General features: G+C 36.3%; 5 protein-coding genes across 11 annotated transcripts; 3 read left to right on the forward strand and 2 right to left on the reverse strand.

The window, feature by feature from the left end:
• Nucleotides 1-14086: 14086 nt before the first annotated feature.
• Nucleotides 14087-14948, forward strand: LOC132546128 (uncharacterized). Its single transcript, XM_060209825.1, has one exon. The coding sequence runs from the start codon at nucleotides 14087-14089 to the stop codon at nucleotides 14876-14878; it is 792 nt and encodes a 263-aa protein (XP_060065808.1). The 3' UTR covers nucleotides 14879-14948.
• An 11991-nt stretch (nucleotides 14949-26939) lies between these two features.
• On the reverse strand, nucleotides 26940-48659 carry LOC132546038 (E3 ubiquitin-protein ligase COP1-like). The gene is made up of 22 exons (XM_060209734.1): nucleotides 48477-48659; nucleotides 47069-47128; nucleotides 45363-45460; nucleotides 43590-43654; nucleotides 42846-42962; nucleotides 42416-42484; nucleotides 41973-42032; nucleotides 40921-40962; nucleotides 39714-39800; nucleotides 38888-38996; nucleotides 37853-37988; nucleotides 37200-37260; nucleotides 36796-36878; nucleotides 36147-36255; nucleotides 35474-35555; nucleotides 34841-34957; nucleotides 34041-34158; nucleotides 33626-33750; nucleotides 33141-33229; nucleotides 32838-32897; nucleotides 32566-32610; nucleotides 26940-31903 (listed from the first exon to the last, which is right to left on the reverse strand). The coding sequence occupies exons 1-22, from the start codon at nucleotides 48581-48583 to the stop codon at nucleotides 31886-31888; spliced, it is 1857 nt and encodes a 618-aa protein (XP_060065717.1). The 5' UTR covers nucleotides 48584-48659; the 3' UTR covers nucleotides 26940-31885.
• A 394-nt stretch (nucleotides 48660-49053) lies between these two features.
• On the forward strand, nucleotides 49054-51582 carry LOC132546061 (DNA repair protein XRCC2-like). The gene is made up of 2 exons (XM_060209758.1): nucleotides 49054-49086; nucleotides 50737-51582. The coding sequence occupies exons 1-2, from the start codon at nucleotides 49054-49056 to the stop codon at nucleotides 51580-51582; spliced, it is 879 nt and encodes a 292-aa protein (XP_060065741.1).
• A 2825-nt stretch (nucleotides 51583-54407) lies between these two features.
• On the reverse strand, nucleotides 54408-65396 carry LOC132546035 (rab9 effector protein with kelch motifs-like). The gene is made up of 4 exons (XM_060209730.1): nucleotides 65311-65396; nucleotides 61800-63149; nucleotides 61050-61349; nucleotides 54408-60700 (listed from the first exon to the last, which is right to left on the reverse strand). The coding sequence occupies exons 2-4, from the start codon at nucleotides 62620-62622 to the stop codon at nucleotides 60429-60431; spliced, it is 1395 nt and encodes a 464-aa protein (XP_060065713.1). The 5' UTR covers nucleotides 62623-63149; nucleotides 65311-65396; the 3' UTR covers nucleotides 54408-60428.
• Nucleotides 65397-65649: 253 nt separating this feature from the next.
• On the forward strand, nucleotides 65650-120884 carry LOC132546010 (protein vav-like). 7 transcript variants are annotated; one of them, XM_060209703.1, is made up of 31 exons: nucleotides 65650-65859; nucleotides 69275-69391; nucleotides 69664-69719; nucleotides 72603-72701; nucleotides 73442-73541; nucleotides 77759-77860; nucleotides 78083-78151; nucleotides 78527-78751; nucleotides 79327-79422; nucleotides 79692-79763; nucleotides 80848-80921; nucleotides 81762-81780; nucleotides 81952-82043; nucleotides 82533-82578; nucleotides 83727-83747; nucleotides 94629-94727; nucleotides 95525-95634; nucleotides 96823-96912; nucleotides 97988-98019; nucleotides 99133-99183; nucleotides 100575-100589; nucleotides 101755-101781; nucleotides 102213-102236; nucleotides 104340-104464; nucleotides 104779-104835; nucleotides 106749-106882; nucleotides 108532-108654; nucleotides 110740-110830; nucleotides 115705-115813; nucleotides 117028-117182; nucleotides 117877-120884. In XM_060209703.1, exons 1-31 carry the CDS (start codon nucleotides 65650-65652, stop codon nucleotides 117922-117924), a joined length of 2688 nt encoding a protein of 895 aa, XP_060065686.1. In that variant the 3' UTR covers nucleotides 117925-120884. The 7 variants fall into 7 exon arrangements, with proteins under 7 accessions (XP_060065686.1, XP_060065688.1, XP_060065683.1 ...); XM_060209705.1 differs by lacking the exons at nucleotides 73442-73541; nucleotides 106749-106882 and adding exons at nucleotides 76601-76718; nucleotides 105007-105056; XM_060209700.1 differs by lacking the exon at nucleotides 73442-73541 and adding an exon at nucleotides 76601-76718.
• Nucleotides 120885-121896: the final 1012 nt, after the last annotated feature.

Here is a 121896-nt window from a genome sequence, read left to right on the forward strand (position 1 = left end):
AGCGCGTGATAAAGTATATTTATGAGCATACCTCTGTCAATCATAGTTAGGTAATTGTCATATCAAGATAGTTCATGGCATATATTTAATTCACTAAACGTGTATGTCATTTATTGTACTATGTTTTGTTTAGCCTACATCTAATTTTGTATCTTTGGTTTGTGCGAAGTACACTTGAAAAAAATAGAAGTTAAGACACAACCAGAAGAAGATTAGAGTGTGACGTTTCGAAGACTACACGGTCGTCGTATAGTTTGAAACATTGTGAAAAGATTGTCACAGACGAACAAGACAAGACGCAAGAGCAAAATTACATTCATAGCGCCATGAAAACATGAGGATACCCTGATTGGGCAACCCAATAGACTAACAATATATCAAAGGTCTGTCAGAAACCATTAAGAGGATTTACCGAAACATCCTAGGATAAAACACCTAAAAGAGATCGTCACAGAAAACGTATACAAAATCGGATGCAAGAACTGCGACGTATCATATATCGGAGAAAGAGGCAGGCGATTAAGAGTTCGACTTAATGAACACCAGAAAGACGCGAAATCTCAAGAAGGCAAAAATGCACTAGATCAGAGCGAAAACAATCTCGGTCCCAGATCAATAAAATTGCACTAGCAGAACACTCCACACACCAAATTCATATCATTGACTTGGAAAATTACAAAACAGTCGACAGGGAAAGCAACCTTTTCGGGCGGTTGGGTAAAGAAGCCATCTAGATACGTCGCAACGGGCTAGTACTTAACAGGGACGAGAGAGGCACAAACACTCGCATATATATGAGCATGTGTTAAACAAAACGCAGCCAAATTAACTACAGTACATTGTTACCATGTGATCTATTTTTGTTCTATAGTCTGTTTACTATCTCGTCACACTATTTTCAACCTTAGTGTACTTAGGATTATAGTACAGCCGAAAAAGTTGGTCGATTCCTTACCATCTCGTACACGACGTACGTCGGTGCTAATACGCCCTACAGTTGTCATTTGTTTTATGAATTGGCCGTGGGTTCATCGAAACGTCACACTCTAATCTTCTACTGGTTGTGTTCTAAGAACTTCCGTTCTATTGACATTACCAACCTGAAGAAAATGTTCCAAAATAAACGTGAAATAGTATTGAAGATATGTTCAGTGTGTCAAAGTGTGTGTAAAGTGTGTTATAATGTGTAAAGTGTGTCAGAGTGTGTGTAAAGTGTGTCAGAGTTAGAATAAAGTGTGTCAGAGTGTGTGTAAAGTGTGTCAGAGTTAGAATAAAGTGTGTCAGAGTGTGAATAAAGTGTGTCAGAGTGTGTGTAAAGTGTGTCAGAGTATATAAAGTGTGTCAGAGTGTGAATAAAGTTGGTCAGAGTGTGTAAAGTGTGTCAGAGTGTGAATAAAGTGTGTCAGAGTGTGTGTAAAGTGTGTCAGAGTGTATTTAAACTTGTTAGAGTGTGAATAAAGTGTGTCAGAGTGTGAATAAAGTGTGTTTGAGTGTGTGTAAAGTGTGTTAGAGTGTGTGTAAAGTGTGTCAGAGTATGTAAAGTGTGTCAGAGTGTGAATAAAGTGTGTCAGAGTGTGTGTAAAGTGTGTCAGAGTGTATTTAAACTTGTTAGAGTGTGAATAAAGTGTGTCAAAGTGTGTGTAAATGTGTCAGAGTATGTAAAGTGTGTCAGAGTGTGTAAACTGTATCAGAGTGTGTATAATGTATGAAAGAGTGGGTATATAAAGTGGCATAGCGTGTAAAAAGCGTGTCAGACTGTGTGGAAAGTGTGTCAAATCGTGTGTAAAGTGTCCCAGAGGGTGTATAACGTGCGTCAGAGCTTCGTGTGCAAAGTGTTTATAATGTGTATCAGAGCATGGGAGACTTGTTCATCATTTTTTGTAGGTTCACACAACACACTGTTCGCTGTGTGAACTTAACTCTGTGTGCTACATAAAAAACCAAGGTCGGACCGCCAATCCCGAAAGTATATAAAGGGTATTTTTATATTTCCTGCGTTTTAACTGTCAAGCTATGATATAACGATTACAATAACGTTTTTAAAAACTCATGGGCTATATTTTGTGACGTCGTTGTTGACGCTGTGATTCGGTTAATAGTGTTAAAAAGTAGTAAAACAAATAAATTATTTATTTTAGATAAATCACAGCAAACAAAGAATGGTATTTTGTGTCACCTATCAACAAAAAGTCTAAACATAACTTAAATAGAAGTACATTGTCAAATATTGGATTTCAGGTTTTTTTCTTTGTAGATTTGACCTCATGAAATCAAATGAAATTTTAACTTTTTTGCTGTTTTTTCGTTATCATTCTGTACATGTTAATCAAAGAGGAAGTTTCCTGGGAAAAAAATAGTCCACAAAAAGTTTTTCACGAGAAATAATCATTATAATTAGCGAAAATGAATATTTCCTGTTGAACAGATTTTGACACTTATAGCAAAAACACACACAAAAAGAAGTGTAGTTGCATATATTATTTTTTATGTTGTTGCCTAAAGGAGAACTACTTTTTTCCTGTTTTCGGGTGTTTCTCGTTGTAATTATTTTGTCTGAGAGAATTAACATTTGATATTTTGTTAACGAGTGTAATTGCAACTGTCATGTCTATTTGAAAGCTCACCATCATATTTCTAATCTTTCTCTAGTATTTTTGGTTTTCGGTTAAAAACTGTGACAACTTCTATAGACGATCAGATCGCAAAACTATCAACGTGTTCTGTATTTCTAACACCAGTTATACGATTCAATATCGAAACACATAAACAAATTTCCGAATAAATGTGACAGCACCACCTCGTGTTTAACAGCGATCTACGTCTAAATCAAATCACACACCACTTAATACCACAGTCACTTTCAGACAACTGCCACAATGTTGTACAAACTATAAGGACACTGAATACTTTATAATGCTAGAAGTTATGTCGAAGCCCTTTACATGGGGTGTAATTTAGTGTTGAATCCACTAAATTGTGATATCACTCAATCTTTATGAATTGGTGATGTCATTTATTCATTATAGTAATGTCGACAATCACATTGTAGATATCACCACAATGGGTACCACAATGGACACGTGATATCACCACAATGGGTACGTGATATCACCACAATGGGTACGTGATATCACCACAATGGAAAGGTGATATCACCACAATGGACACGTGATATCACCACAATGGGTACGTGATATCACCACAATGGAAACGTGATATCACCACAATGGACACGTGATATCACCACAATGGGTACGTGATATCACCACAATGGGTACGTGATATCACCACAATGGAAAGGTGATATCGACAATTTTATTTGTGATATCACCTTATCGTGTTTGTGGTATCACTTGACTGGAATAAAAAGTAAAACGGCGCCCCATCATACACAAGCTTCCTTGTTATGTGAAATGTTTCAACGACTAGCCCATCGTTTAATGTTGTTCCGACAGACGACCAGTAAACCTTGATCGTTTAGGTGTTCGGCCATACTTGGTTTGAAATATTCCTATCATAAATCTTACCCGTATCAATAGACATGATTGTGTGTCACCCGATCTAAGATTGTGTAACCATAGTAACAAATTAATGCCGTTTTCACATAGTTAGTTTTTGTTAGCATTTTTCAGGTTTATGGCCAATGAACGATTATTTTTTTCTGGGAATGTCAACAGTTGCAGAGACCAAGTGACAGCATTAAAGATTTATATATATATCCTTACCTGCTTCACACTATGACGCTGTGAATGAGGACACGTGTCAAGTCGCATTTGTGTAGAGAAGTGTTATTGATTCTGGTGTCGACTGTTACAGTGTTTCAATCAGCTGCACTATAAACTGATTAATTTGACACATTTTTTAACGTGTAGCGATGCTCACTAATCATTGTAATATGGTTTGGTGTTGAACTTGTACCCGACGAGATCCAAAACGTACGGGGATTGACGAGATCACGACACACTATACTAATTATGCTTAAAGTCAACAGTATTTCTTCCTATAAAAAAAAACAGGTCAATGAACTGATTTGGCGTTATGTACAGACTTAAATAGGAAAGGTCAATGGATGACCTTATGCCTTCGAAGGTTCCTATCGTTGTTTTTAATGTCTGTTACATGATATATTAATGTCTATGTTATTGTCGAATCACAGACATAAATATAAGATGTCCTATAATAAGGGTTAAAAATCACGACATGAACCTTCAAAGGCATGTATTATAGGATTATATAACTGAACCGTTACTTAACTAACAAAATGTATCCACCTTACCGCAATTATATATGTGTGTTATCGTTAGCTACAGATATAGGAGGTGTACTCCCTTAAGTACAAATGTAGGTGTTTTTTCGTCAGTTAAATAATTGTGAGTAGATATAGGCTGGTTTTCGTCAGTTACAGATGTAAAAGGTGCACTTTTCTTAAGTACAGATGTAGGTGTTTTTTCGTCAGTTAAATAATTGTGAGTAGAGACAGGCTGGTTTTCGTCAGCTACAGATATGGAGGTATTTTCATCAGCAACATATACGTGTGTGTTTCACTTCAGGTAGAAATATGTATTAAAGCTCATTTAAAAATGGTAGAAAATAGATTACGTTTTACTAAAACAATGAGATGGAGGGCAGTTCAACTAGCAGGTTTATGATATCCATAGAAGCAGTTAATGTTTTCCTTCACTCTACCCCTTGTGGCCATTGGTTTCAGGGAAGAGTTTTATTGCTTTGTCAGGCGGCAAGAACGGGTCATTTAGTGCAATGACCAATATAGCCAGTCTCGAGTTTGGCTTACATCAGCAATACCAGCTTTGCCTTCTTGGCATGAATTTGAACGTGGATTCTAGCATAGGTCTAATCTTAAGTTACATTAAATATAAATTCATATTGTATATCATTTACTACATACAAGTCATCAATGAATGACCTCCCTCAGTTATCCATTTCACACCCGCACCCTGTAAGATATGTCTAGTACAATTAGGACATCGGTCAGGATAGTATTCTGATAGGGTCTGGCTACAACAGAGTCTCTGCCTGTAGCGCCATGGTGTCGCCTTCCCGCCACACCGTGCCGAATGCTGTTCCGGTCAAGAATTATTTAATAGAGAAATAAACCACTTTCGATCTATTGATTTTAAAGAGAAATTAGTATAAAAATGTTATAAGAAGCGATGGACACTAAACCAGCAATCAACCACACCTGTTCTGAACAGTAGTGGATTACCCTGAAAGTATCAATACTCGACAATGTTTTAGAAGGAGTATTGTCTCAAATTACATTTTGATGTTTAACTTACTGCACACGTGTTGTTTTTGCTGCAGCTGTTGCTGTTGTTGCTGCTGCTCTGTTGTTGTTGTTGTTGTTGTGGTTGTTGTTGTTGTTGTTGCTGCTGCTATTGTTGTTGTTGTTGTTGTTGTTGTTGTTGTTGTTGTTGTTGTTAATGGTGGTGGTGGTGGTGGTGGTGGTGGTGGTGATATTGAAATAAGTGGTAATATAATTGTTTATGTTACCCGTATTGCTAATGTTTAAAATACAACAGGTTTCTTCTTAATTTTGTTAATGTTATTGGAGCACGTGCGTTAATTGTCAGAATGAAGATTAATGTTGATGACTCTAGATCGACTATTACTTTACATTGGAACCCTGTCGGGTCCCCTATTTCTCCTCCTCCTTTCCTTCTACCTACTTGGATCGTCGCCCATTCGTTTTGTGAATGAACAGTTACTAGTATATCAAACAGACACAAGAAGTGATTACATACCACGCTGACCTTTACGTCCAGAGGCAGGGGGGAAATATCGGTAGAAGTGGCGATGGCTTGGGAAATGAGGTTCACAAGAGGGAAATGCATTCATGATGATTACTGAAGAGGGGTTCACCACAGGGTACGTGGTTATAGTAAGATAAGATGTTCAACCCATGGAGGTGTGGTTATAATAAAATAGGAAGAGGTTCACCACGTGGAGACATATGTTCATGACAATTGAGGAGGGGTTCATCATATGGAGACGTGTTCATAAGAAGAAAGGGAGCGGTACACCACGTGGAGACGTGTTCATGAAAACTGGGGAGGGATTCATCACAGGGAGGCGTCTTAATGACAACTGGGGAGGGATTCATCACAAGGAGGCGTCTAAATGACAATTGGGGAGGGATTCATCACAAGGAGGCATGTCAGTGACAACTGGGTAGGGATTCATCACAGGGAGGCGTGTTAATGACAACTAGGGAGGGATTCATCACAAGGAGGCATGTCAGTGACAACTGGGTAGGGATTCATCACAGGGAGGCGTGTTAATGACAACTAGGGAGGGATTCACTGCAGGGAGGCGTTTTTATGACAACTAGGGAGTGATTCATCACAGGGAGATGTGTTAATGACAACTGGGGGAGGGATTCATCACAGGAAGATGTGTTAATGACAACTGGGGAGGGATTCGTCACAGGGAGGCGTGTAAATGACAACTAGGGAGGGATTCATCACAGGAAGGCGTGTCAATGACAACTGGGGAGGGATCCATCACAAGGAGGCATGTCAATGACAACTGGGTAGGGATTCATCACAGGGAGGCGTGTTAATGACAACTAGGGAGGGATTCACTGCAGGGAGGCGTTTTTATGACAACTAGGGAGTGATTCATCACAGGGAGATGTGTTAATGACAACTGGTGGAGGGATTCATCACAGGAAGATGTGTTAATGACAACTAGGGAGGGATTCGTCACAGGGAGGCGTGTAAATGACAACTAGGGAGGGATTCGTCACAGGGAGGCGTGTAAATGACAACTAGGGAGGGATTCATCACAGGAAGGCGTGTCAATGACAACTGGGGAGGGATCCATCACAGAGAGGCGTGTTAATGACAACTGGCGAGGGATCCATCACAGGGAGGCGTGTTAATGACAACTGGGGAGGGATTCATCACAGGAAGGCGTGTCAATGACAACTGGGTAGGGATTCATCACAGAGAGGCGTGTTAATGACAACTGGCGAGGGATCCATCACAGGGAGGCGTGTCAATGACAACTGGGGAGGGATCCATCACAAGGAGGCATGTCAATGACAACTGGGTAGGGATTCATCACAGGGAGGCGTGTTAATGACAACTAGGGAGGGATTCACTACAGGGAGGCGTTTTTATGACAACTAGGGAGTGATTCATCACAGGGAGATGTGTTAATGACAACTGGTGGAGGGATTCATCACAGGAAGATGTGTTAATGACAACTAGGGAGGGATTCGTCACAGGGAGGCGTGTAAATGACAACTAGGGAGGGATTCGTCACAGGGAGGCGTGTAAATGACAACTAGGGAGGGATTCATCACAGGAAGGCGTGTCAATGACAACTGGGGAGGGATCCATCACAGAGAGGCGTGTTAATGACAACTGGCGAGGGATCCATCACAGGGAGGCGTGTTAATTACAACTGGGGGAGGGATTCATCACAAGGAGGCGTGTAAATGACAACTGGGGGAGGGATTCATCACAGGAAGATGTGTTAATGACAACTGGGGAGGGATTCATCTCAGAGAGGCGTGTTAATGACAACTGGAGAGGCATTCATCACAGGGAGATGTGTTAATGACAACTGGGGAGGGATTCATCTCAGAGAGGCGTGTTAATGACAACTGAAGAGGCATTCATCACAGGGAGATGTGTTAATGACAACTGGGGGAGGGATCCATCACAGAGAGGCGTGTTAATGACAACTGGGGAGGGATTCATCACAGGGAGGCGTGTAAATGACAACTAGGGAGGGATTCATCACAGGAAGGCGTGTCAATGACAACTGGGGAGGGATCCATCACAGAGAGGCGTGTAAATGACAACTGGCGAGGGATCCATCACAGGGAGGCGTGTTAATTACAACTGGGGGAGGGATTCATCACAAGGAGGCGTGTAAATGACAACTGGGGGAGGGATTCATCACAGGAAGATGTGTTAATGACAACTGGGGAGGGATTCATCTCAGAGAGGCGTGTTAATGACAACTGGAGAGGCATTCATCACAGGGAGATGTGTTAATGACAACTGGGGAGGGATTCATCTCAGAGAGGCGTGTTAATGACAACTGAAGAGGCATTCATCACAGGGAGATGTGTTAATGACAACTGGGGAGGGATTCATCACAAGGAGGCGTGTAAATGACAACTAGGGAGGGATTCATCACAGGAAGGCGTGACAATGACAACTGGGGAGGGATCCATCACAGAGAGGCGTGTTAATGAAAACTGGGGAGGGATCCATCACAGGGAGGCGTGATAATTACAACTGGGGGAGGGATTCATCACAAGGAGGCGTGTCAATGACAACTGGGGAGGGATTCATCACAGGGAGGCGTGTTATTAAGAAGAAAAGTATCTACCTGGACTCTCACGAAATAAATACGTATATCATGGGAGTTCTCTGAACAAGCAAAAGAAAAAGAAAATCGATATGCATTAATATGAATATCGATCTATATGGCTCTCGATTCAACATTACATTTTAAAATCAAGTAACGATTTTGATGTCGATCTGGTACAATTTTGGCAATATTCGACCGCATCACTGCCAGGAAGCATGTCAGACCGCGGTAATTAAATCAAACATGTTTTGATGACTATTCAGGTGAAACAATCGGGGAAAATCGAAACAGAAGATATTTCTGTAGTGATGATAACTGAAAGTCATTTTGATGATCTATGGCAAAACTCTTTTCACTGCGTAAGTTGTAGAATTGATGGGTCGATCGTAAACTATACGCCATCTAGGTGATTTTCAGTTCCAAAGTGTATTCAATTCCACTTTATCATTGCCTAAAGTATTCCCAGCCTATTTGACCTTATAAACAACTGGAAATTCTCAGATTTTACATCGTGGGTAGTTGGGTTTTTTTTTTTTTTTTACAAACCTTGTGAAAATTCACGGTAAATGGCGTCACACGTCACTCCTTACATTCTGTGTGTGACATTTTGTGTCCTTGTGACCTTTAAAACTATATATATAGTGTTAATTAGCCGTTTCTTAGATCTTACCTCAGAATCACGTGTTATCTAACTCTAACAAAAAACACAATTCACATAAAACTTCGTGCTGCCATTGAGGTGCCCTCATTTACAATATCGATCTAAATCTTGTAATCCACTTTAAGCATGTTTTAGATATGGTTTTTAATTCCATTCATAGAAAACCAATCTAGCACCAAAGACATATCAATCTATTACCTTCGTGTTGAACTGCTTTCAGACTACACGGAAATGAGATTTTTACGTTATTTCCCCATTTCCTCACTAACACGGCAAACTTAACGATAACATGCGCCATTTTCTTGACTAATTCCCAATGAGAGGTCACGTGACCACTTCCCGCCATTATCGGTTCGATGATTGGGCGACAGTTAATTTAAAGATGACTATCTAAACGTAATGACCGACGAATGATTAAGTCCTCTCGTCGCTATTGATCAACTGATATCAGAAAGTTTTCACATGTAAGGTCATTTCCGGTTCTGATTCCTGTCTGGAAAGTTAATCGCGACCAACATGGCAGTAAACATTTCACTTCATCGTTAATCTATCTGTGGACTGACATAACCATATACACCATTGCATCATCGAGTGCAAGAATGCTAAGGTCAGAAGAGCAAACGGATATGTTTAGAGCCGCTGTGTACATGATAGAACAAAAGAAAGCTACATATCATTGTTATATGGTGGGACATGATACATGACATTGCTTCATGATAGTATTTCAAGGACATAGGTACCAACAGACATATCTAATTTTCAAAATCTCAGAAAACAATGGTCATGTTTCCAAGGTAACGGTATCTAAGACTGTTAAATAAACATTGTAACAAAAAAAGTATAAGTGATTATTTTCCACGGCGCTTTCTGGAATTTCCTCACGATGTCGCGTCATCAATTGTTCAACCCTACATATACGACCAGTCATATTATATTATATATATATATAATCAGCCAATATCCCTACACATCACCACACCCATGTACTACACATCACCACACCCATGTACTACATATCACCACACCCATGTACTACACATCACCACACCCATGTACTACACATCACCACACCCATGTACTACACATCACCACACCCATGTACTACACATCACCACACCCATGTACTACACATCACCACACCCATGTACTACACATCACCACACCCATGTACTACACATCACCACACCCATGTACTACACATCACCACACCCATGTACTAGATATCACCACATCCATGTACTAGATATCACCACATCCATGTACTACACATCACCACACCCATGTAATACACATCACCACACCCATGTTCTACACATCACCACACCCATGTACTACACATCACCACACCCATATACTACACATCACCACACCCATGTACTAGACATCACCACACCCATGTACTAGACATCACCACACCCATGTACTAGACATCACCACACCTATGCACTAGACATCACCACACCCATGTACTACTCACTACACATCACCACACCCATGTACTAGACATCACCACACCCATGTACTACCCACTACACATCACCACACCCATGTACTACCCACTACACATCACCACACCCATGTACTACACATCACCACACCCATGTACTACACATCACCACACCCATGTACTACACATCACCACACCCATGTACTACACATCACCACACCCATGTACTACCCACTACACATCACCACACCCATGTACTACCCACTACACATCACCACACCCATGTGCTACCCACTACACATCACCACACCCATGTACTAGACATCACCACACCCATGTACTAGACATCACCACACCCATGTACTACCCACTACACACCACCCCAACCATATACTACAAACAACACACCACCCCAACCATGTAATACCCACTACACACCACCCCAATCATATACTACACACCACACCACCCCAACCATATACTTCACACCACACTACACATCACCACACCATATACTACACACACACACTACACCCCAACCATATACTACACACCACACCACCCCAATCATATACTACACACCACACCAACCCAACCATATACTACACACTACACACCACCCCAACCATATACTACACACTACACACCACCCCAACCATATACTACACACCACACCACCCCAACCATATACTACACACCACACCACCCCAACCATATACTACACACTACACACCACCCCAACCATATACTACACACTACACACCACCCCAACCATATACTACACACCACACCACCCCAACCATATACTACACACTACACACCACCCCAACCATATACTACACACCACACCACCCCACACCATATACTACACACACACCACCCCAACCATATACTACACACTACACACCACCCCAACCATATACTACACACTACACACCACCCCAACCATATACATGTACACACACCACACCACCCCAACCATATACTACACACCACACCACCCCAACCATATACTACACACTACACACCACCCCAACCATATACTACACACTACACACCACCCCAACCATATACTACACACCACACCACCCCAATCATATACTACACACCACACCAACCCAACCATATACTACACACTACACACCACCCCAACCATATACTACACACTACACACCACCCCAACCATATACTACACACTACACACCACCCCAACCATATACTACACACCACACCACCCCAACCATATACTACACACCACACCACCCCAACCATATACTACACACTACACACCACCTCAACCATATACTACACACTACACCACCCCAACCATATACTACACACTACACACCACCCCAACCATATACTACACACTACACACCACCCCAACCATATACTACACACCACACCACCCCAACCATATACTACACACTACATACCACCCCAACCATATACTACCCACTACATATTACTCCAACCATATACTACCAACAGTTTATCACCCGAACCATATATTACCCACTACACACCACCCCAACCATATACTACCCACTACACATTACCCCAACCACATACTACCAACAACATACCACCTAACCCATATACTACACACCACCCCAACCATATACTACAAACAACACACCACCCCAACCATGTACTACACACCACCCCAACCATGTACTTCCAACAACACACCACCCCAACCATATACTACACACTACACACCACCCCAACCATATACTACAAACAACACACCACCCCAACCATGTACTACACACCACCCCAACCATGTACTTCCAACAACACACCACCCCAACCATATACTACCCACTACACACCACCCCAACCATATACTACCCACAACACACCACCCCAACCATATACTACACACCACACCACCCCAACCATATACTACCAACAGTTTATCACCCCAACCATATACTACCAACAGTTTATCACCCCAACCATATACTACCCACTACACACCAACCCAACCATATACTACCCACTACACACCACCCCAACCATATACTACCCACAACACACCACCCCAACCATATACTACCCACAACACATCACCCAACCATATACTACCAACAACGCACCACCCCAACCATTTACTACACACCATCACACCCATATTTTACTCACTACAAAACACTATACCCATGATACCTCTACACAGCACACATTTTTTCCATCACTAAAAACGAGTTACCTCTCTCCTACATTAACGATGCTGGTAGTTGTAGAGTGAATAGTGTAAACGAGAATTACATGCTAATAAGACGATTATACGTCCGACATATTAATGGCCTGTTGGGAATCATGGCAGTCCCCGTTATGCAACTGTTCCCACTGGTTCTCTACAGCCTTTGTCTGCCTTCTCGTTCTCTCGACTTTCTGTTGTTCGGGGACAATTAAGTCATTTGTTATATGTGTTACTTCCTTGTCACTTCCTTTGATGTCTAAAACTGCAAAACGGTCAAAATATATCCGGACAGGAATCAATTTATGATAGAGTCGAACATTCCACGATGTATTGAGTGTTTGTAGAATACTGATTCCAAGATATCGGGTCCTCGCCATTCTGATTACTTGTAATATTAGTCACCATCAAAGGGAACGCCAACAAAACGATTTTAGTGACATTCATAACCAATCAATCGGCCGAGGCCTGGTGCTGGGCCGTTTATTTATTGTATAAACAAGTGTATATTGTGAACCTAGAAAAAGTACAACATATTTAGAAATTTGTCGGATTCACAGAGATTTTTTTTCGTCGGAGATCACCGATCCCAGAGTATAATAGGCTTAGTAGAAATGAGACTACCTGATGAAATACCAACATGATCCCTGCATGATTTCATTTCGCGACAAGAACATTTCCAGACGGGGAAATCGGGCCCGCATCAACCTGCATTTGCTCTATTTCCGTGACATCATAAATCCGCTGTATCCAGAAAGCCCGGGGCTTTGTGAATATATAAGTAAATCTGTCTTAGACTTTATAACTTACCTGTGACTTACCAAGGCCAATCACTTCCGACAAGATATCGGTACTAGAGGTATGACGTCACACCGTGGTGGTAATCAGCAATGGCGTCATAGTATTACCGCACGTGCGTGAAACAAATTCTTAAAGACACGATACTCGTCCAGTAGAAAATAACTACGGCTATTCTCCTCGAGTTTTTATTCATAGATTCGATTTGAACATGGAAAAATCATTCAGGCTATTTCATCAATGTCGTTTGTTGACATACATGTTTGACAGGAAGTTGTGCGCCAATCCTTTTCATGCCATCGTTCAGTATTTTCGTCCTCCTTGATTAGACAAAGACATATCGATTTTTGTTTTCTCACCAAAAACGTTCAATGGCTAGGTGAGATCTTTTTTATCTTTTATGGCTGCATGATCAGTTTATATTCAAGTTTATACCGTATTGTCACATTTTAAAAAAATAAGAAAAGAAAGACTAAAAAGAACGTTTTAGTACACTGCCCACGTCTGATTCCTATCTATGTTTCATATAAATAGTCACTGGCCTTATATTTGTATCGGTAACTGTGAAATCTTAGCACTTTTCTATGAAACTGTTTCATTGCTCGTTTTTTTTTCGGTGTTTTAGATGTTGCGAACCATCGGAGTCGTTGTGTTGGTCTCCGTCGTTGCCTGCGTCACAGCAGAAAAAGAAGTATCCATTCCTGTCAGTGACACGTCAGAGGGCACGCGATGTGATAAAGACCTGGATGTAGCTGGTATCTGTTTCCGGTGCTCACGACTTCCGGAGGAAATCGCTGTGCAACTAACGACATGTTGTATGGAGGATAAAGCGTATGACGTGTGTGAGCGATGTGTGGGTAACACGGACGCTTGCCTTATGGATGCATATAGCATCACGGGATCGGACAATAGTGAAGATATACCAAACGATGTTAGCACAGAAATGGGCGACGTTGAATATCCCGGCGTAGCTAAGAGATTTGGAACGACATTCATGGGTTCATCAAGATATGGATATCCACGCAAACGGTACGGGATGCTGTTCCTTGGCGGCAGGCGGAACAAGGGTGGCTACAGGTACGGCTACCGAGGTAAACGGTACGGCACACTCAACATGGGAAGTGGTAAAGGCCTGCGGTATCGATATGGAAGCGCCATTAAGCGCGAAGACGACAGTGCCGAAGACTCAATGGACAAACGCTACGGAACACTGAACCTGGGAAGCGGGCGCGGACTAAAATACAGGTACGGTCGCTACGGCAAGCGATCAGATGATTACCAGGACGAAAACGAACCATTTTTTGGCGATGAGGGAGCAGAACAGGTTGAAAAAAGATATGGTACATTATTCATGTCAAGGAATGGCGGACGAAAGCGTTACGGGTCCTTGTTCATGGGGAAGTCCAAGAACTGGTAACACTCTAAGTAATGTATCGATAATTGCATAATTGTATCTGCGTGAACAGTACCATGTTAGAAACAAGGGTGTATATTGCAATTTAATTTTTGAAATATTTGTGTACAGTTGTCATATAAATCTGGAAGGAAATATTTTATTAATGATTTCTATAGGTTGTTGTTCTGAGCATTTGCTCTCGATAAAGCTCACCTTTCACAATTCAATTCAATTTATTTTCTATTCATGGTCACCCCTAGCTCTGGACAGTAACTGACAAGAACGTGTCTACCTGTGGTATTGTTTGTTGTATATCATTTACTGGATAATGGCGCTGTCAGTGATACAACTGTAAAACTAACCCAGTCGAAACTATATGCCGGCCGACGTAAATGGTCACTTAATGTAAAAATATAAATTAGGCAGCATCACCAACGTTGAAAATTTCACCCCATGACAAGCTTGAAGAAATGAACGAGAGTGTATCAAAGCGTTCTGATCATCTGTCCAAATAAAGGAAATTCAAATTCAAAACTACGTCATTTAACAAAAGTTTACTTGATTGAATGCTTGATTAAATTTTAATTTGTGTATATAGGTGGTTTGTTTGTGTCCTTGTTTACAGTCAGTATCCTCACAATCTCCGTAAACTTCCCTTCAATCCTATATAAATGACGTAACTTGTTGGATGAGTCATACATGATATGGAATTTTGCCTGATGACATACGCCAAAATGATTGCTCCGAGAAGAAGTATAGTTCCAAACTTTAACAAGTATGACAGCGATTTTATGAATTTTCGTTAATAACCTGGTTCATTACAACATATACAATCGTTTATTTCAACAGTTATTTTTATTGTTCAATGTAATGAGTTGGTAATTTCAGAAAGTGATTCTATCGAATTAATGCACGTGCTGAGATGAACGCCGCTCTCTTGGCTGCCTTAATTGTTAGTTTCCGACCAATGCTGGATTTCTAGGAAAGATTTTACATCAGCTTTGCTTGTCGGGCGTACTATTCTCTTTGAAATAAAATACAACTAGAACTTAGAATAATATAGAATTATAATGAGTATAAATATAACGTATCTATGCATAACCATCAAGGACACGACATATCAAGTTTTACCTACAAGGCCACAACGCAACAAACAAGGACAGTTTGACACCAAGTTGCAAAGATTTTAATAGCGTGATGATATCGATTTCCCTATCGTGAGTTTTCGATTTCTAAAGAATGCTATCGATACCTCTTCTAACCTGTGCTGACGAAAGCTTTGGGTCTTACCAGATCTTACAACATAGGGTTTCGAGAGCTGCAGGGGGCGTTTGGTATCACTTACATTCGGAAATATGGTTAGAAGTATACGATGATCGTAAATACATTTGATGACCTCGCTGTTATAAACTTTATATGGGAACATGGCATTATTTACTTGCATTGACCAAAATTTACCTGTTGGGTCGTCGATGAAGCCCAAGATGCTTACTTTCCCGGGACATCTGCCTTTTACTTTTTCAGGCGTTTCCATGTAAATTTTTCATTTGTTCATATTTTCTCTTATTTGATCTTTCTGAGTTGCTTAAATTGACATTTCCTCTTGTTCAGTTACGAACGACCATGTCAAAATTTTAAATTCTACTTCCAAACTTAAAAAGAAAACACCACCTATCAATGGTATCGATCATACTTTCCACTTACCGTTAAGTCCCTGTTAGTGGACTTCAGATCCCGAAGTTTGCTACAGTCCCTTTTTGCTGCAGTTTAATTCATTAGAACAGTGCTACAGAATATACACCATTTTGAAATAAGTATAAATATCACCAAAATTACTGAGGTATACAAATTCCTTATCTTTATTTTTCATGAATATTAGTTTCCTGTCATCGCTGACGCGTCCAAAAGAAGCGAAACAGCTGTACCATTGTTTGGCTACTGCACCTAACTCAAAATTTGTATAGAAAGGTTAAATTCACTTGTATGTATTTTGTACAATCCTTGTATTATCAGCGTGAGATAAATAGACCCTCTATCATGAAAATTCGTTTTCTAAAATCAACTCCCAACACAGCCGTGTAAACATTTAGCGTTAGCATGCGACACGATACATTTACCACAGATAATGTTGTTTACATACGACACAAAGGAACGATACATTTACCACAGATAATGTTGTTTACATACGACACAAAGGAACGATACATTTACCACAGATAATGTTGTTTACATACGACAAAAAGGAGCGGACACAAAGGAACGATACATTTACCACAGATAATTTTGTTTACATACGACACAAAAGAACGATACATTTACCACAGATAATGTTGTTTACATACGACACAAAGGAACGATACATTTACCACAGATAATGTTGTTTACATACGACAAAAAGGAGCGGACACAAAGGAACGATACATTTACCACAGATAATGTTGTTTACATACGACACAAAGGAACGACACATTTACCACAGATAATGTTGTTTACATACAACACAAAGGAACGATACATTTACCACAGATAATGTTGTTTACATACGACAAAAAGGAACGATACATTTACCACAGATACTGTTGTTTACATACGACACAAAGGAACGATACATTTACCACAGCTAATGTTGTTTACATACGACACAAAGGAACGATACATTTACCACAGCTAATGTTGTTTACATACGACACAAAGGAACGATACATTTACCACAGATAATGTTGTTTACATACGACACAAAGGAACGATACATTTACCACAGATAATGTTGTTTACATACAACACAAAGAAACGACACATTTACCACAGATAATGTTGTTTACATACGACACAAAGGAACGACACATTTACCACAGATAATGTTGTTTACATACGACACTAAATACACACAATAAAAGATACTTAATTTTTTATTTAATTTTTTCACTCTCAAAAGTTTGATCGGCTGGGAAATAACTACAACGTGAACTACATTTGTTGATAAAAAAATGATGTAAGCGACCCCATAACACTCGGAGGAAGAATTATTTCTACTAGGGGAATCCTTATCGTGCCTCAGTGTAACAGCGAACCTGCTAGAGACAAAAATCAACTGAAAACGCGATCCGCATCTGGAGCGACAAATGAAAAATATCTTCGACATCACGATGCACATGCAGTAATGAATTACGACATGCTAGCGGTAGACTGTGTCACGTTAAATATGGATTGTTATACATTACATCGTGTGTATGTGATATGTTGTCATTTGATATGTGACAAAACATTCAGATTTCCGGACGATAAAAAGGTAAAGAGTTTCGACTGGTGAGCTGAAATAATCACGAGTGAAGGTGCATTTTTCAATCGGTTAAATGTTCAAGTGGCGTCCTTCACATATTAAATTTTAAAATGGACAGCGGTATCCTTTCACATGTTAAATGTGCATGTATTACACTCCCGTCCTTTCACGTGTTAAATGTGCATGTGTTACGCTGACGTCTTTCACATGTTAAATTATTGCGCGTGCCCTTTTTTTCGTGTGGAATGTTCGCATGGTGTTGGAATCATTTTTGTTCACGCGATACGGTGACGTGGAGCATCATTTCCTGTGACGTAGGCGACCTTTATGTGTTTGAATACTACCGGCGTTTGACAGTGATACCATTTTCAGATTGTGACGGTGATGTCTTTGATGGTTTAGAATGTTGGTGCGTTGTCCGATATGTGCAGTTATTATCTCCAGTGAGAGAGTAATCGTGTATTGGACGGAAAGCCTCGACAGTAACACAGCACAATTAGTTGTCATAAAGTTCGGTTTGATTGTAACCTGCAGGAATGAACCCGCTGTGTATTTTATAGCTGTAGTTAGTTGGATCAGATTGGCAAGCCTCATGATTTCGCGATAGATTAAACGCTTTTATTGTTGTTTTTATTTCGTTCTTGCGTTCTCGAATTGTTGTTTACAAAAACAATTTGAAAGGCCGTGTCGATCTTTAAAACCAACATGTCTATAGCCCATCGTTTCCCTAGTTGTCAGAATTTCACACGCTGTATTTATTTAGCGTGACAATGACATGTAAAAAACCCAACAAAACACTCGATATTAAAATGATGTCTGTCTGTTTGTCTTTACCCAAATTGAAATCACTCTACCGCGATGATAACAAATAACACACACAATGCACAAACAACCTTTCTTCAATTGCGACGCTGGCTTCCCTTGAGATGGAGTGGAAACTGCAAATACAAAACGAATATAAAACAAAAAACGACCGACTGAATCAGAATATGAAAAGTACAATGTGATGAAAAAGCATTGTTTTCCTGTCACAGAATAGCGTTATTTCAAAAGCTACAATGTTGATTTACGATATGATATAAAGTTTTATTGATTTTTAACCTAAAAAGATCGGCAGACACAGAGTTCGTGTAAAACCAGATGGTGTGTCCATCATTTCTCAAACACCGGAAATAAAAAGTGAGATGTAAAACGGGAGCCGGAAAAACGAAAAAACAACTTGGAGCCTACATTCATAGAAACTTTGAGAAATATCCATTCTTTCTTTTCAAGAAATAGCAATAACAAATTTCCAGAGTCAATACCAAGATGGTCGCCTGTCTGCCATATTTTTCAAGTCTGTCCGAATACCAAGAGCACACAGACCAAAGGGAACATTCATATGAAATTTGGGAAAGATCCATCAAGAACTCGTGATAGCAAATTTTGAAAGTGAAAATTCAAGATGACCACATGTCAGCCATTTTGTTCTTTTGATAAGAAAAAAGAAACAACTAGGGACCAATGGGCAAAGTGATAACAAATAATAATTGTTTAAAGCCAAGATTGCCACCTGTTGGCAAATAACTGGCTTTTCACAACCAATGACCAAGGCAAACTTGCGTATGAAATAGGAGAATGATCCACCAGACACTTTCCACGAAATATTGATAACAATCTATGACAGTCAAAAATCAAGATGGCTGCCTGTTAACCATCTTGTTTTTCCAATTATCCCAAAATGAATTATGCAAAAATAAGGACCAAGACAAATCAATGTATGGAATCTGAGAAGGTTTCATCAAACACTTCTCTAGAAATAGCGACAAGAAGAAATGAAATAGTACCAGCCCTGTTTACATGATACCAACAAAAACGATTTCTGAAAGGAGGAAACGATGTAAGATCTCCTTTTTATATAAAACGAAAAATAAGTTAACTCCAGATTTTTTAAATACTGTCCTACCGCATGCTGATACACCCATTACGAGACCAATTCGATTGTTTAATTCCCAACTATAGACCTTCCAGTACAAACTTTTCTACCTTCAACTCTTCGTGCTTGGAATGAACTGGACATTTCAGTTAGAATATTACCCACATTAAAGAGCTTTAAACACAACATGTCTTGCAATCAGTACCAGCCCCCTGTATATTTTAATTTTGGAGATCGGAAACTAAATGTAATTCATAATAAGACAGAAATGTAGTTCTTTGAAATATGATTTATTTTGGTCAAATTTTATAGAAGAGTATAACTGTGGTCATCCCTTTGAGAATGCTTATCACTTCTTTTTCAATTGTACAAGCTTTGGTCATCAGAGGCGAATATCATTTCAAACCCTAAATACAATGGATACCAATATAGATTATACGCTCGCTATCCTTCTTTGTGGACAGTGTAACTTTTCCGTAGACCTTAACGTGGGAATATTTAGAAACGTACATTTGTTCATCAAAAGCGGCGATAGATTTTCATTTTTATTTTTTTTTTAATAATTGTTAATGCAGATTTTTACCTCTAGGAATAAAGAGAACAATCTTAAAACCAAACTTGAAGGAAACATATTTCGTGTTTCCTCTTTCTTGCTTTTTGCTATTATGTTTGTCTTATATCATTTGTGGAGAGGACTAAAATAATGTTGTAATAACTTGTGCACAGTACGATTGCTTGTTTCTTTGCAATAAAAATGTTTAAATCATAACAATTTTAGCAAATACAAAAAAAAAAAAAAAAAAACAACAATTCTAGTGTAATCATTCTGTTAGCGAAACCTAAGGCGTCATCGACACATCAGTGAAAGGTTCGTAACAATGCTCCTTGATTTGCCTGTAGATGGAATCACAAAAAGGAAAGAAAGCACTTATTGTAATCATATTGAAAAGATATTGGAAATGATTGCTATAATGTGTAAGTTTGTATGCAATGTTATCGAAATCATATTGAAAGGATCCAGTGCAAGTAATTTTAGAGTAGAGTACGGCAAAACACCAGGTCCCTGCGAAACACTACATTTTAAATAATTTTTTCTTGATATTCTGTATGGTAAAATATATTATAAAATTTTAAAAATTTTATTCAATAAACTAAGGTTTAAGATTTCTACAGATGCCATAGGCAGTCAACAGTGGGTGAAGAGATCAACTGGAAAACACTCGATGTAGTATATGGCGCTCGGTTTGAATTCACACAGCGGGTCTAGCATTCAGTCAATGATAAGACCAACGAAAGAAAGTCTTCTCTTAAAAACGGCCCATTATCTGTATGGTCAAGCGTAAAATTGGGACCATCATACCTCGGGGTACTCTATTATGTCTGTGCCTTGTCCTATATTCCTGTATACTGAACTCCCCAACATACATAGTGAAGTAGTATTAGTTTTAGTATTATAGCTATGACATTCTTAACGGCCTGTCAACACATAAAGGTCATTAACGCCATCAACCGGTAAAACACACACCGTTCCAAAAAGGAAATAACATCAAACAAACTAAAAGGTAAAAGATGAATGCTAAAAAATTCAAATGGTTATATTATCGTAAAAGATTAAAATTGTAAGTTATAGTCTATAATATAGACCAACACTCTTTCAGATAACCTAGAATTTTATTCATCTCAAAAGTTTCAAAAAGGGTCTTTAGACTTGTAATGTTACGATAAAAAAATTCTCCAGAAGACAGAAGGTCAATGCAGTTAAATAAAAAATGTTTAACAGTGAATGGCTCATCACATCCTATGCACCGAGGGTTATCTTCAACATATATGAATGCGTAAGGTATATATGGCCAATCCGAAACGGGCCAGGACAACTTCGTCGCATAGTGAAGCAGACACATTGAAAGGTAATCAGGTTGACGTACGAGTGCTGACACGAGCGGTAAGTACCGTAATTAGTATGTCGTACAATCAATCAAATAATCAAATCTTTTATTCCTCATATTTGAGATTTACAAAAGAAAAATTAGACCAAAAAAAAGGGTTTTTACATTTGATCCGTCATTTTAGCGTGATGAGTCCGCACAGTTATCTTCTTAGTAAACACTTTACTTTCATGGCACATAATTATCAGACGTCCCTGTTATTGTGTATTTCATTTTGATAAAAATGTGTGAGCTGCACGTCTTACGAATTTAGCTCTCTCCATAAGAAATTGATGGTATTCTTCAACGTTTTCTAACATGTCTCTTGGAATAGGTTTTCCAAGAATTGTCCTGAGGAAATCCTCGTGCATGAGGTTATCTAAAGAGAGAAATAATGGTATACCATATTTGTCTATTATCAATGTCATATATACATCACGAATGTCCGCTGTATCCCGACAAACAGTTACATAATATAAAATAGGATCTATATAGGGCGTATTACATAGTCCACACTGCTCTTCTGACCACTTAGGGGAACACGTGACCATCTTACAGGCAAACTTGATTATTGAGAGATCTTTTGAAGTTTTTGGTATTTTCCACATTACACATGGAGTCGTATATGCGTTGTGTATGTCTCTATATCGCAGAAAATCTGGATCTTGTTCTAGTCTTTGGTTGAGGAGAGCGTCCTCAGTTTTCATTATTGCATTATTAACAACCCTTTACTATTTGAGTTTTGACGGAAAACTGTAGTTTCTTGTGTAATCTCGAAGAAACTGTTGCAAGTTATATTTGCACAGAATGGCCTATATGTCAGTTATATATCCTAGTTGGTTGGTCACTGGGCTTTGTAAGAACTGGTATAGCCGTCGAAGAAATATCCGTTTTGATAGAGTGTTGGACTGTGGATGTATTAAGGTAGACAGGAAGTTTAGTTTCCTTTTCGTACAGACACACGTGTGATGTATAGGGTATACAGGTAGCTTCGTTGTGAGGTACAATGTCTACTTAGTAGGATTTCTTTGTTATACACGTTGCCCTGGCTTCCTGAAAGCAGTGTTCGTTGACACCACTAATTTACACCCAGAGACGAAGCCGGGTTTGATTGAGACAAGGCGGTCGCCAAAGCGAAACGTTGAAATCTCGCCAAAGCAATATTATAAGGGAGATACTTCAATTTTCCGATACGAAATACTTCAGAAAGTGTAACGAAATGACGAAAAGTTAAAAATTGTGAGCTATTTTTTGTTTTTGTTTTTGTCAATCTTTTTGCTTTGGCGCCTCGTCAACTCTTGTTCGTCTCTTTTTGTGGAAACATCCACCAACCGGGGATTTGGAGAGCTTCCGCACACAGACGAAGTCGGTCCTGGGTATGGTGATGTACCAGGATTGAAGCTGATATCAACTGACACTGTTTGTCTGGGCCACTTATATATGTCAATATACTTAAAATTACGATATTACATGTCAGTTGTGAATTGTCCCCGGACTGATAGTTTTCATTGTAACCGGGGGCTTGATAATAACGACATTTTAAAATAACGGTATCGGTAATTCAAGTCAATCCTGACAGAACAAAAGTTATTGTACAATATCAATTAGTTATGGTTCAATCAATACCAATAATTGAGATGTTATTAGTAGGCGTAATCGTGTCTTTGTTTGTAAAATACCTGTAAAAATAGACGGTATGTTGGATGTCAACCTCCTATAAAACCTCTGATGTATTACGGAAATGAAAAATCGCGTTGTTTTTGTAGGGAAAATCAGCACAGGCTTCGATCATATCAGATTATTACATAATGCATAATATCACAATGAATTGTTTAAAAAATACGTATTTCTCAGCTGAAATGTCAGAATTTGCTCTGACTGATGAAACAATGTGTTTGAAATAAGCATGTGGTATTAAGACACAGTTAGGGCCGTAGAAAGATCTCAAAACATCGTCGGTGTCCGTGCGCTATAAGAAAAGTGAAACAAAAATTATTTTAGAAGAGTACGGTAAAGTTTTCTTACCTCGTTTAGAAGCGCTTCAACTTGCACCCTCCGGTGCTCACTTTTGAGCAACCTTGGGGAAGGGGTTCTGCTTGGTCAGATCAAAGGTAGCTTTGCTGGATGTGGTGTGATGAAGATGGCGTGAAATATTGGCCCATTATATTAACCATCCTTGATGATCCCGGATGTGACCGAGATTGAGAGTGAAAGTGATGGTTAAGACTGAATGCGATTTTGTGCTGATACTGAGCGTGATGGATGACGGACAAAAGATAACGAAGATTTAAGTGCGAGTGTGACAGACTGACTGTGATAGTGACTAGTGACTGAGCGTGTCAAAGAGTATGTGTGATGGTGATAGAGATTAGGTGTAACAGAGATTGGTTGTGATGGAGGATGGGTAAGACAGATACTGTTTGTGGTGGTAATTAGGTGTGACAGAGATTGGTTGTGGGTGTGACTGGGTATGACAGAGATTGGTTTTGGTGGCGTTCGGTGTGATAAGACTGATTGTGGTGGTGATTTGGTGTGACAGGCTTTTTGTGGTAGTGATTGGATGTGACAAGACTGGTTGTGGTGGTGATTGGGTGTGACAGACTGGTTGTGATAGACTGACTGTGGTGGTGATTGGGTGTGACAAGAGTGGTTATGGTGGTGATTGGGTGTGACATGACTGGTTGTGATAGGCTGGTTGTGCTGGTGACTGGGTGTGACAGAGATTTGTTGTGGTGGTGATTGGATGTGACAGAGACTTATGTGATGGTTATTGGGTATAAGAGACAGGTTATGATGTCAAATCAGTGCGAGAGACTGATAAAACTTTGTCGAGTCTAAGGCTTACATAGCTGATGTCACTGCATTATAATGAAGGTGAATTATCAATTATTATACCATTTTGAAGTCAAGGTCTATCCATGACTTTAAAAGACAATAAGACATTATCTTTATTTCTTTTTCTTTATTACATATTTCTTTTCCTCAAAATCGTTTACTGAAGACATTAACTGCCTTCTTTATAAAAAGATTCCATTGTATTCAGTGCTTGAAAGCTGTAATATTGGAGTGACTATTCAGCACTGGATGTCTGTGAGGACCATTAAGTAATGCCCACCATCCCGTGATAATCACATAAACATCATTTTGTAAACTTTCTGGTTCAAATCAAAATTACAAGACAAGTGTCATACCTGTACATAAAGTATACTATTTTTAAAAATTAAAGAATTCAAACTTTAATATTGTCGATTATAAGAGTTGAGTGTTCCCACCACCCGATTCCCAACATCAGAAAAGTCTCTGAGTAAATGTCGTGGTATCACAACCCGATTGATACATAGACAACAGTGTCCAACCTTTAACAGAAGATGTATAAAGTGACTGATTCCAATGAATATTGATAACTGACCTCGTCTGTACCCTACAGTGGCCTTCTTGCTGTTAACCTTATTCTAAGATTTGTTTTTCAGTCACAATAGAAAAGCACTATTTCAGGTGAACAAATTCATCAGGAGGCAGTACTGGCAAAACTTACATAACAAATAACAATATGGAAGACAGTTCACTGACACCTAACATCTAGGACCCTACATAAGGTACCCAACATCTAGGACCCTACATAAGGTACCCAACATCTGGTACCCTACTAAATGTACCTAACATCTGGTACCCTTCTTAATGTACCCAACATCTGGTACCCCTTCTTAATGTACCCAACATCCGGTACCCTTCTTAATGTACCCACCATCTGGTACCACATTTTAAGCACCCAACATCAGGTATCAGGTACCAACATCTGGTACCCCTTCTTAATATACCAAACATCTTGTACCACGCTTTAGGCACCCAACATCAGGTATCAGGTACCCAACATCTGGTATCAGGGTACACAATAACAGGTACCCAACATCTGGTGTCAGGGTACACAACATCAGGTACCCAACATCAGGTATCAGGGTACACAATAACAGGTACCCAACATCTGGTATCAGGGTACACAATAACAGGTACCCAACATCAGGTATCAGGGTACACAATAACAGGTACCCAACATCAGGTATCAGGGTACACAATAACAGGTACCCAACATCTGGTATCAGGGTACACAATAACAGGTACCCAACATCAGGTATTAGGGTACACAACATCAGGTACCCAACATCAGGTATCAGGGTACCAACATCAGGTACCCAGCATCAGGTATCAGGGTACCAAACATCAGGTATCAGGGTACACAACATCAGGTACCCAACATCAGGTATCAGGGTTTACAACATCAGGTACCCAACATCAGGTATCAGGGTTTACAACATCAGGTACCCAACATCAGGTATCAGGGTACACAACATCAGGTACCCAACATCAGGTATCAGGGTACACAACATCAGGTACCCAACATCAGGTATCAGGGTACACAACATCAGGTACCCAACATCAGGTATCAGGGTACACAACATCTGGTACCCAACATCTGGTATCAGAGTACACAACATCAGGTACCCAACATCAGGTATCAGGGTACCCAACATCAGGTACCCAGCATCAGGTATCAGGGTACCCAACATCAGGTATCAGGGTACACAACATCAGGTACCCAACATCAGGTATCAGGGTTTACAACATCAGGTACCCAACATCAGGTATCAGGGTTTACAACATCAGGTACCCAACATCAGGTATCAGGGTACACAACATCAGGTATCAGGGTACACAACATCAGGTACCCAACATCAGGTATCAGGGTACCCAACATCAGGTACCCAGCATCAGGTATCAGGGTACCCAACATCAGGTATCAGGGTACACAACATCAGGTACCCAACATCAGGTATCAGGGTACACAACATCTGTTACCCAACATCTGGTATCAGAGTACACAACATCAGGTAACCAACATCAGGTATCAGGGTTTACAACATCAGGTACCCAACATCTGGTATCAGGGTACACAATAACAGGTACCCAGCATCAGGTATCAGGGTTTACAACATCTGGTACCCAACATCAGGTATCAGGGTTTACAACATCAGGTACCCAACATCAGGTATCAGGGTACCCAACATCAGGTACCCAGCATCAGGTATCAGGGTTTACAACATCTGGTACCCAACATCAGGTATCAGGGTTTACAACATCTGGTACCCAACATCTGGCACCCAACATGGTAAGTGTTATACATTGTGAAATATGTATTATTTGGTAATTAATATATTTCTCTGATATTGACTTGTTCTTTTATTACTTGACCATGAAAACAAACAATATCACAGAAGTTGAAATAGAGAAAGGATAACTTACAAATATGTTCACATATAAACACCAGGTTTCATAGAAATTTGGTGTTGTTAAGGAAAAAAGTTCCCACAGTTAAACTGTATAGTCTAGCTTAAATACAGAAAAATCTGATTTTCACTCAAGAAAAATCTGCCAGAATAGGTATCTCTGTAAGGACTCCTAAATAAAAATATAGGAATATATCACACAAATAAGACTAACTATGTTGTAATAATGATCCATCCTCACTTAAACACACCAAAACACACAGGCGAATATCACATCTCATAACCAATACACTAACACCAGACGCTGGTACACTCTAACACCAGACACTGGTACACACTAACACCAGACGCTGGTACACTCTAACACCAGACACTGGTACACTCCAACACCAGACACTGGTACACTCTAACACCAGACACTGGTACACTCTAACACCAGACACTGGTACACACTAACACCAGACACTGGTACACTCTAACACCAGACACTGGTACACTCCAACACCAGACACTGGTACACTCTAACACCAGACACTGGTACACACTAACACCAGACGCTGGTACACTCTAACACCAGACACTGGTACACTCCAACACCAGACACTGGTCCACACTAACACCAGACACTGGTACACACTAACACCAGACAATGTTACACTCTTACGCATGACACTGGTACCATTCTCAACACACAACACTGGTATCCTCCATTACATGACGCTGGTATCCTCCATCACATGACACTGGTACCCTCCATCACATGACAATGGTACCCTTCATCACATGATACTGGTACCCTCCATCACATGACACTGGTACCTTCCCAACACATGACACTGGTACCTTCCCAACATATGACACTGGTATCCTCCATTACATGATGCTGGTATCCTCCATCACATGACAATGGTACCCTTCATCACATGACACTAGTACCCTTCCAACACATGACACTGGTACCCTCCATCACATGACACTGGTACCCTCCATCACATGACACAGGTACCATCCCAACACATGACAATGGCACCCTCCGTCACCTGACACTGGTACCTTCCCAACACATGACACAGGTACCCTCCATCACATGATACCAGTATTCTTCAACACATAATACTAGTGTCCTCCAACACATGACACTGGTACCCTCCATCACATGACACTGGTATCTTCACAACACATGACACAGGTACCTACATCACATGACACTAGTATTCTCCAACACATAACACTAGTACCCTCTATCTCATGACATTAGTGTCCCCCAAAACACATGACAAGTATTCTCCAACATATAATACTAGTGTCCTCCAACACAATACACTGTCACTTTCTAACATTAACGATTTAACACACATAGCATAAGCACTCTCCAACACATGTTCACTGGTACCTTCTAACACCTAGCACTTTTACATACAAATACACGACGCATTTTACAAACTTGATGAACAATTCATAAGTAGAAACATAAATGCAACTTCATTTCATTTCAATAAACATGAGTTGGTGTAAATACCATTCCAAAACCTGTGTAGTTTTCTAGCTACTACTGCCTCCACTGACCTTTTTAGACTCTTTATAAACACATAATATGATATACTGAAACAAGAAATCACTGGCTTGTAACAATGTACAATAATTTTCTGTACTAACTACATCAGGTATAACAAAATATAAACTCAATTAGGAACAGTAACACAGTTGGTATATCAAACTACCTCGAGAGACATTATCACGGTCTCCTACATCACTTGGAGATCAGAACACGGGTGGTCTAATAGTACAACATTCCAGTAGATGCTGGGATCACAGATACACAACTCTCCAGCTTCATTCCATACACTCATCAGCCTTTGAAATCAGAATTGTTGTATGTTTGCCAATGTTATTAACAAATATCACTGCAGGGACAGTGAATACTGATTGACATTGGCACAAACAACTGAATTAAGAGTTTAAAGAACTGTCTACTTTTGTGTTAATCATGCCCTATATAGTCTTATTCAATTAAAATGAGGTTTTCATATGGTGAAGAGTGTTAAAATGTTAACTGTTTTCCTCATTACAACATAGATCAGTTATATGTCAATAAACAGACAGATTTCTTGGAGAGAGCTTTAGAAAATGCAACATTTAAACATACATCTGTTGTGACCTCCTATCTAAATAAACGTTTTGATATTACAAAATGGTTGTGTAAATTTCTTACATAAATATCAGCAAGTATTCAACTGTAAACCAACATTCTTTTGTGGCAACCCTTGCGATTTCAGCAATACCAGATTGCTATGATTTACATTCATGAATTCTGAACCACTATGATAATTGTAAATTTGAAGGGCGCAAACCCTGTTTGGAGCCCCATGTATGGTTGTTAATTTTGCCATGACATTTAAGCTTGCCCACGGATAGGTGAAGGACATGGATCACTTAATGACTTTTCATAGACTGGAGCAACTTTTTGACACTTCAGGAATAAAAAAATTTGGTACAATACCCCTATAAATCAACCAGTCTCATTAGCTTTAAAATTAATTCGGTGTCACAAGCTTGTTTCATTACCAATGAGAAGGTTGATCACAGTCACCTTAAAGTGTGTACGGCTTCATATACAGGTGACCCAGGCAATGAATTAAAATCTTTACTAAATTAATTCTTGACCATGAAATAACAGATTTACCAAATGTGCTAAGAATTTTAGCTACATATTATTCAGAACAGGAGGATTCAGAATAAATTGTACATTAAGTTAAAAAAATTTTTTTATCATTAATCAACAAGATTGAACCATGAAAATATTAATTTTATTTTCCATGTTAATTCACTATCATTAAGTTTTGTAATTTTGCTTCTCAACTGAAAAGTCATGAAAATGAAATGCATGTGAAAGAACGTTGGATGCATGTGAAAGAATGTTGGTCTACAGTAAAATATTGTGACCATATGATACATCAAACCATATCAAAAGTCACCTCTGTATAAAACACATCTTTTTCAATGTCTGGTCACAAGTGGTTCTGAAATATGAATTGATGTAAAAATTAAAAATTTCTATTGAGAAAAAAGAAACTACTCACATATGAAAGGTTTTAATTTGTTAACCTTAAAAACTTATAAAGAGTGTCACGTAGCTAAACTCTCAATACCACAGACACTTACTATGCTCTTCTCGTCAACAGGTTTTCATCAATTTGTATGCTTTATAAACTCTTAACTAATATACAATATATATAGGGTTATTTCATAAAATAAACCAGTAACACGTCCCTCCCCAAAACCACTTTCACCTTAAAGTATATAACGTATCACTTCTGCATAAATGATTAATAAATGTATTCATCTCACAAACACAACATACTATATCACACACCTTACATTCTGTGTAGTACAGTACTACTTTCAGGTGAATTTTAACTTGTCATGTCAACACTTAAATTTGGCAATATTATAACAATAAAAAAGTACCATTAAATGTCTTTATAAAGCACAGACTTTTTCTGGTTGTCTACCCGCTGTCAGACTGAATATTAATTACGTGATTTGTCTACCCACAGATAAATTGTTTACTCCTCCAGTTCTCCTTGTTATCACAGACGTAAGTATCCAACATTTGGTTGTCAATGATGCTGTCCTTTCAGGATTGACAATTCTTTGTTAATCCTGTTTTTTCACTTACTGAATAAATCAGTCTAGATATTATTAGGTTTGCCTTGGTAGAAATGATTCCAATGTACAACATCTAGTTTGTTTTAGTCCTATTTCTTTTAAAAACTAACTTCAATATACAACATCTTGGTGTCATTCCTATGCTTTCCACGTACAACATCTGGCTGTCATCAAACATGTCAATCCTACAACTGCCCTCAGTATACCAGTACACATCTAGATGTCTTGAATCCTGCCCTTCCAGAAACTACAACTAGTTCCAATCAATCTTGTTACTGTTACAGCTGAATACAGTGTTCACAACTAGTTGTCACTAATCCTATCCTTCCAGAATACAACATTTCGTTGTCACCAGTCCTCTCCTTCCAGCAAACAACATTTAGCTGTCAGCAATCCTCTCCTTCCAGCAAACAACATTTAGCTGTCAGCAATCCTCTCCTTCCAGCAAACAACATTAAGTTGTCATCAGTCCTCTCCTTCCAGGATACAACATTTAGTTGTCATCAGTCCTCTCCTTCCAGCAAACAACATTTAGTTGTCAGCAATCCTCTCCCTTAAGCATACATCTAGTTGTCATTAATCCTGTCCTTCCAACATCTAGTTGTCATTAATTTTGTCCTTCCAACATCTAGTTGTCACTAATCCTGTTCTTCCAGCATACAACATCTAGTTGTCATCAGTCCTCTCCTTCCAGCATACAACATTAAGTTGTCACTAATCCCCTCCTTTCAGCATACAACATTTAGCTGTCACTTATCCTTTCCTTTCAGCATACAAGATCTATTTGCCACCAAGCCTACCCTTCCGACATACAATATTTAGTTGTCACTAATACTGTCCTTTCAGCATACAATATTTAGTTACGTCCAATCATACCCTTGCTTCTGTTGGGACACTAGATCCAGTTAACACTATCTTGAATTGTTGATTGTCCCACATAAACTATGACAGCATTTGTCACACTAATTCTAGCACCTGAAAAATAAAAGATCAATTGAATACTATTATATCAACATATAAATAATGTTAATAAGGGTTTTAAGCAGAAGAAGTGATTTATAGGAAAATTTAAGAAAGTCTGGCGACAACAGACAGCGCAAAATAGAATTAGGTCATATTAACCCTTCAGGTCAGATGACCTAAAAATACATTTTGCTTGAAAAGACAATAATTGCCTTTGAACTTAGGAGAGGTATACATAATTATACAACTATGAATTTTTAATTTCATGATACGAAAAAATTCCTCTATCTAGGGTGCTAATAAGAGAAACAAAAAAAAGTCAAAATCACTTTTACACAAATGAGCAGTATTTTTCAGATTAATAACTATTTCCAAATATCGGTTTCACTTAATTGCATCATTGACTAAGTTTAAGAGCATAAATCTTCTTTACAGATTACTTAACCTTGATTCTAACAATACTTATTTCATCATTGGTAATTTTTTAAACTGGAAAATATGTCTAAGGTATATAACTGTTTCTATATTTATAGAAAATAGTTGAATTTTCATAAAAAAAGAGGCTTAACCTTGCAAATACTTCTTTAATGTGTACTGAGTATTGCTTGAAGTTAGGATAATTTTTTATAAGTCAAGTCTCTAAACCTGTAAACCTGGTTTATCTTGTGACTTACTTTAACTGTTCCCTGACTGTTGGCTGCTACTATCACATTGGAGCCCTGAAAATAGAAAAGTATATATCAGCTATGGGATACCTAGACAAAAACATGTTAGGTGTGATATCACCAAAGTTTGATATAAACAAGGGAAATAACTCATTTCTTTTACAATTAGAAAGATGACAATAGAAATCAAATAGCAGTCCAGACAATGGATGGTCATGTTTTAGAGGGAACACTGTGCACATTCTCACGTTATATAAAGGTGATAAAAAAGGATAACTTACTGGTCGCCAGGCAACAGCACTAACAAACTCATTGATCTCCTCTTCTTTCTTATCCTTCTCCTGCAAAAGATACAAATGAACACTAATGAGTGATAACAAACTAATATGTAGGTTAACAAGTGCCCTAATCAAGTGACAATTAATGTTTTATAACCTTCAATCATAGAACAGATTATAAATTAACTTTGATTCATTTTACTTATTGTTTGAATCCACAGACAAATTTGGTAGTGTTGTAGTTGGTAAAGCTGTTACTTCAGAGGGTGTGAATTACCTAAGTACTGCAGACTGTGTCAAACTTACCAAAGCACTGCGGACTGTGTCAAACTTAAATGTGAGCAGCTGTTTAGACAGGCCTTTATAATACACATAGAGGGAATTATTCTCGCTTCCTAAAAGAAGAAAATACAAAACTACATTAAATCTGCTCTGTACTTAATGTTTTGATTCTAGTGACATATAGTGTTACATTGTCCTATCCTGTGCTATCCCAAAATCCCTTTCATCACTCTATTAACTTCATTTCTGTCTTCATGTCCTATAGACATTTTCTCTTTATTTTTTCTCCAAAGCTTCTATTTAGATGGTTAGACAGATGATCAGATGAACAGAGAGAGATATGGATGGGTGAACGGACAGGACAAGTTCTGCATGTCATTTTGTGAACATAGTAATATGGCAGATTACTTGAATTTCCTGGATAGTCCAATTTGTACCATCATGCAATCAATACTTAGCCAGGACTGAATATGAACTTTTGAAAAGATGTCCAATCAAAGTAAACCTACCACAAGCAACATAATCTCCATCAGTAGCCAAGCCCACAAAGTTTTTCTCATTAATGTGCCCCTTAAAGGTCTGTAAATTAGTAGGCTTCTTGATATTCCATAGTTTTAGTTGACTGTCTGTGGATCTGAAAATAGGATAAAACAGAACAACTCTATATAAAAATACATCTTTTATAGAAGTTCTCTATCTATGTTACGATGAGTTGACAATATCAAGATCAACATATCGTATGTGAAGACAACTTATTGTTTGGGAGACGAACCTGTGAGGACTTCCAATGTAAATGCTGAAGAAATAAGCTTTACATCTAAAAAACAAGCTGCTTCTAACTGTGCTAATTATATCATATCTATACAAAATATTCACTGGTAGCTGGGTTTGACAATCTATAAAAGTAAATGTGGTCACACTTACGCTGATACTATTTCTTTGGTGTTTAAAAATTTTGTATAGGACACAGCCTTTCTGTGACCTTTGAAGATCATCACAGCTTGTTTAGTGTTCCGAAGGTCGTAGTAGTGTACACAATGATCTGGAAAGAGAAAAACATTCCTCGCATATATATTGTACACAAAGAGAATTTGAAGGTTATGTTTCACAGGAGACCATGACAAGCCGTTGATTGACATAACCTAGGTTTTACACATAGATGAAGTTAGTGTACATAAGAACAGCCCCAGTAATGTTCACTTTCTTATCAATATCACACCGTTTTTATTTTAATCAACTCACTATACTTTCTGGATGTAAAGGTGTTTAATAATATCTTCACAAATTTAGTTAAATTTATTACTGCTTTATGTCCTGTTAACAGCCAGGGTCATATAAGGACATGCCAGGTTTGGGTGATTTAGGAAAGCTGGAGTTCCCAGAGAAAACTTAATGACCTGCGACCAGTACATTGCGACTGCCCCATACAGGCCTCCATACCCACCACACAAAGTGGAGAGCTTGTGATGAAGATGGTCAGAAGCCTTAACCACTCAACCACCTTGTCCCTCTATTCATTAACCATATCCTACCTTTACAAAACTACATCTCTATCTAAAGAAAATAACACTGATTTTTACCACACGATATCTGTTGTTACATATCTTTGTTTTGAAGGTTGAGGTTTTGCAGATGAACAAAATATAAGACCTAAATATGACAGGAAGATATGTGAACTTAAAATACATCAATTGGGTTTACTACAATTACTAAAAAGGTCATACCTGCAGAACCAAAAGCCAAATGGTAGCGACTCTCAGGGTTGAACTTGACACAGCACACATTAGCTTTTGCCTCTAAACTTGCTATAGAGTGTTCAGCACTGGTGGACCACAACTTCACTGTGAACAGAAAAAAAACACCATGTGTCAATTATAGAACTTCTTAACATCATTTCAATCAAGCATTACTCTAATAAAATAAATATGACAATGATGAAGAAATTACTGATAAATACTCTCATAGTATCAATTCTGAGTTTTATACAAATTATACTGGTTAAATTTGTTTTCCCTGTGTAATGCTTTGTCAGCACAGCCAAACTCACCAATAACAAAGTTCTACTGCTGGCCTTGAAGTTTTCAATATCATACTTTATAGAGTATCCTTGTGCAACATACATGTTACCTGGAGTCATCCTTGTTATATAATCACCAAAATGTAACCTTGACCTTTGACTCTGAAAATCAAAAGGAGTCTTCTACTAATGAAGAGAATATTATCCAGTTTGACTCCCTCTGCTTTATGTGATATGTTCTCAACAGACGGACTGGCACATAGAGAGCATCGATGCTATGTCCAATCAGAACTCTTGAGTAAAGGCAAACATTTTTTTAATATTCTGAATCACATCTAACCTTTGGCGTCATCTGATCCAGACGCTAGTAGCTTAGGATCCATTCTGTTGAAATCAACACTCCAGCAACGTTTTTCATGTTCCTATAAAATAAGAAAGAGATTATTTCAAGGTAGGTGCTACAATGATATTATGATAGAATGCTTTACACAGTCTAAATATCTGAAGACTGCATACTTAATCAATAACCACATCTAATCACCAGAAAGATGATGTAATTGATATTAAATCTGACAATACTGTTATCTGTAAGTCATAAACATTTATGTACCTTTGTCTATGACACTGCTACAAAGCTAATTATTCAGTAAAGAATCACTTCACTATAATGTCCTATATCCTGTATACAATGACCATCCTTCATATATTTCTAGCTTTCCTTGTCACTTGAAAACTCCTTTTTTCCGTCTTCAAACTGTATTTTAGAAGTAGCCTTATTAAAATGTGTTTATAATGTGTATATTTTCAGTAGTTACCTGAAACATTACTCTAGTATTGTGATAAACGGAGATTTTGTTCCCTATTACATCAAATGTGGACATGTCAATTTACTAATGTGATAATCTATAACATTTGGATGAGGTGCTAAAATCTCACCACAGTAAATTAAGTACTACTGTACACAGTACAGGTCAATAATCCCCTACAGCCATAGTGATTTGATTGCACCTTACCTGGAAGATCTTGGACTTTTGGCCCGAGAAAGCATCCCACAAGGTAATGGTGCCCTCATAGTCAGAACTGGCCAGCATGTTCTTGTGATACGCGCTCCAAGTTACACAGCTGTAAAGTATCATGAGAACAACACCATCATACATGTATGTAGGTCTGATTAAATCAATCCTAACAACTCTTGTCAATGGAGATTACACTAACCACTACTGAATTTTTCAAACATTAAGCCCAGATCTGTTATTACCTAAGCCTTCCCACATCTATTCAGGAGAAATACAAACACTTGTTATAAAAATGCTCTGTGATAAACTCATATCCTTACTTTCAGCTAAAGATTATGTGATGGTACTTTGAGTTCATTGCTCGCAAAAGTGTGTAGATACTGAAGGGGATTATGTTGAAAAATAATGCAATATGTCCCCAAAAGACAAACCTTTAAATATAAGACTCACAACTTATCCATCAGCCCTCATACATATAGACTTTACCTGATTTTGGAGTTGGGATATGTAGACGTTACCTGATTTTGGAGTTGGGATATGTAGACGTTACCTGATTTTGGAGTTGGGATATGTAGACGTTACCTGATTTTGGAGTTGGGATATGTAGACGTTACCTGATTTTGGAGTTGGGATATGGAGACATTACCTGATTTTGGAGTTGCACACCATCTCATTGACTGGGTAGTGAATGTCCACCACATCCTTTATAACATTGCAGTATTCAAACACCTGTAAATAAACAGATTTATCTCCTGAAGGTAATAAGTGTCTGGGAATTTAATACTATCCATTACAATAAACTACAATATAACTTTATAGCTCTTCTGCAAGAACTATGAATGCTTTACTCTAACACAGCCCTACAGGAGGGTATATTGTTCAACAAGTTAACAAGGTATCGCAAACACAAAATGTAATTCATGTTGCCTTCAATAAGAATCACATAGAGGCAAAGCATGTGCTCTATTCAATAACCGTAACTTTACAAGGTTCTAATATTTTTACCTATCGTAACATTTCGATAGGTATAGAGAAATTAATTTTTCTTACCTTAATACGCTTTGTAACACCTGCTATAGCAAAATAATCACAGTCTCGGTCAAACTCAATACTGAAACAAAAATAGATGTATTCATAACTGTAGGAATCCATAAAATGAATGTATCTAAAGCGCTGCAATAACTGATAGATAGAAATTATAGTTTTCTTCACTCAAACAAATATCTATCATTCCATCTTAAAAACACCTAAACCAAACGATAACAAATCTTCAGAGCTTCAGATTCGCGAATATTTACTAAACACTACAGTGACAGAATTTTACAAATAATTCCCAGTTTTATTGACTTTGACAAGTCATCCCTTGGAAAAGCAAGCACAATTGAAGAAAATACACTTACTTCAATTACTAATTATGACAATGCACATGCGAACACACCATATATATCATGAGGAAAAAGTATATAAGAATTTTTCTTCCAAGCCATCATCATGATTTTCCTGCAATATGTTGTAACCAATTCGCAGTCACTGATGTACAAGATGTTACTATCAATAAAAGTGTCACTGGATACTAAACTGTAAGACATGTTGTTATCAATTTTAAAGTGTACCAGGATAACATACTGTAAGACTTGTTGCTATTAACATAATTGTCCCTGGATACTATACTGTAAGACGTGTTGCTATGAATTAAAGTGTACCTGGATACTATACTGGAGCCACTATAGAAGTCACTGGCATAGCTGAGAGTGGCCAGTGGTCTGAATGAGCTAAATCTGGTGAACTTTGAAAGACTTTCTGTAAACTCTCCTAGTCCATCTTTATTCTCTCCACCAGCTAGTAAAAGGAACAGAATGTTTAACAATGACCATCATAAAGGTGAGTATTTTCACAATACAAGATTACAAGGTAAAAACAAGATAAACAAGAGATCCCAGGGGATCATTGTGCCCAACTTTGTAGGACATTTACGGTTTTTTGATCAGTTGGATCCTTTCTCTCTTTGAAATTGATTCATCCAGAACTTCTTGAGAGAGAGAGCATAATCAATTTGAACTGTTATAAACCGAGACCTACCATCTGTTTTGTTATTCTTATCATACCGGACAGACAACGATTAATAAGAGGAATTTACATATGAAATTTAAGAAAGATCCATTTGGTACTTCTCCAGAAATAAGGATAACAATCATCAACTTTCAAATCCAATACGCGTGCCTGTTCTCCATGTTGATTTTTTTGTCAGTCTGAAAATTCATCAAGCACAACTTAGGCCTTTGAGAGTTCATATCTAAGATTTGATAAAGATCTATTTTTCCCCCTGATCAATCTGAAAATTGAACAAACCAAGCCAGAAAATGAGGGGGATCCGCAATTGAAATTTGAGAAAGATTCTTCAACTTTTTCTTCAAGAAAAGTGATAACAAACACCAAGTTCGGAAATCCAATACAGCCACTTGTCAAATATTGCATTTTTTTCTTCTGTCCTAAAATTTGAACAGGCACAACAAAAGATATAAGGAAATCTACCTTGAAATTGTAGAACGACCCATTCAGTACTTTCAGTTTCAAGAAATAGGTATATCAAACTTCATCATTCAAAATTTAATATGACTGCCTGTCGACCACTTTGCTGCAACAATCAGTCCCAAAATTAAAGATGCACAACCAGAGACAAAGGGGAGTCTACATATGAAATGTTGACTTTTTTAGGGTCCCTGATGTTGTAAACTTACTAAGTATTTCTCTCTGTCTCACAGAGAAGTAGCACTGCTCCAGATCATCAAAGTGTTGACTGACCTTCTTCTTCCTCGCTGCCATCGTTGTACTTAACCACTTGCCAGCCTGTAGGTGAAACAGTTTTGAATGAGTTTGTCATTATGTTTGAGGTTACATTTTTATGTTAAAACCATACCATGTCATTTGATCAGATAAACATCATGTCAATAGCTCCCAGTATACACTACAGCAGGACTTCTAGTCCCATTGACCAAAAATTAAAAAAAAAAATAATGAAAACTAATTTTGTTTGTCATCTTAATTCACAAGCGTTTGTTGTAATCTTTCCAAACTTGTACAACAGAGTGAGATACAACAATGAGGAATGGAGAAAATTTCTCACTTTGTACTGCCATTAAAATCTTCTTGACTTTCTACATCAGAGTGAGACACAATGACGAGTGAAGAGAAGTTTTTACTGCCAATAAAACTCTATTGACTTTCTACAACAGAGTAAGATACTGAACACAGAGTGGAGAATATTACTCATGTTTTTCCAGCCATAAAAACTTTTGACTCTCTACATAAGACAGAGATATGATAATGTGTGGAGACAATTACTCATGTTTTTACTACTATTAAAACCTTCTTCACTTTCTACACCAGCACCAGTCAGATACAACAATGAAGAATGGAGACAATCATGTTATCGCTGCCATTAAAATCTTTCTACATCAGAGTGAGGTACAATAAGGACAAGTGAAGAGAATTACTCAAGTTTCTGCTACCATTAAAATCTTTGACTTATAGGTACGACAAGGAGGAGTAGAGAGAACTACTCACGTTTTTGCTGCCGTTAAAACCTTCTTGACTGCCCATATCAGAGTTAGAGGATATGGAGGGATCAAAACCATTAGGCACCAGATGGTCCTGTAAAAATAAACAAAGAAACGTAAAACTTTATTTGTCTTCTGGTCCATTATAATAACAAGACAATAATTCAAAGTACACTTTTATTATATGTACTGATCAGGATAATTTGATCATATCACTCCGAATAAACTTTATACAGACCCGTACGTGTTTGCTGTTCCATCTTAGACACAAACACTATGGAAGTGCAATGGTAATGCTACACTAAAGATATGCAAAAGTTACAGTAGTAAGATAGAAATGGTATCAAGTGTTATGGATAATGCCTTAAATCAAGGGGAAAGTAATCTGATTTTAATAGAATTGGAATGTGTTTTGATTTTAGAAGATTATTCGGTCATGTAGAATATAATAATTAGAGTCCACACATTCGGCTATTCTTATGATACAATACAAATTTGATTTGTAGTTGAGTTTACATGTAAGAGATGGTCTACTACAGATTTCATGTCAACAGGTGAACATTATGTCTTAACGGATGTGACACACAGCTGACAGGTGTATATATATATATATATATATAGTTGTTGCTATTGCTATTTTGGAAATAGACCAATTACATCAAATATAAGTCATTTTATAGATTTATTACTAAAATATGTTTCTGATATTTGAGTAGGAGCCTGTAGATGCAAGTACTTATGGAAATGCTACTGAAATGATACTGAAACACTGCAAGAATGGTATGGTAGTATGATGTAAATGCTAAGGAAATACTGCTGGAATGCTACGGAGACGTTATATTCAAATTCGAACAGAAACGTATATGGATCTGTAAATGGGTATCAGAGCAAAACAGACTTAAAACTGATAGTGTGAGTAAATTTAATCTATGTGGTTGAGAGTGGAAGCAGTATTGCTCCAGAAAAACTTCTGTTTACAGGTGGTGCAATGGACATACTGTAATTCCAATGTACTTTCTAATAATCTCAACCATCTAAGACAGAGATGTTAAGCAGTCTTCAATTGTAGACACAGCCTTGATACAGTTAGGATTATATTATAACTGCATTGATCTGAATTTAATCAAACTACATTTCTAACAACAAAATTGACAGAAAACAAGAATTTTTCACTTTTATGACAAAATGATATGGAGAGTAATACAAATACTTACAGGAGTAAACGGATATTTCCTTCTGTGTTCTGAGATCATCATCTGTTGAAACAATCAATACATACTCTGAACAATAACAGACTATCACACTCATCTGATTATAAATACTGTATATAGTATTAGGTCCACAAAATTTTGAGGTAAGAAAACGTTCAATTTGTCAAGTGTAAGGATGTAGCAAGTTTAGAACTTCAAGAACATGTTTCAGATAATTTCTTCAGGTTGGCAATGATATCACTAATGAATTTTTTTTAATCACATCCACTTAGAAAATTTTGCATTTTGATGACTACATTGTCACCTTCAAATGACAAATGACCGGTGTAGTGTACAAAATGGTTATAAATGAACAGGACTTTTCAGCTTTAGTATAACCTATATATACCAAGATGGAAAGTAGTGTGAGGGGTTTGCGATAAGATTATAGTGAAAACAGATCAAATTAGTGACCCTTAATATGTGCAATAAGTACAATAGTCAAATTTCATATATATTGATTGAACTTTCTATTCAGCAGAGCATTTTGATTAAGGTTACTTGTTAATCTGTTGGCAAAATGCTGATCCTGGAAATTCTCAATAGTGACATATATTTGCTATTAGTGAAAATTACAGAACAAGCTACAAATTATCCAACATCTAAAACATTGAAGTCCCCACTATAAAAAACATTAGTCCACACTATAAAAAGCATTAGTTCCCACTATAAAAAACATTGAAGTCCCCACTATAAAAAACATTAGTCCACACTATAAAAAGCATTAGTTCCCACTATAAAAAACATTGAAGTCCCCACTATAAAAAACATTAGTCCCCACTATAAAAAACATTGAATTCCCCACTATCAAATGCATTAAAGTCATAGCATAATCCAAATTAAATGTTAAAGAAGCCCCTCAAAAATAACTCACATTAACCTTTCACATATCAAGAGAAAAAAAAACATATGTTGATTTAGGTCAGCATCAGTTAAGTTTAGGAATAAAACCTGGTATTTCATCCCCTCCCTCCAGTCCCAATACTTGCTTTCACTGGTCAAGGGAGATCACTCACCTCCACTTTTTTTGTATCTTCGTCAATAACTGCAAGTTCTCTAGTTAACTGGTCTATTTGCTGAAAACAAATTCATACAGAATAATAAAATTGTCTACAAAAAATTTAAATAAGTTCTTCACTTCTGTCCATTTTCTTAGCTAAAATAACATCAAAAGATTTACAGTGGGCACTTCCACAAACCAACCATGTAGTGGACATCAACATTTAGCTGGTTTAGGTAGGCAAAGGGATCAGTTTAGATAATGAAAAAGATCAGCCTGGATCCGAATATAATTTGCTACGAATATGATGTTATTTTGCACATTTCATTTATCAACTATCTATGCAGTGCAAGTTTTGTACATTGAATAAGTCAAAGTTATAGAATGCAGAAAATACCCTTGACATTACCCAACTTCATATAATCATTCCAAGGTTGAGAACTTATATGATGCACTTACCTCCTGTTTCTTTAAACGAATTTGTTGTAAAAATTCTTTCAGAATAAGATTTTGTGCCAGCGTACCATCCTGTAAGTAAATGTACACACTTTTCAACAGGCTTTAAAATGTTTTCTGTCTTGATTGTGAATGCGCTGTCTATAGAAGTAATCCATTGAAGGTATGTTTAGCTAAATTTTACTTTCAGAGATAAAAAAACCAACTAGGCATTTGAAGCTTCGTCTTTCTGATCTAAATCTACACTTCCTGACGATGCCCCACACCAAATAATTCAAACCTTGTTATCCATTTTTAGAACTAAAACACTTTGGTCAATGAACCCCTGCTGACTCTCAGCTACCCTTAATGATCAATTCCCTCTAGATGACGTTAATGTTTAGCCATTCTGCAAAAGCTGCTTGAAGATAATGAAAATATTACAAGTACTTACTGCTTCTAACAGCTGTTTTTTGTGGTGTAATAATGACAGCAGCTGATTGACATGAGGAAGGTCAAGGCTGTCTTCCGTTACAAGGTCACAGAGGTCAGAGCCACCTCCTGGTGAGTTCTGTAGGAAAAAAAAATTGTTTTTTAGCTGCAACATTACTGAGGGTACAAAACCTACCACCATTAGGCTGTTATGTCTAAATAAATGTGTACACAATGTACATTAATAAAGTTAACTACAACAAAAAGACAATAGTACTCTATTCATGACGTGATTGTTGTGTAAATCAGTGAATATATCAATGTAATGTATTGTGTAATAGGGTATGAAATAACGGTATATCGCCTATTTTGATGTCACAATGGAGACAAGAGGTAAACACCAAAGTCCTGATGACTTTCATATGTTGTAATACTTCAAAATATGTATGTTCACTTCATTTCAGCAGCAGGAAGATTTTTCTATATACCAAATAAATCAGTTTGATGACATTAATCTCTATATTAAACAATGATTTTCAACAGCTGCTTCCACTACTTCACATACATGGAAGTGTAATAATTACAATGATGTGATAATCGGTGCTTCACCACAATAGAAGCTCAATTGTTACTTAAAGGCAAAAACCTTATCATGAATACCTTGTGGTGAACTCTGCTATAAAGACATATTCCAAACATTTAAAATACAGAAATTATACACCTGGTTTATGTACTTTCAGGTGTATATTGACATCAGAGTACAAACCTGTTGGTCAATTTTCATCTTCTTTTCATCCTGTCTTCCTCTGTGTTTCAGCACCAGTTCATTTACTGTAGGCATACAAACAAGAATTAATGGAACAAAAAACATCATACAATAAACATCACTTTAAAACAAAAAAAAAAAGGCACATGTAGGGCACTGACCTAATATATAAAGAAAGTTTTGTAAAGTTCAGTTAAACAGTTATGAAGTAAAAACCCGGAAAAGCTCTCAGAAAGATTCATGGATGAATGGATGTACAGAGCCCAAACTAATATCCATCGCAAATGTGTTTCGTGGAGGGGGGGGGGGGGGGGGGGGGGGGGGGGGGGAATAACTAATTCTATATGGTAATTACATCTACATGTACTTACACAAAAACCTATAGATTTTTGGGGAACAAAATCTGATTGTACAAGTTTCTTGTTTGTTTGCTAGGTTTTTTTTTTTTGCCTTCTGTCTCCTTGCAGTAGCTGATAGCTACCTCATAGCTCATGGGTACCTCAATGAACAACATACAGGAGGCCCATTTCTTGTCATTAGACCAATTAGGACAGTGACTTGTCAAAGGAAACCAACCAAATTTGTCCACTTCTCAGCTTCCAGATTATATCATAATAAATGAAAAACATGTACATGCAAAAACATACCTATTTCATACTCTCAATTAGAAACTTTTACCTACCTTCTGAACCATCAGCCATGTCTGTGACATTGGAAATATCTCAATTGAATAATGTTGTGTACAAGTCACAATAGGGCTGGTTATAGAGACAAGAAGTGTGGTAAATACCAATAACGTAATTTTGAATGTAACCGGATATTTTAAATTCCATATCTAATATACACATTAACGCAAAGTTCGTCCCTGAACATGATGTTATCCACTGAACATTGTTGTTTTCTTATGAATCTGATCTTAATAACATTCTCTTTTAACAAAATAATCAGTCGTTCAACAGCACATTTATTACATCAGAAAACCTTTCACCTTTATTTTAATGACATGGACAGCGACAGACAATTGAAGTCTGGGAAATGTTTGACATTTACAGTAGAATTAGATAGTTTTAATGACACTGCATTAGGTATATATATCCCAACACTATTTTATTTCTCAATGTAGAATTCATAATCACACCAAATATATAAACAAGAGCTGTGTAGGGCCTCCACCGCTTGTCAACTATGCAATGACGCAAGTCTAGTAAAGCTGTGAATTATCATTACATTAGGTCAATGCATGTCTATTAGTTCTGGCAGTATAATTGATTTATATACTGTTGAAAGCTCTTGGTAATCTTTTCATACTATAGTCCATGGCCATATGAAAAGGACATATATAGGAAACTACTGGAATCAAGTATACTTACGGTAAATCTTGTAAAGAATGTGAAATTTTTAACATACATGACCTCCATGACATTAAAAGTCATTTAAGGTCTCATTTCACACATAACTGATAGCACTTTAAACTAAAAACTTTTTAAGGTCACTTTTGCGTAAGAGACTGAAATGGTTGGAAAGGTTGAACCAGCAAGAAAAATGCCATGTACAGATTGGGACCAAGGCTTGACAGCGTAATATAATGGTTGTGCAGTTTGAGGGATCCAGTCGTACCTTTTGGAAACTTACTGAATATTTGGAGTTTTTAGAGTTTCAGCATAAATTTCTCAAGTCATTAGGTTTATTTGGGAGTCATTTGTAAATTTTTTTTGAAAACGTTGATGTTAAAGTAAAGTCACTCCCAAGAGAGCTAAAAATAGATTTACTTACCAGTGAAATTTGGAAAAAGCTGCTGAACACTATCGATGACAAAGTTACATTTTGGACATCTATTACTCTGTTCTAGGCTTTGCTTGATACACTTGTAGCTAAGACATGAAAAAAATGGATTCATTGATAGTGAATACGGATACAATCATTCACAACATCTGCATATCATGGAGTTATTTAAATACTTTCATTATTTATGTATTTAAATACACTAGGATGTAGCTCAATCTGTAAATCAGCATTGTTACTGATGCATAAAATACCAACAAGTTACAATTGATATAAATCGTAGATTTATCATATGAAATGTAAGGCTTGTAGAAAGAGTTAGATAATCAACATCTACATATACATACATCCAGCTAGAATATAAAGCAAACTATATCTGGGCTTTACATTATTTTAATTAAGAATGTTAATGTTACAATGATCGATGAACCATGAAGTTCTGGAATAATTGTATGCAGAATGAGTAACTGAATAAGGCTGTTAAAAGAATGAATAGATAAGAGGATAATATATCATTAGGCTGAACATATCACTCCATCATCTCTGGTGTCAAAAGAAACAATTGCAGCTCTGGAACAGTATTCAGTAAAAAGCTTTTAAGATACAAAACACAGTGGTTTGCAATATCATCAAAACCATAGCTTTGTTTTTTGTTGGTTTTGTTGTCCAGTAAACAGGCAAATGTCAATTTGATGCAGGGTAGCTGAGGACTGCCTCTCTGATGCCTGTCATATTTACCAACCATACTATCCAGGACTATTATGGTAATGAGTTTAAATACTCAAGGATATAAACATGATACAGGATGATCTGTGATCTCAGTTTCTAACAAATGCATACTGGGGTACCATCTCAGATCTTCCACATACTGTCCAGAGTAAGGATCAATTCATACATCTCAGATCTTCCACATACTGTCCAGAGTAAGGATCAATTCATACATCTCAGATCTTCCACATACTGTCCAGAGTAAGGATCAATCCATACACCTCAGATCTTCCAGTTACTACCCTGGCTATGGATTGAATCATACAGCTCCGATCTTCCACAAACTGCCCACGATAAGAGTCAAAACATACACTTAAGATCTGCCATATACCATCCAGTATTAAGATCAAACCTCACCTCAGATCTTGCACATACACCTAGGGTATCCACTCACCTCTAGTCTTCCACATATCATCTAGGGTAATGATCAAAACATACACTTCTGACCTACCACATACCACATAGGGTAATGATTGAACAATTTACCTCAGGTCTTCTACAAACACAGGGTAAAGATCAAACCATAAACATCAGATCTGCCATATACCATATAGGATCTAACCACACACCTTTGATCTTCCATATATCATCTAGGGTAAAGATCAAACCATACACCTCAGATCTACAAACGCACAGGGTAAGGATTGAACCACAAATTTACAGATCTGCCATATACCATCCAGTGTAAGGATCAACCACATACCTTCGATCTTTCACATATACCCAGTGTATCCATACACCTCTAATCTTCCACATACCATCCAGTGTAAGGATCAACCACACACCTTAGATCTTTCACAAACATCTCGGGTAAGGATCTGCATTGGCTATCATAGTACACTATACAGACAAGATCAAAATCATGAGCTGTTTTGGCTCGATTTTCTTTGGGATTTTATTTAAAGAATAGATAACTAAAAATAACTTACCAGAATGTGTGCCCACATTTTGTCATATGAGCCTCTTCTAACAGATCAAAACAAATTGGACTGAAAGAAAACATATTATCAGAATGAGTAATCATACAATGCTTCATGTAATTGACAACATACACAATATACATTACAGAACCAAAGACCTGACTTGTGGTATGTCAATTTTATGGATATGTTTTTACTGACAGATATTTTATACCAGTGCAGTTAAATCAAGAAGGCATATAAATATAAATATCTGGTACATTCACTGTGTATTGATGAAATTTTAAGGAATCTTTCGAATAGCACTTGTACTTATAATGTAATGGGAAGCTGATCTTAATGCAAAACTTCGAAGTCGAGCTTTTTAGCATATGTATATCACTTAATTTTATAGTTGCTGGAGCATAAAATTATAAATATGTTTTGTAAATGATGGATGTGTTCGTGTGTTGCCAATGGGAAAGTAACACAATAAGCACTTTTTTTCTTGTCTTTTCTTGCAGGAAAGACAATAAACAGAACATTTTCCCTGGTAATATTTACAAATCAATGTAACTGTCCTTCATCAAAGCTCACAATCAGTGTGTTTGACCATTGTTCAGTTTAAAATGTCATGCAAATAAACTTTGGTATCAAAATGAATAAAGCACCATATATATTGTATCTGTATATAGAGGGGGCAGACGATCTGGACCTAAAGAGGTAAATTTAAGTATAAGTTAGCTTCTGGGTCTGCAGACCTACCATAAATCCAGTAAAACTATCCATATAAGGCCATGGAAAGGGCCTTTTAAATGTGTTGGCTCGGGGAGGAGTGCTCCGCAAGAAAATAAAATCCTAAATGTCCGGAAATACTTTCTCAGTACTGGTACAAATGCAATGTACCATATACAGTACTCAGCAAGAGAAACACAACATGTCAGATAGTTCAACCTGAATATAAAACTAACCTGACTGTTTACTACACAAAAACCAAACGCCCTGGGTGAAAGCAAATCAACTGGCCTGTGCTAACAGGCCAGCTGCAGTGGCTAAATCTGCTTCTGTTCAGAATGCATGCAGCACTACATCAAAATTGTCGCAGAAGCCAATCACAACTATATACATGTTTCTATTGTCAGGTTGTTGACAATGTGTAACTGCATGTCACATGGGGAATTATCCTTCAAGCATTAGAACTCCATCAACAATGATGCTTAATGTGCTCTATTGCTGAAGCCCTGGCCATAAAATATGTCCAGTTATTGGCGTGTCAAAATGTATTATGCTCAATGAAACTGAAACTAGAGTTTGCTAAGACAAACAGACGATGCTTGCTGAAAACATGATTAATAGTCGATCAAATTGCCAAGCGGGATGCATAAGATACTGCCATTCTCTTATGTCAAACCAATGCAAATCATTAGAAAAAACGCACCAAACATAATCGTTGTCTTTGTCTTCGTATGAACCACTTATTCCACTGTACACTGGTGGTTGCTGTCGTTTTCTTCTCCGACCAGTTTGAGGTGTTCTTGCAGCCATTGTCAATCAATGGAAATGCCTGTCATTCTTGAAATGTGCACAATGTTTTGGCAAATACAATATGTATATATGTGCGCCAGAGCTTTAAAACTGCGTATTGCAACAATTATACAAAGCAAAATGCATCAATAACTATATTCCACAAAGCTGACTGTACGCATTAGTAGCAGTAAAAAAAAAAAAAAAAACGCTTGCAATCTTTTCATATCCAGAGGAAATGTTTACCGTGTGAACCCTCTTCCTGCACGCATGCGCAACAGTTTTGGCGAATTTTCATGTCATTGATAAAAAATAAATTACCATCACGAGAGAAGACGTATATCTATGAAATAATTCAGCAAGTCTGTTAACTAAAAATAACTGGAAAAGATCGATGAATAAAATAGTGAAAGTTAATTGTAATTATAAATTCGCTTCTCTAGTCTTTGTTATTATTTTGCAATATCATTAGTGGCGCTTAAACTTAAAAGATGAGAATGAGTTGCTCTGAAACGGGAGCACAGGTTAGTATTAAACTTTTGTATAACAACCTCCCTTTTTTTAACTAATATGAAGTTCACTTCCTTTATACGCAGAAAAGGGTTCATATTTACTGTGACAGTTGAAGAAAAATCAGCATGTCGAAGATGCATCCGTTACCTACTACTGCCTAAACCGAAGCCGAGACGTCCATGAATGGAGTAATATCGGCATAAAAAACAAATCGGTTCGTAAACACAGGGACATGATGGTTCATTCACTAAATAGATATAATGTAACTTAGACCGTCATTCACCTCAGTACTTTTCATGGACAGTTTTGCACAGTTCGGTATTCAAAGTGACACTTCTTAGCACCGAAGTGACCAAGTGTCGCAAGATAAGTAAAGGGTGTCGAGGTGACCAAGTGCAAAAGAAGCGGAATTATGTTGGGAACGTAATAATAAAAAATGAGTTCCTAGTATACAACATCGTCGAGTTTGTTGAGCATGTCATAATGACCGTGTCAAATCCTTCAATATCACTGTCAGATGAATATACATGTTGACTATGTTTATCATAGATTAATAGTACAAGCCAGAATTGGAAATCAAGGACTCGATAGAGTCTTCTATATCAGCTGTTTTTTTTCCTATAACGAAACAAACATGGACAGCTTTCCACCGAGCAGTGTGATAAGTGTGATGATTTTAATTTCCTTCATTGTTAATTTTTCATTGCTGGATAGCAACCTTCCTTCATTTCCAACTTAAAGTTGTACTTAATTCGATATTCAAGAGCCTGTTCCCACTATCACAATTTTCATGCAAGTTGTTGACAACTGACAAACTGGCAGCTAAGTGTTCTCAAGGGATGCAGTGGACCAGTGAGCTTATGCCATGACTAACTGTACATAATCTGGAAACTTTTTACTAAAATTTACTACTAATCATGAATGTCTGAACAGATTTTGACCAAATTGGTCTGATTCCCCAAGTTTGTATCAATACAAACCCACAGAGGCCAGAGGGGCAAGGCCAAGTAAGTGACATTTAGCAAGTTCTAAAATCCTACTCCTGTATGAATGGATGGATATTGCCCAAATTTGGTCTAAAGCATTCTTGGGTGAAGGGGAATCAATTTTGTTCAGAGGTTAGGGCCGGCCCCCTATAACAAGTTTAAAATTGTGTCCATTTCAAAGGAGTTCTTAATTGCAATTAGTACTATGTACAATTCATTCCCTTTTGGTATTAAGTAAATATAACATTTACTAAAAGATGAGAAAAGATCAATTTTACAGAGAAACGAAAAAGAGTATCAAATTATGGGCACCATGACCCATCTGGGATCCACACTTTCTTAGCATTGCAAGATGAAACCCTGTGCTGGATCTCACTTGAACACAGACATAAACTTGCATCTGCCATTCTATTTGATGATAAATGGTTTAATTGCATATACAGTATACATGTATGTGTATATGAAATGGAAACATGAAGTTCAAATTCTTATATCATACACTACAACACAAATTTCAGATCCCACACAGTTGTACAATTATCACTCCTTCTTCTTAGAACCTTGAAGAATCAACATCTTTTAACATTAATTCAAATCTCTTTAAAACCACCAAATATTAAGTGTCACACAGTATGTTATTGAACTTAGATAACTTTTTAAATTTTTGCATTTCAGCTGCTTGCTCGTCTTGGAAATCGACCAAATATTTCAAATGTGGATCCAACGTTGTTTCCTTCAGGGCTAAAAGGGAAAGATGTGCTGGAGATTTATGGAAGTGAAGGGTGTGGTAAAACAGAAATGCTTCTTCATATAGCCTGCTCCTTAATCCTTCCAAAGACATGGAGAGGTTGGAACTTTGGTGGATGTGGAGCAAGTGTGGTGTTTTTTGATACAGACTATAAGTTTTCAATACTTCGTCTTGTTACTTTATTGGAAAAAAAGATATTAGCTTTTCTTAACCAGAATGAACAAGTGACTACTACTGAAAATTTGTGTGCAAGCTTCACTCCAAACACAGGAGATGTGGAAATTCTCATAAAAGATTCTCTGAAACGTTTGATTGTTCTTCAGTGTAAAAGCAGCATGCAGCTTCTTGCTACTCTGCATAGTCTTGAAACAAAAATTAGTACTAATCCTGATATTTGTGTGATCATGATTGACAGCATTTCAGCATTTTATTGGCTGGACAGATGTGCTGGAGGTGAAAGTGTGACAGCTCAAGAACATGTCATGAACCTCATTGTTGACATTCTCACACACCTTGTCAATGATTATAATTTAGTTCTTTTTGCAACAAAGTCTGCATATTTCAAACGAAAACTGAAAGAATCGGAGAAGGGAGATGAAAGCGGCACAGCTGATATGGACCATTTTGAATTTCTCTCTCGTAATTGGTCTCGATTTGTTAAACACAGACTTGTGCTGATGAGAGATTTTAGTAATGTAATACAGTTTAGTGTGAATTGTTCATCCTGGCAGAAAAAGTTTACTATTGCAGAAAATGGAATATCATTTAAATAAATGTCATAAAGTCCTTTAATGATTGATTGCATATGACATTTCTTTTGTGTTTTCTTTTCGATTAAAAAAGTCTTTCTGATACCAGGATCTTTTAACCTCATCTTTCATGTGGGGTCTGTTTGTCTGTTAATCAGTTTGTCAACCTCCAATCAATTCTTTTTATAGCTCATATAAAGCATATTATATGAATAAATAGAGAATGTTGGTAGCCAAATAGTTTTATTGCCATATCCAACATGAATTATTTTTTTGCAAATGTAACATTATTATAATTTGGGCAAAAAAGTCCAATCGATTACCATCCTGTACATTGTGCACTGTACACCTTAGTGTACTCACGCTTCACTAGTTATTTGTTTAGCCACTAAAATGTGATGCACAAATGTTGTTCTAACTGGTTGTGGTATATTAGAATCGGTTCACAACTCATTTCTTCAAGTTTCAACTTGCCCGTCAGAAAGGCAAATGTGTCCTCCAATTGCAACTTTTCCCTTGCAACAACTTCTTAATAACAGAAAGGTCCAAGGTATAGGACTAATATTGGGTCTGTAACATGTTGGGATCAAGGTCTACCAAGCTACTTCAACTGTATTACTTTGATCTTCTTTCAAGTGGTATGCCTTGAAAACCTAATAATGACTGATGTACATGAGCAAGTGGACTAATGGGATAAAGGGCTACCAAGTTTTTTTTGAAATGAATGATGATGACAACCTCTAATGGTCATAGGGGTCAACAAGCAATAGGCTTGAGTCACTTGTGTAGGACCATGCTTGGGGAATTGGCTTTCAAGTTTGCAGATATGAGTGATTCAGGTCCTTTTGACCTCTTGCTACCCCTTTGCTCAAGACCTCTCTGATGAGTTTTAAGTATAAAATCTTGTATACTGTGGGGTATGTCTTGATATTGGAAGACTTACAAAAAAGTGGCCATGGAAGCTATCTTCAATGTGGCAACACAATTTTCTTGTGATGGAAAATAGCAGTAAAAGAAGGGGTTTTTTTAGACAGCAGCTTTATTAGATATCACATTGGTCCCAATATTGTTACAGACCAATGAGTAATATGTCCTTCTCAACATTTTGAGCTCAGAAGATAAAGTGTCGCAAGAACAGATGAACAATTACCTGGTGTAAGAGACAGTAAGTCATGGGTCCTAGTTGTGGATGCCTAGTTACGATCTTAATTAAATGTAGGATTTGCTATTCGAAGATTATTCACTATTTCCTGAAGCTTCAAGGATTTTTCTAAAAAAACTTAGGGATATGTTCAGTTTATAAGGGTTCTAGATGAAGACACATTATTACAAACCTGATCAATTGTTAAGGTGACCATCTGTCATCACAGCCATTTTGGGTTTCTGACATGAATTTTGTTATGGCTATTTCCAAAGAACATAAAGGGATGGAACTTTCTGGACATGTTCAGAACATGTCCTGTTTTAACTTCATTGAATCAGATTGTTATTGCTCAGGAGTTAAAATTTTTACTATTTTTGAGGATGAAATAAATCTTTGAAAAATATATACCTTAAATTCAAAATCAGATAAGTAAAGAAAATTAACTTCATTTTCATTACATCCAACTTCATATGTTTGTTCTCAGTCCCTTGTTGTGCCTGTTCAGTTTTGGAAATGATCAGCAAAACGAAATGGTTGACCACATTGGATTTTGAAAGGTGAAATTTGCTGTAGCTATTTCATCAGTGTGGACTGTAGCTATTTCATCAGTGTGGGCTGTAGCTATTTCATCAGTGTGGACTAGCTATTTCATCAGTGTGGACTGTAGCTATTTCATCAGTGTGGGCTGTAGCTATTTCATCAGTGTGGGCTATAGCTATTTCATCAGTGTGGGCTATAGCTATTTCATCAGTGTGGGCTGTAGCTATTTCATCAGTGTGGGCTATAGCTATTTCATCAGTGTGGACTGTAACTATTTCATCAGTGTGGGCTGTAGCTATTTCATCAGTGTGGGCTGTAGCTATTTCATCAGTGTGGACTGTAGCTATTTCATCAGTGTGGGCTATAGCTATTTCATCAGTGTGGACTGTAGCTATTTCATCAGTGTGGGCTATAGCTATTTCATCAGTGTGGACTGTAGCTATTTCATCAGTGTGGGCTATAGCTATTTCACCAGTGTGGGCTATAGCTATTTCATCATTGTGGGCTGTAGCTATTTCATCAGTGTGGGCTATGGCTATTTCATCAGTGTGGACTGTAGCTATTTCATCAGTTTGGCTATGGCTATTTCATCAGTGTGGGTTGTAGCTATTTCATCAGTGTGGGTTGTAGCTATTTCATCAGTGTGGACTGTAGCTATTTCATCAGTGTGGGCTGTAGCTATTTCATCGGGTGGATCTTTCTAAAACTTTGTATGTACATGTAGAGACCCCTCCGTCCTTGTTTTGTATGATCAATTTAGGGACTGATAAGAAGAGAATGTCCGCCAGACACTCATCTTCGGATTTCAACAATTAAAGTGTGTTATTGTTATTTCTTAAGAAGTTCTGGACTGACCATTCATATATTCATGTGGGTCACCAATGGTCAATTCCAAGTAAATACAGATCACACATTATTACGTGCGAAGAACCCACTGTGGTCAGTTGTTATAAACAACAGAGAAAAAAACATTTTAATGGTTTGATGTCATTTGTCGCAGCACAACATTATTTATTTGTACATATCATCTGTAGCTGTTCATACCTAGTCTTATGTACATGTGTATTACCTTCACATCAATTTATAAACTGAAGTAACACGGTACTGAAATTACTGTTGACCATTTCATATATGAAGAACAGAAATTAAAAATCCACAAACAAAATGTGCTTTCATATACTTTATTTCTTCAACAAGTGATACACTAATTGCTGCCCACATAGTATATGACATTCATTTCCTATTATAAACCAAAAGGTTTGGACTAAAGCTCCCTATTACATAAGCATTACAGTCGCAAGCAAAGACTTCAGAATCCAACAAATTGGCAAATCAGCTTTCATGCTTTGAGAATGCAACTTATAGTGTTTAAATGGGTTTTTTTCTGCCATTAAGTGATATTCTATTTGGGAGCCTATAGTGTTTCAATCAACCAGTCAGCAATATTTAATCCAATTTTTCCTTGGGAACGATGGACTTTTCAAAGCAATGTCTCAAAAACAGGAGGATGTATATGAAAAATATTCATTATACTTTGACATCAATGAGCTATGAAGCTGATCCAGACAGAATATCTCATTGGTATAAATTTATTGGCACAAATATTTTTAGACATAAAGAGTGATCCTCTGTCAACCTACATCCAAGACATTTTCAAGTTTGGTTCACACTCTTGGGGGGAAAAAATTAATATAACCGATACATAATGTTAATCTCAAAAACTGTAAAAAAAAAAAAAACAATGTTAACATAACGCCATTTCACTTGAAACCCTCAATATTCAAAAATAGAGATTCCTGCTAATTTTTAGCATTTTCTCACTTCACAGGTATCCAGATTATTGTTTTTTTTCCAATAGCAAAGAAAATGATAAACAATATAACCAAACATTTTCAGAGTGTCATGTTCATGGGGGACGAATCCAGCAAATCTTGTTCATAGACCCAGCCTCTTATAATATGTTCTCATAAAAGTAAGTATCAGCTGTCATTTGATTAATGTTCAGGGAACCAATCGTTTTGGTTATGCACAGATGTAATATGTCGAGGTAAAATCTGGAACACTTTCATTTTAAGTACATGTATTAATGAACAGGAAAACCTTTGCAAATTCAAAATCTATCAGGCAGGAATTTCAAGCCGACAAATTCAGTTAACCTGTTTTACCATATGCTTGATATGTCCCAAATAATTTACTGTAAAATGATTTATAAAAACATTGTAAATTAGCAAGAACCAATATTCATAGCATTATAATAATAATGAATGTATATCTTCCTAGATTCTTAGGTAGTTACACAGTGGTTTGCACCTCTAAAAAGCTCTGGTGCTATTTGTGAAATGAAAAGTAACAGGTCTCCAATACGCTAATACCCAGTTCTAGTGTGCGTTGGCAGCACTTTTAAGTACACTGTAACACTTGAGAATCAAAGCATTATGTTAAATAAAGAAAAATTATAGTACACCCATGACTAACAGCTATATGAATGACACATTTAAGAATATAACGTTTTCACTACCCGCTAAACAACACACAAATTTATGTTTTTCCTGCTAAATTTTGGTATATCATTTCAGCAGTGAATCCCCTCCAATTGTTTACATGCTCGCCATAGTGAAATTCAAATCTAAGTTAATTAATATAGCTTTTTGTCAGTATATCCATAGTCCTTCGTGAAACTTTCCATTAAAGATATTAATGCTATATGAATTGGATGTTTAAACAAACCACGTTTACTTCAGAGAACTAAAAACCCTTTAAGAGGTATTATGAGCATTGCTTATTAGAGAAGTCTGTACATATTAAATAAGGCAGGATGTTTACAATAACGACATTACATCAAGCATCTAACTGTTAAGGTTACATTTAATATCAATTTTCTGCAACGGCAAGCTTTTCACTAACAATACTCTGTACTTGTAACACGTCTTTACTCACTTTTGTATAAAAGGTTTTTTTCGCTTGTGTCAAATTTTCATTAAGAAGTGCGTGGTGAATATTGCACTGCAAATTTTCAAATGAGAAACTGTTACATTATATACTTTTAGTTTCTGTTTCTTAAGTTTCGTGATATAACTGACTGCAAAATAAACCTGTTATGTATAACATGACATTATATACTTTTAGTTTCTGTTTCTTAAGTTTCGTGATATAACTGACTGCAAAATAAACCTGTTATGCATAACATGACAATAATCTCATGCTTAATTGTATCAATTATAATCTGTTATTGCTGACTCAGAGGTGTTCTTGGTTACGGAACTCTATAATAGATTACTAATTTCAGATTTATTTTACATGACATGTATATGTTAGAAGGTCGACAGCTGGTATGTTGTTGTAACAAAAAGAATTCTAGAATACAAGAGTTGGCACATAATAATATATCTATAATAGATAACTAATTTCCGATTTATTATACATGACATGTATATGTTAGAAGGTCCACAGCTGGTATGTTGTAACAAAAAGAATTCTAGAAAACAAGACTTGGCACATAATCCTATATCATTTCCAGATAAAGTTATGAAATCTAACAGTATCTCAAGAGATTTTATATGGTACAAACAATTCATATTAAAGTAGCTTACTGACAAAACACACAAAATCTATATAAAAATTAATCATATAAAAGGAACATTATGATAAAGTATTTTTTAAATGTCTCTCATTTTTCAAAATTCTTCATTAACAAATGTGGAACAGGTCCTTATGAAAAAATATGGTTGGACTTTGCTGACATATCATTAAAAAAGCCATTTTTACAGTCTACATCACTGCTGACCATGTAAAATGCTTTTGCCATTGTTTACAACTGTGTCTGTCATGTTTTGAACTTTGTTGTGGAAAGGCATTATGTTAGGATGTTCCCTTACAAAAGTGATTCCGGATAACAATGTCTACTATAGATAGTTATATTTTTGTTAAAGACAGCTAAGGCAAGGAATTTCAACATCTATTATTGACAAATCTGACACCGGAAATCAAGTTTCTTATAAACATTCAGACACGGGATATCACGTTTCTTATAAACCATTCTGACACCGGATATCAAGTTTCTTATAGACCATTCAGACACCGGATATCAAGTTTCTTATATACCATTCTGACACCAGATATCAAGTTTCTTATATACCATTCTGACACCAGATATCAAGTTTCTTATAAACCATTCTGACACCGGATATCGAGTTTCTTATATACCATTCTGACACCAGATATCAAGTTTCTTATAAACCATTCTGACACCAGATATCAAGTTTCTTATAAACCATTCTGACACCAGATATCAAGTTTCTTATAAACCATTCTGACACTGGATATCAAGTTTCTTATATACCATTCTGACACCGGATGTAACTGTTTGTTGTAGACATTTAAGACACTAGATATCATTATTTGTTATAGACAGTTAAGACACCATGTATCAGTATTTATTATAAACAGTTAAGACACTGGATATCAAGTTTCTTAGAGGCAATTCAGACACCAGATATCAATGTTTGTTCTGGACAATTCAGATACAAGATATCAAAGTCTGCTTCAGACTGTTAAGGAACCAGACATCACTGTTATAGACAATTAAGATACAAGATATCAAAGTCTGCTTCAGACTGTTAAGGAACCAGACATCACTGTTATAGACTGTCAAGACACAAGGTATCGATGTAAGCTCTAAATCCATTCGGACACCAGAGATCAATTTCTCTTCTAAGAAGTAACACAGAATGAAGCAGGAGTCAGTGAACTCACCAGATAATAATATTTGGATTATGAAGACTGGAGTGAGACAGTACAGTACAGTTATAACAACCAATACCCTGTTGGTTCCAAACTAAATTTCAGTATTCAGTGATATGTGGCAATGGAGTATAAAGATTGGTAAATCATGTCACATTTTACATCTTCAGTTTTGAAACACAGAAAAGTGATATCAAAACTTTCCTTATGTTTTATAAATTATAAAGATATGATTTCAGCCGATTCAAGTTTTGTCTGAAAAAAAATCCCTGACAGCAAGAAATATGTTATTCCACAAATGAAGGAGGAGAGATATTTCTGGTGTAAACTTGTAGCACTGGTATACATGTATCAAACAAAGACACTAACACATGTAGGTAACTGGTTTTGGCAAATGAGAGATAGCAAAAACGAAAAAGAATACAATATTATACACATTCTGACTGACAGACAGGTTTCCGTCTCCGTGACTCCTCCCATGTACGGGTAATGTCTCACCGACGAACATCATTGTTCTGGCAATGTGAGGGGGCAACCTACATCCCCCTCAGTTATACACAATTTACAATAAGATCTCTTTAATAAGGGTTTAGGAATGACAGATTCTATCAAGTATGGCAACAGATCACATAGTTGTAACAAATTCAAAGATCATCACCTTCCAGGTCTACAGTGGACTGTATTAAAGGAGACATATTTGAGATCTCTGTATTCAATAAACTGGCAAAGTCTTACAGACTATTTCTTCAAATATTAAATTTAAAACTTCAAAAGTACTAAATTGTATAAATATAATATCTATCATACATTCATTTATATATGTTATGTACAATGTTTTGATCTAAAGGCATTTGTTTATTAAGTATCAAATTTTATGATAAGTGCATTAAAATCTGAACATTAATTTAGAATAATTGTTTTTTGATTTTTGCATTAAATGTTTGAATAAAACCTAGACTGTATGTCATGACTTTTAACAGATTGAAATCATATCAACTTAACAAACAACCCTTTATACATGGAGCAATTAGACAATAATTATGCAAAAAATATGTTACAAAATACTTATCTCAAATTTCTTGGTAGGTATAAAATGATATGATTAAATCGGTTTTTAAATACTTTGTCTTGTAATTTCCACAGTCATCACTGTCAACCACCTACCAGTTTGAATATCATTGTAACAGGATCTACCAACCGATGGTTGAAAGGCCCCTCAGAATTATCATATCAAATCAATTTGAAATTTTTTTTTTCTAAAACCCTTGAGCAATTAAAAAAAAGGGGGGATATGATATAACCTGACAAACATTGTAACAAAATGTCACACTACTGAAAAGCATATCTATCACATGTGATATTTCTTATACATCAAAGTTTTAACGAAGCTATAAAGTTTATAGTTGGGTGGTTTTGTGATTTTGATTAAGTGTCTATTGTTACCTACCGCCGTGTACATTATATAAAATCATAATAAGTTAATATGCAATTGATTACTAACAATTAAAAGTTGATGTGCAGCTGCATCTTGAATATGGATTCCAGATGGGTTTTGAGAAATGCAAACAATTAAAAAAATCAAAATTTACAAAATTATAATCAACTCCTAAACATGGAAAGATAAAAGTTTAAACAAATCCATTTTCTCAAAGCAACAGATCTTATCATTGATGAAGTCTTATAAAGGAATCCTTCTGGTATTGTGACTACATACATATATCATTTGAACACATTCCCTTATTCATAACAAAAATGATATTAAGTGTCATGTTTGAGCTTGTATAAATATGGTGCAGAAATAATAAACAATAACTATTAAGCAGTTAAATATTCGGTCTCTGTATAGTTGTTACATTCGCAAGTGTAAAATTTCACAATTTTCTGTCTGAAACTTATTTGCCGTGGATTAATTCTGCTGATTTTCTGGACACCTGGCATAAAATTCTGATTGTCACTTACTTTCAATAACTTGGATTACCTATACATAACATGATAACTTACATACCTGGTAAGTGATTTGTTTCAGTAAAGTTTCATTGCATTTCAATAGCTGAGTTGTTGTATTCTGAATGTTTTTAATAATTATCTGTGCTCCAACTTACACCACACAAATCTAAAGTGGTACGCAAACTGTCACAGGACAAAGAAATGTGAAAAAAAACATTCTCCCTTTTAAACTGTATTGCAGCATATGTGCATGTGTATAATTTGGTCTGCGGCAGTATCACTTCATATGGCTGAGTGACTCATGATTCTTATATCATATGGCCATCATCTGAAATATTTCATAGGGTGTTAAATTTAGAAAGTTTAATGAATTCACGAATTTAGCAATATTAAAACTCACGAATATTAGCAACTATACAGATTCTTGCACGAGACATTGATTTACCTCTTAGCACATCTAAACACAGAGCAAACTTCAATGCTCACACTATTGTTGACACTATGGTATAACATAAAGAAGGGCATCATCAAATATCTCACCCTCAGTGTCCATGCCTCCATGTATGAGACAGAACTTCATGGTCATAGTGTTAGAGGGCATATTAACATTAGTGGCACTAGTAGCACCTTCTGGCCTGGGTGTTTCCTCTTCTTCTTCCTCATCCCTGTCGGACAACTGGTCCCGAGGATCAGCTGGTCCCTCAGCACCTTGTAGATCCGGCAATAGGTCAGGTAGATTCTGGGTTCCCTCTGTACCTTGGCTGGAACTCTCTGTTGATGACAAAATACATACATTGCTTTTTGCAGAACTTGTTTTATAACACATGTGCCTGGTATTCTAAGTGTTGTAACTTCTTGTCAAAGAAAGTGAAAGAAAAGCATTTCTTTGTTTATAATACATGAGAACAAATTTATAAACAAATGACTTCAGTACCAGGTAATTTTTCACTTTTAAGTTTTAGAATGTATATAAAATTTGTCTGCTATATATTTGTTGCACACTTTTTCTATTTTTTATTTTGAACAATTAATGAACGCATCATCATTGTCAAGGTTTGGTATTGAGGAGAACACACATCAAGTTAAGATACATATTTGATGTTGTAATATCCAAATTTACCAGAGCTGGTGTCGTGTCTGCTATCTCTAGAACTAGCACTGCCTGGTTTTAAATCTCGTAGAGAGAAACTATCACGAGAACTGGCACTTCCAGGTTTGACACTACTGCCCCGGGAACTGGCACTGCCCGGCTTGAGCTCACGATCTAGAACCTCTTGGGCATCCAGTGTAGCTCCAATGATGTCATCTTCTTCGGCTGTGTCGGGAAAAGCACGCTCCAGTTCAAGGTAACACATACCAAAGTCTAGTCTACAGGCAGGTGGGGGGCCCTGCAGCTCAATCTTCGTCCACACCATAGACACTGTAGAATATAACCGAGGATAAGCAACTGTGGACACTGGGGCAATCATTTCAATTTCATAATGTTACTGATTGGATACAACACCAAAGGGATTTCAAATAACCAAGGCCTTTATCAGTTCTCTTCTGATATGTTCATTCTTCTTAAATCAATATAACATTTACTATTCACACATAAATACCTGAAATATTATCTCATGAAAAGAAACTAGTTATAAAAACGTACATATTTTGGATTTCAAAAATTCTTCATCAATTTGAAAAAACAAAATTGTAGAAGATAACTATGCACCTGTAGTTAAGGAATTAAAACAACATTTATGTAAAAGTACTCTTTATTTTTTTGTTGCACAAAGCATACCTGGCCTCATAGATAGTTTTGATTGATTTCAATAGATTTGCTAAACGAGAAGGAAAGATAAGCAAGAAGATTTACTAATACAAAACTTACCTGTATCCAGTTTGTGAAGGTCATCAAGGGCTCCTTCCCTATTCATTCCACCAAAAATATATAGGTCGGTTTGGTAGGCCATACCTGAATGAGCTGCTCGGGCTGAAGGAAACATTTTCTTCTTCCTAGCATTGGACCAGCACCTTTTATTAAGGTCGAGTATATGAAGATCATCATAAAAAGAAGCCCCAGCCATACCTCCATGTATAAACAAGCGTTTTCCAATTCCTACCATCACATGACCATGACGGGGTTTGGGTGAATCTCCTTGTACATGAAGAATGGACCAAGAGCCAGTTTTTGAATCAAAACAGTGGACTTGTCTGTCGCCTACTGGGTCAGGGCCACTGTGGCCTCCACTATACACGATGAACCAATCTCCTACCACTGCTGTTGTGTGGAATGTCCGAGGCGTTGGTGGTTTTCCTGTAATGACTGGGGTAGACCAGGAATTTGAGGATGTATCCAACACCTGTATATCGTTCATGTTTCCAGTTGGATCTGCTCCACCAAACACATATATTTTATCTGGGGAACTTGCAGGTATAAAGGCAGCATGCTCATATCTGGCTCGGAATCCTGGGTAGTCCACAATATCCCATTGCATGGTGTTAAGATCTAAGTAGAAGGTATCGCAAAAAGCACCACTGGGATTAGCCCCACCAATGACATACAGCCTACCATTGTCACCAGGCTTTGATCCCTTAACAAAACAACAAGTATGGCCAACACGGATTGAAGGGCTGTCTCCAAAGGTAGATAATACATACCATAGCCCTGTATTGGGCATGGTGTCAGAATCAAGCATTGGGTGTAGCTCCATGGTAAGTTATGAATATTACAGCTTATATAAAATAGCTTGATATGAAATATGATAGTGTAGCTTGGTTTGTGATATGCCACAAGTATAACATAAGCAATTAAAATAAGTTCAGGTGATTATATAAAGGTAAGCAAAAACAAAAATGTGGAACAGAATGGTGCGTGATATTATTGATATAAAAGGAATGTAATGTTAGGTCCAAGGAAAGCAGGTAATGGATGTGGCTAAACTATGCTACAAACACTGGACTGGACATGACTGGAATCCATTTTCATGTGGTTAATGCCTTCCTGTCGAGCCACCACACCTCTGTTACCATAGTTACCAAATTCCACATGGTTACTAGGGTCACCCTCCACGGACAGTGGGCGTTTTGTACTGGTGGCAAAGTTCAGATCTTTTTTCTTACGTTGCTGCTGCTGAAATATCATTAGCGATGTGTCCTCGTACCTTTGGTGGATAAAGTAGGACGATTCAAAGTAGTTGGGCGTTTTATTCATTGATGCTTCTGGTCTTCACTCCATCATCTGAAGAATAAAAAGCAAAACTGATTACTGTCACTTGCACCAATTAAGCGACACTAAAGACTGTGTGATTTCTACTTTACAAGATAAGCAATTTCTGCAAGTATATAAATAAAGCTTATCTACAATAACCCAGCACATAGGTAAGAATACATCAGCATAAATGTCTATGTAGTACATATTGTGTTCATCTGGGTATATTTATTGCTTAGAAATTTTCATATCTATTACTGAATTTTTTTCATTAGTATCCCTTCTGTTATAAACAATCCTTATACTTTGATTCATCCGATTGCACACTTGCCAACATATTGAAATTTTCATGGGCAAAATTTTACATGCTCAAAAATAAAGGCATATAAAAAGTGTGTGCATATATCCTCCAGTGAAGAAATAACCAGGGTTTTCCATAATTTTGTTAGTAGTAGGCTGTGTAGTGGAAGTAGGAGGCTGGCAAAGCCAGCCGACCCGAGTCACAACTAGGCGGGGTAGGAGTGGCCTGCCGTGTACGTGTAAGGAACATTATTACGGAACTGGATTGGTGTAGGCGGCCAAATGATCAAAGTAACCACTCAAATTGGCTGGCGACCGACTCTTATGGAAAACCCTGAATAACACTTGTAAATGCCAGCTTCATTCAAACATCACATCTTAGATAATAAAAAAAGTTTTGCAAATAACAAAATTAGAGGCCCAAAACCTGAGACTCCTTCCTAAATAGGAACGGTTGTATGAGCTGAGATAGATCTCTTTGCCAAGATATTTAATATGTACTTAAAAATAGTACTTATTATGGCCATCTTGCAAAAACTTTGGAAAGTTCTACAATCATTATAATCAAGTATCAATGTTGCTTTTTATTACGAAAGGATAGCACAGAGCAATCTTCAAACATCTGGTTTCACTAATATGTATGTCTTATAACTTTGTGAAGGAACCAAGAAAACTTAACATTTCTGCTAAATGCCTCAACCAGGAATTGAACCAGAGTCTCCACTATGATAATCAACTGGCTCTACCAACTGAGCCAAGGAAGCATGCTCTATCAGCTGAGTGACAGAGACCATATTTAACACTATATAAAAGCCACATTGACTCATTCCTTTTACATTGCTCTCGCTTCTTTTTGGGTCTTTTTTTAGATTTCCTAAATCTCATCCCAAGACTATAAATACCACTTTGAATGTGAATACTGACATTAAACTTCCTTTTTAGAGAGAGAATATTTTTTTCTGTTTTCAAGGTGATAATGCATGGTTCTTCCAACTGAGCCAAAGAAGCATGATCCGTCAGCAGAGTGCCACACTAACTTGATCCTTCTAATATAATCCTAGGAATATAAATTATGTACATGTAAAATTTGGCACTACTTATGTATCAGCAGAGCAATTCCTAAACATCTGATAATTAGTTATAAAAGTTAAAAAAAAGTCATTTTCTGTCTACTTTGGAGTTGTTTGAACTTCAATACTGCAATTGGAACTTGAGCAGATAGTTCCTTCAATGCTTGTTGATTCTTGACTCTGAATGATTGAGCAGATGTTGCTTTATCTGGGAGCCGTATCATACACTCAGACTCACGTTACAGATGTTTTTAGTTTAGTAATTCAGAATTATCTCCTCTATAATTTGTTTTCATTTCCTATAATAACAAAGTAGATTGGACAGCACAACATTCAACGTTGTTGATGCTGTTTATAATTGTGTTCTATCAGCTATAATTGTGTGTAGCGGATATAGTTAAATGATGTCAGATTGTTACTGCAACGTTAATAAGACCAGTCAATTAGATGCAAGCAATATTAATACAGCAAGTTGTTATCTCAATGTATTCTATCAACTGGCAAGCTTTTTTTTTAATCATTATTTCAAATATTCTATACATCACATGAGCCGTCAACTGTTGTCATTTTAGGAAACATTTACCGAGTTAACAATAATATATTTCGGTTACAATTACTTCCTGTACTGATGGTAATACATGGCGTTATTAAAACACCTGGTACAATCAACATCGCAACTACATAACGCTTACATTATACCAATCACCAGACTTAGTGCAAGTGCAGACAAGGCCTACTCGGTCTACTTATTTTCGTCAACTGCCGCAACATTTGCAGCAAATTCCGATATTGAAAAATCAAATCATAGCAGACATATTTACCAAAAAAGCTGCAATTTGGCAATGATCAAGTGAACGACACAAAAATATGCAGTTCTTAATATCACATCCAAGAAGGAAGTCTTGACCATAGAAACCCATGCGACATACCGCGCTCGAAGTAAAGCTAGTTTTATCATTTATCGTTTTTATTTTCGTATTTAGGTTACATCCCATTTTGGCAACTTTTAATGAGATTTCACCCTTCCAACAATACGCACCAAACTTTCGCCACCATATTTTAATTATAACAAATATTAGTTTTAATTATTACGATATTTCAAATGACGTTATGTCGTTGATCATCACGATGCGGGACTGCAAGCTGTAATAGTCTTCAAAATGGCGTCGGAGGAATGGCAGCAGTGTGCGAACTGGCTAGTTCGTTGTAAAATATTGCCAGAGGATCACCGTGCAACACTTCCGGATGCTGAAATATTTGATCTAGCACAAGCTTTGAGAGACGGTGTTTTAATATGTCATTTACTTAACAACTTATCGACTGCGTGTGTGGACGTCAAGGATTTCAGCCCTCGTCCGCAACTTTCCCAGGTCAGTTTCATTCATTGGTGACGATCGAAAAACAGGATGGAATTGTCATCTTTGCAACTGGTCATATTTAATGTACATACTTGCAAAATTATGAAGTAATTACAATCAAAGGCATGACTTGATTGGAACTTCACAGTTATGTAAAAGTGTCAATGTAACACGAATACTTTTGTTTATATTTCACTTCCTAGTTTCACGTCCGGAAGCGATGGACTACCCTATCACTTAATTTAATAGAAGTAGGAACAACTCGAGCTACCATACGAAACTGTATATATGACGATTATTAGGTACGATCCGACACGGATAAACGTAATATTTTCATAGGGTTATATTTGCAGACAGATAATAAATACAGAAAACTTAAGATTATGAATATTTTTAGACAAGGATGTAGAAATGATAAATATTATTATGATGAAAAAAAAACAAGTCACGATTACTCACAGATGATATTTATGTATCAACAAGATATTAAATGGAGAATATTTTTAATAATTTGGTAGTTAGCTTTTGGAACAAGCTCAAAGAGGAAGCTAGATCCTAATATCAAGAACAAGCGAACACTTAACCTGTGTGCACCTCTTCAAACAATCAAGTAATGAAATACTATTAGACATACTGCTACAAGCCTGGTCTGTCAATGTTAAACCCATGAAATACAACTTACAAATTTAATGTACCTTACTATTTAGTATAAATGTGTGTCATGGATTAGGTTACTGGTGCACATACTGGTAAAATTAAGTTGAAAGATATATTCATTTTAGTGACATATGTCAGAAATCAGTTGAGTTCTGTAAGAAATATATCAAAATAATTTTATGAAATGGATAAATGCGTTTTATCCACAAAAAAGAGAGAGAAAAAATTTAGGAAGCATCTGTTAGACTTTGCTACCACTTTAGAGGAAACCTTGCTACCTCCATATGAAACAAATATAATGCTACAACATATTAAACTTGTCAACTGATCCTCATCTTTTTGGCCACAACACAGCCTTCTCAGTTAGTAAAAAATACTGGAACCACAAAATTTCATTCATTTTTTTACAAAACTGTCTCCAAAGCTATATGGATAAATAATCGTGATCCAATTTTTTTTTTCTGTAAATTCAAGACAAGGCCTTTTTATCTCATTTTGAGAAGGAAACTGGTCATTCAGGAATGAAGCTTAAATTGATTAAACTTTATATTTTGTGAATTTGTCCACACTATGAAATAAATCCATTTTGGAATGAGGTTCGTATCTGGCCACACAGAGTCCCCAAAATAAGGCCTGGATCCCATATAAAAACTGATTTCTACCTAAAGTTGTCCTGCTCTGTATAAGCAGGGTTTATCATATAGTATATATAATATAATTTTGATCATCCTTCTTTTGAACATTTCTTACCATGTTGTCAGTGGTTTATTTAGAAGCAAGGGAACACTATATCTACTCTTTGTGGAAAAAGAACTCTTGGTCTATTTTGAAAAATGGAGATATTTCAGACAGCCCTTTTGGTCAGAATTCAAAAGAAGAATAGGTAAACACATGACATACATGAAAGTTACATGATTGAAATATGACAAAGTTCAAGTTAGATTGATACTTCTCTTTCATGGTAGCATGACTTGAAAATATGAAATATATGAATTAACTCTGTTTTTTAGAAATTTTACTTATTTTGGGGAAATTTCCCCATGTTTTCAGTATATTTTCTTGATAGAGAATATGTTCTAATTTCTTCATTAATATATTTATCTTAAAAAACTTAAAAAAACATTTCAGTCACTAATGGATTTTGATTCGATTTGTCCTTAAGCATTGCAGATGAATACAGTCGATGCTGTATACTAAATCCTTTACTCATTTTTGAATGATTGTGAAGCTTCAATGCAATTGTATTCCACAAGTTTCCGTATAAAGGTAAAGATCACTTAACTGTTAAAGGTGTGAGAAGCTGCTGGTGGGGATGTTGTTAGCCTTGCTCACATTTTTTACCATCCATCCCTCAATTGTCTGGATTTGGTTTCTGCACCATAACTTTAGAATGCCTCAATAGAATTATATAATATTTTTAATGAATGTAGAAATATAAGAATTCTTTGCCAAGTTCGATTTTTGCATATTTCTGTATATTTATACCAGAGCTATGACCCTTTCTTGACTTGGGAAACAGTGAAAAAAATTGTTTCTGTGCTCTAACTTTAGAATGCCTCAGTCGAATTAAATAATATTTGCATGTATGTTGAAAGGAAAGGTCAAACTTTGTATCTACTCACAGACCAGACATTTTGTTAGGAGATATGAACATAAACATTCATACATCTTTTCATGAACTATTCAGACAGAGTTTACCAGATTATACACAAAAAATAAAATCACCAACGTACATCAGTGTATCAGCATTAGACCAAGTAATCTGTAAAATAGGCTATCTAATATCTGAAATGAAAGTCTTCCCTACATAATATTATCAAGTGAAAATGTGTACATGGTATCTTGCAGATCAGTAAATTTCCTCATAATCAAGCATTTGTTCTCCATATGCATTGTGTACTCTGATAAAATTATCATAATAAAGTTCCTCCTTGCAATCCTTGAAAATCAGGTTTTAATGCATTATTTCAAAATGGTTTTCTACAACTAATTGTATTTTTTTAATGTTACTAATAAAAATCTCCCATCAAGTTTTAATTAGCACTAATTTCAAGATTTTTCACTACAGGTTGAATTTATTTTGATAGAGTTATGCCCCTTGCACTTAGAAAATTTCAAGCAGTTTATAACTTATTATTATCACAATAAGACATTTTGAATTGAAATTTGGTATATAAATGTTTTATGGGAAAACACAGGTCAATTTCTTAGTTAGGTTGGATTAGAAAATATTTAAAACAGTTAGACTTAGAAAATTTCAAACAGTTCACATTTTCAATTTTGTGCCTGCGGGGGCATTCATGTCACTTCATCTTGCTTATTGAAATAATTATATGTGCTTCAGCATCACTTGGTGTGTTGATTAAAGAGATTATAATAAATTGAAATGACGAAAGGGGAGACAACAACATTATCGTGGTTTAAGCCTTTACAATGTGACAACACTACTTTTGTGGAGGTTTCATATCAGTTTAGAAAGTTCTTGTACAGTTAATTTGATTCAACACAATGCATCACTTAATGCATTTGATTTAATCATTCAAAATATTGTGTGGCAAGGAAACACAACATTTGCTATGTTGACTTGTTAATCATTCAATATTATTACATTGTACAGCTAGTTGCAGGCAGATACCATGTTCATGTTATAACCACAGTACGTAGCTCATTATATTGAAGGAATTAAGATATAGATTGCATTTTGATAAATATATGCAGTAGCCCTTTTAAGATAGATTTTACAAATTATTCCTTGTTTTTCTCCCTACAGTTTTTATGCCTGAAGAACATACGAACCTTCCTACAGACATGTAAGAGAGTGTTTGGTCTGCGGGATGCAGACCTGTTTGAACCACCAGATCTCTTTGATGTCAAAGACTTCCGAAAGGTAATATGATAATGAGATACAGGTTTATATCTTCTTCGGATTATTGGATTTAATTTACATTATTGTGTCTAACGCCTTTGATAAACTTTGGAATAATGTTGAGATGAGTTCAGATTCAAAGAACACAGAACGTGATCTTAACTTTATTAAAGTATATACAAATTGTGATTTTTTTTTATTTATCAGAGTATACATATTGTGTGGCCCTAGATAGGGTAATTCTCCTTTAAGTTTTAATGTGTAGCTACAGTTCGTGTTACAATGTTTTTCAGGTTTTGATGACACTTTCTCACTTGTCAAAAACAGAAATTGCACAAAGCCGGTATAGGTGAGTTCTATTTCTGTCACATCACAATAGTTAAGTTAAAAAATATAATACCTGATCACGGGAGGGACTTATATTCGACACTGTAATAAAAATATTGCAAGGGAGAGACACAGTGTTACTAATATGATGATGGAGGGAGACAGTAGTATAAATATGGCTAGAGAGGGACACAGTAATACAGATATGTTGAGGGACGGACACAGCAATACAAAATAGCAAGGGACAGACACAGTGGTACAAATATGGTGATAGAGGGACACAGCACAAACATGGTTAGGAGGGACACAATAGTACAAACATGGTTAGGGGGACACAGTGGTACAAATATGGTGAGGGGGGACACAGTAGTACAAACATGGTTAGGATGGACACAATAGTACAAACATGGTTATGGGGACACAGTGGTACAAATATGATGATGAAGGGACACAGTAGTACAAACATGGTGAAGGGTAACACAGTAGTCCAAATATGGTGAGAGGGGGACACAGTAGTACAAACATGGTGAGGGGTAACACAGTAGTCCAAATATGGTGAGGGGGGGACACAATAGTACAAACATGGTGAAGGGGGACATAGTGGGACAAACAAATATGATGATGAAGGGACACAATAGTACAAACATGGTGAAGGGTAACACAGTAGTCCAAATATGGTGAGGGGGGACACAGTAGTACAAACATGGTGAGGGGTAACACAGTAGTCCAAATATGGTGAGGGGGGGGGGACACAATAGTACAAACATGGTGAAGGGGAACACAGTGGTCCAAATATGGTGAGGGGGGGGACACAGTAGTACAAACATGGTGAGGGGTAACACAGTAGTCCAAATATGGTGAGGGGTAACACAGTAGTCCAAATATGGTGAGGGAGAGACAGAAGCACAAATAAAGTGAGTGAGGGACACAGCAGTACGAATATGGTGAGGGGTAACACAGTAGTCCAAATATGGTGAGGGAGAGACAGAAGCACAAATAAAGTGAGTGAGGGACACAGCAGTACAAATATGGTGAGGGGTAACACAGTAGTCCAAATATGGTGAGGGAGAGACAGAAGCACAAATAAAGTGAGTGAGGGACACGGCAATACAAATATGGTGAGGGAGAGACAGAAGCACAAATAAAGTAAGTGAGGGACACAGCAGTACAAATATGGTGAGGGGTAACACAGTAGTCCAAATATGGTGAGGGAGAGACAGAAGCACAAATAAAGTGAGTGAGGGACACAGCAGTACAAATATGGTTGGGGAGGAACACAGTGGTACTCTGAACACAGTGCTACTGTGAACACAGTGTTACAAATTATGATTTGACCTTGCCATTGTAGCTGTTTAATTTATCAACACAAGCAATACGAAATGTATGTAAGTGTTTTTCAGTAGATAATAATATGACCAGAATCAAATTCAATGGAGAATTTTCTATAATTACGAGCTGATTAAGAAAAAAAATAATTCTTTTACTCTTGTTACATAAATATATAAAGGAAATTTGCTGTAGAGATTTCTCTGAAGTTTTTCATGACAGTAACTGTGAATATGTACATGCAATAATGCACATATATAGGAATTGTAATTATTTGTAAAGGTGAGAATTGATAGCAGAAATTTGAAATAGGTATTAATTTATAAATGAAAGCCAAAGGCAAAAATCTGAATGGACAACATTTTGTCATGAAAAATTGAAAAGTTAAAACTTGAATTTCCCATGACTTAGCTTACTATCTGTCTTTTTTATATTCAGCTACATGTTTCCATGCAATAATAAAGATTTTTTTCTAAATAAATCAATACACTTTCAAAGAGGAAGAACTTTGAGGACAGTGGTAATAAAAGTACAGCTATACTTCAGTAACAAAATGTAGGGACTTAATTTATTACAGAGTGCTAGACTGAGTTTGTAGTAGTAATATGACAGGATGTACTTGGATGTGTCAGGAAAGGATCAAAGTGTTGTTTCTATATACAAGCAGACAATTCACTTACTTGTAATGTGTATCAAAATCAGTATTTAGAAAGAAGCAGGATGTTAATGATCAAGCAATGAAAGCAATGTATAAGACATGTTTATGGTTATAATGATCTGCTGTGTAATAAACAAAACCCATAACTCTACAAATTGGACATGTACATATACTTCCAATATTCACATCTGGAAGGGCTTACACACAGATCTATTGTTATCATGCCAGTCAAGTGAAAGAAATGCATACCAGTTATTTTCCTTTTGGTTATATCTAGAGATCAGGCTTTTTCATTTTTGTTTTTTCCCCTTTTTTCAGTTCTATAGAATTCTTGAAATAATTCATTTTTAAAGCTTGCATGGGTAGTGCTTTTCAAAGTTAGAAAATGTGGTCAGAGATACATACATACAAACATTTATCATAAAGAATAAATAAATTAATTAAGGAAGTTGAGGTTTATTTTCTTAGCTTATAATGTTTAACATTATATTTTTGTGAGACATGCCTCAGGCTATTTATATCCATAATTTGATCCTGCTCAGTGCAGATGTATTGGTTCTCTATTTATCTGTTTACTTCCTACAAATTTCCTTTGCAACTTCTTCTTCAGAACAAGTATACCAACCTTTCTGTTAATAAGCAGTAGCTAAAGAGTTTCATGATTAAAATGTGTTAAATTCAAACAGTATTTTTATAGAAATATAAAGCCAGGATTCATGACATTTATCATGTAGCTTGCTAAAGTTGACATTGATGCCATCAAATCCAGAAAATTTCAAAACTATCTTTCCTCCATTCTGATTGATTAATTTTTGTTTTCGAAACGAAAGGTTAAATGCAAAATATGTAAACATGTAAACGTTCATACACAGCTAGTAGCTCCATTGATTGAGCATGATGAGATTTCTGTATTCATTTTAGCGGTTTCCCACCAAATCACCGAACACATAGAGCACCTCCCCTTCCTGTGGAAGATGATGATGATGAAGATATCTACGGCAACCTTCCTCGAATGGCACTGTGAGTAGTTTGATAAAACCTAGGCTGATGTTTTGTATCCTGATGAGGAAAACATTTCGAGAGTGTACCAATAATTTTGTCAGTTCATATAGATGTTTGATATCAATATCAATACACCAGGTATCAGATTATTGATAATTACAGAATAATTATATTTCAGACCACCTTACCTACAATAACTCCTGGCACACAGTATATATAAGGGAATTTTTTGTTTTTCTGTAAAACTTATTTTGTTAGCTGTATATTTGTCTGAAGCAAGGGATGAATAATGATGGACTGTGCACATATCTAATATACCATGACTTATGATATACTTTTAATATGTAACCAGATCTCACACTCTGAATGTCCTGGGTTATTGATGGTAATGAAAAAATAGATAATGTACATACATTTACAATGAGGGTATGAAGTTATCATAATGAGTAAAAGTAAGCTGAAAGCACAGTATGCTCTTACATACGCAATAAAGTATAACTATATATAGAAATCCTTACCTCTGTGTATAACATGCTTTAGGGAATGATCGCACAAGTGGATAAGTTTTGTTATAATTACTAATGATTTACATGTGGTGTAGTGTTCCATTTGTTATAACTGAGATTAATTCCAAATGACGTTTGTTTCTGTTGTTGACAATGCTACGTAATACATTTCTGTAGTTTTGGTTTTTTCACACTTGCCTAACACACTGACCCCGTGTGTGACATACATGCTTCTTTCTCGTTCGATTCCAGTGACCATGACATGCCACATGACCTTGAGCACACTGATACGGGACAGGACGAGAAGATCTATGATGATCTATGCTCCATTAATCTTAATTCCGTTTCACAGGTATTGTCATGGTATTGTGACATCACAGTGCCACCTAGTGGAGATTTAGATAGGATGACATCTTGCATTACCTGGTCAATATTGAATGTTCTGCAGACGTTTGCTTGATGTTCACTTGTTGTTTTATTAAGAATTTTGTTTTTTAACAGTTTTTGTTTTGTGTTTTTGCATGTAGGATAAATGTTCTTGAAAATGGAAACTGCCATTGAATGGTTCATAAACTAAATGGATTTAATGGGTGCTTAAGTGTCTATCCTTTAAAGGAAAACAGTAATTATTCATTTTCTTTTTATATATGCAAAAACTTATCATAAAACTCATGGAATGTTGACAGTTAAGAACATATAACCCATGGAATGTTGACAGTTAAGAACATAAAACCCATGAAATGTTGACTGTTAGGAACATAAAACAGTTAAGAACATAAAACCCATGAAATGTTGACAGTTAGGAACATAAAATCCATGAAATGTTGACTGTTAGGAACATATAACCCATGGAATGTTGACAGTTAGGAACATATAACCTATGGAATGTTGACAGTTAGGAACATATAACCTATGGAATGTTGACAGTTAGGAACATAAAATCCATGAAATGTTGACTGTTAGGAACATATAACCCATGGAATGTTGACAGTTAGGAACATAAAATCCATGAAATGTTGACTGTTAGGAACATATAACCTATGGAATGTTGATGCTTAAGAACATAAAACCCATGGAATGTTGACAGTTAAGAACATAAAATCCATGAAATGTTGACAGTTAAGAACATAAAATCCATGAAATGTTGACAGTTAGGAACATAAAATCCATGGAATGTTGACAGTTAAGAACATAAAATCCATGAAATGTTGACTGTTAGGAACATATAACCCATGGAATGTTGACAGTTAAGAACATAAAACCCATGAAATGTTGACTGTTAGGAACATATAACCCATGGAATGTTGACAGTTAAGAACATAAAACCCATGAAATGTTGACGCTTAAGAACATAAAACCCATGAAATGGTGACAGTTAAGAACATAAAATCCATGAAATGTTGATGGTTTAGAACATAAACCCATGGAATTTTGAAGGCTAAGAACACAAAACCCATGAAATGTTGAAGGCTAAGCACATAAAACCCATGAAATGTTGACAGTTTAGAACATAAAGCCCATGAAATGTTGACAGTTAAGAAGATAAAACCCATGGAATGTTGACGGTTAAGAACATAAAACCCATGAAATGTTGACGGTTTAGAACATAAAGCCCATGAAATGTTGACGGTTTAGAACATAAAACCCATGGAATGTTGAAGGCTAAGAACACAAAACCCATGAAATGTTGAAGGCTAAGAACATAAAACCCATGAAATGTTGAAGGCTAAGCACATAAATCCCATGGAATGTTGAAGGCTAAGAACACAAAACCCAAGAAATGTTGAAGGCTAAGCACATAAAACCCATGAAATGTTGACAGTTAAGAAGATAAAACCCATGGAATGTTGACGGCTAAGAACATAAAACTCATTGAATGTTGACAGTTAAGAACATAAAATCCATGAAATATTGACTGTTAAGAACATAAATCCCATGAAATGTTGAAGGCTAAGCACATAAAACTCATTGAATGTTGATGGTTTAGAACATAAAACCCATGGAATGTTGACGGTTTAGAACATAAAACCCATGAAATGTTGACAGTTAAGAACATAAAGCCCATGGAATGTTGACGGCTAAGAACACAATTTTGAAGTTATGTTGCTTCCATATTCAAGACATTTGTCTGGATTGATTTAGTTTTGTATCATTGTGTTTAAGCATGAGTGTTGCATTATTTTGATGAAGCTTCACATCACACAATATACTGAAATGTTGTATATTGAATCAGTGAGTCTTTGTATGGTCCCCAATAATAACAAAAGCAACAGATTTTAGTACACAGACAACAGAAATCTTAGGCAAGGTAAAATTATACAGATGTGAAATATTGTTTCAGTCTCATTTGATCTAGAAAATCCTTTTTTCCACCTGTCACAAAAAACTTTATAAAGCCCATTATGAGAGATGTTTGATTGCAATTAAACATATTAAACTATCATACATACCATCAGCAAAATACTTTCTTAGTTTTGAAAAATATTAGTATTGATACATTTTATTCAACCTTCACTTCTCTCATGCTCATGCCCCCTCTCTCATCTCTGCCCTCCCTTCATCCACCTCTCAAGTGTCCGTGCCCCACCCTCTGATCTCTGCCCTCCCTTCATCCACCTCTCAAGTGTCCATGCCCCACCATCTCATCTCTGCCCTCCCTTCATCCACCTCTCAAGTGTCCATGCCCCACCCTCTGATCTCTGCCCTCCCTTCCTCCGCCTCTCAAGTGTCCATGCCCCACTCTCTGGTCTCAACCCATGCAAACTCCACCTCACCCATCCCTTGCCTCTCCTGTGGTCCCAACCTTTCCAACCTCCACATTTCCCACACTCTTCCCCACCTCTGTGAACCCAAAAATAACCTTTCCACCCTCCAACTTCCACCTGCATCCTCGTCCTACAAGTAGTCATGTTTCTTTCTTTACATATTTACATAAATCTTATGTCAGGGTTTTAAAATTTATTTGAGGCTTATAGTGCTAATTATGATATGGCTTGTAAAAGAAACAAAATTATTTTGGTTTGAACACGAAAGTTATTTACGTTTAGTTGATGTTTTCTGAGCAGACCTATTACACATACAATGCATATAAAAAAGAAACTCTTGATTTTGATAAAATAAGCATCTGACTTCCTTTCAGCTTGATGTCTCTATGTTCAGTATGGTGGAAAAACTTACTTTCAGCTTGTTGTTTCTCTGCGTTAATTTTAGTGGAAAAATTTACTTTCAGCTTGGTGTTTCTATGTTCAGTATGGTGGAAATGGAACTTGCTTCGTCAACAGATGCATGTTGAATCTGTTTATATATATATATATTGTGTCCCATTAGTGTGTGTAGTTTAGTCACTGGCGGTTCTTACCCTCTGTCTGCACCATGGTGTTTGCTTTTTGTTTTACATACCCTGTGCTACAGTGAAAATGATCTAGACGATAATGAAGAAATTTATGACAAAGTTTATCAAGATGACGATGAAGAAATTTATGAGGACTTGTGTGCTCGGAGACACAAAAGAGGCTCGCATCCTGTAACTGTAAGTTCGAGTGTTTAACAAAAATGATGATGCAAATGATGTATCAATTTAACATCCTCACAGTGTGTACCCCTCTAAACTTTATAACACTCAGAAGTCTTCAGTATCCCTAATGATTCACAGACTCTTCACACATTTTAACGGAACCCAACATATCCTGAATTGTTGAGTGCAATAACAAAGGTAAAATACAAAGCTATTAATTGCTGATCGTGTAACACAGCATTATTGTTTAAAGTACACTATGGATTAATGCAACCCATCTTTTAATTGAACTAATTGTAACCGTCAGGTGTGTTTACTAACAAGTCTTGACATAGGATCTATTTAACCCAGACATCAAGCGAGTAGAGGTTGTTTAGACTGTGTTGTCGTAACCTAACTAACACTGGGTCGTTTGACAGTCATCATTATTTACTATATCTAAATGAGAACACATAAAATGGAAACTTGAGGCTGATGTAGTTGATGGTTATTTGAATAAAGTTGATAATAACAAAGAATATTTATGTGTTGTGAACGCATGGATTGAAGTGAATGATATAATTTTGCATCTTGATGTTGTAAATGTTATTAAAATGATGTTGTAAATGTTATTTAAATGATGTTGTAAATGTTATTAAAGTTAGCCTTAATTTGTTACACTGTGTGTTGGTCAGAGATGAATAGAGCTCTACTGCCTCGTACTCAGAAAAGTGGTTTTCAATCTAAGGCAAGGTTAAGATTAGTTAAATAGCTGATAGTCATGTTTCTTCACATTTTGATATTTTGACAATTTTATTATTTGTCAATGATATAACTGATGTTATTTTGTTTGAATTGGTAATTATTTAGAGGATTCTTAACTTATTTCATCTGCACAATTTCAAGTGTTTTAATTGAAAAAATATGAAATATATATTAAATATATCAATAAATATAATTGTTCAAAATTTTCAGCAGATGTTTATTTGTGAGTAATTAACAGAGGTAAATCAAGTGAGTTCTTATTTTCATAGATAAAAATGATGATAATATATTAACCATAAAAATATTTTCAGCCCTCAGAGTTACCTTCCCCTGTTACAAAGCTTGACTACTGTGTGAAGGAAATCCATGACACAGAGAAAAACTACGCAGAGGCCCTGACCATGTTAGTGCAGGTAAGTACGTTATAATGTATACTCCAGCTGTGAGCTAGCATTGCATTCCCTTGGATCTGAAAGTTATGGAGAGACAATCCCCAGATATGAAATATGAATATTTATCATATCAATGTATGGGCTTTTCTGGCCAAATAGTGAGACTTGATCCAGTGCTTTGTAGCTGCTTCTATATTTATACTACTATGACATGAGATAAACTATTGGTCCATTTCATTACAGCACTTTATAAAGCCTCTAAGGGATGTGATACCTGCTGCTGATCGAGACGTAATATTTGCACACATAGAGGTGAGATTTTCACAGTCCCCCATGAGATGAGACAGAATGTAACTGATTTGTCCAGTAGTGTAAGATGAGACAGATTGTTACTAATATTTATTCAGCAGCTAGAGATTTACTGTTTGGTTCTCGCAGTGTAAGATTGATAGAAGTGAGATAGATGGATCTCATCTGAGGGGAAATAGATATCCGTTTTAAGGTACACCTTCCTTCACTTTAGATTGAGAAATTTCAGCTAAACCAAACCAGATAAACAATACAGGCCCTGTTTGCCTCTTGTTTCACCAGGTTTTACAAATTCTAATATCTCTATGAATAATTTGAGTATTAGGTCATTTTTATAAATTGATATATTTATTTATTGCATGTTTTTTCCTTTTGTAGAAATTGTTAGAGATTCATAAAGGCTTGCTGGTTGAGCTACAGTTATCCTGTCGTCAAGCATTCTCTACCACTGCTGGCTCTCCAGCTCAAATTGCTGAGGTTTTCATCAAATGGAAGTCAAAACTTCTAATTTATGGTGACTACTGCTCGAACCTTCCTAAGGCTCAGGAAAAAATAGATGAAATTCTCAAGCGAAGTGAAACAGCTATTAAAGCACAAATAGAGGTAAGTCTTAAAGAGTGGAAATTTCATTAATAACAAAGACACATTCAGTAGTGGATTGACATTCAATGTGACCTCCACCATTCAATAGTGGATTGACATTAAATGTGACCTCCACCATTTGATAGTGGATTGACATTCAATGTGACCTTCTCCATGCAGTAGTGGATTGACATTCAATGTGACCTCCACCATTCAATAGTGGATTGACATTCAATGTGACCTCCACCATTCAGTAGTGGATTGACAGTCAATGTGACCTCCACCATTCAATAGTGGATTGACATTCAATGTGACCTCCACCATTCAATAGTGGATTGACATTCAGTGTGACCGCTACTACCACTGTCCTCAGAAATTTGTTACTGTTACTTCTGATGAACATAGGATAATAAATTTAAGCAGACCTTTTCACTGATAAGTTTTATTTGGTTCACAGAGTGACCTTTAACTGAAGTATGACCCCTGTCACATTAAGAGTCCCCCTATACTACCATCTTTGAAGCATTATCCAAATTTCTGTTTGTCCGATGCTTGCTATTCTGGTTGTTTATATTGCCGCATTGTTTATTTTTCAGAGCTGTGAAAAACGTGCAAATGAGGGCAAATTTAAGCTACGTGATTTATTACATGTTCCTATGCAGCGGGTCTTGAAGTATCATCTCCTTGTCAGGGTAAGTCAGTTCTTCTGTTTCAAGTCAGCTCACGTAGTTAAAAAAATCTGTTAAAAAGAAGTGTGGATGAAAACATAGACAGAAATCTTACTTAATGCTATTGTCTGATGTCATGGAGTAAATTTATTTCTTACAAAATACTTTTCTAGGAAAGAAAATTTTCTGATAACTGATGGGTGAAATGTGAATCCATTGTAGTTATTTATAAGTGAAATGTAAAATCCTTTTTAGGTCTCTGATTAAAGAAATTTGAATCTGTATTATTGTAGGAGCTGATGCGACAGACAAGCAAGAATTCAGAAGACAGTCGTACACTTGAGGCTGGCCTCGAGGCTATGATGGTTTGTTCTTTTATTTCTTCTATTTTGTATCTTAAAATCCAGTTTTCATTCTGTGAGGATGTTTGTTAGATAAATAAGTTTTATCCACATGTCTTTATCAGGTATAAAGTTGTATATCTGGATGTGTGGCAGACATTCGAAAAAGTTATATATGTGAGTGCCTAGCAAACATCCCGTCAATAGTTATGTCTGGTGGGTGGCAGACATTGAGTCAAAAGTAATATATCTGTATGAGTAGCAGACATCGGGTCAGAAGAAAAATATCTCAGTGATTGACTGACATCAAGTCATTAGTTATATGTCTGGGTGCCTGGGAGAGATTGGAACAATTGTTATATCTGGGTGGCTAACAGACATCATGTCAGTGGTTTTCTGGTGGCTGGCAGCCATTAGGTCAATAGTCACATGTCTGGGTGAATGGCAGACATCATGTCCCCATGTGGTTATAAGTCTGGGTGAATGGCAGACATCATGTCCCCATGTGGTTATATGTCTGGGTGAATGGCAGACATGATGTCCCCATGTGGTTATAAGTCTGGGTGAGTGGCAGACATGATGTCCCTATGTGGTTATATGTCTGGGTGAGTGGCAGACATGATGTCCCTATGTGGTTATATGTCTGGGTGAGTGGCAGACATGATGTCCCCATGTGGCTATATATCTGGGTGAGTGGCAGACATGATGTCCCCATGTGGCTATATATCTGGGTGAGTGGCAGATATCATGTCCTTATGTGGCTGTATGTCTGGGTGAATGGCAGATATCATGTCAATAGTTGTATGTCTAGTTGACTGGCAGACAGCAGGACAATTGTTGTAATTATGTCTGGGTGTCTGGCAGACATTGGATCAGTTATATATTGAGTGTAATTATTGTGAGTGTAATAAAATAAGGTATTCATATGTCAATTCTGTGGAAGTTTTCAAGGCTTGGGGATGTATAAAAACATGTACACAAGGTAAAACATCACGTACGATGTGTTCATTAATGAATCAAAATATTTCAAAAAATTCATTTTAAAAAAAATGTGTTTATAAAAACTTTAACTGCAGATCTTGTTTAATGGTGTATTTTTGTATTACAGGATTTGTCACTGTATGTGAATGAAGTGAAAAGGGACAACGAAACTCTTCTCTTGATATCGGAGATACAGAACAGGTAAGTATAGGAGACTAAACAGGTAGATATCTGACAGAGAACAGGTGGATATATGATACAGAACAAGCGGATATATGATACAGAACTGTAAGAGTTCTGATATAGAACAGATCAGGTAGATATCCTACACCGCACAGGTGGATATCCGACACCACACAGGTGGATATCCCACACAGCACAGGTAGATATCCCACACCGCACAGGTGGATATCCTACACCGCACAGGTAGATATCTGACACCGCACAGGTGGATATCAGACACAGAACAGATGGATATACGATACAAAACTGTAAGAGTTCTGATATAGAACAGAACAGGTAGATATCTGACACCGCACAGGTGGATATCCGACACCGCACAGGTGGATATCCGACACAGAACAGATGGATATATATATGTTCTGATATAGAACAGAACAGACACCGCACAGGTGGATATCCCACACCGCACAGGTAGATATCTGACACCGCACAGGTGGATATCCGACACAGAACAGATGGATATATGATACAGAACTGTAAGAGATCTGATATAGAACAGAGCAGGTAGATATTAGATGCAGAAAAAACTACAGGAATGTTATGGACTATATGTCTATGTGCATACAGCCTTTTTTTTCCGGCAGAAAAAAAATGGTAACAAAGTCTTTGTATTTGTTGAGGAGAGGGAACTAATCCTCGGATGATAAAACTAGTTTTAAAACAGGACAGGTATATCTGACACATAACAGTACTAGACTTCTGATCAAAACCATTCAGTATCTCTTGTAGAACAAAGAAGAACAAAAACTATTTGCTAAGCCTACATACATTTATAATTTTGATTTTTTTATCTTCCAGTATTGGTGATTTACAAATGGTGAGTACCTTATCAAGGATTAACTTTAAATTTTTATAGTTGTTAAAATCTTCAGGATATATTAAAGAGATATCTTTTTATTGAGAATAAACAAACTTAACTATGGACCTATGTCATAGTGTTGTCCTGTATCATTGGGGAGACTATATAAGGCTGTGTTATTTATTACAGCCGCCCAACACTTCATTGAAGGACTATGGCAGACTTCAGAAAGATGGTGAACTGAAGGTGAGGAACCACCAGGACAACAAAATGAAGACCAGGTGGGTGCTAATTGTTTGTATAAAGATGTTGAGAAGGAATTAGGGTATTGAATAATTGGGTGTTTGTGTGTATAAATATGAAGAGACAGGATTAGAATATTAAAGGGTATTTCAATATATAAGTCAATAGCATACCCAAAAAATACCATTTTAACTGTGTATTTGGAAGATCTTCACACAAAGAAACAGGATGTCTTGAATCCCTGGCAGTTGATAAAATTGATGCTTAGTATTGTGCTGCCTTACTGAGAGTTTGGCTTAGAGTTACTTTTCAGAGTTGAGATCAAATTTCAAGGGTACTTTAACTACAGATAAGGGAGTTCACACGGTATTGTGACTTCCACAGTCTAATCAAACATAATTCAGTGCTTCTTTGTGAAACTACTTTCTGGGAATTTCTGTCTTCTGTGTTGGCATAATCTCACTAACTGATTGTGTGTAAATTTAAACGTTATTTTGAATTTTTTTTTTTTTATTTTTTTTTTACAGATATATTTTCCTGTTTGATAAAGTCATGCTCATGTGCAAATCAAAGGTAAGTCAAAACCAATTTGATTTTTATTTTATATTTTTTTTTTCAAACTTTCCTTGCTGTTTTGATGAATTGTGATTTTATTTCGTTAGTAGTTGGTCCTTTCTTGTCCATACCTGTTACTTTGGTTGCTGTTGATTATATTAACTAGTCTTAAAGAATTCATGGTCTCATAACAATTTTTTACATAAAGTTTCATCAATAATTTTCTTGCACCAGTTTATATTACCTAATACATTTGAATGGTTTCCAATAATGTTGGTGATTAACTTTTAACAGTTTTGTTTGCACAAATATATATATATATATATTAACTAATAGTATTTTCTGTTAATAGTGAGCAAACTGCTAGACGTTTAGAGTCTGTTGAATGTAATATGTATATGCCTTTTTTCTGCAGTAGTTATGGCTGGAACAGACAGATATATGCTTTAAGTAGATATATTGAGGGCATTTGGGATGTAGAGGTCATAGGTCATAATCTGCTAACTCTTTCCTTCTAAATAGGTCACAACTTGATGTGTCTGAGGTCATGGTGATGAAGTGATATAATTTCATACCTGCTAGTAAAGATATTTAAAGTTTCTTAATTGAATGACAATTTTTGTTTTGAAAAAAAATGTTTTTGTTAATAAGAAACAATAAGTCAGTCAGATAATATCAGTCATGATCTCAGAATTTGGTCAATACAACAGGAAACTTGGGTCTACCTATCGTCTCATTGTCTATTGGGCAAAAGTGTCTTACTTTGATAAAAAACAGCACCTTGGCGTTCAAGAAACTATAGAACTACAAGACTTTCTTTATTAATTGTTTCCGTAAAAATAATGTTTAATTTTTTTTTATTTTGACTTGTTTTTATTTTAGTTGGTGACCTATTACGTTAATTACAGTATTAGTGAATACTTCCTGATAGCCAGCTTAGAGTATCAAAATTAGAGATAAAAACAAACGATTACAAAGAAGGAGGAAGTCCATTCATCGATAAATACAACTGAACAATGTTATTTGATGTGAAATTGAAATTTACAGATGTCAAGTTTCCAGAAATACATGCTTATTGTATATTTGTTATTGATGTGTGTTATGAAGCCCGTAGCTCACTTGTTTTTCTTTTTCTTTTTATTTTCTCGTGCTTACCACTTAATCAGATGATGGATAAATTTTTGTCGGTAAGGCTACAACTACAGACGATCACATCCTGTGATGTGTAACCATGGATATTGTGATCTATATAATGCATTATTTGTCTCTCTGTCTGGGCGAATGTTGTGCATCATGTAATAACTGACTTACTCCAGTATATAGATGGGCCAAGACAAGCTACTCTCCTACACTGCCACAAAAATTTATCTTCAACTCTGATGCTCCTTTAAGTCGTTTTGAAGTGTTAAGTTGGTATTGGAAATTCATGGTGTAATGTGATGTGAACATCTAAATCTTTCCTCTATTTTTCCATACAGATACTTCTGACCTCTGACTGTACAACCAATCAAAATTTGACTTTGTTCACTATATCACCAAATATTCCTGAAGAATTTAGCTATCATCCTCTGAAGATTTTGATTGGTGTAGCTATGACCCTCTGAAGATTTTGATTGGTGTAGCTATGACCCTCTGAAGATTTTGATTGGTGTAGCTATGACCCTCTGAAGATTTTGATTGGGTGTAGCTATGACCCTCTGAAGATTTTGATTGGTGTAGCTATGACCCTCTGAAGATTTTGATTGGTGTAGCTATGACCCTCTGAAGATTTTGATTGGTGCTATGACCCTCTGAAGATTTTGATTGGTGTAGCTATGACCCTCTGAAGATTTTGATTGGGTGTAGCTATGACCCTCTGAAGATTTTGATTGGTGTAGCTATGACCCTCTGAAGATTTTGATTGGTGTAGCTATGACCCTCTGAAGATTTTGATTGGTGTAGCTATGACCCTCTGAAGATTTTGATTGGTTGAGCTGGAGTTAGAAGTGCTGTGGTAATGTCGTTCCTCATAGATACAGTCACTCATGTTTTCTCATACCCTAGTTTAATTATACATATATACATGTATATGATACATAATATCTGTAGAAATATTGACTCTATTAAGTATATTAAGTGTTGTTTTCCTGTCCTCAGTTTTGAAAATGTCCACTTTATCAGTTACTGTTTTATTTCAGTATTTTATCTAATATTTGTTTGTTATGAATCATCATTTAGAAGAAGTTTGTTATTGACATGAACGTGTTTGTCACAAAAATGAATGATATGTGAGATCTTTGTGTGCAAGCATGTTTGGTCTTTTATTTTTGATAAGGCTATACTGTAAGACATGACAACTGATCCATAAGATATAAACGTATAGCTGACAAAGATTATGTAACTCATGGTACCTGTACATCAGTAGTATTACAGAGTATATAACTTACTATATACTGATACAATAGTGACTGAATGTTAGGTAAAGTATGTGTCTACATTAGATCAGATAGGTTTCCAAAGGTTGAGATGAAAAATATTACCTTGTCGAACAGAACTGGAAACTAACAGAAATCCCATGTGTTATCCATCTCATCATGAATTTTAAAACTGTTTCTATTCTTTTAATGATAATCTTTGGTTAGCTGTGGCTTTTTGTGTTCCATAAGACAGAGAAATCTCCTAGGCTACCCACTGCTAGATTTTTCTTTACCAGCCAATTTGTCTGGTATCTTTATGTGGTATTCGACACCAAGTGACAACACAATTAGAATGACATCATATCCCATTGTCTCTCTGACATATAACCATAAAGGGAAAAATTCCAAATCAAACTAAGAAATTAAAAGTGAAATTAGTTCAGAAAATTTTATGCAGTTTTGACAAAATTACGTACAAGAATTATAATATATTACTTGTAAGGTGTTCGAGATTGTACAGAAAACACATAATTTAAAAGAACATTTCTATGTAAATTTAGAACTAGCTAGCCAAATAATGAGTTAAACTACTTCGTATATATTTACTTTGTCCCTCTAGCACTTGTAAGTAATGTTATTTAAGACGCAAGATTTTAATACTTAGGAGGCTACTCAGGAAAGTCAAAAGGATCCAAAGAAATGTGAAAATCTAGATGGGCAGGGGCCAGCCCCATAATTCAGCGTATTTTGTAATTTTCATATATCTTATTATTTAAGAAGAACATTAAATTCATGTGTACAGTATATTCTGAACCATGCCAATATTTGAATGAATTTAAATGTGGCATGTAGGTTTTGCCACTAAAATCCACTAGCAGTGTCTATCAGCTGCAATCTGGAAGATTATACATAAGACACAAGTGAATAGTGCCTTTTAGTACAGTTTAATCTCGAGTTGACATTCTGTAACATCTCACTCTTTGTCTCGGCTTGGATGAGATTTTGTTGGAAAATAATACCGGTAATTACTTTTATGGAAATACAGTAAAGAAACATGTTTATCATGTACTACATGTATCATAATACAGAGTTTCAAGCCTGCAGTCAACAGTCTAAACCTTTAGTAGTACCACTCTCTGGTGTGTGAGGCCAGGTTGACTTCAGATTTCATGTCCATAATGCTGCTATTTACCAGTGTATGGGGAAACTTTACAGCTGTTCTACTGTGTTGTGTTTAGAATTTATTAGATAATAGTGAGAAATATTAACTTCAGTTTCGACTATTGTCTGATTTCTTACGGGTTTTTATGTAACAAAGTCTTAAGTGACCTATTGCAATCGCTGTTTGTCCATCGTCATGCATCATGTGTCGTTTGTCTTCTGCTGTGCATCTTAAACACTTTACATTTTTGACTTTATTTCAATAGCAGGAAGGCTCAGAGCTCTGATATTTGGATTGTGGCATACTGGTATGATGGCTTATAAATTTATTTAAATTATTGACTTTGACTGCCTTTCAAGCTTACAAGGGCCAATTGTGTTCAAATCTTCCAACAACTTCTCAACCAAAAGCCCCAGAGATCTGATATTGGGCCTGTAGCATGCTTGGATGAAGCTTTAAGGCTATCAAGCTTAATCAAAGGAATGTACTTGACCCACTTTCAAGGTCACAGGGTCAAATTTTTGAGTATTTGTATTCATTTTAAATTTTGGGTTGGAATAAAACACATTGGAATTTTGTCGTCACGAAAAAATTAAATTTTTTGAAAACTATAATGCAGGGCCCTAACAGTGAAATTTGTGCCAATTTTTTCAATGTCCTTTAAATCCACACTAGATATTAGATAAAGCAGTTTGTTAAGTGCTTGTCATTGATAAAAACAAAAATTCAACTCAGGTGACCATCAAAGCCTTTGGACTTCTTGTTTAGTGGTTGGTTGGCACCTTTCATCAAAGCGTTCAGGGTTTGATATCTGAACGGACATGAAAAGGTGTGGGGTCACTTGCCTGACCCCATTACTTTTCTCCTGGTACTCCAATTCCCTCCCACAGTAAAACACCTTGCATACTTCTATACAGGTCAATGAGAGTGATTTATATAAGTTTTAATAAGCTTAACAAAACCCATTGGGTTCCATTTGGAACGCATTTGGCATAAAAGGAATAAAATGTTAGACATTTAAACCATATCTGTAGGTAATGAACCAACAGCCAAATCAGTTTCATGGCTGGCATATGGTGCAAATTGGTACATAGTCAGTACAGATTTTTCTGACAAGCTGATAGGTCAGAGTTCAATATCTTGAGTTGTATTTTATCTAAAAAAAAAAAAAAAGAGAATTAAAACATTTATATTATCTTCTGTGTGATTTTGGGAGTGTGGCAAATGTGGGCGAGTAGCTTAGGGCTTCATTCCTGTGTCAGAGAGACTGGGGGAGTAGATAATGTGATCCTTCCTGTGTCAGAGACTTGGGGAGTAGATAATGTGATCCTTCCTGTGTCAGAGACTGGGGGAGTAGATAATGTGATCCTTCCTGTGTCAGAGACTGGGGGAGTAGATAATGTGATCCTTCCTGTGTCAGAGAGACTTTGGGAGTAGATAATGTGATCCTTCCTGTGTCAGAGACTGGGGGAGTAGATAATGTGATCCTTCCTGTGTCAGAGAGACTGGGGGAGTAGATAATGTGATCCTTCCTGTGTCAGAGAGACTTGGGGAGTAGATAATGTGATCCTTCCTGTGTCAGAGAGACTGGGGATGTAGAAAATGTGATCCTTCCTGTGTCAGAGAGACTTGGGGAGTAGATAATGTGATCCTTCCTGTGTCAGAGAGACTGGGGGAGTAGATAATGTGATCCTTCCTTTGTCAGAGAGACTGGGGGAGTAGATAATGTGATCCTTCCTGTGTCAGAGAGACTGTGGGAGTAGATAATGTGATCCTTCCTGTGTCAGAGAGACTGATCCTTCCTGTGTCAGAGACTGGGGGAGTAGATAATGTGATCCTTCCTGTGTCAGAGAGACTGGGGGAGTAGATAATGTGATCCTTCCTGTGTCAGAGACTGGGGGAGTAGATAATGTGATCCTTCCTGTGTCAGAGAGACTGGGGAGTAGATAATGTGATCCTTCCTGTAGATAATGTGATCCTTCCTGTGTCAGAGAGACTGGGGGAGTAGATAATGTGATCCTTCCTGTGTCAGAGAGACTGGGGGAGTAGATAATGTGATCCTTCCTGTGTCAGAGAGACTGGGGGAGTAGATAATGTGATCCTTCCTGTGTCAGAGAGACTGGGGGAGTAGATAATGTGATCCTTCCTGTGTCAGAGAGACTGGGGGAGTAGATAATGTGATCCTTCCTGTGTCAGAGAGACTGGGGGAGTAGATAATGTGATCCTTCCTGTGTCAGAGAGACTGGGGGAGTAGATAATGTGATCCTTCCTGTGTCAAAGAGACTGGGGGAGTAGATAATGTGATCCTTCCTGTGTCAGAGAGACTGGGGGAGTAGATAATGTGATCCTTCCTGTGTCAGAGAGACACTGTCAGAGAGGGGAGTAGATAATGTGATCCTTCCTGTGTCAGAGAGACTGGGGGAGTAGATAATGTGATCCTTCCTGTGTCAGAGAGACTGGGGGAGTAGATAATGTGATCCTTCCTGTGTCAGAGAGACTGGGGGAGTAGATAATGTGATCCTTCCTGTGTCAGAGAGACTGGGGGAGTAGATAATGTGATCCTTCCTGTGTCAGAGAGACTGGGGGAGTAGATAATGTGATCCTTGATGTATCAGAGAGACTGGGGGAGTAGATAATGTGATCCTTCCTTTGTCAGAGAGACTGGGGGAGTAGATAATGTGATCCTTCCTGTGTCAGAGACTAGGGGAGTAGATAATGTGATCCTTCCTGTGTCAAAGAGACTGGGGGAGTAGATAATGTGATCCTTCCTGTGTCAGAGAGACTGGGGGAGTAGATAATGTGATCCTTCCTGTGTCAGAGAGACTAGGGGAGAGTATGTGATCCTTCCTTTATAATGTGATCCTTCCTTTGTCAGAGAGACTGGGGGAGTAGATAATGTGATCCTTCCTGTGTCAGAGAGACTGGGGGAGTAGATAATGTGATCCTTCCTGTGTCAGAGAGACTGGGGGAGTAGATAATGTGATCCTTCCTGTGTCAGAGAGACTGGGGGTGTAGATAATGTGATCCTTCCTGTGTCAGAGAGACTTGGGGAGTAGATAATGTGATCCTTCCTGTGTCAGAGAGACTGGGGGAGTAGATAATGTGATCCTTCCTGTGTCAGAGAGACTGGGGGAGTAGATAATGTGATGTGATCCTTCCTGTGTCAGAGAGACTAGGGGAGTAGATAATGTGATCCTTCCTGTGTCAAAGAGACTGGGGGAGTAGATAATGTGATCCTTCCTGTGTCAGAGAGACTGGGGGAGTAGATAATGTGATCCTTCCTGTGTCAGAGAGACTGGGGGAGTAGATAATGTGATCCTTCCTGTGTCAGAGAGACTGGGGGAGTAGATAATGTGATCCTTCCTGTGTCAGAGAGACTGGGGGAGTAGATAATGTGATCCTTCCTGTGTCAGAGAGACTGGGGGAGTAGATAATGTGATCCTTCCTGTGTCAGAGAGACTAGGGGAGTAGATAATGTGATCCTTCCTGTGTCAGAGAGACTGGGGGAGTAGATAATGTGATCCTTCCTGTGTCAGAGAGACTTTGGGGAGTAGATAATGTGATCCTTCCTGTGTCAGAGACTGGGGGAGTAGATAATGTGATCCTTCCTGTGTCAGAGAGACTGGGGGAGTAGATAATGTGATCCTTCCTGTGTCAGAGAGACTGGGGGAGTAGATAATGTGATCCTTCCTTTGTCAGAGAGACTGGGGGAGTAGATAATGTGATCCTTCCTTTGGCAGAGAGACTGGGGGTGTAGATAATGTGATCCTTCCTTTATCAGAGAATGGGGGAGTAGATAATGTAATCCTTCTGGTGTTCATGGCTTAGTAAGTGGTGATGGAGAGTAGCTTGATGTAATATATTCTGTGTCAACTCTCCAGGGACATTGGAGAAATTTGATGATCAAAACATGTGGAGGAACCTATCATTGAGCCCTTGGTGTATAGGAACTTTTTTGTCTCCCCTATAGGAATGCTTTATTGAATGTGTCTCAGGCCAGCCTGCAGCAGATTTGAAAACCAATCCTAGCCCTCCTCATATCTTCATAGCAAATAATAAAATTCCATTGCAATGGGCCTCAGGCTTATTGTAGTATCTTTAACATACAAAGCATACACAGTCATGGTTAACTCTTAAATTAATTTTGTGAGACTTGATTCATAACGTAAATGTAATAAGGATCTATATTTTTCTAAATCCTTTCAAGTAAGTTTTAGTCAATCAAATTAAAGTGAAATAATTTGTGTTCAAAACGTTTTGTATCCTGTTTGCTGGTAATGTTTTGATGTTATTTTTTTGTTAGATCTTTGATATAAAACACTGTCAGCAACTAATATTGCCTCCAAATCACTTCAGATAAGCTTGCTGTGAAGCTTTGCAGACTGCTTTGATTTTAAGCATTTCACAAAATTATTCAAGAGGTTAGAGTCATTCATAATGTACTGTTGTTCAATCCTACAACAGGTTGGAGTTTCATAATGTACTGTTGTTTTATCCTATGTACTAAATGTACTACTGCTCAATATATATCACTGGTCATGTGGTCAATATTTATCACTGACTGGTCATGTCATCAATATAGATATCTGGATGGTCAACTGGTCAATATATGGTTATTGACAGACCATTCAATATTTATGACTGACTTGACAGACAGTCAAGATAAAGGTAAACTTCCTACTGCTAAGACGGTCAATATATATCACTGATTGGTCATGTGGTCTAGATTTATCATTGACTTGTCAAGTGATAAGTATTCAACATTGACTTGTTAAGTGGTCAGTATTCACCATTGACTGGTCAAGTGGTCAGTATTTATCATTGACTTGTCAAGTGGTCAGTATTTATCCTTGACTGGTCAAGTGGTAAATATTTATCATTGACTGGTCAAGTGGTCAATATTCATCACTGATATTTCAAGTGATCAGTATTCATCATTGACTGGTCAAGTGGTCAGTATTCAGTATTCATCATTGACTGGCCAAGTGATCAGTATTCACCATTGACTTGTTAAGTGGTCAGTATTCATCATTGACTTGTCAAGTGATCAGTATTCATCATTGACTGGTCAAGTGGTCAGTATTCATCATTGACTGGCCAAGTGATCAGTATTCACCATTGACTGGCCAAGTGATCAGTATTCATCACTGATTTTTCAAGTGGTCAGTATTTATCATTGACTTGTCAAGTGGTCAGTATTTATCCTTGACTGGTCAAGTGGTAAATATTTATCATTGACTGATCAAGTGGTCAATATTCATCACTGATTTTTCAAGTGATCAGTATTCATCATTGACTAGTCAAGTGGTCAGTATTCATCATTGACTGGCCAAGTGATCAGTATTCACCATTGACTTGTTAAGTGGTCAGTATTCATCATTGACTTGTCAAGTGATCAGTATTCATCATTGACTGGTCAAGTGGTCAGTATTCATCATTGACTGGCCAAGTGATCAGTATTCACCATTGACTTGTCAAGTGGTCAGTATTCATCATTGACTGGCCAAGTGATCAGTATTCACCATTGACTTGTTAAGTGGTCAGTATTCATCATTGACTTGTCAAGTGATCAGTATTCATCATTGACTGGTCAAGTGGTCAGTATTCATCATTGACTGGCCAAGTGATCAGTATTCACCATTGACTTGTTAAGTGGTCAATATTCATCACTGATTTTTCAAGTGATCAGTATTCATCATTGACTTGTCAAGTGGTCAGTATTCATCATTGACTGGTCAAGTGATCAGTATTCATCATTGACTGGTCAAGTGGTCAGTATTCATCATTGACTGGTCAAGTGGTCAGTATTCATCATTGACTTGTTAAGTGGTCAGTATTCATCACTGACTTGTCAAGTGGTCAGTATTCATCGCTGACTGGTCAAGTGGTCAGTATTCATCATTGACTTGTCAAGTGGTCAGTATTCATAAGTGAATGCCTGATGCTGATTGGTCATTATATTTATTACTGAAGATCATTCTAACTTCAAATAAAAAAATTATTTCAAATCCAAGGATTTGTCATTGATGGGTTCCTGCATATGTTTGTAGCTTTTTGTGTTGTAAATCTGTTTTAAAAAACTTTGATGTCAGTCATTGTTCTTCTGTCATATTATAGAAGTTCATTTAAGTGATGTTCTTAATGAATATTACAACCACAGGTAAGAAACAGTTACATACAGGTAATGTGTACATGGTTACATACAGGTAACATGTACATGGTTACATACAAGTAATGTGTACACAGTTACATACAGGTAACGTGTACATGGTTACATACAGGTAACAAACACAGTTACATACAGGTAACATGTACATGGTTACATACAAGTAATGTGTACACAGTTACATACAGGTAACATGTACATGGTTACATACAAGTAATGTGTACACAGTTACATACAGGTAATGTGTACATGGTTACATACAGGTAACATGTACAGTTACATACAGGTAATGTGTACACAGCTACATACAAGTAAATGTACAGTTACATAGAGGTAACATGCACATGGTTACATACAGGTACATGTACATAGTTACATACAAACAACATCTACATAGTTACATACAAACAACATAAACACAGTTATAAACAAGTAACATGTACACAGTTGCATACAGATATAAACATTCAAATAAAAATTGTTAGTTGATTTCCCTTTGAAAATTCTCCATTTCAGTGTATAGATGCTCCATCATTTTTTACATAATAGTATTGCCAGCATATCATATCAATGTCATGGTTGGGATACATTCCCTTACCATCCACATTTTGCTTTCTATTCACCCATATTTGCCACATGCAATGCATTATGTTTTTTTTGTTGACTATGATCACTTAAAAAATCTCTCCAACTCTTGTGTCAGGAACCTGTCTGTTTCTTAAACTTAATGTTGAATGGTCTTCATAAATTATTTTACTTTTTAAATATGAATAACTATGCATCATGTCTGTTACATATCTATTACAATGTCTACTTCTCTTTCTACTTACTTTCTACTTTCACTTTCTACTTTCACTTTGATTTTCAACTGCTACAGACATACATGTATGAAGCATTTTGATTAATGGTGTTATGTATTGACTTTATATTGTGCATTTTTGATATGAAATAGACAAATATATCCAGGAATACAGTTAATGTAAAATGGTGAATTCTATGTGTATGTGTTATTTGGCGATAACATCTACACTATTCCCTGGTGTATATAGTGAAACCTGACTTATCTAACATTTCCAGTGTAAGTTTGTATTCACTTACTCAACATTTGATCGTCAAATATTCCAAATCATTTTATTCTCTAACATTTAACTGTCAAGAGGAAATATCTATCTGCAATAACATCATATTACAAACATCAAAAGGAACATTTATTCAGATTAACAAAAGATAATTTTGAAGTCATATTTTAGATTTCAGCAAGTGTCTGCAGTTTTTACATTATAAATTTGAAAATTTTCACAAATTTCTTCTTACAAGATAAAGCTGGATTCAGAGACATATGAATTTGAATTTAGATAAAGAAATGAACTATCAAAGACAGGAAAAAAATTACTATATAGCCAGTTATTTTCAAGGGTCAGAAATTTAGCAATCTTGATATAAGAATTAGAAAATTAAAATTTATGTGACAAAATTTGACAATCTGAATATTAGAGTATGTATTATTTATGCAAGTCTTGTTTCTGATGTTTTCACAAGCACCAGTATGATTGAATGAGATTTGATAAAGAGTTATGTTTCTAAACACAAATATTCAATAAACCCAGCTGCACTTTAAATCACTGATGAAATTCGCACATCTTTTCTTTTTTTTTTTTTTTTAATAGATAAAATTTTTGCTCTGACATAGATTTCTCACAATATAGCAAAAGATTTCTCACAATATAGCAAAAATAAAATTCCCAATGAAAATAACTGGCTCTACAGTCCAGCTTTTATCAGTATAAGGCAAGTTTCATTTATGTGAAGTCATCTTACAAACTGGTCTCACCAGTATCATATATAGATGTAACTGGAGACGTGTACTGTAGCTATGATATATAGGTGTAATTGGAGATTTGTAGTACATAATGATATAAACTCTGGTGTGGTTATAACACTTAAATTGATGTTAATTAGAAGAAATCCCTACCATTCCCATTTATACTGTAAAGGATGTATAAGATTTAAGTGAAATTACTTCTGTTTTCAATCATTGTTTTTTGTAGTGAAATTTATTAGGCAATAAAGAAACGTCAGTTCTTGCTTAAAATTTTAGAGTGACATAAAACACTTAAGCTGTCAACAGATATTGATATTTTTGTTTTTTGTTTTTGTTTTATTAGAGGACTGATATATATGATTCAAGTAAAGAAAGCTTGATATTGAACAAAGATAGTAATGCAAATGTATGGTACTTCAAGAAAAATTATCATTACTTTTTGTATGTTTGATGTACACATGATGTAATGTTATTTTGATACAAATCAGTACTTCTGTTAAATATGCTGTGCTAACTTTGCAGGGAGAGACATATAATTACAAAGAAGCGATCATTCTAGCCACCTTCAAAGTAGATGACAGCCTGTTGACGAAAGAAACACAACTGAAGCGAGGCGACAAGGTATCAGTCTCATCGTAGATAAGAGTGGGCAGGCCTGTTTGTCCAGTCAAGCATTTTCTAGTTTCTGTGTCTAGTTAAGAATTTCCATAACACTTTTTGTACTTAGAATTGTACTACAAGTTGCCTATGTCCGGCAGAGTCAGCGAAATTGTTTATATTCAAATAGAGCTTTATGTATCTTATGTATCTCAGGCCTGTTAGTAGTTAAACATTTATCTGTCAGTCAGGTGACAACTGATGTAGGCTTGTTAGTAGATAAACATTTATTTGTCAGTCAGGTAGACAACTGATGTAGGCTTGTTAGAAGATAAACATTTATCTGTCAGTCAGGTGACAACTGATGTAGGCTTGTTAGTAGATAAACATTTATCTGGTTAGTCAGGTGACAACTGATGTAGGCTTGTTAGTAGATAAACATTTATCTGGTCAGTCAGGTGACAACTGATGTAGGCTTGTTAGTAGATAAACATTTATCTGGTCAGTCAGGTCAACAACTGATGTAGGCTTGTAAATAGATAAACATTTATCTGTCAGTCAGGTCGACAAATGATGAAGGCTTGTTAGTTGCTAAACATTGAAATTCCAGAGCAGTGTTATATTATAATTTTTTGTCTTATGGTAACTTCATATGTGGATGACATCAATAATGCTATGTAAATAAAAATTGATTACTTTCAGTGAAACAATGGGTAGTTACGTATTACAGAGTAGTAATATGTTATAACTGTTATATAACATTTGATAATAATTTAACCCATAATTGAATATAAGAATGATACTATGCTTTTAATTTGCAGTGGAATTGTCCATTCATCATGGTGAAGAAAGAAAACAAATCAGCATACACATTCTATGCCAAAACAGAAGATATGCGATTAAAATGGATAGACGCCATCAAATTAGCCTTGTGAGTAGATCACTGTCCAAATACTACTAGTCGGGGAGAAATAACCGTCATATACACATGATCCTGTGTCAGGGAGTAGATCACTGTCCAAATACTACTAGTCAGGGAGAAATAACAGTCATATACACATGATCCTGTGTCAGTGAGTAGATCACTGTCCAGCTTCTACTTGTTGAGAAATAACAGTCATATACACATGATCCTGTGTCAGTGAGTAGATCACTGTCCAGCTTCTACTTGTTGAGAAATAACAGTCATATACACATGATCCTGTGTCAGTGAGTAGATCACTGTCCAGCTTCTACTTGTTGAGAAATAACAGTCATATACACATGATCCTGTGTCAGTGAGTAGATCACTGTCCAGCTTCTACTTGTTGAGAAATAACCGTCATATACACATGATCCTGTGTCAGGGAGTAGATCACTGTCCAAATACTACTAGTCGGGGAGAAATAATGGTCATATACACATGATCCTGTGTCAGTGAGTAGATCACTGTCCAAATACTACTAGTCGGGGAGAAATAACGGTCATATACACATGATCCTGTGTCAGTGAGTAGATCACTGTCCAAATACTACTAGTCGGGGAGAAATAACGGTCATATACACATGATCCTGTGTCAGTGAGTAGATCACTGTCCAAATACTACTAGTCGAGGAGAAAATAACGGTTATATACACATGATCCTGTATCAGAGAGTAGATCACTGTCCAGCTTCTACCTGTCGAGAGGATGGCGGGAATTATGGTCATATACACACAGTCCTGTGTCATTATTAGTTCACTGTCCAGGTCCTAATTTTACAAGAAGCCCTTGTATTAGTGTTAAGAATTATATCACCGGTGTCTGGGAACCAAAACAGGCCAAATCTGTGTTGTTCCTTGTCAGACAATAATAGGCATTATCTTTCATTCTGATTATATTCTTCCCTCATTGTAAATGGTACTTACTGGATGGTCTGCAAGTGAATAGAGACACAATATCAAAATGTCTAAACCAAAATGGCTGACATGGCTTCTGTTTGGCTGATATTCATGGTATAATTTCTCACCTGTGAAACGCTTCCTTTGTTTTTATATCTTGTGTGATCAATACTTCATCAGCTTATGTTTTTTTAACAGATATTTTAACTATATTACAATAATTTTTTCTGCTTGTTAAATTTGTTATTTTTACCTTGCAGAGAAAACACACAGCCTCCAGATCACCCAAACTTTGTGATGCATACGTTTGACAAGCCAACAGAGTGTTATGTGTGTTCAAAACTTTTACGGTATGAAAATGGATCCGCCTGTTGTGAATTATTCCAGGATGAATGAAGACTGTGTTATTTTAAACAGATTAACCATTCACAACTCTATAAATCTCTGTAAAACATATGAAGAGTTTCGAGGTCAACAATCCACATATTCAACCTGCTCTGTTAGTTTTACTGTTAAATGTCTTGGATACTGAAAAGGTTTACATTTTAGGGGTAATCTTATTTTAGTGCTCAAAATAATCCACCAAGATATATTTAAGGAAAATGCATTTTTCATATTTTAGGATGATTTTATGGCAGTTATTGTGCATATTCATTTTTGTGTTAATTTGTTAAAACTTGATATCATGCTGAACTTTGACCACCTCAAAATAAGTACATCACTGTGTTTATTTTAGGTAGACTGCAAATGAAAAGAGTTTGTTAATCCAGTGACACAGCGCTTCATCTTAAATAATGCATACTATTAGATGGGGGCCTATTATCAAAAATTATGTGTGTTCTATGATAGTGAGCACCTGTCTCTCCTGAATTTCTGTAATTGTGTATTGGACCATAAAACAAAAATTACAATATCTGGATGGCCATTGTTTTACCTGCTCACTGGGGTTATTATTGGAATTAAGGTGAAAGACTTTGAAGTTAGATTGAAATGGATACATAAAGAGTAAAGATGACCTTAATAACTTCCTACTGGGTGGATCAGCTTTAATTGAGAGTGTTGACTAGATATGCTACCATCAGAAATAATACTGTACACTGTACTTGGATTGGACAGCTTTTGCTGATCGATGTGTGACAGAACTGTTATTAATAAAACATGTGTATGGTCAGCATTTGAACTTTATAAAGATAGGTTAATCTGTACCTGTTAGGTAATGAAGATGTATCTGGTTAGTAGGTATAGTGTCTATGGAATAGTCACTTAGGTATTTAGTGTCAAACACCCTTGCTAAACTGTCCACCCCAGGGTATTGATATCTTCAGCAAGGTGGATCACAAAAAATACTCAAATAATTTCTAGAGGTTTGTAAAAACCAAATATATTACAGGTAATTTTAATTACCAATGATGTTTGTTATTTCAGAGGTGTGTTTTTCCAGGGATATTGGTGCCAAGGTAAGAATATGTGTGTGTCTGAATATACACTCCAGAGTATTACAGGAACAAATTGCAAATTTTAGCGGTATTATGCTTCACTGATGGAGGAAAATGACATGTTAAATAACTTACAATTTACTTTGGGAAGAATGTCTTAGATTTGAAGATAAATGATGAAATGATCAGCAAATTTACCGACATTGTTATTTTATGAATATGTTAAAAGTCTGTCTGGACTTGATCAAAAGTGGCCATCAACATTGATATCTGTATGGACTTGATCAAAAGTGGCCATCAACATTGATATCTGTATGGACATGATCAAAAGTGGCCATCAGCATTGATATCTGTATGGACTTGTTCAAAAGTGGCCATCAACATTGATATCTGTATGGACATGATCAAAAGTGGCCATCACCATTGATATCTGTATGGACATGATCAAAAGTGGCCATCACCATTGATATTGGTGCATAAGTTTAGCAACTATTTCATTGATTTGTTGATCAATACTGCTAGGTAAGCAAAGTGATTTTGAGATTTATGATAGTTTAAGGTCAAAGTAATTCAGGTGTGGCTGTTCAGGTAAAATGCTTATATCAATCATGGTATACATATGATTTGTTACTATATAGGTGAAATAAGTGTGTGCTTATATTATTATATTATTATATTAAGGTATACATATGATTTGCCTTGACTTATGGACTAGATGAACAAGTGAAATAAGTGTGTACAAAATCTGGACATTTGATATGTCCAGAACAATAGATTGACATTTGATATGTCCTGAACAATAGATTGACATTTGATATGTCCAGAACAATAGATTGACATTTGATATGTCCTGAACAATAGATTGACATTTGATATGTCCTGAACAATAGATTGACATTTGATATGTCCAGAACAATAGATTGACATTTTATATGTCCTTAACACTAGATTGACATTTGATATGTCCTGAACAACATGTTTTGGTAGACTTTCTTGTGGTCTCTATAGAATAGAATGTAAATATTTCAAATCCAGTCAAATGAAAAATCTTTTCTTTACATCAGTATATGGTAAACCAATATAACATCAGCTCTACTGAGTTATTACAATATCTGATACCTGTTTTAATTACAGAAAAGAAACATGGTGTTCACAAAGAATGTATAGGAAAGGAAAGAGAAAGAGGTAAGGTATCTCTCTCCATTTGATTTGTCCTTCTTTAGTGTTTTTGTCATGTCTGCATAATAACCAGTTATAGCTGTGTAATCTTCATTAAGTTTACAGTTCTAATATTTTTTTTCTTTATTTTGCACACTGAGTGAAACAAATATTGACTTTTGCACCGTTGTGTATTGCGTTCTTGTGTATCTGACAAAATTCTAGTTAAAATGGGATACAAACAATACTGTTCAGTTAATCAGTTTCTATTGTGAATGATGTAGAGGAAATGTATTAATATAAGCTGAGGTTTCATTTAGAAAACCTTAATATGTCTGTGAAATAGATATTTATAACTAAAATATGGAACAAAACCATATTGAAATAGGGAACATTCTATCAGGTATTTTATCATGCTCTTTTGAGCATCATCAAGTCTGCCTGCATTCAAATTGACAAATATTGACTATCAACAGAGGTCAGAAAAAGTGTTTCAGAATATTCAAAGACCCTGACTTGAAAACTTGACTGTTCATTAAATTTGCATCTTGGACTATTGAACACATTACGTGTACTCTTAGGCAGTGCCTATGTAACGTTATAGTCATTTTACTACAAGTTACATAATCATATAGTCAGAGAGAAGTTTATGTCAGAAAATATTATTGTACAGCGAGTTATTATCATACAGCAAGTTACATAATCAGTCAGAGAGATGTTTACATAGACATTCATTATGGTAGAGGGAGTTACATATCGTAATCAGAGTCAGAGAGATGTTTACATAGACATTCATCATGGTAGAATGAGTTACATATCATAATCAGAGTCATAGAGATGTTTACATAGACACTTCTCATGATACAATGAGTAACATAATCAGAGTCAGAGAGATGTTTATAAAGACATTTACTATGGTAGCATGAGTTACATAATCAGAGTCAGAGAGATGTTTACATAGACATTCATTATGGTAGAGGGAGTAACATATCATAGTCAGAGTCAGATAGATGTTTAAATAGACATTCATTATGGTAGAGGGAGTTACCTATCGTAATCAGAGTCAGAAAGATGTTTAAATAGACACTTCTTATGATACAATGAGTTACTTAATCAGAGTCAGAGAGATGTTTACATACACATTCATTATGGCAAAGGGAGTTACATATCATAGTCAGAGTCAGAAAGATGTTTGAATAGACACTTCTTATGAAACAATGAGTTACATAATCAAAGTCAGAGAGATGTTTACATAGACATTTATTATGGTAAAGGGAGTTACATATCATAATCAGAGTCAGAGAGATGTTTACATAGACATTTATTATGGAAGAGGGAGTAACATAATCAGAGTAATGTTGGTATATTATGGTGATGTCACTAATCTGACTGAGAGATTTGTTGATTTTCTGTCACAGGAGCCGGTGCTTCAGGTAGATTTTTTCTATATCATTTATCCTGCTGCCTACCTGCTGACAGTCTTTATTTAACAGTGATTTTCTGGAATGAATTTTCTCTTTATCTTGACTCAGATTTTATAATTAAGTAACAAAGAATATATATCTGTGATATGAGTTACAGAAAATTCAGATATCTGAAAATATAGATGATGAAGAATTAATCAGAAATTTTCTGTAGCCAACCTTTCAGTTTTAAACATGATCTGTTCTTCAAAGTCACTGATTAAATGATTACTGGTTTGATGACTGGCAAAACTGTGTATCATATGAATGCTTGAGTGTCTGGCTGTGGAGGAATGTCAGTTCTCCTTATGTAAATGCTCTAGGGGATGTTTGTTGGTGTTTACATTACCAATTCTTTCTATGTAACTAATCAAGGGGATGGGGTGGGGTTGGGGGTCGATAATACCCTACCAAATTTGGTCAGTGTGCCACTTCCCTCCATTTAAATACCCTAGAGGATGGTGGTTAGTGTAACTAACTGTATAAGATATATCTACCGTCTTTCCCAGGGTCCATCTACTACACTAGTGCTACTTGTCACGAGAACTTTATACTTTGGGTATGGGTTTATCTTGTTGAGGCAGTGGCCCGTGTAACTGACCTACATTTTACCCTTTGACCTACATCCAATAAATTTGGGCTTTATCTCCTATACTACTAGTCACTGGAACTCATGATTTGGGTAAAGGTACACATCTTAAAGGAAACTTTCTCAAGCTCGTCTTAACTATTATTTAACTTTTACCCAAAATTTCTTATTGCATTTTGCTTTCAGCAGTTGCTTTGTGTTCTTGCTATTTTCTAAGCTTAATTACATGATTTTGGTTCTTTTGAACAAGACAGCTTCTAGTGAATAGCTAAACATATTGTATATTAGAACAAGCATGGATGATCACTTCCCGTGTAGCTTAGGTATGGTGCTACAACTGGACTCTGTGAATGTCAATGGATATTTGATGGTATTTAATTATGTTTATGGGAAAGTTTATAAACTGATTCAATATTATGTAAAAGAAAATAAGAAACAGAATATGTAGTTCTTACGATTTATTAAGATTTGTGTATTAAGAGAAACCTCCAGTAGATCGACATCATGGTATTACTTGGCATTAAACAATGTGTTTCTATGTTACAGTACCACCGATCCCTCCGCGAGTTGTTGGTAAGTTATTTTTCAGTAATCCTAACTTGAACGGTGTGTCCTGTTTACACTTTGACAAAGCTGTGGGTATGGCTTGTAGATAATATGTTAATATACAGCCACTTCTGGAATCAGCAGTACTGTTATTGATACTTACGAATTATAGTTTCAATATCAACATGACAGAAGTTATAAACAGCTCACCTATAAAAATACTTTTTATACTGATAACAAATTTCTTTATCTAAATGCCATACTAAACTAAAATAGGTACACGTTTGCATTACTCAGATCGAGTGCTTTCAAGGTTTGTTTTGCATGTAATTAACAGTTTGACCTGAGGTTATTAACTGTGACTGATCTCCACTTAACAAGTGATTATCAGTCACTTTTTTGTCACGAGTACTGGGTATATCAATGCATTGTGCAAAGGATCTGTTTCATTTTTACAGAACTGAAAGAGTCACGGAGACTCAGTAAGTTTCTTCAGCATGCTAGCTTGGTTTGACACTGCTGCTAGCCCCAACCTTATCCACCATTTTTGCACTTGATCATACTGTGTCAATGATTTCTCAGACTCTTATGTTAGCTTTTACAGAATGCTGCTGTGTCAGGGCAACCATTCCTTATCCCCAGAGTAGGAAGTTTCATTTGAATACTATGTTACTATGTTATATTTTCAGTTTTTCATTGTTTTGTGATGTTGCTATGACATCTTACAGTTACACAAGTGAGACAAACACGGTTGAAGTGATGTCATCTGTGTGATTGCTGAATGTAGCTGATTTCCTTTTACAATTTAAAACCTTCATCTGTAGCAGACTCTATTATCAACTTTCAGTGAAATTGGCTGTGTCCCACCCTCTCCATTTTCTTTTTCTCACTGGTATGTCCTTTCACTGTTTCTGTATTCCAACAGTGTCTTCCTGTCCTGTTTTTGTATTCCACCAGACTCCCCCTGGCCTATATTGGTATCTGCCCCTGTCCTGTATCAGTATCTGCCCCTGTCCTGTCCCTGTCCTGTATCAGTATCTGCCCCTGTCCTGTATTAGTGTCTGCCCCTGTCCTGTATCAGTATCTTCACCTGTCCTGTATCAGTATCTGCCCCTGGCCTGTATCAGTATCTGCCCCTGTCCTGTATCAGTATCTGCCCCTGTCCTGTATCAGTATCTTCACCTGTCCTGTATCAGTATCTGCCCCTGTCCTGGATCAGTATCTTCACCTGTCCTGTATCAGTATCTGTCCCTGTCCTGTATCAGCATCTTCACCTGTCCTGTATCGGTATCTCACTAGTGTCTCCTTGTCCTGCTTCTGTATTCCATCAGTCTGTCCTAGGCCTCAGTCCATCCCAGGCCTATATCAGTATCTGCCCCTGATCTGTATCGGTATCTCACCAGTGCCTTCCCTGTCCTGTTTCTCAATCTTAAAAGTGTCCCACTTACACTGTCCTGTATCTGTTCCCAGCTGCTGTATCCCTGTCCCTTACCAAACAATTTGGATCTGCAATGATTTTTCTTTTGACTGATGTCAGGCCATTTTTCAGTTATAATGTGTTGAAACAGAATTTTATAATAAGAGCTTTTGATAAATACACTAATTAAAGATATAAATGTAGCATGGCCTTACTTATCATGGTTGTACTAAAGCCTTATCGCTGAATTTTATTTTAATCTAAGTCATTGAAGTTGTGTAGGGCATGTCTTTTATACTATAATACCCAGAATTAACATTGATATAAAATTATATACATACATGGTAGATGTGGAAGTACCACATTTATTTATTAAAATACCACCATATCTCTAAGGGTTTTCAGAGAGTTTCCATATTTGGTACGGAAAGATATTGTCATATAAGCTTTGATGGTTGTATGTTGTACAGTATTTATACATCAGTGAAGGCTGCTGTGTTACCTGTGTGCATCTTGACTTTCAGGCTCAATTATCTTTACATATTTGGTGTGGGGTGTGTTACGGTCAATATGACCTGTATAACCTGAAATGTATGAATATTTTAATCTCAAATTTGGGTTGTGTTGGCATCATAATGTTTCAGACATCAGTGGCAGGTGTTGGTAAACTGGTTTTAATGCACACATTGGATCTGAAACAAGATTACTTTTCTTTGGGAGGAATTCCATTTTCAAATAAATTCTTACACTGATAAAAATGTCATTGATACATCAAATTTGTGTAAAAATTTAAAGCTGAATCTTAAATGTGATGTTTTTATGGTGTCACACGTGACTGATTATGCAGAAATTTTTAACAGACAGCATCACAGTTCTAATAGGTATATGTAGCTATTTTATTGAAGAAAAGATTATCACAACCTTTCATTCTACTTAAACTTTTCTTTCATCTGCTGTTAAATCTGTAGCTTTGAATGCATAAAACCAGCATGGATCTCGTTGGTAATGTTTTAATTTTCCAAATAATAGTGATAAAGTATGTCCAGAGGTGGAACATTTTGAGATTGTCTTCAATTCTGAGGTCGGTATGATGAAGTTGTATATTTTTGTTACACTGTAGGATTTACACTGACAGTTACACTAATAATACACTTGTTTTTGTATACAGGTCGGGTAAAGGCACTCTGTGATTACATAGGACAGCCATCTCCTGGAGCAGGAAGACCTGTTCTATCATTTCGGAAAAACACGCTTATAGATATTATCAACAGTACAGACCCACAATGGTGGAAGGTAGGTTCATGTTTAGCACTTTCTTCAGAGAATGTGTTTTTAGGTTTTTTTCTCCAATTTCATTCGTTTCAATGTATAGTATTTAAAATTCATGCTTTTTGTTGTTGATGAGTATAGTAGAAAATACAATATTCTAATACCGTAGGTCACCATTTTTATTATCTATTATTTTTTCGCAGTAAATATCATGTGATCACCTGAAAAATATTAATTGATCTGGCACCTCAAAAAAATGGAGAACAAAGTCTTTTTAATTGGGCTCTGTTCATGAAAATGAGACAATTGTACTCTTTAACTTTACTTACCTCACACAGGGCAAGACAGAGAATATGGAGGGCTGGTTCCCCCAACACTTAGTGAAAGAAGAAAAGGTAAGAATCCTCTTAATACCTAGGTGTTATATAAAACGTAATGAATAGTTTAATATCTGGACTTCCTGTTTTTTTATACATAGTATTAATTAGTACTGATTTTCTTTGAGGTATTTTCTGCAAATATGAAGTATACAAAGATTATGACTATAGTTACCTGCACTGTTACAGCTAAATGGGCTTGTTTGGCTGAATCTGGAATTCTATAACCTCTTTCACTGGTAGGTGGAATCGTGTGGTAGCAGTGTGGCATGGTGTTCTGCTGCTGCAATGTCACCCTTACGTCTGACTACTGAAAACCCTAAAACTACGTTATTGTCAACATTTAGGCAATCTTTGTTGTAACTGGTTTGTGATTGGACATAAAATTTGCAGTGCCATTTTCACTTTTAAAGTTTAGTTTATCCTTCCATATATTAAAAAAAATTACTTTTGCTAGTTTTTGAAGATCAGTATTTGGGACAAGTTTTAAAGCACACTCTTCATGACAATCGTTACTGTTGATATATAGATAGTGTCATAGCTTAAGAAGGTAATATCATATTAAATACCTTTGGCATTCTTCTTCATTTACATAGAGAACAAAAAAGTCAAATACTTTAAAAAATATGAAAGTTTTGATCAGGATTCTGCCTGACTCTTGAAAACCTGCAATTTGACTTGTTAAATTAGCAAAGGACCGTAAAATTGATATAGTTTTACATCATATCATATGTGATTCGAGTCCCTGGACTGATATATTCATAAAATCTGAGGGTCCCAGGGAAAACCCTGTTTATACTGTATAGTTTTAAATTTTGCCGGACTTTTATTTCATGGTTGTCTGTTCTGAGCTTATTTTTGGAGGTCGCATATGTCTATGTAAGGTAACATTTTTTTAGAATTTATTGTATATGTGTGCTGGGGATATGATTTCACGATGTGAATAAATTAAATCTGATGCAAGTATATTACCAGTACTATCAGTATGGATATTAGTGTCATCATGTTATAACACAGCATGGTGTTTGACCAGACCTCCCTGGATAAATAAGAGCATGTATGTATATATAACTGATGCATGCATGTCTTAATTTACACACTGTTTGATTATGCTGCTTCTGTTAAAATTTACAAATCCAAGTGTTGCATTGAAATGCACACATCTTTTTGTACAGATTTTGTTGTCACAAAACAGTATTTCAAGCTGGTATGATGGTGAATTAGCTATGCCCAATTGAAGGTGTTATTTTTCAGATTTAACTGGATGGAGAGACCCAACTTAGTGGTGTCCCTTTCAGAATATGTAGATCTTCCATGGTTTACCTTATAGATAATTTAAAAGATCAATAATATTGATTGATTTTCTGTATAAAGGATACTCCATGATTTCTCCACCAGAATAGTGGTTTCCTGAATGTGAAGAAAGTATTCTGTGATTTTTCCTATAAAAGATGTATATATTGAGGGTAGTCCATGTTTCCCCATATAAAATGCATGTTAAGGATATTTCAGGATTCATCATATGAAACATATGTGGATTATATTCAAATGTTTCTCATTGAATATGCTAATATAGAGGATATTCAAATGTTCCTCATTAAATATGCTAATATAGAGGATATTCAAATGTTCCTCATTGAATATGCTAATATGGAGGATATTCAAATGTTCCTCATTGAATATGCAAATATAGAGGATATTCAAATGTTCCTCATTGAATATGCTAATACAGTTGTCAAGCGTAAAAGTGGGAATAACTTAAAACAAACAAAATTCTAAAATGTGATTTTTTTAATCCTCACAGAGAAAGAGGTCTGTCGATCTAAAATGTGGGTGTACAATGATTAAAGGTATTCTGTAGAAAGGTATTTCATATTAAGTCTGGCAGAACAATTATAAAAGTGATGTGTTGTGTATCTTGTCTGTAACAGCTCATGCGGAAGGATTCCTATGTGGACGTACAGATAAACGAGAATGGACGAGTAACATCACCTCCACGGCCCCACACCCACGGGGGTGAGGGATATGTCAACATAGAGGACAGGGGTCTCACAACATACAAGTGGTAGGTAGAGTGGAGATATGCCCCAGGGGCACTCTCAGGGGTAGTTTAATCAGCATAGAAGACAGGGTTAGGTGAAATGGAGACATGCCCTGGAGTGACTACCAGGGGTAGGTGGAGTGGGGACATGTCCTGGAGTGACTATCAGGGGTATGTAGAGTGGGGACATGCCCTGGAGTGACTACCAGGGGTAGGTAGAGTGGAAACATGTCCTGGAGTGACTACCAGGGTTAGGTAGAGTGGAAAGATGTCCTGGAGTGACTACCAGGGTTAGGTAGAGTGGGGACATGTCCTGGAGTGACTACCAGGGGTAGGTAGAGTGGAAACATGTCCTGGAGTGACTTCCAGGGGTAGGTAGACTGGAGACATGCCCTGGAGTGACTACCAGGGTTAGATAGAGTGGGGACATGTCCTGGAGTGACTACCAGGGATAGGTGGAGTGTAGACATGCCCTGAAGTGACAGGGTAAGGATTTAATTGGTCTGCATTTGATTACGAAAATAAGAAAAATAGTTAGCTATGATGTTATCGCGGACAATTCTGTAATGTAGAAAGTTTGTCAAATGATGTGCTGTATATTTAAATGATAAATGTTCTGTTTTATTCTGTAACCGGTGCTGCCATTTTCGGAATATACCTGCAACATCTATTTTCGCTATATTTGACCGTGACGGATAACAGCTTTATGTAACATGTGCAGTAATTTGACTGAATTATTCTCTGAAATTCACTTAAATATTATGTTCAGAAATATGAATAGTTGTTGAAATAAGCAATTTTACTGGTTGAAATGAACATTTTGATGTATGAAAATTCATATAATCGCTGTTATATCTGATGAAGTTGGGAACTATATTTCCGTGCGGAGCAATTACTTTGGTGTCCATCATTGGGCAAAATTCAGTATGACATCAACATTGGGTAAACATAGATTTCACAACAAAACTTTAAGTTTCAATTGTCCAATTTTAAATCAATGTTGTGGGATAAATAGAATAATATCTGGTCAGTGTTGTAAAATATAAGCTGTATTTTGGCTTGGAAAAGAAAAACAAATGTGGCTCCCCAGAGTCTCACCACTTTTGTCTTTCTAAAATACAGCTGATTTTTTAAGACACTGACCATGTGTTCTCAATAGAGATGTATTTCACCTGCTGTCTATGACAGAATTAAGCTGAACAATCTAACATTTCAGCTATCGGTTTTGTGTGCTTTATAGTTACCTCCCTTTTGTGTTGTTTGTAATTATCTCCCTTTTTGTGTGGTTTGTGCAGTACATAACCTCCCTTGTGTGTCTGTGTGCTATGGTGTGTGTCAGACCATTGGAATGCTGATTTTTTTTAATCTCTGTGCTGTTTTTCATTAGATGAAAAAAAGTCTCCTTGTGTGATCATGTCTGGTAAATACAGCTTGGTCAGTATTTGTTAAGTAAACTTATCATTATCATACCTTGTTTGGATTTTGCTTCATTCTTCTCCAGTTTCCTTGATGTTAATCCGCTTTGTATTAAAGGATTTTTCATAGGGTATTTAGAATAAAATAGGGAAAAAACCATATCATACATGGTACAAAACCTGGCCAGTGCAAATAAAATTGAAGTACATGTTTCATACACTGATGTGTGGTACATTTAGTAAGTGTCTACTATACAGGTTTGTGGGTAACATGCAGAGGGATACTGCAATAGAACGACTGAAAGGGCTACAAAACGGGACCTTCCTTATACGAGTCAGCGAGAACCCAGGGCGAAAGGGTGAGCTCTCCCTTAGTATCAAGTAAGTACCAACACAAAAATGGTTCCTCAAATTACTTCAGATATTGTTACTACATGAAAAGACACAGATTAACAGGACCAAAGCTTTAATTTTTCATTTTGTTGGATGAATGTGGAATCTTTGCCTCTATCATAAAGATTAAAGCTTTGAAATGATAAATTTTGTGAATAATTTGTTAAAAATTATCTTATAATATTTTAAAGTGAACAAATCGCAAAGCAAAAGATTTATTTCATGGACGGAAAATTGTAATTTGAAAGAACAGAAAAAAAATTGACTCTGAAAATGAATATTACCTAAAACAAATATTGAATTTGGAAGTGCTTAGCTGGACATTTTCTCTTATCTAACTCTAAATCATCATGATGCATCAATTTTCCCCTACTATGCATGGAACATCTAACCACAAGTCATTTTGACATTTCTATAATGTGACTTTTCTGCGACAAACAAAGACATTTTGAAGCTTCTTTGACGTACCTAAGACACTGCGACACCTCTGTTACTTACACAAGACACTGCGACACCTCTGTTACTTACACAAGACACTGTGACACCTCTGTTACTTACACAAGACACTGCGACACCTCTGTTACTTACACAAGATACTGGGACACCTCTGTTACTTACACAAGACACTGGGACACCTCTATGACTTACACAAGACACTGGGACACCTCTGTGACGTACACAAGACACTGGGACACCTCTGTGACTTACACAAGACAATATGACACCTCTTGTACTTACACAAGACACTGACACCGTTGTTACTTACACAAGACAATGTGACACCTCCGTTACTTACACAAGACAACGTGACACCTCTGTTACTTACACAAGACACTGACACCTCTGTTACTTACAGACAATGTGACCCCTCTGTTACTTACACAAGACACTGACACCTCTGTTACTTACAGACAATGTGACCCCTCTGTTACATACACAAGACAATGTGACACCTCTGTTACTTACACAAGACACTGTGACACTCTGTTACTTACACAAGACACTGCGACACCTCTGTTACTCACACAAGACACTGACACCTATGTTACTTACACAAGACAATGTGACACCTCTGTTACTTACACAAGACACTGTGACACCTCTGTGACTTACACAAGACACTTTGACACCTCTGTGACTTACACAAGACACTGTGACATCTCTGTTACTTACACAAGACAAGATGACACCTCTGTTACTTGCACAAGAAAATATGACACCTCTGTTACTTACACAAGACAATGTGACACCTCTGTTTCTTACACAAGACAATGTGACACCTCTGTTTCTTACACAAGACAATGTGACACCTCTGTTACTTACACAAGACAATGTGACACCTCTGTTACATACACAAGACAACATGACACCTCTGTTACTTACACAAGACATTGATTGACACCTCTGTTACTTACACAAGACACTGACACCTCTGTTACTTACACAAGACAATGTGACACCTCTGTTACTTACACAAGACAATATGACACCTCTGTTACTTACACAAGACAATGTGACACCTCTGTTACATACACAAGACAACATGACACCTCTGTTACTTACACAAGACATTGGTTGACACCTCTGTTACTTACACAAGACACTGACACCTCTGTTACTTACACAAGACAATGTGACACCTCTGTTACTTACACGAGACATAAATATCTTTTAAGCTATGTTTATTTCTTTACCCAAAACATATTACAAAACCTTGTATTTTGTGCATCACATGTAACATGTATATGGAATGGTAAAAACCCCTCATCCACCAAGAATTATGCCTTCTTTTGACAATGGCCGATATAGAAGGTCAACACTTGCAACTACTTATTGACTGATGGTGGGTTTAATCTTTCTGCTATGTTTACTGTCTGGTTTGAAGGTTTTAAACATTCTGAACACATACATGATGTAAGAACTTGGAAACTTCCTCACACAAATCTCTTCTGACGTATCTAAAAATGTTCTGACATATCTACTTCATCTTATATTGCTGTAATTGCATTAATAAAGAGTCCCCTCGTTGCATGTCTGCTTGCTCCTATGGATATCTCCTTCTGTTCTTTCTAGATATGATAACCAAGTACGCCATATCCGAGTGGAACGCAATGCAGAAAATTACTTTTTCTTGGCGGATACCAACTTCTTTAAATCCTTGCCTGTGAGTATCTATTTGTGCATCAGGGTGACATGTTACTAATCCCGTTATATTGTCACTTGGAAAAGTCGGGCATCTCAAGGTACAAAATTTTCCCTTTAAGATTTCATCAGGACAAAATACTACTAACCCAGATTCACATTGTCACTGGAAAGCTTCTCAGGTACAAGATGTCCAGTTGAGAATTTAATCTGATGGATTTAACTTTCTTTTATCCCAAAAATCGCTTTGATACGGCTACATGAAAAGTTAAACAGACATACAAAGCCACTTGAAGGTTTTGTGTTATCTTTGGAAAGAAATATAATGATTAAGAAAAATGGATGTAGATTTGATTTGGTTAATTGGTTGATTACCTTGAGGTGTGTGACTTTGTCTAATGGCAATGTGGTTTTCATCCGACAGTCTACCAATTGACCATTGTCTAAGGTATGTTTATTTTTAGAATATCTGATGGGGTCAAGAATATCAAAATCCACAAAGAGGACAGCTACTATTGTCTTAACGTCGATAAATATTTTCATTCTTTAAATGTAAGTATGGTGAAATATGCTTTGTACTTTTATCAAAGTTCTGTGTATCTGAGTTGAGTAAACTGAATACAATATTTGCTATATAATTTCAAAACTTTTCAACCTAGAACCAAGACATTCCAGTGTTAGTGGTGGTGTACATGTAGTTATTGGCACAGGTTGATAGGGTAAAGGCCTGTAGTACACAAGTCATTAGGGTATAGATCAATAGGATAAACATGCCTATAGGGCAAAGGTCAATATCATAAAGGCATTGAGGGCAAAGTTTAATGGGGAAATAGGCCTCAAGGACATCAGTGAATAAGGTAAAGGTCAGTAGGGCAAAGGTCAATATTGTAAAGGCATTGAGGGCAAAGTTTAATAGGGCAAAAGGCCCGTAGAACATCAGTGAATATGGTAAAGGTCAGTAGGGCAAAGGTCAATATTATAAAGGCATTGAGGGCAAAGTTTAATAGGGCAAAAGGCTAGTAGGACATCAGTGAATTAGGTAAAGGTCAGTAGGGCAAAGGTCAATAGGGTAAATGTTCATAGGACAAAATTCTCAAGGAAAGACAGAAAATACAAAGTTTAAAAGGGTAAGGCCTGTATTACACGGGTCAATATAGTAAAGGCTTAGAGGATAGAGTAAAGGTTCATAGGACAAAATTCTCCAGGAAAGACCCAAAGGACAAAGTTTAAAAGGGTAAGGCCTGTATTACATGGGTCAATATAGTAAAGGCTTAGAGGATAGAGTAAAGGTTCATAGGACAAAATTCTCCAGGAAAGACCCAAAGGACAAAGTTTAAAAGGTTGAAGGCCTGTAGGACACGGGTCAATATTGTAAAGGCTTAGAGGATAAAGTTCATCAGAAATAATAGCAAAATTAGGGGTCCAGAAATGGGAGTGTCCCTTCTAACTTTGGTAAAATCATTAACAACTTCTGATTGATCAAAGGCTATCTTATTTGGCCAGTAAAGGTTTCACAAAGGCTTATATACAAATATGTAGAACCTTCCAATGACTTATTAAAGGAATATATTTGGCTGGGAATTTTCTTAGCACAATTTGGAATAAATTATAAAGACCTTTCACAGTGATGTCACACTGTTCAAAGACATAGATTAGGCCAAGCCCCCGGGATGTCTGAGAAAAACATGAGCAAGAGCTTCATTTTGATTTAAGATTCTTCATAATAATAGCATCAATAAATAAGAAATTCTAAGTTGATCCCATTTGCTATGCGGTGTTTATAGGCCTACAGTAAACTGTTATCGGTATATCTCCAGTAACTATATCTCCAGTGCTTTATATTATTGACTTGTGCAAGTCTTAAATATGTTGTATCTGTGTTTGTAAACAATGATCTAAAAGGCAAGTAAGCTTCTGCTGTCCTGGGTCATCCATCCAGCTATAACTAAGAGTTTTTCCACTACATTGGCCATCTTCTTTCCTTGATTTGAAAGAAAGCTATCAATTATATTTAACTGGAAACATCATAAGAAAGTCTCAGTTCAACATTGCACAGATGAGGGGGCTGACTACTAAGGGACAGAACCCATATGGAGTAATTTGTCATATATCTTTAAGCATCTACTGTGAAACATATGCACAGATATAGTACTGTTGGTCATAAAGATCCAGGTGAGCGATACAGGCCCTCTGGACCTCTTGTTAATGAATTGAGCTATGTTTTCCATTTAGCTTGGTGTTGAGTTTTTTGTTTCTCAAGTATTTAAGTTGCCATAACCAAACCTTGAATATATAAATTATAATTAATGTAATGATCATCTATTTCAGATTCTGAATTTCACCCATTAATTGTCATATGTTGAAGTTTTCTGTTTAGATTTACATCAAACTTGTTTCTTTTTATATACATATTTGTTTAATTCTGATTATATGGAGAATTGGGACTTGTGAGATATTTGATAAAATGTAATTCTTGTATGCCATTTGAACATACAAGTATGTTCTGAAATGTAATATATACTAGACTGTATGGGAGATTTACTAGACTATAAAGGAGATATATTAGACTGTATGGGAGATTTACTAAATTATATGAGAGATGTTCCAAATTGTATGGGAGAATATAAAGGAGATATACAAGACTGTATGGGAGATAAACTAAACTATATGGGAGATATACTGAATTGTATGGGGGATTCAATGAACTAATTATACAAGGGATTCAATGAACTGTATACTAGATTTAATTAACTATATTTCTCAATTTTATTTATTTTAAACCTCACTTTTATTACTTATCAATGTAACAAATATTGTATAAACTTGAATTTCAAATTCTGTTGTCAGAGCCACATTTTTGTCTGTTAATTGCGAGCAGATCATTGATTCATCATTGTAATATAGACCTACAACAGTGTTCATCACTAACCCAGGCAGGAGCATTGGACACAAGTTTATATAATAGTTTTGGGGTTAAAATTAAGATATTTCAGTTGGTGCATGGAGAGGGTTGAAATGAGTTGGTCTTATAAAGAGCTCATTCTGTTAGATCTGCTTGATTAGGCTTTAATTTGATGCATGTTTTACACACAGGATATGGTGGAGACTGTATCAGCACAACTAGACTATAAAGGAGATATACCTGGTGTTGATACAACTCTTGTTTTTCCTTTCAAGACACTATAGGTGGTGCTGAGAGGACCAGGTAATTGTAATGGTCATTTCTATAAAGGAGATGCTGCAAACCTTCTGGAAGGATTTTTTTCAAACTATTCAGAATTAATTATGGCATGGTTAATTGGGATAAACTAGTGTAAAGATATACAAGACTGATAAGGTGTAAACACTAAGGTATAACCTGAGAGATGTTACCAAAGGTGTAAACATTCAAGTTGTACCTGATAAGGTGATAAACATTCAACTTTTACCTGATCAGGTGTTACTCAGTAAGGTGTAAACTATAAAGGAGATATACAAGACTGTATGGGAGATTTACTAAACTATTCAAGTTGTACCTGATAAGGTGTAAACATTCAACTTTTACCTGATCAGGTGTTACTCAGTAAGGTGTAAACATTCAAGGTTTACCTGAACTATATAAGATGCCAAAATTTCACCTGATGTAAACACTCAAGGTTAACTATAAAGGTGATAAACACCAAAGTTGTTTTATGTAAACTATAGAAAGATGTTCCAAATTGTATGAAAGTTTTAACATAAAGGAGATATACAAGATTGTTACTTGTAAGCTTTTAACTACATGAGAGATGTTCCAAATTGTATGGGAGATTTACTAGACTATAAAGGAGATATCAACTTTTCTATTTGAATGAAACTATATGAGAGAGTGAAATTGTATAATATTTGACTATAAAGGAGATATGCTTTTGTGAAGATCTACAAATGCCACAGTGATGATATTAGCTGAAACTTTAAAATTACTAAACTATAATGAGAGATGTTCCAAATTGTATGGTCATTTGGCTAGTACTATAAAGGAGATAGCAACAAAATGTGGGAAAAGAAATTACCTAGACTATATGAAAGGAGATATACAAGGGTTAGAATTTGTTAAAACTTATATGAGAGATTTTTTCTGATACTAGACTATAAAGGAGAAAGACTGTATGGGAGATTTACTAGACTATAAAGGAGATATACAAGATATATAAACTATATGAGAGATGTTCCAAATTGTATGGGAGATTTACTAGACTATAAAGGAGATATACAAGACTGTATGGGAGATTTACTAAACTATATGAGAGATGTTCCAAATTGTATGGGAGATTTACTAGACTATAAAGGAGATATACAAGACTGTATGGGAGATTTACTAAACTATATGAGAGATGTTCCAAATTGTATGGGAGATTTACTAGACTATATGAGATTTATATTAGAATATAAAGGAGATATACAAGACTGTATGGGAGATAAACTAAACTATATGTAAGATTTACTCAACTATATGGGAGATATACTGAATTGTAAGGGGGATTCAATGAACTAATTATACAAGGGATTCAATTAACTATATACTAGATTTAATTATCTATATTTCACAATTTCATTTATTTTAAACCTCACTTTTATTAATTATCAATGTAACAAATATTGCATAAACTTAATTTCAAATTCTGTTGTCAGAGCCACATTTTTGTCTGTTAGTTCCGATGAGATCATTGATTCATCATTGTAATATAGACCTACAACAGTGTTCATCACTAACCCAGGCAGGAGCATTGGACACAAGTTTATATAATAGTTTTGGGGTTAAAATTAAGATATTTTAGTTGGTGCATGGAGAGGGTTGAAATGAGTTGGTCTTATAAAGAGCTCATTCTGTTAGGTCTGCTTGTTTAGGCTTTAATATGATGCATGTTTTACACACAGGACTTGGTGGAGTATTATCAGCACAACTCGCTCAAGGACAGCTTCCCTGGTGTTGATACAACTCTTGTTTTTCCTTTCAAGACACAGATAGGTGGTGCTACAGGACCAGGTAATTGTAATAGTCATTTCTCATGCTGCAAACCTTCTGGAAGGATTTTTTTTCAAAATTCAGAATTAATTATGGCATGGTTAATTGGGATAAACTAGTGTAAACATTCAAGTTGTACCTGATAAGGTGTAAACATTCAACTTTTACCTGATCAGGTGTTACTCAGTAAGGTGTAAACATTCAAGTTGTACCTGATAAGGTGTAAACATTCAACTTTTACCTGATCAGGTGTTACTCAGTAAGGTGTAAACATTCAAGGTTTACCTGATCAGATATAAATGCCAAAATTTCACCTGATGTAAACACTCAAGGTTAACCTGATCAGGTGTAAACACCAAAGTTGTGTTATGTAAACTCAAAAAAATGAAACGATGAAAGTTTTAACATCAGTTACTCAGAGTTATTGTTACTTGTAAGCTTTTAGCTCACATGGCTCCAGACATGTCTCGGTGGAGCCTCCATCAGTCATTCGTCTGTCCATCCAGCATCAACTTTTCTATTTGAATGAATTTTTCTCCATTATGAACAAGTGAAATTTCATAATATTTGGTTGGAAGGTTGCTTTTGTGAAGTTCTACAAATGCCACAGGGATGCAAGTAGCTGAAACTTACAAATTACTTATACTGATAACTGAAAGGTGAAGAAGTATGGTCATTTGGCTAGTAGGTTTCAAGGACAAAGCTTGACAAAATGTGGGAAAAGAAATTACCTTGACTTATATGAAAGGTCATCGGGTTAGAATTTGTTAAAACTTTTAAACAATTTTTTCTGATTAATGGAAATATCTAGAAGCATGATATATATTTGGCAGGTAGATCTCTTGGATGAAGCCTGACAAAGTTTGTAAAAAGAAATGACCTTGAATCATATTCAAAAGATCAGAAATCCAAGAAGTGGAATATCTGGTGAAATGGTTTTTCTAGGTCAAAGCCTGGCAGATTTTGAGAGAAAATAAGAAGTGACAAGTACCTTTAATTCAGGTCATAACTACATCTGTTTAGAGTGGAGTGTAAGAAGCTCAAGTTTGTTATGGAAATAGGGTAATATTGATTTGATGCTGCCGACTTCTAATGTCAGTGGTGCACTTGTTTGCTATGATCATACATTGTATTTCCTGTGAACATTGAATACCAGGTGAGTGGTACAGGCACATTAGGCCTCTTGCTATTGTTAATATTATGGTAATTTTTATTTTGTGTCTTGTTTATTACAGGGCCGCGTTGCCTTGGTTATGCAGAGGCAGTATATGATTATGCTGCTACCGCTACTACACAGCTGTCTCTGTGTCGTGGGGACAGAGTGGCCATATACAGCAAAACAGGAAGTGACAAAGGCTGGTGGAAAGGAGAGCACTGTTCCTCACACAAAGTAAGTAACAAGGGAGATGATACTCGCACAAAATAAGTAACAAGGGAGATCATACTCACACAAAATAAGTAACATTGGAGATCATACTCACACAAAGTAAGTAACAAGGGAGATCATACTCACACAAAGTAAGTAACAAGGGAGATCATACTCACACAAAGTAAGTAACAAGGGAGATCATACTCACACAAAGTAGATAACAAGGGAGATTATACTCACACAAAGTATGTAACAAGGGAGACCATACTCACACAAAGTAAGTAACAAGGGAGATCATACTCGCACAAAGTAAGTAACAAGGGAGATCATACTCACACAAAGTAAGTAACAAGGGAGATCATACTCACACAAAGTAAGTAACAAGGGAGATCATACTCACACAAAGTAAGTAACAAGGGAGATCATACTCACACAAAGTAAGTAACAAGGGAGATCATACTCACACAAAGTAAGTAACAAGGGAGATCATACTCACACAATGTAAGTAACAAAGGAGTAAATTCTCACCCTCCGTAAGAAATGTTAACTCATGTGTTTTATAGTGAACGGAGTTGGAAAAACACAAGTTGTATTATTGCTGTTTATGATTTTAAATATCCTTCAGTGAAAGAAAAGTGCACACAGGAGTGATCAATTATGGACAGGTGGCTATATGTTACAGCAAACTGATATACATTTGATTTCTTTATTCTAGGTTGGTTACTTCCCACTGGCATATGTTAGAGAAGAGGAGGAGGAATGATGGCAATTTGACCTTGATAACTGACCTCCAATGGTCTCAAGAAATGAAGCACCCCCTGCTGTTGAAATGAAAAATCTGTTATTCAGGGGAGACAATCAGTGGGAATATTCAAACTGCCCATGTAATGGGTCATCTGCTTATGTATTGTGTGAATATTGGATTAATATCCCATAATTTATAATATTCATCTTAGGTAACCACCTAAATATCTGTGTTTATGGATAATGTCTGGAGGTTACCACAGCTCAAAGCTATGTAAACTCATGTGTTTTACAATGTACATATGCAGACATTCTCACCTGTGACTACATTTGGAAATGTGGGACATCATCCATATAGTTTGTGATCTGATTGACACACTCCTGACAGGCTGTGACGTATGACAGTAAAAACAATATGTGACATAACACAGATTATGTGTCTATGTAGAGATTATGCGGGACACAGTACAGTGTTTTTGTGACAATGATACACAGAGCATTATGAAATGTAAAACAGATTTTGTGAAGTAATGCCCGGAGCATTCTGACAAGTCACAATGATTGTGTTAAATGGCACTGGGACAGTGTGATATTCATGTGTCCACAACTGATGGCAATAACAGATACAAGCTGAACTTTTCATGTGAGGAAGTTGTTAAGCATTGACTGTATTCATGTGTGAACTAATATGCTAATATCCAATAATGCTAGCCTGCAGATATATTCCAGCATCACGTCTCCGACTCACCCAATCAGTCTTGTTTCCCCCCGTTTCTCATTGCACCTGGTATTCAGGATGCTGTGGTGAGGAAGTGTTTTATGCCAGTAGATATATATGCGAGTAGTAACCGGGAAATCTACTACTCATTCAGTAATCGGGAAGGAATGTTATTCCTTTCGCAGAGTACCACGACAGTTATACAGTGTCATATGTGTACATAAACTTAATAAGGACATGTGATGCGACAGAATATCTCAATACTTTCTCTGGTGCTTAGTATTGGATTTCTGTTGGACTATATACAGAATATAAGACATAAACTTTTTTGAATACTTAACAGAGTAACCATTATTTAAGATTTACATTGAACCATTTCCAGAGATTTTGTAAATATGACCATTACAAAATGCCCTTTCCCTAAACCCAAGTCACAAACCAGTGAATGTTGTGAGGATGGGTGTTGTCGACAGTGCTAAATAGTGCTGACATATCACAAATGTGCTATATATATAGATATTTGTTATTATATATATATATAAAAAGTGTGTGGACAATGTATATATATTTCCTGACATAACTGGTCCTTCATATACTAGATATAAAATCCACAGTTATCGATCTGAACTATCATTCATTAGATATACAAAGTTTTGCAAGCATAATCCTAAAGGATAGATGGTATCACTTTTCAGGTATTTGACCCTTGGGGTCATGACCAAGGCCATTGAATTTCATCCATTGTCTTACACTCTCTGCTGTGTTTAGACAGTTGAATGAATTTGAACAAATCTAGCAAGAATAATCCTTATGGTTTACAAATTTTGACTTTCTTTTAAAAAAATGATGCATTGCTGCAGAAAAACCACTGCTAAGTGATATTGTGTGTAAATATCTTGACTAGATGGTAAAGAATGAATGAATTAATTTAAAATTGAATTGATATGAGTAAAGGTTTTAACTTATATATCTCACCTTTATTAGAAAGACAGCTCTAACCCCCATCCCCCCACCCCCACCCCCTCTTACTTAATACTCATCTGAGATAACCACTTAACATCTGTAGATGTACTTAGTGAGCTGGTACACTGGTGCAGTGTCAATGGTTCACCTGTTCAGTGTCAACATTTTTCTCTCTAAAATTCCTGTCAATAATCCATAGGGCAAGTAGCATGTTTAGCAAGAGTGAGGAGTTTTGAAGTTTGTGCAAATGAATGACCTATATCCACTTCCATAGTCACAAGGATCAAATTTGTTTATATTTCTTAATATCGAAAAGGCCCACTTGCATGATACTTGGCCAGTAGCATGCTTTGGTGGTGGGTTAAAACTTGATTCAAATGAATGACCTTGACCCATTTTTATGGTCATGGGACAAATGTGTCAAATCTTCAAAACAGGTTACCACTACAGGCCCATTGAGCCTCTTGTTACTTGTTTGTCACAATATTTACGATATGGACATACATAATTATTCACATGGAACAGACCAGATATATAAAGATGTAAACACAAAGTCAAATTTTTACATATGTTTAGGATAAATTTGATAATGATAGGTAACATGATTTTGAATATGATTATGTCTTGCATAAATAAAACAATGAAAATTTTGATAATAAATATATATTTGCCTGACTGCTATCATTGGTCAGAAAGATCCCTTTTATCATTATAGGACATTTATATACAGAAATAATGGACAAATATTGACTTTTTAACCTTCTGCAATTCCATCAGTTTTTTATGTAAGCACTTTCATTCTGATAGTAAATTTTTAATGCTGAATCGTTTTGAATTTTGATTGGCAATGTAAGCTTTGCAGGACAATGACTATTTAAGCCATATAGATTTTAAACCATGTTCAGGACTGTTATTATAACAGATATGTTGTAAGGATGTATAATACACATGATCTACCAGTATAACAAAAAAACCTATCATGTATTTGGTTTTTCACTGATCGTGATATGTCGGTATACTGGTTCACCATGTATAATATTACATACTGCTTAAAACCTGTTCATAGTGAACCTCTTAAAAAACCATTGAACTAGCAACAAAATGAGATTATTAATTTCTATATGTGACTTAAGACAGAAAAATGCTAGTTTTCAGTGATGAATGAGAAACCATTCCCAGGGGAAGTGAAAATCACTTCAGCCCGGAGTTCACTACAGCTATTGTTTACTATTACATTGTATTATACAGCGTAATACATTGTTCTCTATTATTATAATAAATACAATCTTCAAATACAATTATGGTTTGGTTTTGTATTACAGACTAAATATTGTTATATTGTATTGATATTGTTATTATTTGTAAGTCATATTTATACAGTGAATAAAACTTACATATATACTTACAATATATCACAAACAATCTGTTCAATACATCACATCTATTACATATAATATCAAACACATTTATATACCTCGAATACACTGGAATACTCTAATGCTGGCCAGTCCCATTATCAGATGGATCCACCTTCCTCAGATGTTTTGGCGTTTTCCATGACATGCTCCAGAGGTGTGTCGGCTTGTTTGATCAGGCCCAACCAAGAACTGGTCAGTTTTTCGCCACTGCATGTTGTTACCGCCTGGTGGCCAAGATGTTCTTGCACCCTGTTTGCTAAACCTGCATCATTACGGACAGTGATGCCTGTCTTTCTCCCTCTAGCAATGTGTCTGTTGAGTGCTTTCCTCAACTTAAAGTAGACATAAGGCACTCCAAACGACAATCCTTAGAACCCCCTGTAGCCAACTTCCATAGGCAGACACCACACTCTCCATTCCTGTTGTTGACACTCATCACCAACTGCTGATGCTTCTGTTGTTTCTGTTCATTTGCCTCAGGGGCTCCAACCTCCTTGTTGACTTATATGAGCAGTCCTCGCTTGCCTAGCCTCCTTCTCCTTGGCTTTCCTTCCTTTTCTTGTCTCTACACTTTCTCCTGTACAATATTACACATTTATACAAAGTGCAAGGTCTATACAATGTATCACATTTTAACAGTGGAAATGAAATATATCAAATCTAAAGGAGATATATAGATAAGGTCTGTGTACCTGTATGGAAATATATAGACCAGGTCTGTGTACCTGTATGGAGATATATAGACCTGGTCTGTGTACCTGTATGGAGATATATAGACCTGGTCTGTGTACCTGTATGGAAATATATAGACCTGGTCTGTGTACCTGTAATGATATATAAAGACCTGGTCTGTGTACCTGTATGGAAATATATAGACCTGGTCTGTGTACCT

This window comes from Ylistrum balloti, unplaced genomic scaffold (genome assembly GCF_031769215.1).
Source record: "Ylistrum balloti isolate Yb309-2 unplaced genomic scaffold, AGI_CSIRO_Ybal_v1 Utg369874, whole genome shotgun sequence".
NCBI classification, from domain to species: domain Eukaryota; kingdom Metazoa; phylum Mollusca; class Bivalvia; order Pectinida; family Pectinidae; genus Ylistrum; species Ylistrum balloti.

Coding starts and splice junctions, on each gene's coding strand:
- LOC132546128 (XM_060209825.1), top strand. CDS start 14,087: ATGTTGCGAACCATCGGAGTCGTTGTGTTGGTCTCCGTCGTTGCCTGC.
- LOC132546010 (XM_060209700.1), top strand. CDS start 65,650: ATGGCGTCGGAGGAATGGCAGCAGTGTGCGAACTGGCTAGTTCGTTGT. Junction 72,702..76,600: donor AACCTTCCTCGAATGGCACT/GTGAGTAGTTTG, acceptor CCTGTGCTACAG/TGAAAATGATCTAGACGATA. Junction 96,913..97,987: donor GTGTGTTCAAAACTTTTACG/GTATGAAAATGG, acceptor TTGTTATTTCAG/AGGTGTGTTTTTCCAGGGAT.
- LOC132546038 (XM_060209734.1), bottom strand. CDS start 48,583: ATGGCTGCAAGAACACCTCAAACTGGTCGGAGAAGAAAACGACAGCAA. Junction 39,801..40,920: donor GGAAATATCCGTTTACTCCT/GTAAGTATTTGT, acceptor TTATTTTTACAG/GACCATCTGGTGCCTAATGG. Junction 37,989..38,887: donor GAGACAGAGAGAAATACTTA/GTAAGTTTACAA, acceptor TCCTTTTACTAG/CTGGTGGAGAGAATAAAGAT.
- LOC132546061 (XM_060209758.1), top strand. CDS start 49,054: ATGAGAATGAGTTGCTCTGAAACGGGAGCACAG. Junction 49,087..50,736: donor GCTCTGAAACGGGAGCACAG/GTTAGTATTAAA, acceptor TTTGCATTTCAG/CTGCTTGCTCGTCTTGGAAA.
- LOC132546035 (XM_060209730.1), bottom strand. CDS start 62,622: ATGGAGCTACACCCAATGCTTGATTCTGACACCATGCCCAATACAGGG. Junction 61,350..61,799: donor CCTTCACAAACTGGATACAG/GTAAGTTTTGTA, acceptor TATATTCTACAG/TGTCTATGGTGTGGACGAAG. Junction 60,701..61,049: donor CAGACACGACACCAGCTCTG/GTAAATTTGGAT, acceptor TGTCATCAACAG/AGAGTTCCAGCCAAGGTACA.